Source organism: Chionomys nivalis, chromosome 18 (genome assembly GCF_950005125.1).
Source record: "Chionomys nivalis chromosome 18, mChiNiv1.1, whole genome shotgun sequence".
NCBI lineage: Eukaryota > Metazoa > Chordata > Mammalia > Rodentia > Cricetidae > Chionomys > Chionomys nivalis.
In genome coordinates, this window is record NC_080103.1 from 33,420,924 (window position 1) to 33,565,102 (window position 144,179).

Consider the following 144,179-nt stretch of genomic DNA (forward strand, 5'->3'; position numbering starts at 1 on the left):
GGTAGAGAACGTGAGATAAGGTAAGGCATCTCTCTTTTTGAAGGCATATCCAAGCAAATTTCTGGCCACTAAACCCTTCACACACCAAACATTATTGAAATAGCAGATTTCTGACTCTTTGGAGATTCCCCTCCCATTTTAGAGCGCTTGTATCTGCCCAGTGTTTCCAGAATCGTAGCCACCTTTTAGAACTATTCTTTTGGCCTGTTCAGCAAAATGCTAGCAATGTTCTGGGGGCAGTCAGAGAGTCCAGATCTCTTTTTCAAAGAGTATTAAAACAAACAATAGAATAATGACCACGGTCCTAGAGTAAAACTGTAGTGAACCTGCTACAGCGTCATTTTCTATCCTGGGTGTCCCCTAAAAGACAGCAACCTTCTGGCAACACTGGTAGAGGATGGCACCGTGTTCCTGAATATAGAATGTGTTTTTTCCAGAAATCCTCAGGGTTGACAAGCTAACAATGTAGAGAATGTATCTGTCTGTCCCTTTGGGCACCTTGATCATTTCCAGCTTCCATATTTGTTGATCTCAATTATGTAGCTGGGGCCTAGAAAAACCTACTTCCATTTGCATCTAAGCACCAGGTGGATCCTGTAAATTGGGATCCTGTAAACTCAGGTACTACCTATTATGTAGTTATTTGTTTATGCCTAACCAATTGGCCTATGAGCTATTTGAGAACTACAATTTTGTTAGATTTCATCTCTGTACCATAGCACCTGTAACAGGTGGTCACACAGTAGGTACTCAATGACTGAATAAATCTTTACATATTATTTTAACTTGCATTACTTTATGAGTAAGATTTTCTCTCGACTGCTCTTTCCTCTCCTATATTATTATAAAAACAGCAATTCTCCAGGTATATTGGCTCAAGCTTGTCATTCCAGCACTCAAGAGGCAGAGACAGGAGAATTGCTTCAGGTTCAAGGCTAGACCAGGCTGCATGGAGAATTCTAGGTGAGTTCTAGGGGCTACAGAATGAGACTCTGTCTCGAAATAATACTCACAGGGGCTGTTGAAAGTTCAGTGGGTAAGAATCCTTGCTATAACAGTGTAAGAAGCTCTGTTCTCATCCCAGGACTCACGTGAAGAGCCGACTATGGCCACATGCACCTACCGCCCCAGTGCTGTGGGGGCTGAAGCAAGAAGATCCCTGGGCCTTGTTGGCCATAAGCCTAGGCCCAGGTTCAGTGACAGACTTAAAGGCATAAGGCCGAGGATAACAGAGCAAATCACTCATGTCCTCCTCTGGCCTCTCTGTGAACCTACACACACCTGTGCATATGGCACACATGTGTACACTACACACACACACACACAACAATAACAATAAGAATGATAATACAACAAAGCAATAATAATATCAACAATACATTCTGTTTTTTCTGTTCAGGTAACAGACAATTGCCATCTCAGAGGACACAAAAGGCGGGTGAACTTGGTGGCTGTTGATAGTTGAATGAAAATGGCCCCCATAGGTCCATAGGGAGTGGCACTATTAGCAAGTGTGGCCTTGCTGGAGGAAGTGTGTCTCTAGGGGATGGGCTTTGAAGTTTCAGAAGCTCAAACCAGGCCCAGAGACTCACTGTCTCTTCCTGCAGATCCAGGGGTAGAACTCTCAGCTATATTTTCAGCACCATGTCTGCCTGCCCGCCACCATGCTTCCCACCATGATGATAATGGCCTAAACCTCTGAACTGTAAGCTAGCCCCGATTAAATGTTTTCCTTTATAAGGATTGCTGTGGTCGTGGTGTCTCTTCACAGCAATAGAAACCCTAACTAAGACGGTGGCAGTCAGGATAGACTAAATGTGTGCTAGCCTATTGTGTTCCTTCAGTATCCTGTGGTCGGCTTTGGAGAGACCCATGCACTGTGTAGTAATTGTCCCCGTTCCCTGTCTATCACTGCCCTGAGTTTAGATTCCTTAAAGGAAGGAACTTTGTCCTTTAATCGTATATAACTAGGACATAGCTCAACGCCTGTCAAAGAATAGGAAGTAAATTAATTGAGTGACTGTTTATGAAGAAGTGAATCAAGTCACCTTCCAGGGGTCAGTAGCAGGTCACAGGTTTAATTTAGATAAAAGCCTCTTCCTTCTGGATGCAGCTCAAACGTGCCGAGCACCATGGTGATTGGCTTAGCTGTGGGACTGGTTTGGGGCCAAAACTCGAACTGACTCTGGGAGTTTTGAAAAAGAGCTTTTTCTGGACTTTCACCCCAGGGCATTCTTGCTCTGTGGAATATGTGATGAAACTTCTGTTTCTTTAGAAATAAACATTGCCTCAAAATAGAGAAAGGGAAAAAAATTATATTCTGTTGAGAGAATTAAGTTACCATACCAGGAAAACTACGATCTTCCTACATAGTGTATGTGTATGTATTTATATACATATTATGTACATATGGGTATACACACACACACACATATATATATACATATCACTAAAATCTAGCTTGGCTTAGCAGGAGAATATGAAAAGATAGAGGTATGGCCTAGTGATTTGTCTGTGTTTTTGTATCATATAAAACAACCTCCTATCAGAAGAGGGACTCAAAATTCCATTCAAAGCTCTGATAACTTGCAGCATTTCCCATTTAGCGTAGCCCTGGTTGTATATGTGTTACATGTAACCATTATTATGCTGAGATATGTCCCTACAACTGTTTCCTTTAGGGCTTTTATCATGAAGGGATGTTGAGCTTTGTTAAAGGTCTTTGCACATCTGTTGAGATCATCATTTGATTTTTGTCCTTAAGTCTACATGCCGTCACCTTATATCCCAGCACTCAGGAGGCAGAGGCAGGCGGATCTCTGTAAGTTCGAGGCCAGCCTGGTCTACAAGAGCTAGTTTCAGAATAGGCTCCAAAGCTACAGAGAAACCCTGTCTCAAGAAACCAAAAAAAAAAAAAAAAGTCTATGTGTTGTATTTCACTCCCTGGTTTGTAGATGCTGAAACAGCCTTGGACCCCTAGAGTGAAGCCAACATGGACATGTTGTCTGATCTTCATGTGTTCTTGAATTTGGTTTGTAAGAAATCTACTGAGAAATTTTGTATCTATGCTCAACAGGAAAATTGATTTATAGTTTTCTTAGTCTTGTGTCTTTGTCTGTTTTGGCCTTATGGTACTATGGCTTCACAGGATGAGTTTTGCAGTGTTGACTTCCCTTTCAACTTATTTATTTTTAAAATTTTATGTATTCCTTTTATGTGTACAGGTGCTTTGTCTGCATGTGTGTCTGTGTGCCACATACAAGGCTGGTGCTCACAGAGGCCAGAGAGTGCATCAGATCCCTTCGGACTAGAGTCACACGTAGTTGTCAGTTGTCTTGTAGATGCTGGAAATTGAACCCTGGTTCACTGGAAGAACAGCCATGAAGCACGATTAATGAAAACTCAGAGTTAGAAACTGGGGTTCAACCTGAAGATCCAATAAACAAAACAGCCAGCTGCTGGCTTTTACCTCGATCTCACTCCGAAGTGGTGATCTTGCCTCCAGAAATCTCAGAATGAGACTGTGACAGAGAGCTGTTTCCTCCCTTCTTATAATCCTCTCTAGTTCTGGGATTAAAGGCATACACCACTGGAATTAAAGCCATGCACCACCTGGTTTCTATGGCACCTAGTGTGGTTACTGATACTGCCCAGCTGTAAGGCTGATCAGTGTGGCTGTTTTACTCTCCCAATCTCCAGGAAGCTGTATTTATTACAATACAGTTGAAATGCCACTACATAGTCAGTACTTTTAACTGCCAAGCCATCTCTCCACCCCCTCTTTCTATTTATTTTATCTTTGTAGAAATGGTCATACGTGTATACAAGGAAATATGATCATATCCACCCTTAATTTCTTTCTGAGTCCCACTTTGTGCTAGCTAGTTTTATGTCAACTTGACACAAGTTAGAGACACTGGAGGGGAGGGAACCTCAACTAAAAAATTACCTCCATTAAGACCAGACTGTAGGCAAGCTTAACTTTTTTCTTAACTAGTGATTGATGGGGAAGGGCCCAGCCCATTATGGGTTGGACCACCCCTGGGCTGGTAGTCCTGAGTTTTATAAGAAAGCAGGATGAGCAAGCCATGAGGGATGAGACAGTAAGCATCATCCCTCCATGGCCTCTGCGTGAGGTCCTGCCTCCAGGCTCCTGCATTGCTTGAGTTCCTGTCCTGATGGACTGGTCCCTGGAAATACAGGTGACACAAACCTGTATCTCCCAAGTTACTTTTGGTCATGGTGTTACATCCCAGGAACAGTAGCTCTAACTAAAACACCCTCAACATGTTCTCCTCCCAACCCCACGTCTTCCTATCTTTTGAACAACAACTGAGGCCCATGCAGCGCTCCCCTATGTGAAGGGCTGTGTTGCCAAACACTGAAGCGTGGACAACCAACCAGCAGCCACACATCCAAATAACAATGATTTCTCCCCTCGCTAATAGCTGTCAGTTGTCCATAGCTTCTCAGCTGGGGGTAGGGATACACAGTATTAGCCGGCTTGATCTTATGTAAGTTTTCTGCAGATACCTGCTGGGAGTTCATGCATGTACTAGCTGTGCCATGCCCAGAAAGCAGCATTTCTCAGCATTCTTCCAGCTCTTACATTCTTTCTGCCTCCTCTTTCCCAGTGTTGACAAGGACGGAAAGTGAGGAGGTTGAGAGATGTCCCGTTTAAGGTGGTGCCCTCCCAGTCATTAACGCTCAGCACTTTGACCAGGTACGCATCCCTACATTAGCTGCTGCTCGTTATTAAAGGAAGTTTATCCGACCAAGCTTGAGAGTAGCACAGGTCTATGAGTATTAAAGTATTTAGAAGGCTCTTTTGACAACATTCTGCTCCCCTTCGCCATTTCTTCTTTGAATTAGCATGCCCACCCTAGCCTTGATCCTGACTTGGGTGATTCCTTCTCTCTTTAACTTCCGTGGGATAAGATTTTCAGACTTTGATTTTCATTAACCAAGAGACATCTCCCTATCTGCCACCACCACTCTTGAAGGAGGTCAGGAGTGGGGATTAAACAGTTAACTAAGGTCTAAGAAAAGGTCACTGGGATTTGGAGAGCATTTTAAGCAATCGCTGAAGATTTGTTTCTTAGTTTCTTCAGATCTAAGAATTTCCCATTTTCCACATTCTTTTGCAAGACATGCCCTGCCTTTGTAGGGGAAAACAAAACTTTCTGGAGTTAAAATAGCCGATCCATACATCTTCTAGGGGAGAGCCAGATCCTAGGAGGAGGCCGAGCCTTTAGGAATGTCAGGTCATGCCTACCTGAGAGATTACGGATACAGCTCACAGGGAAGCCACGTCAAGCTAGCAATGCCAAGGCAGCGAGAGTGCCGAGTGGAGAACTGGGATATCAGAGCGGGCCGGAGGCCAGAGGGCAGGTCTATCAAGATGCCAGAAATGAAGCTTAAACTAATGGAAAGCAGGAAGGACTAAATGGAAGTAGGGCAGAGAAAGTATGTCTGGGGGAGTGAAATGGGGTTTATTATGATGAAACTGGCAAAGAGCCAGAGTCCATCTGTGTACGTCAGGCACACTCCCTTGGTATCCTAAAGCAAGGCCTTGAAGTGTCAGTTTCTCGTCAGACTTGTAGTGCATGACCCAGGGTATGCTGGGAAGCAACTCAAGCCAGGTGCAAAGCTGGAACAAAGTGGCAATTCAAAGACAAATGGCAACGAGAGACCAAGGACACGCAAAGGCACGGTCAGTGTAGACACATCTCATAAGTATCAAAGTCACAGCGAACTCAGAAGAGAAACACAAAGGGATCATATCAGTGACCTCTTCCAAAGACCAGGGGTAGGGCAGGCTGGAACTTTATAAGATTAAAAACTAAATAGCTGTGAAGTGTAAGAGGAAGTAGAAATGGGCAATGACCGCATGCAATGACCACATAGGCCCTGGAAGTGGGGCATGCATAGGAGCTGCAGGGAAAGCAGATACCACCTTGATGGCAGACTATCACACGTGACTACCCAGAGTAAACTCAAGGGCCCAAGGGCAGCAAGTAGACAAGAGCCATAGAGGAATATCTGGGTCATTAAAGCACTGGTATATTAAGCTTAGGCTCACGAATAGAAGTACATCTCCAAACCCCACTGGCCAGCCGGTCAAGGACAACTGAGATTCTACCCAATGGCATCTTCTCAGTCTAGCAATGAAGAGTGCAGGCTTGGGACAGCTGGGTACCAATGATGGAGCAAAGGGTGTATGTCATGAGAACCAACACACAACCTAGCACAGGAGGGCTTAGAGAGGAGCCAGCAGAGAAAGTCTGTGAGACTTACTCTAAGTTACAGGAAAAGAGATTAAAGGCTGCTGTAGTGAGGAGGCCAACCAAATAACTGTCACAGCTATGTGTAGATATATTCTTTCTGGAACTCTATTTGGCTTTACACAGAAAGTGTGATAAAAATATATATCTAGCTCTTAACAAAAAAATTTTATGTCTAGGAATCTAAACTAAGGAAATAAGAATTGCTATACTCAGTTTTATATACAAAGAAGCTCAATACTATATTATTAATATTATATTATATTATTTATGCCTAAAAATTTGGGAACAATAAAAACACTCAAAGAAAGAGAACTGGACAATCAGAAGAAATGTCTGGAAAACAAATTAATGGTTAAGGAGATTTTTGTTGCAGATGTAAGAGAGAGTACAGCCAGAGGCATCTGGAATTGTCCAGAGCATGGAGAGAAAGCAGTCAATGAAACATGGCCAATAGACTGAACTGGGTCATGAGAAGGAATGGGGAGTGGATGGAGTGGGGAGAGCAAGTAAGAGAGAAAGAGAAGAGAGAAGGGCAAGAGACAGGGGCCCAAGAGAATCATCCATGCTGAAAAATAAAATATTACATGGCCACATTAAATCATACTTTTGAATAATGCTAAATAGCACTTTCAAAAGTCTATTTTGGAAATACATGAGAAACTCTGTGTGTGTGTGTGTGTGTGTGTGTGTGTGTTATGTAAAAACCCAAGAGGAAATAGGGCTCTGCCTCCTTTGATGGTATTTTGATGTGAGATTCTCCTCTAAATGCTGTGAATACCATTGGTAAATAAATAAAAAAAAAAAAACTATCTTGGCCTGTGATAGGCAAAAGAATAGAGCTAGGCAGGGAAAACTAAACTGAATGCTGGAAGGAGGAAGGTGGAGTAAGAGGAGAAGCCATGGAGCCTCCGCCAGAGACAGACATGCTGTAGGTAAGCCACAAGCTTCGTGGTAAAATATAAAATAATAGAGATGGGTTAATTCTAGATGTTAAGAGCTAGCTAGCAATATGCTTAAGTAATTGGCCAAGCAGTGATTTAATTAATACAGTTTGTGTGAGGTTATTTAGGGAGTCTGGGTGGCCAGGGAACAAGTGGCCTCCTTACTACAGTATTTCATAATCATGTGTGGCATGTGTATATGGCCAACATGACTTATAATACCTTTGGGTGCTATTGTTCTTGATTTTAGGAAATAGCTAGGCACATAGAGCACAGACTTATACTTTTGAGTTACTGAATTCTTCTTCAATTTTATTTACCTTGATTATATTGGTATAGTAGTATGTGTACATGTAACACAGTAAAGCCAAACACACACACACATACATATATTCTTTCATCATCTTCAAGTATGGAACTGAAATTACATTAACTATGATTGATGCTGTTGTAACCTATGTTCATTAACACAAAAGCATGGTGGAGCAGACAGCAAAGTGGCAGGGGTGGGGTGGTGTAGGTGAACTTTTGTGTCCTGTTTGCCATCTCTAGAATAACCAACACAGAGACTTAAATTAAATACAAATGCTTGGCTACTGGCTCAGGCTTATCACTAATTAGCTCTTACATTTTAAATTAACCCATATTCCTTATTTTTGTTCTGCCATATAGCGGTACTTTTATTAACATGGTCCATTCATTTTCTGCACCCTCTGTATCTGACTGTCACTCCAGACTCTGCCCTTCTTCCTACAGCATTTTCCTAGCCTGGCTCTACTGACTAACCTTATTCTCTACATCTATTGGCCAGTCAGATGCTTTATTAAACCAATCACAGCAACATCTATTCACACAGATAAAGGAATATTCCATAGCAGAATGGGGCAAGTGAAAAGGACTGGCCAAGTACCAGTGTCTAGGGGATAGATAGATACTCAGAATCCACTGGGATGGTAGCAAAAGTGTACCCTGAATACATTTGTCAGTGGCACAAGGGGGTTTTATGATCTGGTGTTTCAAGAACAGAGACATGCTTGCCTTGGTTAACAGGACCATGGGCATATGTGACTGAGGACGGAGGACTCATGTGACTCTAAGGAAGTCAGAAAACACTCGACACTGCACTGCTCTGCCTCGTGGAGACAGTACATCTTTGGACAAATAGAAGCTGTTTTTGAATGCATTACAGTTTGGCTCATTGTTTGGGCCTCTTGATAACAACATCAGCTGCCCTGACCATGACTGCTGTGCCATTTTTATGCTGACACAGTTGCTGTTGGTCTGTGCTCTCCTGTTCCCTGTTACTAATAGGCAGCTCTAGTCTTCTTTCTGTCTGTGGCCTCTGCTCACTAAATAGTGCCTGCCACTCCATGTTTCTCTTTCTGCATGTTGTTCTTACCTCTGTCCCTGCTACAACATCACCACCCAAATCCCAAACCTTTTATTTAAAGATAAGGCCTTATTGGTACTAGTAGCTACCTTTCTTATTTGGTAGAACTTCCTCACCAGACTATTTCATAAAACGCTGAGAGACCTATGGATGGGCTGCCCTCACAATGATGGAAATCTGGTTGAACCTGGCTGGTGATGGCAGGACATAAAGGCCCGAGGCTAGCTCTTCTCAGAAGGAGCAATGGGCCTTCCAAGAATTGGAAGAATGAGAGGTTTTCTCCAGTACAGAGTTCATCCAATCTAAAGCAGAATCCTTGGCAGAGGTTAAAATAAGGCAGGGAAATAAAAACTGGAATAATAGTTCCCAAATGGAAGGGGAGTGAACAGCTGGTCAGATAGATAGAACAAATGTGTGTGTGTACATCACATGTGCGCGCGCACACACACACACCACACACACACACACACGGAGAGATAGAAAGGGAAAGAGAGAGAGAGAATATAAATGTAAAAAAAAAATACTACAAATCCCACTCCGCTGATTTTCTCACTTACTTTTGTCACTAAAATGTCAATGAATATTGTTTATCACAAACTGGCACTTCGGTTTAAATTGCCATTCCTCTTCTTAGTCACCAGCCTTCTGACTTAAAGCCCTGAGTAAAAGTAAGAAAATACCTTCTTTTAAAAAAAAATTATGCTTTATTTAGCACTATTTTATGTGCATTGGTGTGAAGGTGTCAGATTCCCTGCAACTGGACAGTTGTGAGCTGCCATGTGGGTGCTGGGAATTGAACCAGGGTCCTCTGGAAGAACAGCCAGTGCTCTTAACCACTGAGCCATCTCTCCAGCCCCAAGAAAATACCTTCTTACAGACCCAGGAGTTTACAATTTCTTGGTGTTGAGAGTTCAAAATGTATTTACCCAGTGAAAAATTCACCAATTTTTGGTGAACCCCAGGGGACAAAGAAAGTTGATTCCTTTTGTGTTGGAAGCAGTGCTCATGGAGAATGAAGTCTTTGAGTCAAGACTGACAAGGTGACCTGGTTCAGGCTAATCACCCTCTGTAAGCCCCTGGCTCCCCATGAGAAAAGTGGAGCAGCGAAGGCTTTTTACAGAGCTGTGCTTGCTGAAATCATGGTGAGTGAAGATTTAAACCTATTACCTGGATGTTCTCTCTACTGTGGGATGAGGTGGTAGGAAGCCAAGCCCCTCATTTCAGGTTATTGTTTTCTGGGCTTTGTTTATCATCCCGAGATCTTCTCAGAGCAGAAGGCTCTTGACTATGGTAGTACATCAAAGTCTTTTCGTATGGGCTACATAGCAGTCAAGTTCTCTAAGAAGGGAAATCAGAGAATATTCTAGAATTCAACGTCTCTGGTCTGTGCTTCTATAACACCACCCCCAGGAAGAAAAGGTGCAGAATAAGTTATCACATCAGTTCTGGGTTTCATTCAGCTGTCATAAGGGGTTATGGTATAATATACAGTAGTATAGTGTGACTTATGCAATGTCATCAGTGTTTTATTTATTATTCCTCTCGAGGACGTGTGTCATGAGGCTGTCACATATGTCATAATTACAGGTAGAGACACTGTCGTGAAAGGATGAGTTTGAGAGGAATGCAAGCAAGTCTCTGAAAACCTTAGTTTTCAGGAGCCTCCTTCCCTCAGTGAGCTTGCTTTTAAATCTCCCATGAATCAAAACACCTATGTTGTACTTAGATAATATAAAATACATCATGAGCTATATAAAGATTAATACTGTTATATATATTCACAGGTATTGGTTAAATTGAAACTGCATTTATGAAAGAGAAAGTCAATTCTAACCACTCGCCCTCAAGGAATTCTGAGCCCAGAGCAGCGATGAGGATGTGATGTGTTGAGGATGTAACCTATGGAGAGATTCTGAAATGTTCTCCTCTGCCTATTTGTATGTGTAAAATATCTATGTACATGTGTAAAATATTCATGTGTTGTTTCTAGGATGGATACATTAAAGCTTATTATTACTTAAAATATTTTATGAATACCAAAAATGCCTTTGCTTGATGGAAGTTGGTCATTTCAAAGTTATAGAGTAAAATAGCCTGTCTCTGTGTTCCTCTGCCTCTCTCAGTTTCTGTTTGTATTTGTCTCTCCATATGTGTGTGTGTATGTGTGTACATACATAGGTGTGGATATATACATGCATACACACACAAAGACACATACAGACACACATACACAGACAGACACACATGGGCACACACATATCCATACCTTGTTTTCTTTCCTTTTTTCCTCAAGTTCTGCCTTGCTCCCAATTCCCAAAACTGCTGGCACCTCAAACTCTGATTCATAAGTAAAACACTACTGTTGGCATTGGCAGCTTCATTATACTGTGGTACTGGCGTTCAAGATAAGTCCAGGACGTTGAAATACCAGTTCTCAGTGAAACACATTCAAAGGGTCCTTTTAGAATCCTCTGACCTTTGACCTATATCTATGCTCTTTCTTTCTTTCTCTTTCTTTCTTTCTTTCTTTCTTTCTTTCTTTCTTTCTTTCTTTCTTTCTTTCTTTCTTATTTTCTTTAAGTACATACCAATCCACCGTTTTCTTAGAGTCTGGTTTCTTGGTAGATTTATCTTTTTGTTACTTTTCCTGAAAAAAAGCTCTTTTTCCACTGTTCTTGATCTTTAATCATTACCCAGAAAGAACTTCCTAGAAATCGGTGTGACCTTTCTGTTCCCACCCAGATGAACTCACAGGAGAGATCTTTAGATTCCAAAGCACATGTTGCTTTGCTGTCTGTCGGGTCAGTTCCTGAGTGAGACAGCTCGCTGTCTGGATGCCTTGCAATTCCTTATGCTCTCCACCCTGTGTATACTAAGCTGATGGTTTCAGTGAGGTTACCCAACAGCTTTGGCTGGTAGGATGGATAGTTATGTCTCTGACATCAGATGCTCATGTACTATGTATGCAGCTTCCTGACAAAATCAAACACCACGTTGAACATCCCACACTAAATACTGCATCAAGTACAATGAGGTGAAGGATGTCCATCTGCCAGCGAAGACCAATCCATTTTGTTTGCTTGGCTTAGTTGTTTCCTTTTTAAAGCAGCAACCTTTTAAACCAAAACCTTAAAATTTTAATGTCTTTGAAGTAGAATTTTTTTTTCAATTATTAACTTATAATACTGTTCTCCCCACACTCTGGCCCCCAAAGTAGAATCTTACTATGGACTGGAACTTGTCCGGTGGCCTAGGCTGCCCTTGGCCTCTAGATTCTCTTGCCTCGGGCTCTGGGCGTCTGGGATTACAGGCATGTGGCACCATGCTCAACTCCTCCATTTTCTTCTTTAAGGTCCACATTGCCAGCTCTTGAGATAACTTCAGAACAAAATAATCTAAACCCAAGTACCTAGATGGTAAAGTAATAATTGTACATCAATTCTATGCTATCAAATGTAAAGTTCTCTTGAATTAACTTAAAGGCAGATTTGTAAATCAAATATTTTTCAATGTTTATGAGCAGTTAGTTCCCAATCTTCTGGCAAGCACACTACAGGCAGTCACCCCTATATAAATATGAAGTTAAGAAGATAAACACTCATTAAATTCGCTAGTGGTAGCATTGTTTCTCAGAAGGCTCAGCAGTATTTGTTCAGTGAGTAGATAAAGAAAGAGATTGGCAATGTTTCCATTGGGCTTTACTCTTTCCTGTAGCTAGCCAGCCTGCCCTTAGGTGGTGGTAGAGTGTGTGTGTGTGCGCGTGTGTGTGCTTGTGTGTTTGTGTGTGTGTGTGCGTGTGTGTGTGTGTGTGTGTGCACATGTGTGTGGGTGCCAAATGCTGTAGAAGAACTTTCTGGGTCAACAGCAAACCAAGCTTCTCATTGGTGCTATGCTAAGCCACCCATTTTACATAAGATTTTTTTTGTATTACTTTATTTTTTAAAAAAGTTTTATTATTGATTTCCTCTAAGGGAATCTCACTGTGGGAAACAAACTACTCTTAAGGGCAGCTTGGCAGTAGATGCCAACAGAAAATAAATTCAGCAGCATTTTTGGCGGCTCCCTGTCTCATAATGTTGTGGTAGAGCTCTTCCTTGTGTGTGTGTGTGTGTATCCTCCTCCTTCTCCCTTTTTACCCTACAGTTCTTTTGTGTACATATTATGACTTCCAGTTTGCTTTGTCCAATTCTGAAATACTAGTTTTTGTTTTATCTTTTTTATGTTAAATTATTATTTCACAGAAGCCTGTTTGTTTTCTAATGAGAGACAGAAATGGGTGGATCCGGATGGGAGGGGAAGTGGGGAGGACCTGGGGGGGGGGGGCGGAAATTGTAATCCAGATAAACTATGTGAGAAAAGAATCTCACTTCCATCAAAGGGGGAAAATAAGTTTTATTTTTATATAAAAAGCTCTTTTTCAAATAAAAAAATTTTCACACCAAAATTACCCAGACCCCAAATCTATACAACATAATGAACTTATATACAGTTAGAATTAAGTACTATTACTAAGTCAGACCTCCAAATTACTAGGAATTAATTTACAGAACAAATCTTATATTTAGGCACATTAGTATAGATTACACATTCACATATTAAACTAAGAATGATTTAGGTGGGTCATATGATATAATTTCATAGACTCACAGAGATTTTAAAACTGTAGCTAATATGCGTAGAAAGAATCCTGGTCGTGGTTTCAGTCTACTTAGGCCAGTTACTAACCTATTGCCTCTGAAGAACTGGGGCCTTCCTATACAATAATGGGAGATGAAATGCGTACACTTTCACAGGCCCCTGAGTCAGAAAACTGAAATTCTGGCTGGGCAGTGGTGCCTGGTACTCGGGAGGTAGAGGCAGGAGGATCTCTGGGAGTTCGAGGCCAGCTTGATCTACAGAGCGAGTTCCAGGACAGTCTCCAAAGCTACAGAGAAACTCTGTCTCAAAAACCTTTTTGAGAAAAAAAAAGGAAAGAAAAGAAAGCTGGAATTCTGTTGGGGAAAACAGATGTCATTTGGTCGTCTTCCAGAGAAGCTGAGAATAAGGAATGCAGGCTAGGGGTGGTTCTGCTTGCTTTCAGAGCTAGCTGACGTCCAGTGCAGTGGGTGAAAGAGAAACGGCAGCAAAGCAGTTTCACCTTTCTGCCTTTAAGGAAGAAGGAAATCACTTCAGATTCTGGAGTTATTTATGGCCCTTTCAGATTGACTTGGCATGTGTTATTACGTTGGTGATTACAGCTAGCATAAAACTGTCGCCTCGCACAGCAATATGGCTCTCTTATCTGATTGAAATCGATTCTTTCCACAGGAAGACACTGTTTTCTACAAAGCATTTCACTGATTGGTTAACCCCAAGTCTTATTCCGGGATTTAGGGACACAGCCATGAGCAAAATAGGCCAAGCTGCTTCTATTGTGGAGCATAGAAGTTCCTAAACACATAATCACATGTATTATAGATATGACGTGTGTATATATCAAATCAGTGAAGGATTGAGTGGCGTGGTCAACTTTGTAGCAGAGTGAGAAATTCGAGGACACCAGAAGTGTAACATGTCACTGACATGGAGAACAATCTAAGAACAGGAAGAAATTCACATAGCTACAAGAGAGGAGCCTGTATCAGACAGAGAAGGGCAGAAGGACAGACTGCCAAAGGTAGAAGAAAAGTGATTCCCCACTAGGAGAAATCTGGCCAAGTTTATCTTTATGCCAATATCAGTTTTCCTCAAGTCAGGCAGACATTCTTTCTTTTTCAGTTTTAACAAATGTTCCTTGCTGTTGTGCCTGCGTTTACATCTGTGTGAGGGCGTGGGATCCCTTGAAACTGGAGATAGGGACAGTTGTGAGCTGCCATGTGGGTGCTGGGAACTGAAGCCCAGGTCCTCTGGAAGAGCAGCTAATGCTCTTACCTGTGGAGCTACATCTCTTCGGCCCCAGAGAGCCTTTCTTTGTGGGGGGATTAGGATGCATTCTCAGCTGGAGAGTTCTCACCTGGCATGTGCAAGGTCCTGAGTTTGACTCCCAGCGCCACGAAAAACATCGTTGTGTTTAAGCTTTTGTTATTTGTCTCCATTTTTTCATTTTTAAAATTTGACTAATAATTAAATAAGATTGTGATTAAGTTACTAAATAGGAAGCAAACTTAATGTAGTGTCTGGCACAGAGCAAGGCAAGGATGTCTGGTTAAAGCGATGTCTCTCTTTGCAGACGTTGCAATAACGTTTTTGGTTTTTGTTTCTCGAGACTGGGTTTCTCTGTGTAGCCTTGACTGTCCTGGAGTTCACTCTGTAGACCAGGCTGGTCTCAAAATCATAAAGATCCACCTGTTTCTGCCTCCCAAATGCTGGGATTAAAGGTATATGCCACCACTGCCCAGCCAATAACTGCATTTTTGAGGCCACTGGCTATATATATAATATATATATATATTCACTAGCTATTTAGCTCAAGGGCAGTTTCCTTGCACACTTAGGATATTATGCAGGATTATAGTATGGAGTAACTCAAGCACAGATATATTTTTGTTGTTGTTGTTTTGAGACAGGGTCTCGTATAGCCCAGGTTAGCCTGTATAAAGACTGGCCTTTGCTATTGGTTGTTTTTAACTCTTTGTTCTTAATTCTTGGGGAGCCCACTTCCCAACTCCCAAATAAATACACACACGGAGGCTTCTTTCTTCTTATGAATGCCCGGCCTTAGTTTGGCTTATTTCTGGCCAGCTTTTCTTAGTTAATTATTCCTTGTACCTTTTGCCTCTTGGCTTTTCCTTTGCTTACTCTGTGACTGGCTGTGTGATTGGGTGGCTGGCCCAGAGTGTCCTCCTCTCCTCGTTCTCTTGCTCCTCCTTTTCTCGTTCCTGAACTCTTTTCTTTCTCTCCTTCTATTTATCCTACCAGCCCTGCCTAGCCTTTCTCCTGCCTCGCTATTGACAGTTCACCGCTTTATTAGACCATCAGGTGTTTTAGACAGGCAAAGTAATGCCGCTTCACAGAGTTAAACAAATGCAGCATAAAAGAATACAACAAGGGACTGGAGGGATGGTTCAGCGGTTAAGAGCACTGGGTACTCTTCCAGAGGTCCTGAGTTCAATTCCTGGTGACTGCATGGTGACTCACAACCATCCATAATGAGATCTAGTGCCCTTTTCTGGCCTGGAGGTACATGCAGATAGAACACTATGTACATAATAAATAAATCTTTTTTAAAAAGGAGAACGCTACACATCTTTGTATTATTAAACAAATGTCCCACAGCATAAACAAATGTAACACATCTTAAACTAATATTCTACAGCAGGCCTTAAACTCCTGATCCCCCTGCCTCCCAAGTACATCCCTATATCTGGAAATAGGCAGAGGTTTGAACAGGAGCATAGAGGGTTATGCCACTGAAATTTCTATAGGAGAGGCCGGATAAACAGCTCAGAGGTTAAAAGCTCTTCCTAATCTTCCAAAGGCGTGTTAAGTTCTCAGCACCCCTGTTAAGCATAACTGCCCAAAACTCAAGCTCTAGGGGGAACTGATGTCCCCTTCTGGAATCCATGAGCACTGTACACTCACACACGCACACACACGCATGCACACAGTTAAAAATTTAAAAATCTTTTAAGTTCTATAAGGATGTGTATAATAACATAGAAATAATGTTGTACCCTAGTCGTAATGCTAATACCTTAATCTAACTTGAAATGAGTATTATTTGAATACTCATTTGACTTTTTCTTTATCATTCTTAGTCCGTTTCCTCTCTTGATGACAGCACAGACTCTGTGAATGTTTGCAATGGCTTTCCCATTCATTCCCAGCGCATGAGCTGATTGATTCCTTGCTTCTCAATTGCAACCATCTTGGAATCAAGATTAATAACCTGCTTGGTGAGTTTTGTCCACTTTGGAATGTGAAGCCTCTGTGTTCCTTGTAGCCTGTCAGGTTTTCATCGCTCTTTCTAAATGCTCAGGCAGCGAGGTCAAGGGCAGCAGCGGACTAGGACTCCTGCCTGTTAGGGCACCCCTAGCTTTTCCATCAGCTCTGCTTCTCTTCTAAGCATTGGATCACGGTTTTATTGGATTTAAATAAAACTGGGAGTGGATTTAAAGTTCCCTAATATACCTGCTGTGCTTAGAACAGCGCCTGGAAAATTAGAAATCTTCAATAAATATTTGGGAAAGGAATAAAAATTATACAGTCCTGGTGAACAGCGTTGCAGTCTCCAAGACAGACTGCCACTGAAGCGGGAATAAAAGGATGAACTCCTGCTCCATTGTCCACATAGAACATGCACCTTTATAATTAGCCTTTCACCTCAGAGCACGTGATCTCAGGAATAGACGTTACTTTAGGCATGAGGTTTTTGTGACCACGGGATTGGTTCCACCATGTATGACGAAGTTGAACACAGATTGGGGGGGGGGGAGAATCCTAGAAGAATTTTTATTCCTGAATCTTCAGATTATTCCTTTAATATTTCTTCAGGAAATACTTAGTGGAGACCCAAACTGCATCTCCTTAGTATAAGCACTACCAGATAAGTGTGGCCCCCAAACGCAAATGAATAGCCCATGTTCTTTCTCTCTCTCTTCTCCACCCCCAGCCACAACCCCAGGCTGACCCTGAATTTGTAACCCCAGTGCCTCTACCTCTTTCCACCTCCCTAGTGAGGGACTGCAAGAAAACAGCAAAAAGTAGCTTGAGTTTAAGGAGGAGAAAAGGAAGACGTCCGAGTGGAGCTGTTATCCTTTATCACAGAGGAAACGAGCAGATCGGCGACAGGAGAGTTATCAGTGTAGGCTGAAATTATAGATAGCAATATAACACCAACTGTCCTTAAAAAATAATACCCAGTAATTCCTCTGACTCTTGTTTGTCTGCTTATTCCGGGCCTCCAAGGCCATAATCATGAGTCACTTTAACCTGCAAACATTTATTCATTTATTTTTACTGCATGATTCAGGGCATATTCTGGGATACTTTGGAGACTCTAACTAAGGTATTGACCTTTATTGTTTAGGATGCTTTTGCAAACGCAGTCACCTCTACCAGACGTCAGGTTTATGTTCGATGGTTTTGGTCAGTTAATAATTGTACTTTAAAAAGAAAGATTTGTTATTGTTATTTTATGTGTATGAATGTTTTCTTTGCCTGTGTGCCTGGTGCCTGCTAAGGCCAGAAGAGGGTGCTGGATCCCAGACCCAGAGTAAGGACATCTGTAAGTCACCATGTGGGTGCTAGGAACTGAACACAAGGTCCTCTGCAAGAATAGCAAGGTTCTCTTCACCACTGGGCCAGCTCTCCAGGCTTTGCACTTTATTTTAGGATAAACCACCTTTGGTTTCCCGAAATATTGTCATATATCACCCATGATTAATAACGAGAACATGGGGAATGTATCTATCATCCATTTAGAAAAAAAGGATTTAAGAGAAACGTGAAATTCAGGATTTTTTTCCAAATACCCTTTTGTGTTAGTTAGGGTTAATTCTTGGCATGACTGTGTCATTGCTCTAGGTTCCAGAGGTGTGGGATAAATGAAGCGGACTAAAGTCTCATGCAATAGCCAACTTTATTCAGAGCATCAGACAATTTATACTCTGAGGATTAAGAGGAGTCTCATGACTAAACATGTACAATCACAAGCGCAAGCCACATGCAACAGAAAAGACACATGTGGCAAAAACATGATTTCCCAGAGAGGCGTATACACAACAACAGCCAGTTGTAACGAACAATCGGAAGTAAACTCACTCCTCTCTGCTACACCTGGGAGGGACATGAGAGCATAATCCAAGAACAATTCTGTGTTTTTCAAGAAACTGAGGTCACAAGACTCTTGTTTTGGTTTCCTAGAACTTTCTCACAGGCACTCAGAATTCTCCTGACAAGGCTCCATTTTTGGACCATATTCTGACAGACAGGAATTAGAATCACCTGAAAGGTAAACCCCTGCGTGTGCCTGTGGGACATTATCTTGATTATACAGACCAAGGTGGGGCAGCTGCTGTAGGTGCTACAGTTCCCTAGGCAGGGAATCATGGACTGTAAGAGTGGAAAGTGACTGAGGACTAGCACCCGTCTTCGCTCTCTTCTTCAGGCTGTGAGTGTAAGAGACTGTTTCAACCCCCTGCTGCCTTGATTTCCCCAACTTGCACATTGTAAGCTAAAGAAAACCTTTCCTTAAGTTGCTTTGACCGGAATATTTTACACAGAAACAGGAAAAGAGGACAAGACACCTTTCTATAAATTTTCCTATTTGTCAACTAATATTCTGGGAGTGTTATGTCTCAGCAACAACAGGAAAGATATTCTTGGTATAGGTTAAGTTAGGTGTGCCACACTCAATACATTTCCCTTCCCATCTATGATATATAACCCAACATCTCTGCTTTTTTGTTCTTGTCCTCACTGAGCACATTAGTGGTCTTTGTATCTGGAACATTCGAGGATACGTATGTTGTACGATTAGAGGCATGTGTAGTGAATGAATACTTATCTAATACATCTGTGTAGCCGGATACTGCGCATAATAGCTGGTGTAAGCGAGTAATTTAGTTTTAGGAAAATGACAGCTGAAGAAAGAACACAGTGGGACAATTTCAAAGTGAGTCATAAGTTTGGTCTTGAAAGGTAAAAGGATGTAGGAGGAAGAAAGTCACCCAAACAAGCTTAAGACTAAAGTCCTAACTGGAAAAGTATTCATAGTGCCTGCAAAATGGCCAATTAGACCAGAACGGAGGTGTGGCTCCCATATGGAGCTATGGATTTTTTTTTTTCTTGGTGGGTCCGATTGCCGAGTTGGTGCTAAACCGAAAGACTGGGACTTTGGAAGCCAGGCGGTGGTGTCGCACGCCTTTAATCCCAGCACTCGGGAGGCAGAGGCAAGCGGATCTCTGGGAGTTCGAGGACGGCCTGGTCTACAAGAGCTAGTTCCGGGACAGGCACCAAAAGCTACAGAGAAACCCTGTCTCGAAAAACCAAAAAAAAAAAAAAAAAAAAAAAAGACTGGGACTTTGGGACCTTGATCACCCCCAAGACGCCTCGTGGAAGAAGAGAGTAAGCCTGGCCCAACCCCGCACCTGTTTTGGTCCCGCCCCCGCAGCAGTTGGCTCCGCCTCCCTATGGCGAGAGCCAATGGACTGGACTCCTGGAGGCGGGCTCCAGAGGGCGTGAGGCGTGAGGCGTGGGGCGCGAGGCCGGGGCGGGGCGTCGCGTCCGCGGCTGGCGCGGTCGTGGCGGTGGCTGCTGGGGAGGTGGCGGCGTCGGCTCGACCGGGCGTCCGCGGGCCAGCCGTGGGGGATGGGGGCGGCGAGCTCCAGCCGGCAGAGGGGGCGGCGGCCGTGAGTGTGGGTCTGGCGTCAGGGACGCGGGATGGAGCCCCACGGTGAGTGAGGGGAGGCGGCTCGGGCTCCCGCCGTGCCCCGGGGCGGACGCTTTGGGGTCTGGGGTCCCGGAGGCGCGGGGCGGAGGCGGCTGCGGGCAAGGCCGGGAGCTTCTCGCTCCAAGTCCCCTCCAACTCCGAGGGTCGGACCGGACGGGGAGGGCCGGGGCGGATATTAGCGGGGATGTTGCGGACCCTGGTGCGGGGATCGGCGTCGGCGGTCGGGCAGCGGCTCGCGGGAGTGACCGTTCACGTCCCGCGTCTCGTCTGCGAGCGTCCGGCAGCCCCGGGCCCTTTCCCAGCCTCCGCACGCCCCTGCCCGAGACGCTCGGGCTCCCGGAGCTTCCCCGTTGCTTTTCTTCCTCGGGTCTCTACGTCCGCGTTCCCTGAGACCCTGTTAGGAAGTTTGGTGGCGTTCTCACTAACTCCACTGTGACAGATGCAGAGGCTGAGGAATGGTAACGCCACCTCCTGCTCCGTCCTCACTTTCCTTCTGGCACGTCTTATCCTGGAGCCGGCTGTTTGTCACACGCCGCCCCCCCACCCCGTGCCCTACCCCCCCCCCCCCCCCCCCCCGTCCCAGGCGTTTCTGTCACTTTCCTCCTTGCATTCCTTGGGCTCTGGTCACCCTTTTCCCAGCTGTGGCCCTAGGGTAAATTGTGTGCTTTGCTAGACGAGGAATTGATAAACTGAGATTACAGCTAACCACCAGGGGAGCCTGCCCATGAAAGTTTTATTGCCGAGAATGTCCCAGGACTTTGTCTTTGATGGAAACCTGGTGTCCTGGAGTCCTGTCTTGCTTCCACAGAACGAAGTTGCTCAAGGCTTCTGGTCTTGGGACTCTTTTGACAATACCCTGAGCTTATCTCACTTTTTTTTTTTTTTAAACCACTAGCCGTCTGTGGAGATCAAAGATTGGGTTTCACACCGTGTTCTTTTGATATCTTTTAAGGGGAGGGGAAATGTTTTGCGTTCGAAGATCATAGTGGAGCCCAGCAGGTTTTGTTTTGTTTACCTTTTTCTTATGTGGGAATTCGGTTTACCTTCTCATTGAATTTGGGGGACAGGAGTTACCTCTTTCTGAAAAAGGATTCAAAATTAGATCTGAAACCCTAACATGAGATTTAGGTCACTTTCTTCCCGTGATTTCTTTAGGCAGTTTGCCAGAAATGCCTACTTAGAAATGCTTCAAGTACTGCGCAAGGAAGGAGCTCTGACACTTAGGCCTCATTACCCTTACGGTGCCTAGAGCTCTGGTCTCATGATTTTGAGAAGCTTGAGAGTGAACTTGAGTAAGGTAGGCCCAGATAGAAAATGTTTCAAATCCCCAAACTGGCAGAAAATAGAACTTCGTCTGGGAAGAAGAAAGCACCCTTGGGCAAATACATGTTGGCTGTTCTGTTCTCTTCAAATAGAGCACATACCTGACTTTCCAGTGGCTTCATCTCTGTAAAAGCCGTTTCTGCAGCAACTGCTGTTGGTCTTAAGGGTTTAGAGCTATGCTAAGTAAAGTTCATGCCCAGAAAGCATCGTGGAAGGATTTTTATTTTATCTTATGCCTTTGATCAACTATTCCACATTCACTGAAAAGACTCCATCCCACTATGCTATAGAGAACCCCTGACAACCTTTCCATTTATTGAGTATCTAGAGACAATATCGGATATAGCCCAAAGCATAATGTTATAGAAAGTGTGTTGAATGTCCTGTGGGAAAGTAGAGGCATGGTTTTTTTAGTAAGCAGAGTGTAAGGTTTCTTGGAAGAAGTGTCTTGTGTGAGTTTGAAGGCTCAGAAAATGGGTTTTCAGTACATACAGAGGACAGAGCCCTCCTGGGCAGAACTGCAGGTTATCTCCACTGTACACCAGGATGTCACGGGTCCAGTTCTGCAGTTGAGCATTTAGGGTGGTTTCCTTGAGTTTTGTTGTTGCTTGTTTTTTTTTAAAATTTCCCACTCACTTCCATCGTGGTCATGAGTCACATACGCCTGTTGGTAAAGAAACAAGGCAGTTTGCAGACCATTCTGTTATACTAAGATTTTTGTGGAAGGTTAGCATTTTATTGTTTCTCTTTATTACTACTGTGATAAGGAAATGAGCCAGCCTGTGCAGAGAGTAGACACTAGGTGATACTGCTTCCTTTGTAATAGTCTTTCTCTCAAGACACGTGTCAGTGTGTGTTCTTGAGAAAGTTTTCAAATACCAGTCTCCCTTTTAAAGAAGTAATCAATACTTTATATGCTTTTAAAATTTTTGTTGATTTTATGTATATGTGTGTGCCTGAGTGTGTGTATGTATGTGTGCTGCATGTGTGCAGGAGCCTGTGAAGGTTAGATAAGGTATCGTAGCCCCTGGAACTGGAGTGACAGATGGTTGTGAGCTGCCATCTGAGTGCTGGGAACCGAACCCAGAACCTCTGGGAGAGTTCAGTGCTCTTGCCTGGTGAGCCATCTCCAGCCCACATGAAATGGTTGGGAAGGAGTGGTCAGAGTTCCAGGGACTTTCAGTCACAACATTTTATAGTTTTGCTTATTATTCATCTGTCGATTTTTTTGTTTTGTTTTGTTTTGTTTTGTTTTTCGAGACAGGGTTTCTCTGTGGTTGTGGAGCCTGTCCTGGAACTAGCTCTTGTAGACCAGGCTGGTCTCGAACTCACAGAGATCCGCCTGCCTCTGCCTCCCGAGTGCTGGAATTAAAGGCGTGCGCCACCACCGCCCGGCTCATCTGTCGATTTTTGCTTAATGTGTTTGATTTTGTGTATCCCTGACTGGCTTCCGAAGGAAAAATGGGAAGGGGAGAATAAAAGGGAGTATTGTGATTGGACTGGTTGGAGAATCTTGAGTGATCCCAAGGTAGATCTGGTGGATAGACTCTTTGAAAACAAAATAGTTTTTTAATATGGAAAATTTCAAGCATATATGAAAGTATATAAATAATAATAAATAGAAATAATATAAGGAATTTCTCTATATCCAGCTTCCGCATCACAGAATATGAATTTATGGCCAGTCTTTTCTCCCAGTACTGTGAATTGAACCCAAAACCTCAAACATCCTAGGCAAGCGCTCTCCCACTGAGCAGTTCCCGCAGATACTTTTAAGATACACCTTTGATTTTGAGGAATATTTTAAATTGCTGAACTTGCTTTTCTGCAGCTGGAATATCTGAGATTGTAGGCATGTATTACTAAACCTGGCCATTCTATTTATATCACCCCTTCATTCAGCCTTCCATATTATTTTGATATAAATCTTAGACATCATATTATTTATTCATAAAATTTCAGCATGTCTTTCCCAAGGAAAGATGATTAAATATAACACCAACATTCTCCATAGTTCAGTTCAGTGTTGAGTCAAATTATAGGTAATTTTTTAATAGCTCGAGTCAAGGTACAGATGAGCTTCATATATTGTAATTGGCATGTACACATTGACATACACATAATTTATGCATAATTTATACATAATAGAATTTATAGTTCATAAGTATACACTTTGAATTTTGACAAATGATTTGTACTCATGTAATCACTATAATAATAAAAAATTTTTAGAATCATGTTTGCATCATTCTAAAATTTATTCATACTAATTTGTAAGTTCTCCCACATCTATGTATTACTCTGTCCATAGACAACCAATATAATGCTTTTGCTACTAAATACTAGCTTTAATATTTCTAAAGTTTCATATAAATTAATTATGCTAATGTACATAAATTGTTTTTCTACATTTTTAACCTGACTTTTTTGACTTAGCATAATGCTTTCATTTTTTTTTTTTAGATTTTTTTTTTTAATGTGTGCGAGTGCTTTGCTTGAGTATGTGTATGTGTCGCACATGCATACCTGGTGCTCTGTGAAGAGCGAGCTGGATTCCCTGGAACTGATCGTATGGATGGTCGGAAGCCGCCATGAGTGCTGGGAACCCAGCCCAGTCCCTTACAAAAGCACCAACTGCTCTTAGCCTTGGAGCTGCCTCTCCGGCCTTCAGCACAGTGCTTTTAAGATTCATCTGTGAATTCTTGTTATGTCGTGGGTAACTTTTGTTAGTGGTGGTATCCCATTTTAAGACTGTACCCGCACTTTATTGGCTTGTCTGTTGAGGGATATTGGCTATTTACAGTTTCTGAATGCCTTAAAAATATTTGTGAATAAGATTGGAGTGAATGTACGTTTTCATTTCTTGTGTGTATGTCAAGGAGAAGATTTAACTATATAAGAAGCTGCCAGATTGTGTTCCTCCAACTGTGTGCCTTGCATGGTGACACTGTATTCAGTTGGTATCGCTCTACATCCTCAACAACATGTAATATTTTGGTTTAGCTGAAATTAAAGTTTCTTGTGATTATTACATCTCAGTTTAGGTTAAATTTGCATCTTCCTGATTCTGAACACTATTCCAAGTGCATGTTTCCCAGCTGTGTTCCTCCTTCTGTAAATCATTCCTTCATTACTTACTGAGTTTATTAGTTTGTGAGTGGTGTTAGTATTCAGGCGTCTGCACTGGCCTGCCCTTGGGCTTCTGACCGGATATGTCCTCAGCCACAGCCACTAAGAGCACTTTGCTGTGTTCCCTTTTAAAAGGACCCTGCCCACCTCCCCCTTATCTCTATCTTCCTCCCTCCCCCCCTTGCTCACTTCCTCTCCTTTCCTCCTCCCCCCCCCTCTCTCTTCCTTCCTCCCTCCCCTTTACCCCCCTCCTGGTCTCTCTGTCACTTCACCTTCTCTCTCTCTTTCTCTCTCTGTTGCTCTCTTCTCTTCTGCTGCTCCTGTCCCCAGAAGCCAGTCTCCCCCTTTCCTTTCCCTAGGTTCCCTTTCCCCTAATAAAACCCCTCCGCACAAACTCTGTCTTTCCCTTGTGCGCCTGCTTTTTTTTTTTTTAATTACAAGTGGTCTTGACATAATTCAGATACAAACTCTTTGTCAAACATTTTTTTCCAATTTTAGCTCACATTTCATATTTTAAAAGGATATTTTAAAGAATAAAAGTTAATTTTCATCCAGTTTGCCAATGTTTTCTTTTGTTGTTTTTGCTTTTGGGGGTGTGTCAGGGAAATCATTTTTGCTTATAGTTTCAAAAAATATCCCACAATTTTTGAATGCAAATGGTAAATATTTTAGGCCATACTGACTCAACTGCTAAACACTGCTCCTATGGCTGAAAAGAAATTATATACAATACATAAAAACATGGCTGTGATCCTAGAAATAACCTTACTTTTAAAAATAGGCCTCTTTTCTATTCCTCTAAATTTGAAGGATTGGTGTTTAGATTTTATGTTTAGGCCTAGAGGACCTATCAAGTAAATTCATATACTGTGAATTAAGGGTTGATACTAATTTTCATCGATACAGTTATCAATTATTTATTGAAAGATTATTTTTTCTGTGTAAAAATCAGTTGACCTATATATTTGGTTTTACTTTTTGGACCATATTCTATTGCTGCATGTTGTCAATATGTCAGAAATCATATTATCTTGATTCCTGTGGCTGAATAGTAAATCTTAAAGTAGTCTTAAGTTCCCCAGTTAAAATTTTTGTTGTTGTTGTTTCATATATGTAACATTTTAATGTAAAATTTAAGGTCAGGCTGGGTGGGTGTAGTGCCACATGCCTTTAACCTAGCACTTGGGAGGCAGAGGCAGGCAGAGCTCTGTGAGTTTGAGGTCTGTCTGGTCTATAGAGGGAGTTCCAGGACACCCAGGACACCCAGACATAGTGAGACTGTCTTAGAAAAAAATAAAATAAATAAGGCCCACAGTGACTCCTTGAAACTATAATTTGAGGTAGGAAAACTGCCATGAGCTCAAGACTAACGTGGGCTACACAGTGAATGCCAGATATTCTAGTTTCATTTCTGACTAAAAGCAGCATAGGAGGAGAGGGCTTATCTCACAATTCCAAGTTACAGTCCCTTATTGAGGGAAGTTGAGGCAGTCACATTACTTCCACAGTCAAGGGCAGAGAAATGAGTGGATCCTTGCTTGCTTCTGCTTGCCACTTACTCAGACTTTCTCTGGTCCAGGAAATGGTGCTGACTGCAAAGTGGACTGGGTCTTCTCAGAACAATTAGCTACCAAAGACCAGTCCTCTATAGAGATGTCCATAGACCAACCTGTTAGAGACCCTTCCCCGCTAATTCTAAGCTGTAGTAAGTTGACAGGGTTTGTTGGGGTTTTTTTTTTGTTTTTGTTTTCATTTTTTTGTTGTTTTGGTTTTTCAAGACAGGTTTCTCTGTATAGGAGTCCTGGCTGTCCTGGAATTTGCTTTGTAGACCAGGCTGGCCTCAAACTCACTGAGATCCTCCTGTATCTGCCTTCCGAGTGCTGGGAGTAAAGGTGTGCACCACCGCTGCCCTGCAATAAGGTCTTTTTGTTTGGTTGGGTTTTGTTTGTTTGTTTCTCCGAGACAGGTTTTCTCTATTGTTTTGGAGCCTGTCCTGGAGCTAGCTCTGGTAGACCAGGCTGACCTCGAACCCACAAATATCAGCCTGCCTCTGCCTCCCGAGTGCTGGAATTAAAGGCGTGCGCCCCCACCACCTTAGTGTTTTGTTTTCCAAGATATGGTTTCTCTGTGTACCTCTGGTTGTCCTAGAACTTGCTTTGTAGACTAAGCTGACCTCAAATTCAAAAGAGATCCCTTTGCCTCCTGAGTGCAGGAATTAAAGGCATGAGCCAACACTGCCCAGCTGCAAGTTGATGTTTTAAATTTGACCAACATTAGACTATGGTATGAACGCTGCCTCCTTTTTTTTTTTTTTTTAAGATATTGAACCTTCTTATTCATGAAAATGATTACTTTATTGTGGATTTAGTCAACTTTTTGATTTCTTGCAGTAGTGTTTTCTTAAGATTTATTTTATTTTTTTTTTTTTTTTGGTTTTTCGAGACAGGGTTTCTCTGTGGTTTTGGATCCTGTCCTGGAACTAGCTCTTGTAGACCAGGATGGTCTCGAACTCACAGAGATTCACCTGCCTCTGCCTCCCGAGTGCTGGGATTAAAGGCGTGCGCCACCACCGCCCGGCTCTTAAGATTTATTTTTATTTTAAATTATTTGTATGTGTGTTGCTTGGGTACATGTACTTTGCAGAGGCCAGAGAACATCAGGTCTCCTGGAGCTGGAGTTAGAAGTAGTTGTTAAGCCACCAGATGTGGGTGCTGGGAACTAACTTAGGTTGTCTGCAAGAAGAGAACAAGTCTCTTTCATGCCTGCTGAGCCATCTGGCCCTCCAGTCTAGCGGCAGTGTTTCATGGTTACCAGTTTAGGGAAAGTTTTGCTAAGCTTCTCCCTGAAATGTCTTGGTTTTGTTTGCTTGTTGTTTGTTATGAAATTGTAAATGGCATTGGTTTTTAAATTTTCATTATTCAACTGTTAGTTTATAAAGTTGATGTGATGTATGTATTAACTTGTGCTCTATTCTTGTTCTTTTAAAATATAGTTAATAAATTCTTCAGGTTTTTCTTTTAGGTACACAATTTCGTCATCTCTGAGTGAAGTGGTCTACTTCTCTTTTAGTCTGGATGTATTTTATTTCTTACTGTGCTGCTTTAAACTTTGATTAACAACAGTATTTTCACCAGGAGCTATAGTGGTGACTGAGGCTTTTTATGCCTTTTATCAGATTGAAGAAATTCACTTCTAGTTTAACTTTGCAGACTTTTTAATGATCATGAATGGGCAAGGAATTTTGTTAGATGCTTTTACTGCATCTTTTGAAATGGTCACATGAGTTCTTCTAGTGTTGTTAAATTTACATCCCTGGAACAAGCTCTTTTTAAATATGATATTGTTATAGTCTGTGTGTAAATACTGCATTTGAGGAATTTTGATCTGTGATTTTGATGTGTCATTGTTTGGTTTTAGTATCAGGAGAATGCTGCTTCAAAAATATTTGGAAAGATTCTTCCTCTGTTTCGCGAGTGTTTGCATATATTATTTTTCTGGTTCAATGGATTTTTATCAGTAAAATACAGTAGATTTGCAATTTTTGTTTCAGAAAGTTTTAAATTATGAACTCAATTTTTAAAAACATGTATAAGAACTACTTAGATTTTCTGTTTCTTTTGTTGGGTTTCTTTGAAGTTGTTCAGTTTAAAGTTACTGTAAATTCCTTTGTAGCCCTTTAATATCTATTGGGTCTGTAATGGTTTTCCATCTTTCACTCATATTAGTAGTTTGTGTTTATTGCTGTCTTTATTTTTTAATCAGTCTGGCTAAATCTTTATCAATTTAACTAATCTTTTTTTCTTCTTCTTCAGTGATAGGGTTTCTTTGTGTAGCCTTGGCTGTCCTAGAACTTGCTCTGTAGACCAGGCTGGCCTTGAACTCACAGAGACCCACCTGCTCTGTCTTTTGAGTCCTGGGATTAAAAGCATGCACCACTACCTCCCAGCATGTTTTTATTTTCATTCAATTTAAAATACTTTAAAATTTCACGTGTAGAAATTTTGCCTCTGTATTAAAAACAAGCTTTGTAATTAACAAATATTTGGAAATTCAACAGATACCTTTATGCTGTTGATGTCACATTTAATCTTGCCTAGGTTAGAAAACTTACACTTCATTATTTAAGTTACTTATAATCTCATGTATGGTCTATTTTAGTGATTGTGTATTCTGCCATTTGGGGGTGGAATTTTCTGTAGTCTGTCTTGCCAAATTTGTTAATATTGTTTTTCAGATCTTTTAAAGCCCTAATAATTGTATGGTTTTATTGTGTTGATGCTGAGAGAAGAGTGTCTGGAATGTGCATCAGGTAAAAGTTGGGAGACTGTAGAGTTTACTCCATTGAAAGTTGAAAGGCTGCAGAATTTTTTTTTTGTGGTTAGTGATCCCATCTCTCAAAGACTAGTACTGTCCCTTGCTCTGTGTAGTCCAGCATCTGAAAATAGTATCAACGCCCCCTCCCCCTCTTTTCTAGTTGTTTAGTAAATGGACAAATCTGTTGATATTTATCCTTGCACTGTATCTTTTAAGGATTTCTTTGCCTCTGAATAGTGTCTCATTATGTAGACCTAGCTGGCCTTGAACTCGTAGATCTACCTGCTTGTACTACTACCAGTGATCCTCTTTTAAGACTTTTTAATCTAGACATTTTTCTTTATCTGTTTTCATGTAATTTTTGTTGAAGAAATTGTGTTAACTCAGTTCAGGTTTTGCTGGGGGCATACTGTGATATAATTTGGCATAATTTTCTATATATACTTTATAAAGTATAAGTATAAAGCAGTTGGATCTAGAGTAGAGTAATATTGTCTTGACCTTTTGAGGCTGTCTGGGCTGGAGAGATGGTTCAGTGGTTAAGAGAACTGACTGCTCTTCCAAAGGACCAGGGTTCAATTCCCAGCACCCACATGGTAGTTCACAACTGCCTGTAAGTACAGATTCTAGGGACTCTGATACCCTCATAGGGACATCCTTGCAGGCAAGAGTGGGCTGTTGTATGCTTTATGTATGTGTTTAGCATGTCCATGGGCTTTACCCACTAGATGTCAGTAGAACCCCTTCCTCCACTGTGACAACCAAAAATGACTCCAGATGGCAAATGCTTTTAGGACCGTGTTTTGCTATGAAAAATAGAGGCTGCCTAATACACAGCCCACTTAGGAATGTGAAAACATCTGCTTAACAAAACTAGCAATCAGGTGATATCACCATCATCAATAGGAATATAATTATTCAGACATTTTGAAGAGAGTGTATAAAGGACATTTAGAAATTTGATGCTTCACAGAATGGAAATTTACAGGAACTAAAGAGAGTGCAAGTCACCATTTTAGGAAAGAAAAATGCTAGAAACAGTCAAACAAAGAATGGTAAAAACACAATAATTTCTTTTCAATTATAAGTTGCTTACAGAATGATTTTTCTGCAACCTGTTGAAAAATTTGAGATGTTGCATTTTTGCAATAGATGATTCAAAGACGGTTTTTACTTTTGTGAGGGGCTTTATAATTTTATTATAAATCAATAATTTTAAGTAGCAAAGTATTAGTTCAGTGTTGTGCTTTTTATGCTTAAACTTATTTGTGTCATATAAAATTACTTTAAAATATAGATTTATAAGATTATCCTTTTAATTTAAAAATTAGCTTACCTTTGTGAATATTTGTAAATATCCTTTGGATGAAGAATGGTAACTAATATTCTTTAGGTGACTGAAGATACCAGAATTTCCCATAAACAACCCTACTTATAATGTAACATCTCATACCCCTTCACGTATTCTGTGTCAGGTTTTATGGACAGTAGCTGGCTGTTTGGATAATGGTGGGGAGAATTAGAGTCAGATCTACTGTAGAAAATGTCAACAACCACTCAGGGCAGATGGTTTTCCAAGACAGGCTTCTCTCTGTAGCCCTGGTTGTTCTGAAACTCGCTTTGCAGAGTTCCATGTTAACCTCAAACTCACAGAGACCCCCTGCCTCTGCCTCCTCAGTGCTAGGATTAAAGGTGTGCCCCACTGCTGTCTGGCACATGGCACATACTTCTCTTGATGTCCTTGGCCTTCAGAATCCTTTCTTTTCCCTTAGTTTTGAGTGACCAGTGGTTTCATGAGTTGTTCATGGTGCATTATTCTTCTCCAGTGATATTTAAGGGAATGTCAGGTTTTTTAAACATGTTTTCAATATTATTATTGCTTTAAATTTTGATATAGTTAAGTTTGATGCTTTATGCGTACATTTTAAACAATTAAATCTGAAAAGCTGAAACAGAAAACTGTACTGCTGAGTGACCAAAGAGCACTTTGTTCTCAAATTGTCTTTGCTAGGTAACAACCCAAAGTATGCATTGACTTATTACTTCCCCTGTCTTTGCTTGTTTCTTCCTTGGTTTTTGTTGCCTTAATTCTACAACCCACGATTTTTTTTCCTCCTCTCCCCACACTACCCTGGATGTCTTCTTTCCCACATGCGGTCATTTTTCTGTCTCCCCACTATTCTCATAGGCACCCTCCCCTGTGTTTTCCTCTCTATTCGTGTATTGAATTCAAGAGCCCTTATATTCTGGGGACCCTGCTGATTTTTTTTGTTTACTTGCTTGCTTTTATTTATTTAGGCATATTTCTCTGTGCAACAGCTCTGGATGCCCTGGAACTCACTCTGTAGACCAGGCTGGCCTCAAATTCTGCCTCCCAAGTGCTAGAATTAAAGGCGTGAGCCACCATGGCCCGCCAGTGTAGCTCATTCTTTTGAGAGTATTGGGCGAGGCCGTGTTACAAGTTACCTGTGAGGAACCTTTGTCTCCCTCTTTATCACTCGGGGTTTGCCGATGGGGGATGAAAGTGGTCCAGGAAATACAGATTAATCATCCAAGAACTCCCATCAGCCAAATCCAGTTCTCAGGTGACTTTTCCTAAGCACTGTCTCCAGTAAGGAGACCCTGTCAGGCCAAAAACTGTTGACAGACCGACTATCACACCCTGGGCTCCTCTACCTGTTGTTCGCACTGCCACCGCCCCAACCAGTGTGAGCCAATGGACTGGGCTCCAGGGGGTGGGCTGAGGCGGGATGAGGGTGGGGCCAGGGCGAAGCACCGCTGGGACAGCTGCTTCGCCGCAGTGCTGGCTTAGCCCGGCATGGGGGATGGAGGCCGCAAGTTTCAGCTCTAGGCGGCTACCGCCGCGAGGCCGTGCGAGTTCCTCTGGAGTTGGTGCTGGAGATACAGGATGGAGCCCCGGGGTGAGTGAGGGCCGGTGGTGCTCGGTCCCACTGAGGCTGCTGGGTTGGGGTTCCTGTGAATTGCTGTCGAGCCTGGGTCCGAATACGAGCTTCGGACCTGGATTGTGAACACCGACCTGTGGGGGTGAGCATACGGTGACCCAAGTAAAAACGCGTAGTTAGGGCATATTTACCTACAGTGTTCTGAAACTTCACACGTTGTAACTCCTTTAATTCTCAGGACAGGTCTGACCCCTCAATTCCTTTCTCACACGGGAAAGGTGAGGTTAAAAGCTGCCCATACAAAGTAGTAATTGCCAGGATCAAGGCTTAAATCTAGACGCCCTTGCCCCAGAAGCCATGCTCTGGAGCACAGTCTGCTCCCGCCAACCCGCCTGCAATTCTCACTCCAGATGGGTGCTCAGTTCCGAGATATTTTAGGAGTTCCGTCGTGCGTATTCTCATCTGGTTTGTGTTTAGAAGGCTGTTCTTTTTGAACGCTCCTCAGTGTCACGGTGTGTTCTAATTTTGCTTTGGATATGTTTGGAGGTTTGATGGTTTAATTGTAAGACGTGTTAGGAGGGACTCGCTCAGGATTGAGGGTTTTGAAGGTGGAATTCTAGTTGCTGTCGACAGTCTCTGCTTATCAGTTTTTCACTCCTGGGAGATAATTCACCAAACACCTTTTTAGAGAACAGACATCACCTGCTAAGGCTTTAGACTCGGTGACCCTTTCTCTTGTCTGTTGTGTCCTTTTGTCGGTCGCTATCCATGTTTACTGTCCCTTTTCGTTTCTTTTTTCTTTTCTCTATATTTAAATCAGGGATGGGGAACGTGTGCTTTGGCGTATTGTAGTTTTGGCTGATCAGAAGTGCGCCTTCCCTGCCAGGAATGCTAAACATTCTGAAGGCGTGGGAGGCAGGGCAGCACCCCTCTTCCCCCCGCGCCCCCCCCCCGTCCCAATTTCCCCCACCACCACCTTTGTAAAATTTTTTTTTTTTAATTATCATGCTGGGTTCAAACTGCACAGAAATGAAGTGTATGTGTGTTCTGTGTCTTACTTTAGAAATTGTTAAGAATAAAGCTGTTTCTGATATGTTTCCATTCCGTTCTTGTAGAGTGCTTTTTAAAAGTATAATCAAAGACATTTAGACTTGTCTCCTACGTTTTTTGCAACGTTTTTTAATAGATTCTCACAAACTCAGAAATTATGCTGAAATAGCAGAGTTCTGAAGTTTATGTAACTTTTAAAAGTGTAAGTAGGAAGAACTAAAGTACAGATATTTGGGGCACTTTTACATTCCATTTAGCTTTCTGCTTCTATCATATACATTATAGAGTGTGTGAGGGGATTTTGATTGACACGGACTGCTGAAGCCTTGTAAAAGTCACCATTTGGGAGTTTAGGAAATTTGTGTGCACAGTTTTTTTCCTAGTGGTTGGTTAGACCCAGGGCCTCTTGCCAGGCAGGGCTTTCCCACTGAGCTATGAATCCGTATTTGTCATGCACATATGATTTAGAGCTTAGAGTGTACAAAGTAGTTTTTGTATGTTTTCTACTAGCTATAAAATTCCTTAAGACATAGATAATACAATTTTTAATGTTCATGGCTTGGAGTTGGAAGAGATGAGAATTAGTTTCACAAGTGTTTCGTTGAGCAGTCTGTTTGCACAGTTCAAACTTCACTTGGAAGCATTTACTAGGTTTCCATTAAATCAGTTAAGCTTTTGGAATTGTTTCCAGTACTATATTTCTTGCTTACAATCTATAGACTTATGAAGTCACAGCTGTTTATTACTTAAATATGTTTAAGAACAATTTCCCACAATAAAGTACTCTAGTAATAATAACTCACAATGACTGAGTCTTCATGCCAGGCACTGTGCTAAGTACTTTCTATGCATTACTATCTAATTTAATTAAATTACCAGTTGCAATCTATTATTAACTATACTTTATATTACCACTAACCAGGGAATATTCATTTTGGCGCATGGGAAAGTAGTGTATAGGATCTTGCAGAGTGCATATTGTCCAGGCTTTCTCATTGTCATAGTTCAATTATGAAAGTACGATTTTAATTTTAAACATCTTTTCAATTGTAATGTTGCCCCTTTAAAGTTTTAAAAGAAAAACTGTAAAAACTTTCTAAAACATAGTACATTCAGTATAATGCATATTTCAAGCCTTATCCCCCATGTGTGTTCATTTGTGTGTTAACAGATTTTCTAAGTCTTGTCTAAAAGTTAGAAGCCTTTTTGAAACAAGGTTTACAACTTTGAGTTGCTAATTTGACACAAATTGTTCTGTTCTTTTTATTCATGAATTGTTTTTAAACTTGTTATGTCTTTTGATTCTTAAAGTCTTTTTATCAGTGGCTGTGACTAATTGTCTAATTTACTAAATTTAAAGGCACCATAAACAGAAAGATTTTATTATGTAAGCTACAAAGGTGATAAAGTTTGGTAGTTTATTAGTAGCCTCCTCAGAGATACCAAACAAGATACTTTAGTATTATTTTATTTGTTTTTGTTAGTTGAAATGAATACTTTAATATTAATGACCAAAAATTATTCTGGGTTCATTTTGGAAATTACACGCTTAAGGAATAATTTTAGTTTTAAAGCTGGTTTAAATATAAAAGGTATAGGCTTAAATAATTTGAAATTGACAAAAGGCATTGAATAAAGGAATTTTTAAAGCTATTAAAAGGTAATAACATGCTATTTACATAATCAGAAAAATGATAATACAACTTTCAGGCCTGGTGTGGTGGTACACGCCTTTAATCTCAGCACTCAGGGAGACAGAGACAGGTGGATTTCTGTGAGTTTAAGGTCAGCTTGGTCTACAGAGTGAGTTTGAGGACAGCCAGGAATACACAGAGAAACTCTGTCTTGAAAAAAACAAAACTTAAAGAAAAAAAGAAATACAACTTTGATTTTTGTTTTATGTGTCTTAGTATAATTTCATATGCTTCTTTTTAAGAAAGAATATTTTAGGTATAGAATTTTAAGTGATTTTTCCCTTAAATATTACAACCTAGTTTTGTGTTTTCTATAAAATTGTTACAGTAAACTTACAAGCCTGTTCATTACTATTTTTGCCAATTCATTCATTTTGCAGACAGTTCAAAGTAGGCCATCCCTAATATGCTCACTGTAGTGTAAGCACAGAATGCATGGTTAACAAACCATTATGGTCTTGATTGTAGTCTAGATCAGGAATTATCGGAGAAGGCATTTGTTTGAACTATAGTAAATACAAAGTGAAATTTTCAGATACTGCAGGACTACTGGAGATTTGACCAGGTGGGTGGTGGTGATACAGGAAGATTTCCTTAAGAGAATGATTTTTTGAGCTGTCAGAGAAAGTAAACTCGGGAGTAAAATCTGAGAGTGTCCAGGTAGATGTGATGGACAGGATCCTCAGCTAAAAAGATGAACTAGGGGCTGAGCTAGAGATAGCTAAGGGCCTAAGAGAACACACTTCTCTTATAGAAGAACTAAATTTTGTTTCCAGTAGCCATGCCAGGCAGCTTACAACCGCCTATAACTCCTGCTCCATGGGGATCCAGGTCAGCTTCTCTGGCCTACTTGGGTATTTGTGTGTGTGTGCGCGCACACACACACACACACACTCTAACTTAATGTAAATAATAATAATAAATAAAATATGAAATAGGATACAATAAGAAAGTGTACAAATATGTCACCTGGGCCCTTAGAATATGTTTTTTGTGAAACAAAGGCATTTGTGTGTGTACTATGCACAAAATGACATACTCAGTGTGTGTACTAGTCATGGTGCATAATTACTTCATGTTGTGGCCTTTAGTAAACAAAAATGGTCTGAAAATGAAAAGGGTGTGTGTGGCAAAATGTGAGTCCAGATGTTTTTGCAGAGGCAGATGGGAGCCAGCTATCATTTTGAACCTCATAGACCGTGGCGTTTACCTCTGTCCTTTTGGAAAGTACTGAGCAAAGAAGGAATACTAAGAGATATGTTTCATAGGTTCATAACACAAAAATGGAAGTAGACAAATCCTTAGGAAATTAGTATAGTAGCTTAATAAGAAATAGTGGTAGTTCATTAGCATAGTACCAGTAAAAGTAGAGGGATAGACTAAAGAATTGTAATTGGAAACCAAAAGTCTAATATGTCAGATATGTTATGAATAGACAATGTGTCTTACATTTAGCAAAGATATTATTACATGCAACTTTCTTCTGTTTATTACATGGAGGTCCTCAGCTGTTCTGTCATTCTGAAAGTATCCACATACTCATAGCATGTTTGGAAAACTTTTTAATGATGTTTGAACTAATTTAATATTCCTCCTTTTTTTGCAAACCCTTTTTTTTACCTAATGAGGCAGTGTCTCTCTACATAGTCCTGGCTGTCCTAAAGCTCACTCTGTTGCCCAGATTGGCCTTGATCTCACAGAGACCCCTCTTACCTCTACCTCAGGATTGCTGGGATTAAAGGTGTGCACTGCCATACCAGTCCTCCTCTTTTTTTTTTTTTTTTTTTTTGGCCTCTCTTGTTTCCTTCATGGTAACCAAAATTAGAACTTTCAATTCTGGAATGTTTAAATAAAGATAAAAGACAAAAAATTTGAGTTCCAGTAGATTGGGATTAGATGTCTTAACAGAAAACCCCCCTGTTTTGGTGTGATCTCTTTTAATCTTCATGTAAGCCTATAAATTAATTGTATAGATTACTCATCTGGGATTACATATTTGGTATTAGTTTTTTCTTACACCAAATATTGCCCCTTAACTATATCATCCTGAAATTACAAAACAAATTACTCTCATAATTGCAAATTTATTTGTCCAGTCACAGTATGTGAGATTACTGGCCATTCTTTGAGCTTCTTTCAACAAAGAAATATTCTTGACAAGTTTTGATAAGCTAGATACATACGTGTTCACGTATATGCATTCTCAGAAAATGACTCTAATTGAGCTAATGTGCTGACGGGACACTCGGGTATCATTCTCTCGTCTACTCTGATAGTAATCTCTGGGGGAGGTGTGGTCAGTATGTTCTCCATAAATGAGCATAGCACAGTGAAGACATGATTTAACAGCTTGTGAGGTCACACAGTAAGTGGGAGACTAAGATCTGTTAAACTTTTCTCTCAAAATATGTCTCATCTTTAGTTTTGAAGGCAATTCTGCAAAGGGAAAATATGACCTCCTTCTAAGTGATGCTTCAGAAGTATCTTTACATTTAAAAAAAAAAAAATCTGTATCTTAAAAATTAAAGCCAGAGGCCAGAGAGCTGGCTCAACAGTTAAGAGCACTGGCTGCTCTTCCAAGGGACCTGGGTTCAATTCCGAGCACCCATGTGGCAGCTCACAACTGTGACATGCATGCAGGCAAAACACCAATGTACAAAAAATAAAAGTAATAAATCATTCTAAAAAAAGAAAGCCAAGTAATTATGAGCACAGATTCGGGTATTACGGCTGATGGAGGTTTTCACTGAAGTTATCAGTTGAGACTATATCTATGTTTTCCTCTCTGCACCTCAGGTCCCACACATTGTGAAATGAAAAGAAAGGCAGCTTACACATCCTGGGGTTTGCTTGTCAGAGAGAGTTGTCAGATTTTAGACATTTAATGGAAGCTGCCGTTCGTAGTTGAGTGTTCTGTCTAAACTCGAAAGCTGAGGTGGGTTGTGGGCTGTTGTTGAAACCTGGTATATGATGCTGCTTGGCTGATGGAGTGTTTTCTCTCTCTGTTTTTGTCCCCTCAAGGATTTCAGTTTTTCTGACTGTTGAATGAGAGGATGATTGCTCACAAACAGAAAAAGGCAAAGAAAAAACGTGTTTGGGCATCAGGCCAGCTCTCTGCTGCTATTACACCTTCTGAAATGGGGCTCAAGTCCGTAAGCTCCAACTCCATTTTTGATCCGGAATACATCAAGGAGCTGGTGAATGATATCAGGAAGTTCTCCCATATGTTACTATATTTGAAAGAAGCTATTCTTTCAGGTTTGTCAACTGTTTTCTCAGTATTGTTATGGGTTAGTTTGTAAAACTTAAATATCATCTAGTCATGGATAAATATGCATACAGTGGCAAGAGCAGGGCATTCTTCATTACTAATTTTTTACTCCCCCCATGTTAAATGCTTACAATGTAAATGTTTTGTAATCAGATAACAGTATGATAATAAAAGCCTTGTTAAGTGTGAGGGAACAAGAGCACAAAAGAAAAAACAGTTTTGGATTTCAAGCAGTTGCGTATGTTTTTACGTTGGCTCAGAACTTGAGAACATTGGAGTTTTAATAATCGTGGTAACATTTACTGATCTGTGACAGACAGACAAACTAACATTGGTAATTTACATTGCTGATACTTTTTGTCTAAAGTTTGCTTTCATCTTTTTTGCCAAAATTTAATCTAAACTGACTCAATGAATTTTTTCTTAATAATAAATTTAATGTTCTGATAATCTGTAATCTTCCTGAAATAAGGAGTAAGCACAGAATTTATTCTCTTATCTAATTAGAATGGGTATTGAAACATGAGAGTTGATTCTCCTGAAGCAAAGAACTGTATATCACCGACTTGATTAGAGAACCTAAGTCTTTCAATGCCACTTGACCATCCACATTTGATGTCAGTGAAAATTAACGGTCGAGAGACCATCCTCTTCTTTAGTGATAAATAGCAGTTCACAGTGGCATTTCCAGACATAGAGGGTGAAGATCTCTGCTGTTTATATGACCCTCTTGGGCCTCATAGAAATTTATCAGATTTCAGTAAATATGTTTGGTCATATAACTAGAACACTTACTTTCTAAAACTACATCTTAGATTTGTACTGAGTTTGTTTTCTTTCTAACTTAAGTATAATTTTCAGCCTGAAATTTCCAAAATAATTGAATTGAAATGAAAGGTTCAAAATTTTAGTATTTACACTTGCCATCATGTATTCTTTGGGATTGTGAAACTATTATTAAAGAAATTGCTCACAGTCCTATTTATTTTAATAGCTTGATCTTGTCTAACTGTGGCTGAGTAGATGGTAGTAAAGCTAGAAAGACACCGTAAACACATTACTATACTCAGTACATCTCCACACTGACAAACCTGCCATTTAGTCAGAGGAGTATGACTTTATAATAAAGTCTTGTTTTTAACTAGGATATTTTTAAGTTGTCATTTTTATTCTTTCTGATGTATAGTCTATTACTGGTTGATTTTAAATGTTATCTAAAATGATATCTTAGGTATTATATTATTTACCTCAACTTATGGTACGGTGTAATTTAATGTTTCCAATTAAGTTTAGTTATCTTTTGTTTCACAAATTTAAAATGGTGTTTTAAAGCAAGTTGTGTCACTTTTTATCTAGAAATTTGAGTTTCATTCAGTGTATGAGTAGATAATCCAGAGACTAAGAAGATCCTCACCAGTCCTCAGAAAGAAAAGTATATATTTGTATACTTACATAAGTATAAGAAACAGAAGGAGACTACTCTTTGAGATAAAAGCGTTCATGTAGGCCTCGTGGTGGTGGTAGTAGTGGTGGCGGTGCACACCTTAATCCCAACACTAGAGAAGCAGAGGCTGGTGGATCTCTGAGTTAGAGGCCAGCCTTGTCAGAGCAAGTTCTAGGACAGCCAGGACTACACAGAGAAATCCTGTTGTGAAAAACAAAACTGAGAAAAGGTGTATGTGGAAATAGATTTATTCAGTGAAATTTAACTTAAAGATTGGTATGCACATTATTCTTTTAGTAAGAAAGTTAGTACTTAAGACAATAGATTATCATTACTACCTCAAAAGGTTTTAAATTAGAGGTTTTTTTGTTTGTTTGTTGTTTTTTAATGACAAACCAGCGACAGTAAAGTAGCTCAGTGCTAGAGTACTTGCCTCACAAGTATGAGAATAAAAGTGTGGAAACCAGGCAGTTCTAGCACTGGTGGCAAAGGTAGGGCACTAGAGACAAGCTGACTGGTGAGCTGTGTTCAGTAAGACACCTTCAGAGTGGAGAGAGCACACAGAAGATAACTCTGCTCAACTTGAGGCCTTCACACACGGCATACATGTGCATGTGTGCACCCGTAGGAACATGTGTGTGAATTCCTGTAGAGCAAGAAGAGGCCGTGGAGAAAGACTGAAGTGAGACATGGTTCAGTGTATTTATTTATCTTCAAGTTTTGTAATACAGAGTATCCCCTTTTCCCCCAAGACTCAGGTTTTTTTGTGAGCTTTTTAACAAATTTTTGTTTCCTAAGCAGAACTATGAGGTTCACTTTAGTTGTTAAAGAACTAATTGGAAGAAATAAGTAATTATCAAAGACCTCTGAATTCCTAACAGACAGGAGATACATAGTTTCACTCCTGTGTTCTCTTCCTCCCTCCTCTCTTCCCCTCCCCCTCCATTGCCCCCTATATCTCATCTGCACATGCTCTAGCTGACTCTAAATTTACAATAAATGAACTCCTTAAAGTGAAAGATCTGCCGACTGAATCCATACTCTACCTAAGATATGTGAATGAGTTAGGTTTTCCTTCCATTGCTTATCTCTAAGGGGAGGTTTCCCTGTAGTCTTAGACCATTAGCAGGTGTGGAATTTAAGTTTGAGATTTCTATCTAGTATCATTAAGGTACATTATGAATAATTAAAGGGATAAATTGTGCATCTTATATTAAAAGACTGAAAGTACTCACTTATGTGCATGTACTTTGCATTTAATTATGTAGATTTATATGTTTAATTGTAGATTAACACGTATGGAATATAAGTCTTAATTCAAGTTTGCACACCTTCCCGCCACCCTGTAGGAATAATCTGTTCTGCTTTCCAGATAACAAATTCACAAATGTTCTCCTAGTTTATGCAGTAATTTTTAGAAAAGACTTATTTTGTGTGTATAAGTTGTTTTGCCTATGTGTATACCACATGTGGTAAGTGCTCATAGGCCAGAAAAGGGTGTAGGATGCTCCTGGAGATGGAGTAATAGAAGTTATGAGCTACCTGATGCGGATGCTGGGAACCAAGCCCCCACGTCCTCTGCAAAGAGCAGCAAACGCTCTTAACTGCCATCTCTCCAGGTTTTTATATTGTAGTTTTAAAGTATTCCTCTGAAATCTAGGAATTTGAAAAATTTTAAGACTGTTTAATTACATAGACGGAATACTGCAAAATGTTTAGTTTTTCTGCTACTTCATGTGTGAAAGCATAGAATGATATAAAATACATTTATAGGGAAAACAAGTTGTGATTGTTCTTGTAACTTTGCTTTTGTTTATATACCATGATTTTTAATGAATTTTAATTGGAGTCTGCCATTGTAAGTATGGTACTTTGTCCTCATTTTTACTGTGCTGTGCTGTTTCGTTTGAGACAGAGTCTTACTATGAACATAGCTCAGGTTGAACTTGAACTAGTGACTTCTTTCTGAGCCTCTTAGTTCTGGAGATTAAAAGTATACATGCCTAGCCGGGCGGTGGTGGCACACACCTTTAATCCCAGCACTTGGGAGGCAGAAGCAGGCGGATCTCTGTGAGTTCGAGGCCAGCCTGGTCTACAAGAGCTAGTTCCAGGACAGGCTCCAAGGCTACAGAGAAACCCTGTATCAAAAAACCAAAAAACCAAAACAAAGCAAAATAAACCAAATAGATGCTCCCCCATTTCACTTTCTCTTCTCTCCCCACCTTTCCTTTTTCAAAGTTTTTTAAATAGATGGGGATGGAAGATACAAGTTTATTATGAAGCCAGGCATGGAGGCGCACACTGGACATAATGGCACATACCTTTAATCCCAGCACTTTGGAGGCAGAGGCAGGCAGATCTCTGAGTTAGGGAGTCTGTTCTACAGAGAGAGTTCCAGGATAGCCAGGGCTATACAGAGAAACTCTGACTCAGGGGAAAACAAAACAAAACAAAAAAATCCAGCAACAACAACAAAACATTTACTATGAGAGTCAGACTAATTAGTTAAATTGTCAAATTAAAACAACAACAAAAACAACTTTGGAGGCTGGAGAGATGACTCTTAACCAGTGGTGGCTCATATTTTTTATCCTAATTCTTGGGAGGCAGGTGGATCACTGTGAGCTCGTGGCCAGCCTGGTCTACAGAATGTGTTCTAGGCAGGATAGCTGGATCTACACAGAAATCCTGCTTGAAAAATAAAACAAAACAAAAACAAACTTGACACACAGTTCTTAAAGCTGTGGCTTATAACAAATCCTAGGTTCTAGATTTGATAGAACCATATTCAGAAGAAGTAACACTAAGTTTGTAAAGCAAGTTTTATTGACTAGCAGACACTAAGTTTGTAAAGCAAGTTTTATTGACTAGCAGACATTAAATAAAGTGCTAATATGATGAATAGCATGGTCTGTTGTGATACATTCGGCATGGATTCAGTTTCAGTTAGCATCCTGACCTGTAGGTTAACTCACTTTTCCCCGTGGGTTGTGCAGCATCTTAGACTGCCCATTTTTACCATCAGCAGCTAATTGCAGCCTCGCAGTCTGCCAGTTTGTAAGAAACTAGGAACATTAGGCTGCTACCCTTACCTGTGTTCTGCTCTATGTCTGTTCCCGAGAAGTATCTTTAAACGGAGTTTCAGATCTGTGCCACTAAGAGAAGTTAATGTGAATGTTAATTGGGTGTGGTTCAGTGACTAAAACATACAGTAAATTTCTAAGAAATGAAGAGTGGAATACAAGTAGCTCATTTATTACACTTGTACCACTTCTTATGGTATTTTGGTATTCTGCATTTGACTAGAAGGAAATTCTAGGGTTTAACAGCATTTATAGTAACAACTTATATATTTAATGGAAGTTAAAGCCTGCTAAATCATGTGTTGCAGAGTATCTATCATTAATCTATAATTTCTTTATCTACATGGCAGTTTATCATAAAGATTCAACTCATGGATGATGTGATAGTCCCAGGACTTGGGAGGCTGAGGCAGGAAGGTGGCAAATTCAAGGTTACATATATAGCAAGACCCTATCCCAGTAAACAGCTGCAAGCTGTAGGTAGGATCCCTGCCGCAGAGTCCTCACTATGGATGCTCTTACTATCTGTGGTCCTGAACCAAGGTATTTCTGTTAACAACAGGGTCATTTCTTTATGATCCTTTACTAGTTAAAAGGTGGCAGGAGCACTGCCCTCACTGGGTTTCTGTTACTAAGGTTTTCATGTAAAACTTGGGGTAAGTGCTTTAGATGTCAGCTGTTAGGGTTTTAGAGTTGCTGGGTAGCTAGCTGAAGAAAGCTGCTGTTCCTAAGAGTTCACAGCTGTCCTCTATCAGAAGTCATTACAGCAAAAAGTAGGATTGTTCCTGATAACTTCTGATGCTGTTTTCCTCTTGTTTTCACTTTGTTCCCTGGAGAGGTCGGGCTGAAATAACAAAACCTTTTTTTTTTTCTTCAAGAAATTAGTTTTTTTTTAAATCAAGGAAAACACCATGATTTTTTCCATGTATTTATTGAAGCAGTCCCGTGAAGTCTGGTGAAGTATTAACCAGGGTATATTAATGTCCTAGTATGAATCTTCATGATTAGCCTTTTCTTCATTCTCATCTCTGTTGGTTTATAGACACTTTCAGAAGTCCATACTAAATCATAGGGAACTGGAAGTATCTGGAGTACAATTTGAGGTTTTATGAAATATATTTTAAGCAACTCATTTGCTGCCTTTCAGAATGTGGGTTTGGAACAACTTCAGTGTCTGTTTGTAGGGCTTCCTGTGTTGGAATAAAGGAGGAGTTTCAAGCCGGTAGACCATTTATGCTTCTAGTTACTGGCATGTGCTGCAGCATTAAAGCAAAAGACCCTCTAGTAGGGAGTACACTGCAGCTAACTCTTTTTTTTTTTTTTTTTTTTTTTTGGTTTTTCGAGACAGGGTTTCTCTGTGGTTTTGGAGCCTGTCCTGGAACTAGCTCTGTAGACCAGGCTGGTCTCGAACTCACAGAGATCCGCCTGCCTCTGCCTCCCGAGTGCTGGGATTAAAGGCGTGCGCCACCACGCCCGGCAGCTAACTCTTGAAGAGACCCGTGGGTTCGGGCTCACAGTGGATAGCCCTCAAGGCTGACTTGTGACGGGCAGCACATGGTGGTTGGAGCGTGTGGTAAGGAAACTGCTCACACCATCACACCACAAGCTCCAGAGCAGAGAGAAAGGTCTGGGTCTCAGTTGTCCTCCCTACACTACCTGCTAAAGTCTGTGTCCTCTCCCTAAAGGGCCACTCTGGGACCACCTGCTTAACAGATAGGCCCTGATCCTCACATTTCTTTCTTGATAGTGGTGTTAGTAAGGGGACTGTTTGGAGATGGGAGAATTTATTTTTTATTCTGAAGATAGTTTTTCTTTATTATCTTTCATTGTTTCTAAAAGTATTTAATTATGAAATAACTGACTTTCCAATTTTGGTTGATTTTAAATAGAATAATAGAAACAATTTAACAGTAAAAACATGAATTCTGGAATTGTGTGCTCTGGGCTCAAATTTTGCTTTACAGTTTAATAACCTGATGAATTTAGTGTGTTTTAGTATTATCATCTGTATAATATTTTTTTAAAAAATTTTCTACTTAATAAGATTGTGGACATTAAATGAAATAGTATTAAGTATTTTAAGACAGTATTTACTTTTTTGGATCAGGGGTCGTTTCAAGACAGGGTCTCTCTGTGTAGCCCTTGCTGTTCTGGAACTCACTCTGTAGACCAGGCTGGCCTTGAACTCAGAGATTCGCTTGCCTCTGCCTCCTGAGTGCTGAGATTAAAGGTGTGCGCCACTATGTCCAGCATCCCTTGATTTTGTTGTTGTTGTTGTTGTTTTGTTTTGTTTTGTTTTTTGAAACAGGGTTTCACTGTACCTTTGGAGGCTGTCCTGGAATTAGTTCTTATAGACCAAGCTGGCCTTGAATTCACAGTGATCCACCTGCCTCTGCCTCCCAAGTGCTAGGATTACAGGCATGTACCACCACCTCCCAGCTTCCCGTAAATACTTTTAAGCATGCCTAATCTGTACGAAGTGCTTACTAAACATTACTGAGCATTAGCACTATACAAGGAAAAATTCTATCAGAATGGAATGTTTAAGGTGCTTGTTTTTTCAAACTTTGGAGCATTATTTCACAGTTTTAAAGATAGTATGAGTACACATTCGGGCTTACTTAGGATGATGATCCAGGGATGAGTTATGTTAGTGTGATTGTGGACAGCACCCTCCCTTTGTACTCTAGCAAGCATTTTGGTTTGGATGAGAAGTTTCATGGTCACAACTTCACAGAGGCTGTGACACTCTGATCTGCATATTCTGACCAGGAGTGGACTGGGGTTAGGTCTGTGGGCCCAGAGAGAACACTGCTAAGAATACTGGGCCTGCTGGAACTTTTGCAAGAGTAGGTAGAAGTCTAGATTCTTTTAATGTTCACCCAATTGTTTCATCATTAACAACTAATTTAGCTTTTGTAAAAACAAAAGCCAAAGACCTGTGTATCTTATAATAAGTAAATTATGTCCAGGTTTTTAAATGTATAGATCAAATGATGCTCCTTACATATATACCTGTGGAATTTTGGTTTCTAACTAAGAATTAATGCAGAGAACTAATTCTAATGTGGAAACTTAGCTTTTTAAAACTTGGTTAGTTAATACATCAGACTTTTTAGGGATTTTGAGTTTGTTACCATGTATATTGAAGACATAAGGTAGGGAATGGCCCCATTTATTTACCTTGAGAAGTCTAAAGAGCATGTTTAAACAGGGAAGAATGAAGAAATAGTGATAAATTGGCTACATTGTGATAGCCTTTGAAATTCTTTTTCGATTGCTTCTTCTTTGTTATGTTCATCATATTGTTACTGTGTGTTCATGCATTCACTTGTATGTGCGTCTGTGCCACAGAACACATGTGGAGGTCTGAGGACAACTTTGGGGAATCGATTCTCTCTACACTCATATAGGTACTAGAGATTGAGTTCAGGTTGCCAGGGCCTCAGAGCAAGCAAGCACCTTTGCCCACTGATCCATCCCACTAGTTCTATTTTTGGATGTTTTGGTTTTGGTTTTCTATTTGTCTTTTGTGACAAAGTTTCTCTGTGTCACAGTATTCACTCTGGCTGTCACAGTATTCACTCTGTAGACCAGGCTGGCTTGGAACTCAGATCTGCCTGCCTGTGCCTCCAGAGTACTGGGATTAAAGGCATGTGCCACCACCACCGCCTGGTCTGTTGTCTTTAAATAGGGTTCTGTGTGACTCCAGCTGGCCTCAGACTCCCTAGTAGATGCAGATGACCTTAAACTCCTACTATCTTCTGCCTCCACCTCCCAAATGCTTGGATTAAGGTTACACAACCATATCTGGCCCTGAAATCCTTAATGAATTAAGTGACAAAGGACTTTCTGAAAGTGCTAAACATGGTATGTAATTACGATAGTTAAAATTTGAACTGCTGTGTCAGAGGCGAAGTCACAGAGCCAGTGCTTTTACACGAAGTATCTTCATGTCTATTGTAGCTTAGATTTCTTGAACTTTGAATTGTAAATTAATTTTTAATTTTCTTGTTTTCCTTTTAAAGACTGTTTTAAAGAAGTCATTCATATACGTCTGGATGAACTTCTCCGTGTTTTAAAATCTATAATGAATAAGCATCAGAACCTCAATTCTGTAGATCTTCACAATGCTGCAGAAATGCTTACTACAAAAGTAAAAGGTAAGGAAGGTGTACAAAGGGTGGGCCACTGAGGCCAGAGGACCCCGTGACACCCTTACATTTAGCTCATACTGACTGTAGAGCCACCTCGTGGCATTGCAGGATTTGTCTGAATAAAGAACTTTTGTATTTTGATATATGGATATACCCACCAATTATCACCTGAAGGTTTCTTCATCTTAAAAATAAAAATTGTTGGCCGGGCGGTGGTGGCGCATGCCTTTAATCCCAGCACTCGGGAGGCAGAGGCAGGTGGATCTCTGTGAGTTCGAGGCCAGCCTGGTCTACAAGAGCTAGTTCCAGGACAGGCTCCAAAACCACAGAGAAACCCTGTCTCGAAAAAAGCAAAATAAATAAATAAATAAATAAATAAATAAATAAATAAAATGAAAATTGTTAGACATGGTAAAAACTCTTACTTCAGTCAAACAACCAATGTTTAAAACTTGAGTTTTGTCAGTGAGTTCACCCCACTAAGGTTGTTTATTACTTTCTGCGGATCCTTTGCTGTGTGAAGACAGTCATGTTAGAAATGGTCGTTGGTAGTAACTCCAGATGGAGGAAAACAAGGCTCAGTTTGGTATGTGAAAAGGAAATTGCAATTTTATCAGGTGTGTGTGGAGACGTGTGTGTGATACACACACATACACACACATTTATACTCTAAAACAGAATTGGCCTAATTGAAATTGTTCAAAGTATTCTGGGCTACATATTTAAGGAAGACTGAGTGAAGGGAGTATGAGCTAGGCTAGGAAATTGTGAGAAACAGTAGACTAGATAAAAATTGAAGATGTGAGCTTGAGGTAGAAGGTGGATATGGTAGCTGATAGGATGTCAGGCATTTATCAGGAGGGGTTTGAAGATGTAAGGAAGAGAGAGGATTGACAGTGAAGATGGACAGGCTGGAGGAACATCTACCAGGCAGGAAGAGAAGAAATGCCGTTTCAGAGGTGCAAAGTATTAAGTGCTCATCAGCGAAAAATGCCACTGACAAGACAGCATGGCTTCCAGTAATGGCACTATAGAAAGTAGTAGCAGTGATGCGTGGAAGGTCAGAGGCACTCAAGTGACAGGTGTCATAGGCACCAAGGTGGCACAAGGTGACACAGTAAGCTGCCCATCTAAGATGAAAGAAAGACTCCCTAGAAGGAGAGGCTGGTCCAACAGTTTGACATGGGGTGCAGGCTCTAAGAGCTGCTGACAAGGGTGAGGCTGCTGTGTAGGTGGGCCCTGGTGGAATTCTGGGTGTAAAGAACTTGGTGAGGGTGCTGACCATGCTCATATTGGGGAAAAGGCAGAAAGGAAATAAAAACATTTCAATAAAAATGTAGCCTATATCCCCTCCATCCACCCCCCCACACACACATGCACACACATTTCTTTTCTGACTTAAGACTTTTCCTGTTTGTGTGGTTTCCTTTTTTCTATTTGAAGCACTGGGAGTGAAAAAGTGCTGTAGACAATTTTAAGTGGAAAACAGAGGTAGCTTATTTTGTGCTTTTTAAAAATGTGCTTAGTAACCAAATTTGTTTTCAAGTAGGTTGTTTACAAGTGCCATTTAACTTTACTTAGATATGGAAATTTGTGTCTATAGATAGTAAAATTTCCATGCTTGGAAATAGCGACTTAGTTCAATTGTTGTCAGTGGCTATTGTGTGTAGTCAGGATGTCCTGGGGAAGGAGTGCACCAGCCTGTGGCTGGTGTCCACATTCCAGAAACAGACCTGAAGCAAGTCCTCTAAACGTAGAGCAGTCTTTTTTAATATTATTTCCCAAGGTCTTATACTCAGAATTATTGCCACTATTTTACTGTGGTGTTAGATGAAATTGGAAAGAGAAAGGTAAAATTGATTTGTCGATGGAAAACTTTCTGTAGGATTCCAGTGAAACCAGAAAATGTTTAAGAGGGTTTTTTGTTTTGTTTTGTTTTTGAGGCCCTCCAAAATTACTGAGTAACCTGAGAAGTTGAGGTTAAATCAGAATTTATTTAATAGTAATTTAGTTTTCAAAGCCGGAAAAGGCAAGGAATAGGAAAAAACCATTTCTCTGAATTTAGACCAAAAGTCTAAATGTGTTGATATTTCCATCTTTGGTGCAGGGGATCCCTGTAAATGTGCACTCCTATTTTCTTCATTTGGAGAGAAACTTCAAGAAAATGTAGTGTGTGACAGGATCAGAAAGGTGCAGGAATGTAGGAGTCCACTAGATCATTATACGGTCTTAGCTCATTGCAGTTACATCTTTAAAAACCGCAGTGACCTGAGTGGCTATCGTACTTTGGACACGTTAACTGTCAAATGGCAGTTTTCAAAATTGCCAGATTATTCAAAACAAATTTAAAAAAAAACAAACATAATACAGAATAACTTGAGGGCTGTATAACCCTGTTTGTGTTGCCACCGATTTGAATTCATACAATGTATCTAGTTTTAAAACTGAATCTTTCCGTTGCCTTTTTTTATTTTTTTACTGTAAACATAGAATTTACCTTGTAATAACTTTAAAAGACAAGTCCTTAGCTTTCTCCCATTCATGCTGGCAGTGATTTGTAGTTCCTGTGTCTCTTTCTGTTTCCAAGCAGGAAGTTCAGTTGACAAAATATTTGCAATATGGTAAGAGAGATACAGACTATTTTTGAAGCAGATAAAGATGTCTACAGACGTCAGTAATTTATGATGTACTTAGTATTTTCAACTGCTTGAGTCAGTTTTATTGATAATATAAATGAAAAGAAATTTTTCTGTCTTTCATCTATCTATTACCCTGTATTTATAAATTGGCAAACTGACAAAGAAAAACCTTAATTGCACACATTTTTGAAGCTTCATCTTTCTCTTTTGCAAACCTAATTTTTCAACATGAAGTTCATTCATACAGTTCAAAATACAAATGGCTCCAGAAGATATTCAGTAGTGAAGCTTGCTTTTTCAGACCTTAGCCATTCATTCTGGCTCTGCGATAAACCATGGCTGTCACTGATTTCTTTTGAATCTTTCCAGAGTTACATAACATATATAAACAAGCAAGCATGTGTAAGGTTCTCCTTCTTTACCTCTTTGCTAAACAAATGATAGTACTCTACTGGTTGTTCATTTGTCTGCACATAAAATGATTTTTTTTTATTTTTTTCAAAACTGCATGGTTATACATAATGGTGACAGACTACAATTTAAACAGCTCATTCCTGAAGGATGCTAACATTGTTTCCTGCTGCTGCTTCTGTGTGAAGCCCTGCGAATTCCTAGTATGTGGTACTGAGGAGCTTGTGTGCTTGTAGTTTTGGTACTGCCAGGCGTCCTCTAAGACTCTGTCCTCTGATGATGTGAAGGGCTGATTCCCCTGCCTCTGCCAGCAGTGCTAGTGGTCAATATTTGTTACCCAGGCTTGTAGTCTCAGTGTAGATGTGATCTGCATTTTCTCCATTGTGAGTGCAATTGAATATGTTTCAAGAGTCATTTGTATACATCCTTTTATTTGAATTGGTCTATTTTCTCTTGGTGTTTGATAGTTTTAAAATATAAATAATTTACAGAAACTTTTGTATTTCTAATATTCATTGCAGGCTATAACTTTACTCATTTTGTGCTTTATCTTTTGGTTTATTTTTGCATTTTAACGTATCAATCTTTTGTAATAACGTGAGTTTTAGCTATTAGAGTTGCCTTCCTTACTCTGTTTCACCATTCTCTAGACCTTTTTTCCTAAAGTTTTATGGTATCATTTGTTAAATCTAAAGCTTAGGAAGGCAAAATGTGTGGTTTTTGTTTTTTTAATAAAGCCGGTAGTAGTAGTAGTAGTAAGAATGAAAAGAAAGGAAACATTTTAGAAGCAAAACTTGGAACTAAGCAATGTATAGGAAAAAGCAAGAAGAAAGTAGAAGAAACGTGAAAGAAACCATTGTAAATGTTAGTCTGTAGCATACAGCACCAGACAAGTGGTTCCTTGGTGGTACAGAAGTGATGGAGTTTTCTGGGGCTGATGAGGTATAGAAGGTACAGTCTAAGATGAGCTCTGTATGGGGTAAAAAGTCTACAGATGGGTGCAGAACTGAGGAAGGGTCCACCTACCTACTGATCCCAGCCTCTGTACCCTAAGAAACTTGATGTTTCTCATTCTATCCTTGATGTGTTGCCTTACGTGTAAAGACAGTAAGTTCAGGTAATCTTTTAGCACTGGAAATGGTCAAGGTCAGAACTGAACCCTCGTCTCAAACTCCAAAGCTTTACTCTTCCATGTATTTTAACAAATAACTTTTAAGAGAGTAGAATATTTCATGTGGAAGGAAGTGGTTAACTTTGTAATAATTAGTAATTATAGCTAATATTATTTAGGTTGTTAAGCTCTTTACATGGATGAGCTCACATAATCGTCACAATTCTGAGATTAATAAACCTGTCAGATCAGCTCTCCCTGGGCAGGATAAGGAAACCGAAGTGTCCTGAGAGGTTTGTCCAAGGTTGTTGGCGTATTAAGTGGTAGAACAGCTGAAAGTTGAAGCTAAGTCAAGGATATTAAGGTAAGGTAAAGAAAACTTCGAGTACTCCCTGATGGAAAGTTGCTGCTGATAGTGCTGTTTGATCCTAGTTTTCCAAGACCATTTAGTTTCCACAGCAACTTCTGAAGTTGTAGTTAATCGCACTTTCCCCCGCCAGTGAGGAGACTGGGGCTACAGATGTTAATGCTTCCTATGTAGGAAGAGAAGGAGCTAAGGCTTAGCCTAGGTAGGCTGTTTGTAGAACTTGTCTTCTTACTCAGGAGTCAGCAGTGAGAGCTAGGAGGCCAAGTGAAGTTTTATGGGAACACAGGCACTTTCATTCCTTTCTGTATGGTCTGTGGCTTCCTTCATCAGAATGTAAACACAGACATTTACTGAAAAATAATGTTGGTACAGGGCTCTGAAGAAACAGAATAAGAAGACATATTATTGCCCAGAGACTTTTCTGAGACTGAGCAGGGGCACCAAGGATGAAGCATATTAGAATACAGAGCGGCTTTGAAGGGGAGGGAATGGCATTCTCTGGAATTCTCACTAGTGACTGAAACCTCGTTCAGTAGAAAGGATGACAAAGAAAGATGGTTCAAATTAATTACCTTTCGTTACTTTTACAGTCATTATAATAATTGTGTCTCCCAGTTGTGCTTAATGTCATGAAAAGATACACCAATAGGAAAGGAAGAATTATAACAATTGGGATAGTTATAAAGTACTCTCCAATGAAAAATTAAAAGTGGTTTTATTGAGATCTAATTGATAGACAGCAAGCTGCTCCTGTTTTAATGCTACTGTTTAATAAATGCTGCTGCATGGACATTATTGTGCAACTGTTGCCACAGTCAGGATAACACCTGTCCTGTTGAGATTCTTCTCTCTGCCCGTGTCATCTTCTGTACAGATTCTGATGCTCTGTGTATTTCGCTCTTTGTATTCGGTCCATGGGTTACGTAGAAAGATGCAGTTAATTTCCAAGTATTCCAGAATTACTGCTTCTTTGGGGGGAGAGTATAGAGTTTATATATGGGTACTAGGTAGGGTATAAGGTATGGAGGGAAGAGAGAAAGAGAGAGAGATAGAGGGACAGAGAAAGAAAGGAAAGAGGAAAGGGGGGAAGAGGAGAAGGCAGATGCTGCCTCTTCAAAAGAAAAATGGGCAGAGAGCTCAAGAATTTTTTCATTTACTTCTAATCTGATTCCATGTAATCAGAGAGTACATTTTGAATAATTTGTATAAGTTATGTTTGTTGAGAGGTATTTTATGGCTGTGTTACTAAACATTTACTTGATAAGAATTTGTGTCTTGTACATTTTGCTCTATGTACAAAATGTCTATCTTGTCAAGTTGGTTGATAAATAATCATTCAGTATTTTATATCCTTCTTTATTTTATGTTTTCTGTCACTTTTTAAGAGGAGTATTAAAGTTTCTGTCACCGAGAATATATGCTTTTTTTCATGTAGTTATGTCAGTTTTTGCTTGTGAATTTTGCACCTCTATACATTTATAAATACATACACAAAATAAAATTGTTGTGTCCTCTTGCTTCACTGATTCTTCAGATTATAACATTTTAAAAAATACCTCTGGACATGTCCTTTGGAAATCTACTTTGTATAATATTAGGCAGTAAACTGAGGCAGTTTTTGAGCTTGTCATGGTTAGTTTCTTGTCTTTCAAAAATTACTGCTTTTTAGCTGGGTATAACAGCGCACTCCTTTAATCCCAGTGCTCGAAGGCAGAAGCAAGTGGATTTCTGAGCTGAAGGCCAGCCTGCTCTACAGGAGTTCCAGGACAGCCTGGTCTACACAGAAGCCCAAATCCTGTCTTGAAAAAAATAACCTCCAAAAAGATTACTGCCTTTTGTTGCCTAATAATCTAATGTCTTAGAAATGGTTTCTTTTTCAGTTTAGCACAGGATTTTGTTTTGTTTTTTAGTTATTTTACGCAGAAGTAGAATCTTTTTCTCCAACTTGACTGGGGCAAACGTCTAGAAACATTCTTACTATTTGCACTAGCTGAATCTTAAGTTTTTCTTTTTTTTAAAGGGATAAAATTTGAAAAGTAGGGACCTGAGTGCCCTACCCCGTAGTCTACAAAGATGTATCCATACAGCAATTCTGGGTGTAATTTCAGGGGTTCTTGCTTCCTAACCTTATTTGTATATTTGATTCAACTTTGGTAAAAATAAAAACCTATGAAATTTGAATCTTTGATGATGAAGCTATTTTTCAAACTCCAGCCAAGTTTTAAAATGACTTGTGAGGGGCTGGAGAGATGGCTCAGAGGTTAAGAGCACTGATTGCTCTTCCAGAGGTCCTGAGTTCAATTCCCAGCAACCACATGATGGCTCACAACCATCTGTAATGAGATCTGGCGCCCTCTTCTGGTGTGTGGGAAGCAGAATGTTGTACACATAATAAATAAATAAATTAAAAAAAAATAAAATAAAATGACTTGTGAATCAGAGGGTAGCTTTCTAGCTTCCCCACCGTCTTCTGTAAGCAGAGCAGTGCAGGGGTGGTAGTACAGGGAGCCCTGCTTCTTACAGCGGAACGTGGGTTATTTAAAGGAAAAAAGTCCAGTTCCACCTTCAGATTTTGCCTTGGTAAATTGTATCTTTGTTTTTAACAACAGTACACATAAAGAAGTTAAAATAATCTTTTCAGGTTGTATTTTATAATCTTTAACAAAATGCAAAATGTCAGAATATCCCTATTGTAAACAAAAACAGCTATGTTAGTTAACATGTACCTCAGAATCCAAGAGCCTGTTGGCAGGAAATACAGCTATGTATAAGTAGGATTTTAACTTCTCTAAAGTACTGGATTTTATTTTATTTTTTGTCTTTTCCTTTTTTTCTATCTACTTTCTTTTTTATTTTATTTTATTTTATTTTATTTTATTTTATTTTATTTTATTTTATTGAGCTCTACATTTTTCTCTGCTGCTCTCCCTGCCTCTCCCCTCCGCTTCAACCCTCCACCATGGTCCCCATGCTCCCAATTTACTTAGGAGATCTTGTCTTTTTATATTTCCCATGTAGATAAGGTCTATGTATGTCTCTCTTAGGGTCTTCATCCTCATTGTTGTCTAATTTTTCTGGGATTGTGATTTGTAGGCTGGTTTTCTTTGCTTTATGTTTAAAAGCCACTTATGAGTGAGTACATGTGATAATTGTCTTTCTGGGTCTGGATTACCTCACTCAAAATGATGTTTTCTAGCTTCGTCTATTTGCCTGCAAAACTCAAGATGTTGTTATTTGCTGTGTAGTACTCCATTGTGTAAATATACCACATTTTCCTTATCCTTCTTTGGTCGAGGGGCATTTAGGTTGTTTCCAAGTTCTGGCTATGACAAACAAAGCTGCTGTGACCATAGTTGAGGAGATGTACTTGTGGCATGATTGAGCATCCTTTGGATATATACCCAAAAGTGGTATTACTGGATCTTGAGGAAGAAGTACTAGATTTTAAATGTGATGCTGTTATACATTCTATGGTATGCATAATGTATCTATGACTCCAGTTGTTGATAATTTAAAAGTTTATACTTCATAATAACTTAAGTGGGCCAGCATCTTTATCTGTTTTTAAAATTGCCAGAGTAGTGAGAAAAAAATAACATAGAACACTCCATAAAGAGGACTCCGTGACTCCCAAGACTGATTTCACAGAGTCACTATTTAGATGTGCTGGATTATATAATGCACACAGTAATCGGCTTGCAATTCCAGTTACTTCTGTGCAAACTGATACTTTTACATAATTTCCATAATAAGGAAACTTAAATATTCTATCATTTTGTATATTAGATTTTAAGTTTCTGAATCTTTTAGTGCCTTTTGAAGTAATAGCGATTAAAAGAGTAAATGGTTTTGTATAAATCTAGTGTTAAATGTATTATCTTCCACTTACTACAACTGATCTTTGCTTATAGCTGTGAACTTTACAGAAGTTAATGAAGAAAACAAAAACTATCTATTTCAAGAAGTGTTTTCCTCCATTGAAACTTTGGCATTTACCTTTGGAAATATGTAAGTAAAGACTGTCATTTAAGTTAGTGAACCTGATTTTCTTAATGAGAATATGCAGTCCACAAATTTGTCGGATATGTGAAAAATGAAATAATAAGTGTATCATATATCATCCCAACTTGGCAAGAGCTACCTTCTGTGTGGCTTTATTGACTGTGTTTGCAAGTATCTGTAGCTCTTAACAGCAGCCCCCATTTGCAAGTGGCTGTGTCTGGTTTATGTGATGAGGACAGTTTATTCTAGATACAGATTGAAGGTAAGAGACAAACGTGTAATAACTTTTCTTTTTATTTCCATGCCTTTTTAAACCTCTCTGGATAGCCTCACAAACTTCCTTATGGGAGATGTTGGCAATGGTTCAGTACTGCGACTGCCTGTTTCTCGAGGAAGTAAGGTAGGCCCAGCTTTGTGAAAACGAAGTCTCTGTTATTACTAACTTACTGTCACGGCTGCTTCCTGATAGAGATCTTAACACTGACGGGTTTGAACTTTGTAGATTACCGTACCATTTTGAGGCTAAACAAAGCAAATTAGTTTGTTTTTTATATAATAAAATGATTAGCTTCTGGAGCAATAATTTGGTTATACTTTTTTCAGTGATGTTGTATTAAGAAAGTAACCTAATTCATGAATGATGTTATATGGTCCAAAACCTAAGAGGAATTTTTTTAGGGGGGTGAGGATATGAGTGTGGGTATATGTATGAACATGTGGAGACCAGAGATGGACATAAAAAATAGCTTTCTATCCTCTTTATATAGAAGAGCAAATTAAGGTTAGGTAATCCTAAATGTTCAATTCAATGTCATATGCCTAATAGAACTAAACTTTAGACCCTGGTGTCTTTGATCCCATTTTGCACTGAATCTGCACACGCTGTATTGCCCAGCCATGTAGATCAGATTTGTCTTAAGAATTTATTTAACCACACACCTTTAGTCCCAGCACTTGGGAGGCAGAGGCAGGCAGATCTCTATGAGTTTGAGGCCAGCCTGGTCTATATGGTAAGTTCCAAACCAGCTGAAGCTACATATTGAGACCCTTTCTTCAAACAAAAAATCTTCAACTGATGATGAAAACTACAAAATAATCCCACACTAGTTCAGAATTATGTATAATAAAAGGTTATTTTTTTAGGGATAGACTCACAGATCACAGTCCTAGATCCCAGTCCTGCACGAATGGGGAACAGAAACTGAATCTAGCAGCCGGAAACTAGAGAGCGAGTCCACGCTTTACAGCTGCATATTTAGAGTATAAGAGACCATGTCCAAGAGGGCTGGTATCTTAAAGGCTATTGGCTGATGGAGCTCCCACAGCACCTACCCTTTTTGTTTAAATAAGAGTTCCAAGCCCAATACAAAACTATATACACTAGGAACAGATATCAAGTATAAGATTAGAATCACAATCAGCGTGAACAATATTAAGCAAGGAACATGTGCTAAATGTGTTTTTTTTTTTTTTTTGGTTTTTCGAGACAGGGTTTCTCTGTGGTTTTGGAGCCTGTCCTGGAACTAGCTCTTGTAGACCAGGCTGGTCTCGAACTCACAGAGATCCGCCTGCCTCTGCCTCCCGAGTGCTGGGATTAAAGGCGTGCGCCACCACCGCCCGGCAAAGATTTTAATAATATGTGCTAAATGTTTTAATAATTATTCTATCCTAAGGAGTCTAAGCCTTGTGTTAGAAATGGCCCAGCTAGCTCAGTCAGTAGAGCATGAGACTCTTTTTTTTATTATTACTACAAATTTTCACCTCCTCCCATTTCCTTCCCCCTCCCCTCAGCCCCCTTCCCCCTCCCTCTCCAGTCCAAAGAGCAATCAGGGTTCCCTGCCCTGTGGTAAGTCCAAGGACCTCCCCCCCTCCATCCAGGTCTAGGAAGGTGAGCATCCAAACAGACTAGGCTCCCACAAAGCCAGTACATGGAATAGAATCAAAATCCAGTGCCATTGTCCTTGACTTTTCAGTCAGCACTCATGTCAGCCACGTTCAGAGAGTCCAGTTTGATCACATGCTCCATCAGTCCTAGTCCAGCTGGCCTTGGTGAGGTCCCATTAGATCAGCCCCACCATCTCAGTGGGTGGGCATACCCCTCGCAGTCCTGACTTCCTTGCTCATGTTCTCTGTCCTTCTGCTCCTCATTTGGACCTTGGGAGCTCAGTCCAGTGCTCCAATGTGGGTCTCTGTCTCTATCTCCATCCATCGCCAGATGAAGGTTCTATGGTGATATGCAAGATATTCATCAGAGTGGCTATAGTATAGGGCCAGTTCAGGCGCCCTCTCCTCAGCTGCTCAAGGAACAAGCTGGGGACATCTCCTTGGACACCAGGGAACCTCTCTAGAGCCCAGTCTCTTGCTGACCCTCAAATGGCTCCCTTAATTAAGAGCATGAGACTCTTAATCTCAGGATTGTGGGTTTGAGCCCCATGTTGGGTGCCAATCTGTTGTAGGAGGCCAGCTTGTTTGTTCCTGGCTGCCCAGACTTGAAACAACCACTTAAAAACTCTATTATTTAAATCACTGCTTAGCCAATCACTTAAACATATTGCTAGCTAGCTCTTATATCTCTTGTTAACCCATTTCTATTAATCTGTGTATCACCATGTGGCTGTGACTTACCAGGTAAAGTTCCATCTGGCATCTGTCTCTAGTGGGGCTACATGGCTTCTCCCTGACTCCACCTTTTTCCTCCCAGAATTCAGTTTAGTTTTCCCCCTGCCTCGCTCTATTCTGCCCTATTACAGGCCAAAACAGCTTCTTTATTGATTTACTAATAAAAGCAACAATATACAGAAGAACTTCCCACACCAACCAACAACCAAACAAAAGATTTATTTAGCAATTGAGATAATATTTTTAAACACTATCTAATAAGGTATAGCCATTATGTTAGTAGTTCTTTAAGTTGATAAATAAAATTAAAAGTTCACTTTCTAGTTGATTAGCCATGTTCTAAATGCTTGAGTACCTGGTATCTGACACACACACACACACACAGAGTATAATATGCAATGCCATTTTTATCACAGGAAATTTTATACTAAGCTGCCTAAAAAACTTGAAGAGACATATATACCTGTGATAAAGTAGAAAAAGATGGCTGGATGTCCTCTTAAGATTGAAGTCTGTTGTAACTGCTTCTTTAACTTCTGAACCTTTTTAGATCTGTAGAATTTGAAGTTTTATATTGATCTGTTGATTTGTTACTAATCAGATTAAATGAGTTCATTGTTGAATCTTGGGAACTATAATTGTTGCAGTGTTGTGGTATTTAAGCAGACTTCTTAGGCGCTTTGAGTTTTAAATACTCGAAATTCTTGAAAAAGAATTATGTCAGAGTAATAAAATTGAGAACAGAATTTTTGGAAACAGCTATGTGTTGTTTTCTGTTCTAATCTTAAATTTCTTTTCTTCCATGTGTTTAGTCTTTTGAAAACATTTCTGTGGACTCAGCGGACTTAACCAATGAAAAAGGTAGTATTCAGGATTTTATTAGATAGTTTGCATTTTCTTTCAATAAGTATTTTGTATTGCTTAATCTCTTTGTACTTTGGAATCTAGTATATTCATTTTTAGTATAAAATTATACCAAAAGTTTTATATATAAAACATAAAAAGAGCTGAGTGGTCGTGGTACACACCTTTAATCCCAGCACTCAAGAGGCAGAGGCAGTAGGACCTCTGAGTTAGAGGCCAGCCTGGTTTATAGAGTGAGTTTCAGGACATCCAGGACTACACAGAAAAACCTGTCTCAAAAAAACAAAAAAGTGTGTGTGTGTGTGTGTGTGTGTGTGTGTGTGTGTGTGTGTGTGTAAGAAACATTACTTGAGTAGATGGTATGATGATGTAAGCATCATAATTACATACAGATTATAACTGATCAAACAATAGAAATACATATTCATATAAAAATACAGGAGCTGGAAATACAGTCTCTCGGTGGTTAAGAGCACTCACTATTCTGGCAGAGGACCTGGGGTTGGTTTCCGGCACACACAGGGCAGTTCACAACCATCTGTACCTCTAGTTTCAAGGGATTTGACTCCCACTTCTGGCTCTGTGGGCACCAGGCATGCATATAGTGTCCACCATGCATATTTTAAAGATTTAAAACTACAGTATAATTTTAAGTATAAACAGTGGCCTTTTATAGACTTGTCCTTTGAATTTTTAACTAGATTTTGTTGATTAATTCCTAAGGATCGAAGTACTCCTTTTTTAGAGTTATTATGTATTCATACTTAACATATACTTATTTTGATGTTTGTATTTTCAGGAAATTTCTCCCCTGTAGAACTAGACAACTTGCTGTTAAAGAACACTGACTCTGTAGAATTGGCTTTGTCCTATGCTAAAACATGGTCAAAATATACCAAGAACATAGTCTCATGGGTTGAAAAAAAGCTCAACTTGGGTGAGTTCTCTGTTAAAGTATCTAGCTTTAAACATTAGCGCTAACTTGTTTATGGTTCATTTTCTGCAGACTGAAAGTTTTATGATTTCTAATTAGTGGTTATTTCATTTTAGTAAATAGAATTTCTTTTTGTGATGGGCTTTTTTTTTTTTTTTTTTTTTTGGTTTCTCTGTAGCTTTGGTGCCTGTTCCAGAACTAGCTCATGTAGACCAGGCTGGCCTCGAACTCCCAGAGATCCGACTGCCTCTGCCTCCCGAGTGCTGGGATTAAAGGCGTGTGCCACCACCGCCCAGCTGTGATGGGCTTTCTTATACTAAATATACAAAGTAGACATTTTATGTAGGCTGCTGTCTCTGCCTGTGAAAAAGTCTTACTATAATGGATGTGAAAGCACAACCCATAATAAGGTAAAGGAGAAGAGAGCCACGGTGGATGGATACAGAGGCAGAAAGAAAGGAAGCATGGCAGAAACAGCTCAGTAATTTTACAGTGTTTTACAGCTGAGAAAATGTTTTTGTGTCCATTATTTTACCTAATCCCCTAATACTTGGAAAGCAGGCAAGACAGGATTGTTATGCCCATTTTCTAGCACCGTTCCTAAGGGGCACAGCAGGTGTGCTTATAAACATGTGGCATATTTGGAGAGGCATAGGTCTCCTCAGTGCCTGTGCTCAGACTCTGCGGGTTAGATCTCGCTCTGACAAGTGAGAGCTGTGCATGTGTATTTGCAGAGCTCCCCTGCTGATTCTGGTGAGCAGCTTCATTAAGGATCACTTACTCATACCATGGTGCATACTAATATGTGTGATCACTTTTTAATTGAAGAAGCACAAATAATCTTAGCACATATATAGAGAAGAATCTTAATTTTTGTCTTTTAAACCTTTTCAGAATTGGAATCCACTAGAAATATTGTAAAATTGGCAGAGGCAACTAGATCTAGCATTGGAATACAAGTAAGTGTTCTGTGAACTCCTAAGGTTCTATACCAAGAGACTACTTAGTTAACCCCCCCCATCAGTTCATAGAGAAAAAGGTCTTATTGAAAAAGGGCAAATTTAAGTGGCTATTCCTTAGGAATGAAACCAGAGTATTTACAATTTTATACAAATACCTATTTTGAAACTGTTTGCTAACTAGTCCATAATTTCAATATTTTTCTCGCATAGACACAAGTCATTTTACTAGAAAAAATAATCTAAAGTTGTCTTTTTGAAGAACAGGGATCTGTCTAGAACTCTAATACCATTCTTTTTTCTAACACATCAAATTTAGGTATTGAACTTCAGCATATTAGGCAAGTACCTCTAGTACCATGCTGTTGTAAAACTTCCCTTTCAACTTTCAATTCTAGGAGTATATGCCACTGCAGTCTCTGTTTACCAACGCTCTTCTTAATGACATACATAGCAGCAACCTGTTGCAGCAAACAATTGCAGCTCTCCAAGCCAATAAATTTGTACAGGTAAAAATTCTCTCTCTCTCTCTCTCTTTTTTTTTTTTTTTTGGTTTTGGTTTTGGTTTTTTGAGACAGGGTTTCTCTGGAGCCTGTCTTGGAACTCATTCTATACAGCATATTTTTAATAGCATACCTTTATAAAACAATTTACTTCTTTTTAATATCCTTAATAGCCTCTACTTGGGAGGAAGAATGAAATGGAAAAGCAAAGGAAAGAAATAAAAGAACTTTGGAAGCAGCAACAGAATAAACTGGTTAGTATTATACTAAAATTTCACGTGTCTGTGAACATCTAAAATCACCTACTGTAAATAAACTACCCGTCTTACTCTGGGTTCCCTAATGTACTGTCTTGTAATCTGTTAAATGTTCTTTTCTATGTAGCTTGAAACAGAGACAGCTCTTAAAAAGGCAAAGTTGCTATGCATGCAGCGTCAAGATGAATATGAAAAAGCCAAGTCATCCATGTTTCGTGTGGAAGAGGAGCAGCTAAGTTCAAGTGCTGGATTAGCAAAAAATCTGAACAAACAGCTAGAAAAAAAGCGGAGGCTGGAAGAAGAGGCTCTTCAGAAGGTAGCGTTTTTGTTACATGAAGCTTGAACCAGTATTCTGTGCTTCAGATTAGGCTTCAAACTTCCCAGGAGTCAGGTCACCAGGAAAGCATGCTCGGGCTGCTGGGGCTCACCCAGAGTTCCTTACTCTGCTGGTCAAGAGTAGGACCCAGACAAGTGTCAGTTGTAACAAGTATCCAGGTGACAGTTCTGCTGCTGGTAGACATCACACTTTGGCAAGCTGTGCTGGGATGCTTGGGAGTTTGTGAAAGAAGAATCTTAGAGAGGATAGTAGTTTCTTATTTCTGACTCGATTATAAAGTCTGCATTCTAGGGAAGTCTGTGTTACATACTGCTGACAAAAATTAGCCAAGGCTTTGTATCATTTATGTATATATTAAGTTTAATTTGACAAATTCTGTAAAACAAATGGTAAATATAAGTAGGAAGTGCTTTTTAAAATAGAAATGAAAATATTTTGTATGCAAACAGTATAATAATTGCAAATTACCCCAGCAATTAAAATCAAATGCTCTTAAATTGCCAACCAAAATGATGCTATTTATCTTTAAATTATTTTATTATTTAAAATACATTTCATAGTACTATATTTAAAATAAAAATATTTCAGAATTTTAATAAAGACTTCCCAGTTTTTTAAAATATATCTTTATGGTAAGTTTTTTGATATAAATTGTAGTGATTATTGTTGTTTGTTTCTGTGATGTATTGAAGGTAGAAGAAGCAAATGAGCACTACAAAGTCTGTGTAACAAATGTTGAAGAAAGACGGAATGATCTAGAAAATACCAAGAGAGAAATTTTAACACAACTTCGGACACTTGTTTTCCAGTGTGACCTTACACTTAAAGCTGTAAGTTGTTTCTTCATTTATTTAAAGACAACAGGGAAAAAGTCTTGGAATCTATAGTGTTGGTTGCTGAGATATTTACATTTTGAGATTCAGAGCACATGGACTTTCAGTTTCTAGTAGTGATCTATAATTTGAGTTATCTCTTTTCTTTTTATTGAGACGGGGTCTAGTAAAACTGAACCAAAATTAATTTATGTAAAAACAAAACATCCTAGGTCACAGTTCATTTATGTCTTTCAAGTATTTTATTTATTTATTTATATTGCTTTTTCAAGTATTTTATAGTTTTTATATTCAACAGGCTCTTTTATCATGTAGTTGACAAATATGTGAATATAAATCTGTTAATTGTCATCATAGTTGGGAACCAGATTCTCATCACTCAGTATTTGTAGGAGGTCACTTGTTTGTTCCTGACTGCTCAGTCCCGAAATAACCACACAGAAACTGTATTAATTAAAATCACTGCTTGGCCCATTAGCTCTAGTTTCTTATTGGCTAACTCTTACATATTAATTTAACCCATTTTTATTAATCTGTGTGTTACCACCATGGGGCTGTGGCTTACTGGGTAAAGTTCCAACATCTGTCTCTGGTGGGGCTACATGGCTTCTCCATGACTCCACTTCTTTCTCCCAGCATTCAGTTTAGTTTTCCCCACCTAGTTCTATGCTGCCCTATCTACTCTTCCCTAGAAAGGCCAAGGCAGTTTCTCTATTCACCAATGATATTCACAGCATGCAGAGGGGAATACCATGTCACCTCCCCCTTCTGTTTAAATAAAAAGGAAGGTTTTAACTTTAACATAGCAAGATTACATAAAACAAAACCGGTATCAAGCAAGAATTACAGTTACAATATTTATATCTACTTTATCTTTCATCATAACTAAGGAAAACTATAACTATGTATCTTTCAACTCCATCAGAGACTCCAGAAGGATCTAATATTCCCTAAGTAAACAGAAAGTGCATTGTAAGCAACTTCCAAAACTCTCAAATTGAGAGAGACATCTTTCTGCATTGATAGTCACCCAAAGTTCTTCTGTACCATTGGGGCATCTGTCTTCAGCCTACAGGCCCATAATATCCAGCAAGAGTTTTCCATGAAGCAGTAAATTTCAAAGACAATTCCACCTATATGGCAGTTTGTCAGTCACTTTCTTCTGGGTCCTGCAGAATGTCTAGCAGACTCTTTCATGAAGCAGGAACCCTGAAGGACCATCACACCTTTAGGCAAATTCAGCAGCCATTTCTCTGTGGGTCCTGCATTTCCATACAGCATAATATCAAGCAGTCCAGGCAAGAGCAGTTTCTTGCCCAAATGGCTAACCAACGAGCCTTTTTAATGCCCATCATCCTCTTGAAGTATTTGGTGCTGCCAAGAGCATATGTGTCTCATTGTCATGAAAAGTCCTAAGTTTTTAAACATTTTAAATGCCATATTCTGTAGTCTTTGAAAGGTTTGAAGAATGTCTATTCATCTGAAATACATCTCTCTACCTCTAGAAAATCTAACATGACTATAAGCTTGACTATTATAGATAATTATCTGTTAACCTAAATTTCTTAATTATACATTACATTTTTGAATGAGCTGGGCAACACAACAACTTAATCAAGATCAGAAATACATATACACAGTATAACAAAATTGACCTTAAATTTGTATCAATAAACCAAGATTCATAGCAGTGCAAATATGTATAGCAAATGTTGCCCATGTGTTGTCAGTCGCTGCACATACACCTAATCCTAGCAATAGTGATGTGTTCTCCATCTTGTTAATTATCTATAAAAATATTAGAATAAAGTTTTTTTGTATCTAATGTTTTCTAACTTTTTCAGTCTCATAAATGAACTCATAAATTGTACATGACCTTTTGAAATAGACTGCTTTTAACAGCCTACTGTATCAACATCCATTTGCCTGTGGATATTTGTGTTGTTTATAGTTTAGGGGTCATTATGAATAAAGCTCCAAAAATTATTTGTTGACAAGTTTTTGTTGAACATAGTTTTCGTATTTTAGAGAATACACAGAAGTACAACTTTTAAATGCATGGTTAACTCAATAAGAAACTACAAGATAGTTTTCGAGAGTGGCTCCAGTCAGCATGATTAGAATCAGAATCAGAATTCTAGTTCTGTGTCCTTGATATTGTGACATGCTTTAGCTGCTCTGATAGTTTCAAGTGCTTATTTACAATTTGGCTATATTAAATTTTAATCACTTTTTTTGTTGTCATTTTTGTATGATTGAGTTTGCATATATTTTCTCTCATTTCAAAGCTTTTCTGTTACACTTTTAGCAGTATCTTGTGGGGAGAAGTTTTTGATTTTGTTAAGTCTATCTTGTTTGGAACATGCATTTGATATTATGTTTAAGAGTACTTCACTTATCACAAAGTCAGAGAGTTTCCCCCTTTGTTTTGTACTAAAAATTGTAGAGTTTGACACTTACATATATAGTCCATTTTGAGTTCATCTTTGTGCAAGGTGTGAATTGAAGTTGTTTTTGGCATATAGACATTATATTAAAATCATACCTAAAGGATTTTAATAAATACCAGCACAAAGAGGGTAGTGCCAGAGAAAGAATTTATTTCTTATGTTTCCCAGTAGAAGAGGAAATACAACACACAGTACTACAAAGGGAATGGCAGGCAGAAAGTCTTTTCTGTATAGCTCTGCCTGTCCTGGAACTCACAGAGATTCTCCTGCCTCTGCCTCTGAACTTCATTGGAAATTAGATGTAGTGAGTATACACCTGTAATCCTAGCGTTTGAGAGCAAGCAGGCAGGAGGATCAAATCCAGTGCCATAATAACAACAAATAGGAAAAATCCCTAAAATGTTGGGGCTCCCTCAAGAAAGTCAAAGTAAATACAAGAGTACACACAGTTTGGATTGCCTGCATTGCAGAGTTCATTGAGCTTTGGGAATGAGACATGAGACTTCCACCCTTACTCTTGGTTCACTTTGGGCAGAGGAAATTATCTTGATGTAGTAGACACATTGGTCAGGGCTATGAACTTGGGACTTACTAGTCTTGTATATGAAGATGTGATGTTCTCCAAGCTCTTTTCTTTTCAAGTGCAATTTCTCCCTGGCCAGTTTTTAAAGATGTAGGTAGGTAGGTAGGTAGGTAGGTAGGTAGGTAGGTAGGCAGGCAGACAGACAGACAGACAGACAGACAGACAGACAGACAGACAGAGGAAGAAATATAATCAATACAGATGTCTACCTCTCCCAACAGAATAGGTTGAAAACACTATGCTATTTCCAATAAATTACATTTGCATCTTTTTCAAAATCAGTTGACCATATTTGTATGTATATACTTCTGAATTCTCTCTCTTGATTCTGTTGCTTTATATTGAAAATCAGATGTGCGCACAATTTTATTCTTTTTAAGAGTTAAATTTGAAGACTTTTAATGTTCCATAAAATAGCTAGAATCAGCTTGTCTATATTTAAAAAAATCTTATCAACATTTTTAGTGGGATATTTTAAGTCTTAGATCAGATTGTGAAGAATTAACTATGAATTTGTACATCTCTCTAAGTCATTGATTTTTTTTTTTTTTTTTTTTTGTTTTTCGAGACAGGGTTTCTCTGTGGTTTTGGAGCCTGTCCTGGATAAGTCATTGATTTTTAAAATCAGAATTTTGTTTTAAGCATAAGACTCTTTGACAGGTTCTGTTTGTGCTATATATTTATCCTGGGAGCTATTGAGAGTGATCTATATACATATATAACTTAGATGTCCATTCTACTTAATTTCAAATTCCACTTGCTTCATAATGTTCAGAATCATAGATAATTTTTACATGATCTTTTTATCTTGGAACCTTGGTAAATGCCTTTATTTTAGGGACTTTTATAGATTGTTCAGGTTTTTCTACATAGAAAATGTTTGCAATAAGGGCAAACTGTGTGTCTTTCTCTTTTACTTATTTTTTATTGCATCTTTTAATTTTCTTTTAGGGCTGTCAGTTAAATAGGAGTGGTGAAAGGGGATTTCTTTGTCTTAGTCTTGGTCTTGGAAGAAAAGCATTAGGCCAGCACTTGGGGCGCAGAGACAGGAGGATCTCAGTAAGTTCAAGGCCAGCCTGGTTACAAAGTAAGTTCCAGGACAGCTAGGACGGTTACACAGAGAAACCCTGTCTCAAAAAACGAAAAGGAAAAAAAAAGAAAGACAAAAAAGAAGAAAAGCATTAGTCTTTTACTATTTAAATAGGATGGTAGCTATAGATTCTTTGAATATGCCCCATGTATAGTTAAGAAATTTCTTTTTTCTGTGTTGCTGCAAGCTTTTTCCGTTATTCTACGTAATCATATATTTTATCTTCTTATTCTCCTTCTTCCTCTCTTTCTCCCTTTTCTCACTCCTCTCCCTCTGTTTCCCCTTTTATTGTCTTTTGTTTGGGTTAGAGTAATCTGCTTTCATAAAATGAGGTGAGAAAAATATTCTTAAGCTTTGTTTGGGGGCAGGCTTTATCAATTTATGTTATTTCTTCCTTATCTAGCAGGCATGCACGGCTTCTAGGGTTGAGATTTTAAAAGAATTTTTTCCTACATAGTAATTTCTTTGATATATTCAAGTTATTTCTTAGGTGAAGTTTGGTAGTTTATAGCTTTCATAGAATTGATCTCTTTCAACTTGACACATATACATCAAGTTACGTATGTAGTATGTATATGTTGCTGTAGCTTTCTTTGGTCCCTCGACTGTCTTAAGTGGGTAGAGTGATGCTTCCTCTTTCATTCTTAATGTTAATAATTTTCACACACACTCCCCCAATCTGCAAAATGTTTATGTATTTCATTGATCTTTCCTGAAAAAAACATTTAGTTGATTCCAAGTTTTATTAGTTTTTACTTGCTGTTTTTTTTTCTTAATTTTCATGATTGCTCTTCATTTAGTCCTGCATTCATCTCTCCTATAAAATTTATAATACTTCAAATTACCTCCTAAAGATTACTACCTACAGCTCACAAATTTTGAAATGTGTATTCCTTTTTAGTCTCCTTTAGTTCAAAACATTTTCTAAGTTCTCTAGAGATTTGCTTTTTGAAGGATGGGTAATGTTAACGCCTCTTGTTTGATTTTTCTGAGTATTTGAATATTTTCCAGCTATTTTTTCTGATAATAACTTTTAGTTTAATTCTATTGTGGAAGGGGATATTAGTTATATGATTTCAGAATTTATTACATTTTTAAATTGTTAAAAAAACAAAAAAAGAACAGAAGTTGATAAAATTTAAAAAGGAGGAAAAATTAATGAAATTGAAAGATGGTTTGAAAATATCAATTATGAGTGATCCTTGAATGTACTTTAAAGAATGTGTGTTCTTTTACGGTTGGCTGGTGTTTTGTGCATATCAGTTCTTTAGTCTGTGTTGTGGTTTATTTCTTCTGTATTCTTGATTAGTTGTACTTAACTGTGTCTGTCTACTGAGAGATCCTCAGCATACTGTGTGTCTAGTTCTGTCAGCTTTGCTTTGTGTATTTTGAAATCTGCTACTAGTTGCTTCTACATTAACAAATGTTACACCATCATAGCAGATTGGTCTTTCCTCTTTTGAAATATCTCTTTCCTAGTTTATTTTTCTGTTGCTCAGGTAAGACAGTGCCTGAAATAAACTTTGAGAAGAAAGGATTTTTTGGCTTAGAGGTTGTAGGCCAACATCAAGGAAATCATGGCAGGAACCAACAGGCAGAAACTGAAGCAGAGATTACAAAGGAAAGAAAGCTGCATTCTAGCTTTCTTTCCAAGGCTTGCTCATTTTGATTTCTTTTTTTTTTTTTTTTTTTTGAGACAGGGTTTCTCTGTGGTTTTGGAGCCTGTCCTAGAACTAGCTCTTGTAGACCAGGCTGGTCTCGAACTCACAGAGATCCGCCTGTCTCTGCCTCCCGAGTGCTGGGATTAAAGGCATGCACCACCACCGCCCGGCCCTCATTTTGATTTCTTATATGGCCTGCCTTTGCCTTCCAAGTGCTGGGATTAAAAGCACATGCTACCATGCCAGGCCTCCAACAGTCTCTTTATCTTGGTAAATTTCCTTGCCTTTTAGTCTTTATTTAGTTTGATATGATACAGCTATTTCAGTTTAATTTAATTTGAACATAGTATATTTTTCCCTTTTCTTTAAGAATGGTTTTTTATGTGAATGGGTGTTATATGTGTGTATGTATGTGTGTGTGTCTTCTATGTATGTATGAGTTGTACATGTGTGTCTAGATGTCCACAGAAGTCAAAAAAGGGGGCATTGGATCCCCTGGAACAGGCATTACAAATGACTCTAAGCCACTGTTGGTACTAAGGATTGAACCCTGGTCCTCCGTAGGAGCAGCAAATGCTTTTAACTGCTGCAATATCTCTCCAGCGCCTTTCCCTTCTATTTTTAAACATATTTAAAATGAGCTTCTTATATAGTCTACAAATAGCATTTACTTTAGTCTTGAGTTTTAAACATCTCTTGACAGTTTTGTGTGGGTGTTTAGATCATTCGTGTGTAATATAAACCCATGGTCAGTTATAGACCTGCCATATTATTTCCTTCCTAATTATAACCCCTTTCATCTACTTTTGTCTCTCGGGATTGTTTTCATTTATCTGAACTGTTTATCAACATTCCAACTTGTTTACTTCATTCATAATTTGGGGTTAATTCTTTCTCTAAATTTTGTAGTTTCGAACTAAGAGTTGAAATGCAGACATGCATGCTGTGTATTTGCAGTTACCAGTTTGCCTCCATAGATGTGAGTTCCAAATCTTTGGATTCAACAATAAGTAGAACCAGAAATTTGATCTTTATTGAATATATACAGACGCTTTCTCATTGCCATTCCTTAATAAATGCAGTGTAACAGCTCTTCCCATTGCATTTGTAGCTGTTATGTGTTATCTCCAGATAAATCTTATGGGAGGATAAGCCTAAGCCAACTGCAAATACTTGAAGAGACTTAACTGTCCATGATTTGAAGTATCTGAGGGGTTCCCTGGATAGATACCCAAGTCCTCCTGGGTACTGAGTAACAGGTGCATACTTAAATTTTTATTTTGAAGACAGGGTCTCACTGTCTCAAGCTTGCAACCCTGTTTACCTTTATTGCCCAGGTACTAGGATTAAAGAAGTGTGCCAGTGTGCATAGCTTTGTATTATTTTTACCCAGTGCTCTAAGAACTAGTATTTTAGTACTTCAAGTGGAATGCCTTAGCGCATCTAAGTCCCTTTACTGAATTGTAGTGGGTATGTAATTATTAAAAAATGCATATGCATTAAACCGTCGTGGGGGTGTGTGTTTGTTTGTTTTTCTATTATTTTAATTGAAATAATATTATTTCCTCTTTTCCTTTCTTCCCTCCAAACCATCCCATACCCCTGTGCCCCTCTACCCCTCCTTGTTCTCTTTCAAATTCATGGCCTTTTTGTAAAATTGTTGCATGTGTCTGTGTGTACATATGTATTCGTTAAACATGAAGTCCCCCAACTTAACAAGTTCTATTAAGATTTTTCAGCTTTACAATGGTCTTACCGGAATATTAAATGTTCCACTTAGGATAGTTTAGTGAATATAATCACATTATAAGCTGAGGAGTATTATATTGTCCTTTTGATTTGCCTTCAAGTTCACTACCTCTATTTTGTTATTTTCCTTTTCCAGTATAGTTCTTCAATAACTTTGTTTTAGAAATTTTATTTTTCAATACTGAAACTTCCTTTTTTGCTTGTCATCAGTTTTTCTGTGATTTGTGTCCTTCCAGGTTTCAAACTCATTTGCCCCTTCTATGTATTTGAGTGTGTGTGTGTGTCTGTGTATGTAATTGTACACTTGGGGGGGCAGAGGGGTATCATTCCTCAAGAGCCACCCACTCTTTCCTTTTGAGACAGTGTCTCTCACAGAGTAGACTGGGATGGCTAGCTATCAAAACCCAGAGACCTGGTCCTTCTTCCTTTCCAGTGCTGGGTGGGGTGTAAGGCCACCATACTTGTTTTTTATTGTTGTTTTCTAAACATGAATTCTGGAGTTTAAACTCAAGACAAGCACTTCCCTATCTCTCCAGCTCTTCCCTCACTTGGACAGCCCATTCCAGCAACTGCCATTGAGGCTTCATCCGAATGCCTCAGTTACCTCAGCTTGGTATCTGTCTTCTTGAGGGGTTAAGAGTTTCCTGGTATTTCAATATCAGGAAATATACAAGTAATTTTGTATATTAACTTTTCCTGGGAAGACATCAGCAGCAAATGTTTGCTTACTTCTAATAAAGTACCAGTAACTGCCAAAAGAACACTGGAGTCTAGTTTAGTGAACCGGTCAGTTTAACTGGGGTTTATAGGAGCATGGGCAACCATAGACACTAAACTACAGAGGAGTAGTTCCCCCCAGCAGCTGTTAGCTTATTTGTCCTTTAGGGGAAGAGCCTGGTGTGTGCCCACCCTCACCCCACCCCACCCCCAGCAACTGTTAACTGCCTGTGTTTCCTTGGGGAGGGGAGGGAAGGAGAGTCACAGCTGCTGAGAGTTCAAGAAGGCCACATCATGCCAGAGGACAGCATTCCACAACACGTTTTGAATGCTATCCTAGGTATTTCCAGTGTTGTTTTGTGTGACTCTGGATCCTAACACTGTTTTAAAATATGCATAACCATTGAACTAGGGGTTCACCCTCCTAGCTTTGTGCCTGTCACCTTGGTCTGTCTGGGAAGCAGAAGTGTAAGGCTTTCTACTGTTTGCTCTCCAAAAATCAGAGACAGCAATTCTTAATCATTAAGTGGAGGAGGTGGGTGAGAGATGCAGGACTAAAGAGAAGAGTGAAAAGGTCCAGGAGGTTCAACAGCCCCCCACCAATCTTTAAACATGTCCATCTGTCTTAAAGGAATGATCACTGCAGGGTTTTAGATATGTTCAGTTCCTGTGACTGCCATCACTGCTCCATGTTTGTGCCCCAGGGATTATGAGGAGTTTGGCAGGAGAAAATGGAACAGAGAAAACAGGTCTTTCTTCCTACTTTTGAGTTACATTTCCTGCCCCTTGGCTGTTCTGGTCCACAGAGGCCCTCTCTCGAAGCTCTGTGTATCCATACCTGATCCATACTGGTGGGAATCAGCCCAGGCTGGGAAAAAAGGATGAGTGAGAAAGCAAGGAATGTACGTAAAATTCCCATATCTTTAGATAGGTGGGTGTTAGTGTGGATTCTGAACAGGACTTTTCAGTGGGTTCTATCTCTGTGAGAAATTTTTTAAATGTTTTGAGCTCTTAAAGTTGTAAGCCATTTTTTAAATCAAATTTTGACTATTAGTTTGCAATTTTATAAAATAAAATATTTATAAAATGCCCTTCCCCTCAAAGGATATCTGATAATAGCTGTGATTGAGTACATATATCTGTCTGTGTATTAAGATATCTATCTATGTGAACTTATCTAGTTCTCAGAAGGCCGTAGTAGGTAAACATAGTTTTAGCTCATTTTACTGATGCAGAAGCAGAAGTTTAGACATTCTTTCTTCCCAGTGCATGGTCATCAGACCCATCACCATGCTGCTCTTCTTGTAGCCTATAAATAATGTAGAGATTCAGGTTTTGAGTCAGACTTGGGAATCGGAATCTGCATTTCATCATGATGATCCATTGAACTTGACTTTTTCAAATTTCTGGGACAGAGAAATTATAAGTAACTTGATCATTGTCTCTCACTCATATACATTACTCTTTGAATCAGGCAAGTTCAGTTTACCATTAGAGTAAGGTTACCCTAATATAGCCAGTCATTGAATTAAACTGTACCAAATAAAGGCTGAATTTCTTTTGTTAATTGAAGAGTTAAAGTGCAAACTCTTCTTTCAAATACTACTTTTGATCACTGGCTTATCCTTAGAGAAATGTGTCATCCACCTTGGAAAGGACTGTGGGAATGAGCTCCTCCTGTCATCTGATAGACCCTGAGTGGTGAAGAAAAAGCACAGTAGTCTTTTTGAAACAACATTAATCAAACTTTGGCATTTTTTATGCTGTTTTCTTTAAGTATATTCGCCACAGAGAATCCAGAGTGGCATTTTAAGGAATAAATGAGACCATGTTTTGCTTAGCTGGCTTCCTGCAGACTCCATGGTTGAGCTGACTACTGCCATTCTTGCCCTTGTGTCCAACAGAAGTTCTGCTTCCTCAAGTGTGCTTTAGATCGTTGACCTTTTGTCTGCTTCTGGAACACAAGTGTGTCCCACCCACTGTGCACCCTTTGGTTTGAGTTGACCTTCTCCTTGGAGCTATGTCCTGGCTCTTCCTCCATGACCTTTTTTTTTTTTTTTTTTTTTTTTTGGTTTTTTCGAGACAGGGTTTCTCTGTAGCTTTGGAGCCTGTCCTGGAACTAGCTCTTGTAGACCAGGCTGGCCTCGAACTCCCAGAGATCCACCTGCCTCTGCCTCCCGAGTGCTGGGATTAAAGGCGTGCGCCACCACCGCCCGGCTTCTCCATGACCATTTTTACATCAGCTCTTCAGCCTTCCCTAACCTACATACATGGTGATACTCCATGGTTAGCAGTAGCTGCTTTTTAATTTGTCATTGGTGTGTATGGGGGTTGTGTGTATGTATGAGGACAGATGGTCATGCCATAGCATTTGAGTGGAGATCAGAGAACAACTTTCTGGAGTCAGGTTCTTTCCTCCACCTTTACATGGGTTCCAGGACTTGAACTCAGGTCACCAGACTTGTATGGGGAAGTGCCTTTACCAGCTGAGCCATCTCACCAGCACAAGTTGACATTTTTATATAACGTTTGTAGCATTTTTTACTACCACAAAGTATTTTAGGAACCACCCTTAGGATCATACATACATGGATGAGTATGCCATCCATTTGCTATAATATACTGACATTTGAAGTTAGTTAATATTAAACTCAGATATTTTATGAACTCTGGCATATTATGTGAGCTTTATAACCACTGCTGTAGTCATTACTGTAAGTAGTAGGAATGACAGTTGTCTAAACTTAGTAGACCAATGTATCCACCCAGCTAATTAGGAGGCTGAGACAGAAATATCTAACACTATAGGCCAGCATGGGCAATATAACAAGACCTCATGTCAAAGAGAAGAGCTTTTAAAAAGGAAAAAACGAAAATAGTCGAAATAATGCTGCTTATGAGTGAAAGATCCCCCACCCATGTGTTTATCACTTTTAGTTTAGACAGCTGTGGTTCAACCATCAAAGTACAGAGTTAGGGATCCTCAGACACATCATGCCCTAAAGCTCTTAACCAGCAAGGATAGGGTTGTAATTTAAAGCCCATTTTGTTGGAACTGATCACGATTAGCTGTTAGATTAAAACTGCTGTTTGATTCCGTTCTAAGTTGTGCACGCCACAGTCAGCATAGCATGCTGGTAGTGATACTTGGTGTGGTGTGTGTCAGATGCACAACCTGTGTACTGGCGTGCTGGTTTACAGAAATGTGTTTACATAGCATTTTGTATCTCATGAATTAAGTCTGTTTTGTCTTTGACTATAGGTAACAGTTAACCTCTTCCATATGCAGCAGCTACAGGCTGCGTCCCTTGCCAACAGCTTACAGTCGCTCTGTGACAGTGCCAAACTCTATGACCCGGGTCAGGAATACAGTGAATTTGTGAAAGCCACAAGCTCGAGTGAGCTAGAAGAAAAGGTTGATGGGTAAGCATTTATGTATAGGTGAAATGGTATCAAGAGAGAAAACGTTTGCTGAGTTCCTATCTAAGTTTATAAGGAATTGTCTTTTCTTACACTGATATATTAACTTTAATTTTTTCAATACTTTCATATTATTTCTTAGTTTCTTCTTACGTTTAAGGAATAGATGCACTATACTTGAGAATGAAGCTTTCCATTTTCACACAGACAGACTTCACTCTGAGTGTTAAAAATCCTTTGGGAATTGCAAATGATGACCTACATATTTTGAGTATACCAAAAACTTAACCTACATTTTCCACTAATGTTAGATTAGAGAAGTTCAATCATAACATTGACTATTATTTTATTACACCTCTTTCCTATTTCAGCTTTTATAAGTGCACATTATGTAAAGGCTTTATTCATATCTTTAAAAAAAGCTGAACTATGTAATAGTTGTTCATATTTAGTAAGCTTGCTTATTCTATTCATTAAGTTAATAAGTTTTCTTAATAGACTATTTATTCTGAGCTTTATTTCCTTTTACCCCACAGGAATGTAAATAAAAAAATAAGCAGTAGTCCCCAGACACCTGGATACGGACCTGCTGGCTCCCTAGAAGATGTGGCGCGCCTGCCTGACAGTTGCAGTAAGCTGGAAGAGGACAGGTGCTCCAACAGTGCCGACATGACAGGTGCGGTTCGTACTGGAGCAGCACTTCTTGATGAACAGTAGGGCACTGAGATGCGGCTCCTAATTTGAGGCTACTGTTAGATCATTTACAGTGCTAACCACTATGCTGTCTCCAAAGTCCATGTTAGCCATCATTATTCTTTTTACATAATATCAGTATTTCACCTTAGGAAATCTACCCATAGGCAAGTTTTTAACTATTCTTTCTTCATAGGTCCTTCTTTCATAAGATCATGGAAGTTCGGGATGTTTAGTGACTCTGAGAGCACTGGAGGGAGCAGTGAATCTAGATCTCTGGATTCAGAATCTATAAGTCCAGGTATGTACATATTTAAGTCTAACTGAAAATTCAGTGAAAGATTGAAATTGTCCATTTGGAATATTTGTAATGAGCATAATTTTAGGATGATCTATCTCTGACTTAAGAAAATGTATATACATATGTATAATTTAAAGAAAAATGATGAAGCCTTCATATGGTAATGAGAAGCCTCATTGATACACATGTATAAGTAACATACATACATATATACACACATGTATGTATATATGTGCACATATGTATATACATATATACATATGTATGTGGTGTGTGTGTGTGTATGTGTATCACCTCCAATCCCACCAGAATAAATCATTCTATAACTAGTTTAAATGTTTATGGTGACATATTTTGTGAACTTTACTCTCTTTTGGATGCTATAAAAATAAAATCCTTACTTTTGATTTGGTATTGGGGATTGGACTTGAGACCTCTTGAATGACATATACACTAAGACTGTTTTTTAATTTTTGTTCTTTTGAGACAGTTTCACCAAGCTACCCAGGCAGGCCTTAAATTTATTCTATAGTCCAGGCAAGCTTTGAGTCCTGTATTCTTCCTTCTTCAGTTTCCCAAGTAGCTGGGATTATAGCCTATAGCGCCACTAAGTCTGGCTGACTTCCTTCACCCATGTTGATGTGAATAGCTATCTTCATGTTGATACTGTGTAATAACTTAATAGCAAAAGATCATTAAAATATGAGTAGAAGATGTTGCCTTTGCTATGCCTGTAACCTCAAGTACTTACTGTCAGAACTGGAGAGTAAGGTCTCATAAGAATATGTAATCTTTTGGTTTTTTGAGACAGGGTTTCTCTGTGTAGCACCAGGCTGGCCTTAAACTCACAAAGATCTGTGTGCCTCTGCCTCAGCAGTGCTGGGATTAAAGGCGTGCACCACCACCACCCGGCCTTTTTGTTTGTTTGTCTGTTTTTTCTTTTAATTAGATTCTGTTACATTCTTTTTGTTGTCAGGAATGGATAATGTTACCTAGATTTTGAGAGTAGTAGAAAAATTTCAATCAAAGTTAATAAAATAACATAAAATGTGTAATTCCAAGAATGTTATCACTACTTATTTTCACTGTTCTTTTTTTTTTTTTTTTTTTTTGGATTTTTCGAGACAGGGTTTCTCTGTAGCTTTTGGTTCCTGTCCTGGAACTAGCTCTTGTAGACCAAGCTGGCCTCGAAATCACAGCGATCCGCCTGCCTCTGCCTCCCGTGTGCTGGGATTAAAGGACTGTGCCACCACCGCCCGGCCTTCACTGTTCTTCAGTGTAATGGTATCCACAATTTCCTTTTAGGAGACTTTCATCGGAAACTTCCGCGCACTCCATCCAGTGGAACCATGTCTTCTGCTGATGATCTGGATGAACGAGAGCCACCATCCCCTTCAGAAGCTGGTACTACATCCATCTCTAAACCAACTGAATTTAGTAGCAATGCATCATACTAGATCATTACTTTGTTATATGTATCTTAAATATAGCTGCATGTTTGTTTATAAGTATGCATTGATAATGATTTTTGATGAGATGATTGAAGTATTGTCCACAGAATAAGGAGTAGAGCTGCTAGATCTAAAACATCCCGGCAGTGTGCTGAATAGCAGTTTGTATGTGGTGTTCTTTCATGAGTTCAGCATGGCGACTTTCTGTTAAAAGGGTGGCAGTGCATGAAAATTTCTGGAAAAGCTCATTCTTAATAGTGCAGGGGCCACGGGCAAACAGTTCAGTGGTAAAACTTTTCCTTACTGTGCACAAAGCCCAGGCTTCTAGCCCGAGTACTGCAAAACAACCATTACAGTAATGAAGAAATGGCAGGAAGCTGAGTTAGAAAAGCAGATAAATGAGCTTGTCAAGGACAAGGAAAGCTGTGGGTGCTAAAGACATACAAATCAATTACTTAATGACTTGAGTTAAACTCATATAAATTAGGTTTTTGTATCTTTGGTGCATTCAAATGTCTCTCTTTTTGGGCAGAATTTCCCAAATTAATAAGAATCTGACTTCCACTATGGTTTAAAAATATAACTAGCTAGTATTAACCTGTAATTTTTTAAGACTAGTTCTGTCTTTAATGCACATATTGCTGGCTTGCTGGCTTCATGTTACTAGCTTTTTTGAAGTAGTAATTGAGTTTTCTTAGGAATATAATGCCACCAATAAACACACTTTCCTGTACAGAACACTGTCAGAAAAGCATAAACTTGCTCATCCTGAGAACATCGTGTCATGGTATCTTAGAATTAGCTCACTGGTTTGTCGGTGACTGTACAGCTAAACCATTTGATGGAAGTGTGTGGTTTTATCTATAAGTTGGATGATTTTGATATTAGAAACCCCAGACAATAGTTTTTTGTAGCATGTAGACGACTGAAAAGTCTAAGCATTACTCAGAACAAATAATTTTTTTCATCTTTTCATCCCCATGTACTGTTTCTGTTACAAGGACCCAATTCCCTTGGAGCATTTAAGAAAACATTGATGTCAAAGGCAGCACTCACTCACAAGTTTCGCAAGTTGAGATCGCCCACAAAATGTCGGGATTGTGAAGGCATCGTAATGTTCCCAGGCGTTGAATGTGAAGAGGTGAGATCTGTTTGGAATTGCATTGGTCTTCTCACTTGTTTAGTTGGTGGATTTACACTTTTTAAAATTAGAATATAAAATGATAGGTTTTATTGTGGCATCTTCATACATATGCATCATTCAATAGTATTGTTTTATTTCACTATATATACATTGCATTTTTGTTAGGATTTTATTTATTAGGTTCTTTTACAAATACATATTTTTTTACTTTATTTATATTGCCGGTTTTCCTGCATGTATGTCTGTGCACTAAATGTGTGCAAGCCTTTGGAGGCCAGAGAAGGATGTCAGATACCCTGGGACTGGAGTTAAGATGATTGTGAGCCATCCTGCGGGTGCTGTGAGTTGAACGTCTGGAAGAGCAGTCAGTGCTTTTAACCGTTATGCCTTCTCTTCGCTCCTACAAATATGCCTTTTATAAGTCGTACTGTAGTGTATCTTTGTTTTGTATTTTGTTTGGTAGTTAGGGCTATTCAAACATTACAAATAATGCACTCTAAACTTTTTCAATTATGTTACCAATCTATAGTTTGCAAAATTGCAAATAGTTTGAAGGTGAGTTAATGAGTTTTAAACTGTTATTTTCTTGTAGTGTCTTCTTGTATGTCATCGAAAGTGTTTGGAGAATTTAGTCATTATTTGTGGTCATCAAAAGCTTCAGGGGAAAATGCACATATTTGGAGCAGAATTTATACAAGTTGCAAAAAAAGAACCAGATGGCATCCCTTTCGTACTAAAAATATGTGCCTCAGAAATTGAAAATAGAGCCTTGTGTCTCCAGGTACCTTTTAAAATTAAAAAAAAAAAAATGTAGTAGACACATCAAGTATGTTTAGATGTCTACAGTGGCCATGTGAACTAAAGCAGAATTTCTTTCTCTATTCAAGGGAATTTACCGTGTTTGTGGAAACAAAATAAAAACTGAAAAACTGTGCCAAGCTTTGGAAAATGGAATGCACTTAGTAGACATTTCAGAATTCAGTTCACATGACATCTGTGATGTCTTGAAATTATACCTACGACAGGTAAAGTTATTATAATCTATCATCATATTGAAACAGTAAACATGATTTGTATTTTGTTTTTCAGTTCATAACCTTTGTACACATATATTTTCATTGACATAGACCATACTGATGTATAGGTCATAGCGCAAATAAGTCAGACATACAATTAACAAAGTAATAATAAAACACTGATTTCTCATCTCAGTATATAAACATAGAATATTACTCTACCTTACAAAATGCCTCCATGTGTCTTTTCCAGTTATAGCCTCCTGACTCCACATGGAAGCTCTTTTCCTAACCATTTAAGGAATAAACATTTTCCTGGACCTAAAGAAGTAAATAACATGAAATGTTTGTATTAAGTTTTAGGAACTTGACTTTGAAAGCATAGTTTAGCTTTGTAAGGAAAGGCCAATGTGGAAACTGTTTCATGAGTATTCAGTGAACAGAGCAGTGTTTAGTTTTGTCTTCCCTGATATTTCAAAATAGCTATTTTAGATAATCAGTGGGGGGAAAAAACCTTTAAGTACATATTTGGGTCAAGAAGCAAAGCTAGCCTGTAAGCTAAGTACTAGAAAACTAACAGAAATATGGTCAGGAAGTAGGCCATTCTATTGTCTTTTTCTGTGCTCAGTATTGGATCTGCAATTGGGTGCCAGCTACAAAGAAAACATATCTATGGGGTAAAGTAAGTGGTCTCAGGCAGAAGCTTATGGAGAGTTATGGGTATTTGGGACAGTGGTGTGAGGCAGGCACAAAAACTGCTTGGACCAAGCCCATCTGGCATTCTGATCTCCGGTGAAACTGAAGAGAAACAAGAACAGTGCTGTTGTCCTCAGCATACCCGTCTGTGGAGTTCTGTTCCAGCTGCATCCTTCTGTACATTTACAAAAGATACAGCTGCTATCTTGGGATTTCTTTTTGTGAAGAAAATACCCCACATTTTTGTTTGTCTTTTTCCTCTGTTTTGCTCATGTCTGTCCTTGAACAAGATGGACCTTACTCATCTGTAAATGCTTTGATTCTGTTCTCTTGATGTAAATGGAATGACAATGTAGATAGTAAATGTCTGCACTTTGCAGGTCAAACTTTGCTTTGGGTGCTTGGCAGCCTGTGCTGGCTCTGGGGTCTGCTCCCCGTCTCTGCTCGTTCTCCCGCTTTTGCTGTCCTGCAGTACTTTGTAGAAGATGCCCTCGGCTCCATCTTTTCCCACTGTTGTAACTTCTCTATCTCTAGGATCCCTCGTTAATCTCTGCAAACTCACATGATCTGTTCCTTCTGATTCATGCGGCTTCATCTGTGAATTATAGTAGATTAGTTTTAATAAATCAGTGCTAACTTTGGGATAGTAATGAATATATATAGAGACATAGGTTAGCATTTTAAATCCCTTGTGGGACCTTCAGGTTTAGAGTTTCATTGTCAATTAATGTCTTAATTCATGACAATGATTTCAGATTAGCTTGATAGGTCATATCTATAGTAGCATATACATTTAATATTTTTTTAATGTGTGTGGATGCTTTGCCTGCATGTATGTCTATATCACATTTATGCCCAAGGAGGCCAGATAAGCCCAGTTAGATCCTCTGGAACTGGAGTTACAGATGGTTGTGAATAGCTGTGTGAGACCTGGGCGTGGAACTCAGGTCCTCTAGAAAAGCAGCCAGTGCTCTTAACCACTGAGCCATCTCTTCAGCCCCAAAACACATGGTTAAAGGCTTGCTTTAAATCTTGTTAACCTAAAATAACATGATAAATCATTGATTAGCTATAAGTAATAGTTAACATTCTAGCAGGAGAAAAGACAACAATATTTATAATGTAATTTTATTCCTTCAGCTCCCAGAACCATTTATTTTATTCAGATTATACAAGGAATTTATAGACCTTGCGAAAGAAATACAACATGTAAATGAAGAGCAAGAAGCAAAAAAGGATAGCCCAGAAGACAGAAAACACCCACATGTGTGCATAGAAATCAGTCGAATTCTTCTGAGGAGCAAAGACCTACTGAGACAGTTGCCAGCATCAAATTTTAATAGTCTTCATTATCTCATAGTACATCTGAAGCGGTAAGAGTTTTATATAAGTAGAACCTCGTTTAGTGGGTAGTTTTTTGTTAATAAAATGTAGCAACTTTTACCATTTTTAATACTATATTAGTTTTAAGTATATTCATGTATTTTTAAATAAATTTCATTTTTCTAACATGTTAGAGGAAAGGGAGTGAGTGTACATTCAGGCAGCCAGCTTCATCCTCAGACCTCTGCTGTGTGCCTCCCTCTAGTTGGAGAAATAGGATTTCTGTTATCTGTAGGCTTATAGCCCTGCATACACATACACGGTACAGCATCATTTGTTCAATAAGCATGCAAAGGAAGGTGGGGTAAGTCAGAGGAAGCAGCCCTCAAGTAAGGCTTAAAGAACTCAGTAGTGACTTAGTTGTCCAAGAATGCTCAGAAGAGCATTCCAGGCAAAGGATAACAGACACAGATAGGTGGGAGCCGTTTACACTTAGGAAATAAAGTAATGTGCTTAGGCCTCACTACAGAATGCACAGAGGGAACTGATAAGATCTCGCATACCTAACAGTGGAGTGTGCCATCTTGCTTCTGTACCACTAAAGATTTTTGAACCAGGAATTTTACATGCTCAGATTTGCCTGTTAGATCTTTCTGGGAGAAATAAGGAGAATGGGCTGGAGTGGAAGCCTTTACTCAGGTTCTTGTCTCCATGAGTAGTCATAGGAACAGGTGATAGGAGCTGGAAGGAAACGGAATGTGAGAGAGACTGTGTAATACGGAGTCATCTGGGCTTGAAAAATAGCCTTGGTTATAAGAAATTGACAGTGATAAGTCTGTCACCACTATAAAAACCTGGAAGCATATACAGAAGTAATCTTTAAGATCCCTTCTTTATCTGCTGGGAAAACAGCAGTAATTCCTTTTGCTTGGTTTTTATCCTAATACAAAAATGCTAAGCCAAATTTGGCATGTGGTCAATATTTTAATCAAGTAAATGTATATTTTTCTTAGACCTCTCTCACAACTTGACCCTTGACCCTTCCCTAGGCTTTTGTAGCCTGTGTGTGTTCAAGCAGTCAACATGGTCCCTCGGGTGCCTCCTGTGTACCAGGCTCTCACTAGAGAAACAGGATGGAGACAGGGTTTCCATCTTCTCTTTCCAAGTCTCATAAAGCTGTATGTGTTGTACTTTGCAGGGTGGTAGATCATGCAGAAGAAAACAAGATGAATTCTAAGAACTTGGGGGTGATATTTGGACCAAGTCTCATTAGGCCAAGACCCACAACTGCTCCGGTCACCATCTCTTCACTTGCTGAGTATTCTAACCAGGCACGGTTAGTAGAGTTCCTCATTACTCACTCACAGAAGATCTTCGATGGGTCCCTCCAGCCTCAAGATGTTGCTGTATCAAATACAGGAGCGATTGCACCTCATATTGATCAAGGCTATCTTCCAAGACCTCTATTGTCACCAGATGAAAGAGACTCAGATCATTCTATGAAGCCACTATTTTTTTCTTCAAAGGAAGTAAGTTGTTTCTTTTTAAAGTAAATTGTGTGTGTGTGTGTGTGTGTGTGTCCAAGCATGCACACAAACAAAAAGACAGGCTTGTGAATGGTGTGGCAGTAGCAGAGAAGCCAGAGGACAACCCTGGGGAGTTGATTTTCACCATACCCCAGTGTTGAGTCAGGGTCTGTCTGGTTTCTGCTACTGTGCTGTATGATCTAAGTTAGCTGGCTCGCAAGCTTCTGAGCAGTTCCTGGTCTCTGCCTCTGACCTCACTGTAAATGCATTAGGATCTCAGACATGCCTCCACATCCAGTCTTTTACATTGGCTCTAGGGGGTCACACTGTGGTTGTCAGACTTGGGTGAACAGTACATTTTTCTGTTAAGCCAAAGTTTTGACTGTTACAGAATTGCGTTAGAGCTGTATGGTGTTAGTAAATTATGTCAGTAAATTAATGGTCTTTGAACTGTTTCTTTTGAAATGTGCTTTGCTTCTACAAGTGTGAACATTCTCTTCCATTGGCAGGATTTCCATACTGCAGATTGTGAAAGCAAAACTTTTGAATTATCTCCATCATTTGAAGAATCAGAGCGCAAACAAAATGCACTGGGAAAATCTGATGCTTCTCTTGTTGGTGAGTAGCCATATAAAAAGAAGCTGGGTACAAAATTAAAACTTTTCAAATAAATCATTATTAAAAGCCAAGTGCCCCAGGTTCAATCCCTAGTACTGCAGAAACCAGCACAAGCCAAGGAAAGTCCAAACTTCCACGTTTTATTAAGTAAGTCTGTGCCAGCCACTGAGAAAATTGCCTTTTAGTGTACCTTACGTCCTTCTATTTTTTCCATTTGTATGTGTCGCATCCATATTTTCCATATATGTGGGCACATGCATATGGATGTCCAGGGTTGGTGTGGCAGTGTCTCCTAATCAAACCCAGTGCTTGCTGATGGGGCTAGTCCTGGTGGCCAGCTTGCTCTGGTGACTGCCTGTCTCTACCTTCTGAGGCTAGAGTCATAGGCAAGCTGCCAGCCATCCCCAACATTAACATGGGTTCCTGGAAAGTGTACCCTGGTCCTCACTGTGGGACTAGTGATGTAACTATGAGTCATTTCCCAGCCCTTACATTTATAAAAGATACCTTAGATATCCTAAGTGGTTTTGTGCTCCTGCTAAAATTCTGGTTTTGTTTGACTTCTGCTTCTTGTTCATTTAAGTCAAGGCAGACAGGTCTTAAGCAGTGTGCTAATGGATAGCTTGTTTTGTAATGTGGTTCAAGGTATTGCTGAATCAAACTGCTCTCAGGCATTAGACCAAAGTCCTAAAAGTGGGGCTGGAAAGATGGCTCAGTGGTTTAGAGCACTTGCTAGAGTTGCTCTTTTGGAGACTTAGGTTTAATTCCCAGTACCTAAGTGGTGATTTTAAAATCATCTGTAACTCCATTTTCAGAGGATCTGATGTCCTCTTCTGGCCTTCACTGGCCCCAGGCGTTCGCGTGGTGCACATATGTATATGCACGAAACATCACACACATGAAATAAATCTTTTTTTAAAAAAAAAAAAAAAGCTTTTTTTAATTTTTGACAAAAGTTCTAAAAATAGAAAAGTTTAGACTGCAAGACTACAAGTGTTTTTTCATGTGCTTTTCTTGTGGGCTCCCTTTAGCACTCTGCACACCTGAGTGTACACCCTTCATTTCCTTGATCTGATCTCTCCATCAGCAGCTTTCCTCTGATTTTGTTTAATGGTAGCTGTCACGCTGATGGAAATGCTTAAATTTTTTCTATAATTCTATAATTCAGTTTGGCAGAAAGGTCAGTTGTGATGTGTAATCAAATATCAGGGAACAGAACCTGCTTGACTTTTGTGTTTGATGCCCTGCGTCTGCTGTGCCCATAATACCTGAGAGAACAACTGGAAGGCAGGGAAGCTGAGAGGGTCGTGGGCCTCAGTGGGAAGGTGTGCTGGAGAGAAGCTTCTCGTCATGGTGTAGAAGCAGAGAGAGGAAGCAGTACAGGAGGGGTCAGGGTAATATATAGTGCCCAAGGACGTGTCACTTGTGACCTACATCCTCCAACTGCACCTCACCTGCTGTAACAGCTTTCCAGTAATGCCATTATAATTTGAATCCAGCAAGAAATTAACACCAGACAAGCAGGTTGGTTCATCAGGTAAAGGCATTTGCTACACAAGTCAGGTGACCTGAGTTCAAAAGAACCCAGCTCCACAGAGTTGTCCTCTGGTCACCATAGGCTTATCACGTACAATCATCTCTTTAAGAGATCAATCCATTGATTGGGTTAGTGTAGTGTGAATCCAGGAGAGTCTGGGAGAGCTTCCAAAGGATGTATTTAGATGTAAACTAGGAGTAAACACACAATGATACAGTTCAGGTTAGCCGCTGCCACAGTTGTTCTGCCCAAGGGGAAGGAGCACCAGCAGCAAGCCTCCTTCCCCTCAGCCTGTCGGTTATCATGTAACAGACAAGACCACACCCTAGAGCCGCAAGTCATTGGCTAACCGGATTGAAATTCCATAACAGGTTAGAGCCATCATGGCCCTAATTATCACTGGGAACATTACTGTAGTCACCCCCAGAGGTCTGCTATTCAACCCAGTAAGTTGACAGTTAAGATTAATATCACATTCCATTGCTCAGATTTGATCTTCATAGCAATTCTGTACTGGAAAGTAGATGACGTTGGTCTTACTCATAGGTCAAAGACTGAAAGAGAAAAATGATACCAAAAGTCATATGTTTAATGAATTATTCAGATAGGATTTGAATCTAACTCTGATTTATAAATATAACCTATTTTTTTCATGCCCCATGAAATTAGGTTCCCAATTAGGAATAGTAATAAACATAAATAATTTGAAGATATTATTTAGTGTTCATTATATACAAGATAGTTCTAGGTACCTGTTAGACCATTTAGATCCATGACAACTTAGATGCATGTATTCCTAGGTGACGAGTGAAGCCAGGTAGAGACAGTGTGACCTTTCTAGTGAAGATCAGAACCAAGAACTGACCAGGCAGACATAGAGCCTATACTACTTTCTATTATGCTAGCGACTCTTCTTGCAGAACTGAAGGAATGCGCGTGCTTTGGTTCTTGCATGCCAACTGCAGTGAGCCAGGTCCCTTAGCATATTCTATGAATGTGGGGAAGAAACCAGGGAAGAAAGATCATCTGGGTACTGGAGAGATGGCTCATTGGGAACAGTGACTTCTGAGTTGCCTGCATTCCGTTTCCAGTGCCCACATCAGGCTGCTCAGAGCTGCATAGAGCTTCAGCTCCAGCTCCAGAAGGATCCAACACCTTGTCTGAGAGCACGTGCACATGTACACACAGACAGACAAACGTCATTATCTTTTTCACAAGGTGAATAGAGGTCAGATGAGATGATGACCGACAGTGATGCTGGTCCAGCATGGCTAGGAATGTGGGAAAATACCCGGTCACAGAGCAGAGGACTCGAGCCGCACAGGGCCACAGCCAGCTGCTCCTTCAGAGTCAGAACAGTATCATTTGCTATGTCTTAGCATCAAGGAGCTGGGGACCGTGGCAACACCTTTGCAGGAATTGAAAAGGACAGAATATGGGGATCTGAGCACTTGGGGTGAGAAAGTGTGGCCTTGAGACCACCTGCGATTCAATGACAGTGTTTTACTTAAAGCAAGTTTTTCATCCTTAGTTTGACCTAGTGGATGTTACAGTTTACTAGCTCTGAGAACTGTGGCAAGCACCCCTCTCAACTGTGGAATAAATAACAGCTAAAGACAGACCAAGTGGGGTGTCTTGAGATCTTGGGATTCAGGCATGCCTGCATTTGGTTGGGCGGAGGTGGTATAATTTTTCTGAGTTAACTCACCAGTATCTGCCTGTTGAATCTTTTGACCTAGAAAATACTCGTTCATGGGGAGCACATTAAAACAAATTACTAGACAAGTAGTTTTTGGTTTTGTTCTGCTTTAAAGTAATTTGCAAGTGCTTTATGGCAGTTTTTTTTAAAACTTAAAATTATAAATGAACTTTTAAATTCAAACTGTGTCTTTAAAGAACTGTTAGGTTTTCTGTGTAGACAATTGAGAGTATCATGCTGGGGACATTTTAAAATTACTTTTGTTATCTAATGCCTGTCTGTTACATTCAGATTCTAGTGTTAATTGTGTGCCACCTTCTTTTTCAGACAACAAAGTACATTTGCCTTTTGACCGAGAGCACGATTCAGCATCCCAAAAGATGGAAGATGTTTGTAAAAGCCCCAAGCTACTTCTTCTGAAATCTGATAGGGCAGCAAACAGTGTGCAGAGACACTCTCCGAGGACCAAGATGAGACCTGTCAGTTTGCCTGTAGATCGGCTGCTGCTTCTTGCAAGCTCTCCTACTGAGAAGAGCAGCAGGAATATAGGAAATGGAGAGTCGGACAGACTTGGCAAGAATCCTGCCTTTGAAGGACTTCATAGAAAAGACAACTCAAATACTAGTAGTTCCAAAGTTAATGGCTTTGACCAGCAAAGTGTACAGAAATCCTGGGATAAGCAATATGAACGGAACAGTTTTACTGCGAAGACCACGATGATTGTGCCCAGTGCACACTCCGAGAAGGGATTGATAGCAAATGTTGGGAGTAGCGAGGACCATTCCAGTAGTACCACGCAGGCCAGTAACCTGCACGCAGAACCAGCCAGGTCAGCACGAGACACATCAGAGCGGAGGGCCTCAGACTCCTGCCCTGTCGCTGCTGTCAGAGCACCCAGAACGCTGCAGCCCCAGCACTGGACAACATTTTACAAACCGCCTAATCCCACCCTCAGTGTCAGGGGGACTGATGAGAAAACAGCAGTGCCCTCGGCAGCTGTGCCTCCTGCCACCCTGCATGTTCCCCAGAGTCATGTGGCGAAGTCAGACCCAGACGCAAGGGTCCTGTCGACTTGCTCTGTGCAACCAAGTGGTCAACCTAAAGAGAACTCTGAGGAGCCTGGGCTGTCTGAGGGGACTCCAACCTGCCAGAGACCACGGCTAAAACGAATGCAGCAGTTTGAGGACCTCGAAGATGAAATTCCACAGTTTGTGTAGGGTTGTCAGAACTCAGATACCCTGTTTTGTTTTGTTTGCGAGAGGAATGTCTGGACAGGGCCCTTTGTATAGGATTGCCAGAGTTGTGTGTGAGTGTTGTGTTGTTTGTCGATCATGTGGAACGGGAGAGTATCCTGACAAGACCGCGTTTGTGCCTCGCTGGGTGATCTTTGAAGCTGTAAAGAAAATGCGTGGATTCGTGGTTTTTAGAGTTGATTCTCCCCATAAAATGATCCATTTAAATTCCTCCTTAATATATGATAGCTTGTAGCAGGGGTGCAGCTGGGGAAATGAGCTTTACTGTGCAGAGTGAGATCAAGTGCATATTTATAAAGTCCTCCTGAAACTAGTTCCTGGAAGATGCCATGTGCTGTGATTTCCCACAGTTTCCTAGGATGTCTTGAACCATTTGTGCTTCTGAGTTGTATGTAAGCTTTTATTTTTCAATTGGAAATTTACCTTCTGATATTTACATAATGGCCAATGGGTTTGCCAATCTGTATTTAATTATATTTTAATTGCCAATTTTTACATGTGGTTTAACTGTACCCAAAAAATGCACTTAAACCTGAACCATATAGTTCCGTTACCTTTTATTTGGTTTTAGATGTTTTAATACATTTGGTAGGGGGTTGAGGCTTTTGTTTTGTTTTTTAGTTTTGTCTATATAAACTTTTGTTTTTCAACAGTTCTGAACTTTAAATATTTTGTATAGTGGTCCAGAAAAAAATGCTATTTTCAGAAGTTTTTAAATTCAGTACATTTCCTCTTTTTATTTCCCAGGTTTTGTTTAAACTGTTCCTTTTATAAGAAATGTTTTGACTTATGAATCATTTTATATACTTTTTTACCTGACTTTTAATTATTGAAAATGTATAGTTCATTCAAGAGAGTGAAGAGTTATTTAAGTTGATCCCCAGAGTTTAGAAATTTGAGAGATGTAGATGATCAAATCTGTGTCTTAAAAAAACAAACAAAACCCTTGTTTTTCAAACCTGTACATTACTGTTACCTTCTGTGTCATCGTTTTGTCTAAAATAGGATGTAAAAGGGACAACAAATACAGTAGCCTTTTGTATGTGTGACTCATTATGCTTTTGTATGACCTTGTTATATTTGATAAATATATGTACATATTCACTTGTTAAATTATTCGAAGTTCTCACGGCTCGTCTGACACTGCTCAGCTGAGGTTGTGTACTTGGATGTAATCAACCATTGCCTTGGGGTCATGCATCCCTTCACTACACCATGGGGTGTTTGTGACAAGTTGTGTTGGCATCTGTGTCATTCAGAGCTGGGGGGAATGAGTAACCAGCTTTTTCACAATCAACTTTGTTTTTATTCTTACCACACACCCTTTTGCTGTGAAAACCTAAAATGAGTCAGCCAACATTTATTGAGCCCCTTCTGTATTCACAGATTTACAAAGTTTCAATAAGTTTTCATAGCAACCTATATGTGCAGGCGAGCGTGTTATTCCCCTGCCACTGATGGCAGTAGGAACTTAGGTGACACACGTTCACAGCAGAGTTAGACCTAAAACAAAAGGGCTCTCTGATTTTGATGGTTGGCGCTCTTAGTGACTGTGATAGTGCTCAGTATCACCAGAGAGAATTTAACTATAACAAATACTCCTCTAAAAATTCTTACTGTGAACTACACCTCAAGATGACTGAATCATTTTTACGTGTGTGGCTCAGGAAGGAACAGTAAGCATGTTCATACCATTATGTGCATAGCTGGCCGTCTCCACAGCTTCACCTTCCCACTCTAAGACTGGTAAAGTGTACTTTTAACTCCAGTTCGAGTGTGTGAGGACAACCCAGTCGGTGAGTCTCGTCACGTAAAGCTGCCTCTGTTCCCCACTTTGCTAGTGGCTCTGCAGAGCTCTCTTGCATTAGGGCTTCCTGATTCTGGCCCAGATTATTCTGTTTTCCTGGGAGAAGTAAGCAGGCTTCTCGAAACAGAAATGCCACAGTATACGCTGTGCCTGCCACCCAGTAGCGGCAGCCAGCCCCTGGGAGTTATTTATTCTATGACATCCGGAAATGGACATGAGCAGGGGGAAGGGGCAGAAGCTAGGAGTCCTGAAAAGGAACCTTCAGACCTCCAGAAAGCTTTATGGCAAGCAGTTATGAAAAAATTGATCATACTTTCCTAAACAGGCTTAGCAGAGCTTCTGATTATTTTAAGTAACTTTGATATATTATAGGCAGGCTAAGTCCTTTGCTGTGGAGATTCTACGGTCCCCGTGGGGTTTGCCTAGTGATCTCACAAGCAGAATGACTTGTACCTCACTTCCTTTTGATTTTAGGTGGACCGCGGCAACACTGTTCATGGCTGTCGTTGGGTTGTGGCATCTGCATAGCTACATCTCTCACATTTTAACCGCCATGTATTTTTAAGTAAGTTATGGTTCACGTAATTGCTTTTTTCCCTTCCTGAAGGTAGGAAATAATTTTTCATGCTGGTGTTCTTGGATGTGCAATGAGTCGGTTCAGACCGCATCTGCAGAGTTCTCACAGTCGGTACACAGAAGTCAGTTTCCCTGTGAAACAGCAATTAACAGAAATGAATGCTTTTGGGAATTCATTTCTTCAGTAGAACAAATCTAGTGAAAGATGCCCAGAGCAGAAAATTTTCATTTACACAGAGTGCTCTATAATATATACGAATTGGAAACCGCTATTTCTTGTATATGACCATAGTGCACCCATTAAACTCAGGAAGTTAACATCATAATAGTGATGTCTAATCATAGATCAAATTTTATTGGTTGCCCCCATTAATGTTCCTGTCTACGCCATTAGCCCAGTCCCAGATCACATCAGATCACATGGTGTGTTCAGCTGTCCTCTTTGGTCTCCTCCTATATGGACAGTTATTTGTTATTTGACCTCATAGCCTCAGTACTTAAGGAGCACAGACCAAATGATGGCATCAGTGTGGGTTCATGTGATGTTTCTGCACAGATAGGGTCAAAAAATTTGTCAAAAAATATCACAATGGTTCTGTGTTTTTGTTATACTAGGAGATGAGTAATATCTGTTTGCCCTGGTGCTGTTGTCTTTGGTCATTTGCTTAGGATAAAATCCAGGAAACTTTTCCATTGTAAAGCTGGTAGTGAAGATGTACTTTGGGGGCTGGTTTGGTAAGCAAAGGCTCTTGCAGTGCACATCTGGTGATGTGAGTTCAATCCTGGGACCCAAGTAAAAGTGGGAGGAGAGAAGCCACCCCCACAGCTGCCCTCTGACCCCCACCGCATGCCCTGACGTGCAGGTACCACACAGTAAAAGATGAACATTTGAAAGCGTAAGCACATTGGGAGGAGATTCCGAGGAACTATAAATGTGTTCCCCGATTTGCCAACAGCTAGTTTTGAGTCCATTGGCAATTCTTGTCTGAATCAGTCACGACTATTTTGATTGCCAGATGATGAATTCATTACTTTGGGAATTTGCTGTAAAGAACTGTCTCTTCCTTTGTTTATTTTCGTCAGTGGAGACTCAGATTCCTTCTCCACAGGGTAGATGATGATATGTCTCTTATTTTAGTGCTGAAATTGCTCCAGAATTGACTTGTGGGAGTCTTTTCAAGGTGACTTGTGACCCTGTGGTATGGCCACCTCCCTGGTTAGTTTATTTAGGAGGTGTGTTAATTGTTACAAAGTCACCTGACTTTCCATAGCTCAGATGAAGAATTAGGTATTTTCCAAAAAGCTCGTTGCTCCTTTAAGTGAAATTTAAGTTACTGAGCATTTAATCTAGTCCTTCCTTTCCAGACTTAAATTCCTCCTCAGTAGGCATCTCATCAGCTAAAAATAAATCCTCAGTCGTGGATCTCTTTAGCTTCTGAGCACATTGATCGATCGCAAGGCAGTCAAAACTGATCTTGCTGGGTGGTTGCCGTGCACACCTTTAACCCCAGCTCTTGGGAGGCAGAGGTAGACTGAGCTCTGCTATACAGTGAGAGAGACCCTGTCTCAAAACCAAATTCAAACAAAGACCTGATTTCAACCACATCTTCCAAGACCACTCTAACTGAACCCTTGACCCCACTGACGTCAGTCCTCAGCACTCAGAATTCTGGGCCCAGGAGGGAGGTGAGAAAGCAGTGCACCATCTTTTTAAGTGAGCAGTTACTGAACAGTGACTGCAGAAAGCATTTAAGTGAAGGCCATGAATTGTCTTCACAACCCGTGTAATTACTCTGCCAATATAAAATTAACATTTCAAAAGAATTAGTGTAGATTTAGTCTTGTTTCCAAGTTACAAGTTTTCTTTTAGGGTTCGTCTTTGGCATCTTACATAAACGGCTCATGAGCAGTAACGGTACCTACCTCACGTGAAAACCTGCCTCAGCCTCGTGACAGGGTATGTTAGGTCAGGAGAATGGTAGATGGTGCCTTTACTGTGACAAAATGCCTGAGACTGACACCTTAAAGGTGGCAAGGTTGGTGTGGGCCCATGGTTTCCATGACAGGCTCCACTGCTGGAGCTGAGCTGAGACAGATTACCACGGCAGGGGAGTATGTGACTGCTGTCCTCACGGCAGCCAGGAATGCGACCAACGGACCAGTCTCTCAGTGGTACACCTCGTGTGCCCCACTACTTCCAGCCAGGCCCCTCCTCCTGTTTTCCACGTTAGTCCATTTAGCTGTATCAGTGGATGAACAAGGCTGCACTGGGGAGCAAGCCTGTAGGAGACATTGTAGGTCCAAACCATAACAGCGTCACTGACTTGAAGCCTTTCGCTTTCTAGGCGGTGCTGGGTGGTAAGGGAATGTAGCTCTGAGCTGTAGAGATGGGTGGGCTAGACCCTACCGGGCAGTAAGGACATACTAATAGCTGTAGGCACACGGTAGTTCTCAGCCTCCCTAACGTTGCAACTCTTTGATTCAGTTCCCCATGTTGTGGTGACCCCCAATCATAAAATTATTTTTATTGCTACTTCATAACTAATTTTGCTACTGTTATAAATCATAAATATTTTTGGAGAGAGGTTTGTTGAAGGGGTCATGACCCACAGGTTGAGAACCTCTCTGGCATAGAGCCTGTTATAGTTGCTCTCTGGCAAGTTCTCTTATTTCTAGTTCACTCTTTAAAAAGTCCACTTTGTAGTTATTTAATAGTTTTGAGACAGATTTAACTACCTTTTCACACAAGCAAATAGGTAACACAGAGGCCATGCTCCCCAAAATGTGTGTAACCAGCAAAAGGTGAACGCAGGTGTCTTCGTTGTAAATTACCTCGTTGGTCTTTTTAAAGCAAAGGCAGCTACCAGTCATACTTAGAGATTTTTCTTTCTGGTTGCTAGGATACTGAAGTAAGGCATATCCCAACTCTGAGGTTACTTTTAGTGTGTGCATATAAAAATTTATTGCAAGTTTTCATCTAAAATCTCTATAAGTTTTCCTGGGCTGTGGGGAGTTGTGCAGGTGACACTTGATGAGCAAACACAGCAGGTGACAGGCCTTACAAGCCAACCCCTCCCTTCTCTCCCCAAAGCAAGCCAGGGAAGTGAGGCTGTAACCGCTTTTACAGCTTAGCCGGAACAAGAAGTAAAGGGGATCTTTAGCTTTTGCTCACAATCAGGGGAAGGGTCCTCAATGCAAGGGACAAAAAAGACTCTAAGCCACTATCTTTAGGCTTAATGATGTAAATACTAGCTTATTTGTAGGAACCCAATTAACAGGGATTAGTGAGCCATTGTGGATGGAAAAGAGGAAAGGAGACCTGACCTGGAAGCGGGGGAGCAGGAGCTCTCTCCACGGGTCATGAGTGGCACTGCGTGATCCCAGCTGGTCCTGAGCCTAAAACAGGAGGCTCTCTTGAGCAGAAGAGTTCAAAGCCAGGCAATGTGGCAAGAACCTTATTTGGAAAAAAGAAGTGAAAGCAAAAAATTAAAAATGAATGGCTTAAGGAAACCAATCCTAGGCAGAAATACAGCAAAAAAGGAAAGAAAGAAGACTCCTATAGAAAAGCATAGATACCGTGAACACTGGAATTTGATGTTGAATTTGAACACATGACAGCCATGATGGAAAAGGTCAACAAATGGAGTTAAATATTTAAATGTTCTGCCAAGGGGCTGGAGAGATGGCTCAGTAGTTAAGAGAACTGGTTGTTCTTCTAGAGGACCTGGGTTCAATTCCCAGCACCCACATGGCAGTTCACAACTCTAACTCTAGATTCAGGGGATTTGACACCTTTACGGCAATGCACATGAAATAAGTTCAAATAAATTATAAAAATAATAGTTCTGTCAACATCAAGGAAGTATTAAAAGTAATGACGTATTAAATTTAATAAGTTGAGTAGAAAAAAGTAAGTACTTGAGGACTTTAATTTAGGTGGGGTTGGTTACGTGGATAACCCAAAAGAAGTCGAGATCAAAGAGGAAAAAAAACAGAACAGAAATAGCTGGATAGTAGAGAAAACCCCACTTAAATGAGTAATTGAGTCCAAGTTATGTAAATACTCCAATAAACTAAGGTTGTCGACTAGAGAAGGGGAAAACCGAGCCTACTTCCTGCTTACAGGAGACAAAGGTGCCCAGGAAATACAGAAAGATGTGGGTTAGAGCTACTAAAACTGAGGTGACTGTGCCAGTGTCGTGAAAACCAAACTAAGACCAAACACCACTGAAGAGATTTACAACTAAAAAGTCACATGATCAAGGCCCCATAGATCCACACAACACTGTTCCTAATGTACATGGCAGACAGCTGAGAGGAAAGCTGGGCGTGCCCTACAGAGTCGCTGCAGCTGAGCTCAGAGCGAGGAATAGCACGGGCACCCGCGAATCCCCTGCGGTGCAGATGACGCTGGGCAGAGGGCAGATTCCTGTTCCACTGAAGCTTGTATCAGAAAATTAACAAAACTAACAACAGAGGCCATAAAGAAAGCCTCCGAACATCTCGGAGGATTTAAATAATTCAAAAGTGCTCTCCAACCTCAGGGGAAAGTGCTGAGAATTAGTAACAAGACTAGAATCCTCAGATTTGCCTGAACTGCTTAGCAATGAAACAGAAAACACCTCGAAATAAGTAATTCCTGGAAGAAGAAATAAAGTGCTTTAAACCAAATACTAAAATGAGCCATGCTAAAGGTGGGGGACTGCAGCAAGGTCAGAAGGGTTAGAAACTTTTCTGCATTCACGACATCCGTTGCATTCATCAGTTAAACTGCATCTCCAGAAGCAGAAAGACCGGAGACAGCTCAGTGGGGGTGTGCCTGCCTTGCATGTGTAAATCCAAAGATGCCCAACGTGGCAGAAGAGAACAGTAGAAAAGGAAACAAAAGAGTAAAATTGATGTGACAAAGCACAAACTTTAAAACAAAGCTAAGTTTTGAAAAGCGTAATAAAATGGATAAATGAGCAAAAGGAAAAATAGTATCTCAATTGAAAATTTTTTCTTAGAAAATTGAACATTCGAAATATGATTCAATGAGCAACCTCAGTTTGAGTCTCTGAACAAGAACAAAATTAAGGACCAAAAAAAAAAAAAACCAAAAAAATCCAGAGAAAGTCAATGAAAATGAACTAGGGAAACGGCTTGGCAGATAAGAGCTCTTGTTCTGCGAGCCTGAAAATCTGAGTGCGGATCCCTGGTGCCCATGTACAAACCCGGACCTGGCTGTCCTTGCTTGTAACCAAACCCAGCACTGGGGTTAGAGACAGGCACCTTCCGAGAGCTCATTGGCCGGCCAGCCTAGCCGAAAGCCAAGCCCCCAGTTCCAGGAGAAACTCCATCTCAACAGTCAGCGAGAAAGCAGCAGCAGACCACATCTCCGGCCTGCTCTGGACTCTACATCTGCATGCTCACGCCGACGCAACTCGAGCGATTTTAAAAGTGGAAGATCTGCGGAGTCCCCATTTGCTAGTGAAGTCTATGTTTAAAACTTTAAAGATAAAATCACCTGCCAGAGTGAGTTCCAGGACAGCCAGGGTTACACAGAGAAATCCTGTCTCAAAATAAAATTATAGGCAGATTGTTCCAGGAGACCACAAAAGAATACTTCCAAATCTCATAAATTATTATCTCAATAACAAACTTTTTTGTTTTGTTTTTATTTTGTTTTCTCGAGACAGGGTTTCTCTCTAAGCTTTGGAGCCTGTCCTGGAACTAGCTCTTATAGACCAGGCTGGCCTCGAACTCACAGAGATCCGCCTGCCTCTGCCTCCGAGTGTTGGGATTAAAGGCGTGCACCACCACCGCCCGGCTCTCAATAACAAACTTTATAAAGACATTGCCTATCGGGAAAGAAACTAGCACAGCAGAAAAGGGACAGTTTAGTTTGCGACTGTCTAGTGAGATAAGGTCATTTGAATTCTCCCTGGCTTTGTCCAGTTTATCATAGAATTTGAAAACCTGTTCCATGTAATTGACCTCATTATCTGAAAGGGAGAAAAGTACAGTTCCTTTACTATACACAAATTGTAAAAAGAGGTTGAGGCCTGGGAAGATAGCCATCCAGTTCAGTGCCTGCCACAGATGTGAGGACCTGAATTAGGTGCCCACTTACCCACGGAAAAAGCCAGGTGCACCAGTGCATCTGGAATCCAGGGAGGCCAGGACAGGTGAACTCCTGGAGCTCACTGACCAGCCAGCCCAGGTCACAGACCTGATCAGGTTTTATGAGAAAACATGTCTCAAAAAAACAACCTGAAGGGACTGGAGAGATGGCTCGGCAGCTGAGAGCGCTCACTGGATGTGCCTTGCTCTTCCACTTTGCACTGGCTCTCGCAGTGAATGGCCTTGTCTTCCAGCATGCCTTTGATCCGACAGACTCCATCTGCAAATCTACAAGCACACCCCAGCGAGGGGAAGCCGTGGAAATAGGTAAGGCACAAGTGGTATGGGAGGCCCTTCTGTGTATGTGTTGCTTTGATTGGTTAATGAATAAAGAAGCTGGCTTGGCCTGTGATAAGGCAGAGTAGAGCTAGGCAAGAAAAACTAAACTGGGAGAAAGAGGCAGAGTAGCAAGACACCATGTAGCTGCCAGAGACAGACATTGGATGGAACCTTGCCAGTAGGCCACAAGCCTCATGGTCAAGTGTAAAATAATAGAAATGGGTTAATTTAAGATATAAGAGTAAGCCAGAAATATGCTTAAGCTATTGGCCAGTCAGTATTGCAAATAATATAGTTATTATTCTGAGTGATTACTTCAGGTCTGAGCTGCCGGGGAATGAATGAGCAGCCTCCTTCCAGCAACACACAAGTGTGAGAACAGTGAGGAATCCTTTGCCCCCTCCCCCAGGAACCAGAAGGAACAGGGCCACCCATCAACTGTTTGCTTGAAGCTGGGGCCTCAGGCTAAAGACGAGTTTCAGGTTATTTGTCCTGGGCCACCTATACATGGGCAAGCAAAGGCTGCACTCTACTGTTCTCTAACTTGTGTGTGCCAAGTGTGTTTGACTTATCAGCAAATAAATGTAAATTGTTCATTAAAAAAAAAGAACACTTAGTGTTCATGCAGAAGGCCTGAGTCATTTCAAGCCCTGACCTGTCAGATCACAAACTACAGATCCTGTGCCCTCTTTGACCTCTGCAATCACCAGGCACGTACATGGTTCACATACACACGCAGGCAAAACATTCACACACATTTAAAAAATGTGTAAGTGGAAAGAGATTGAGGAAGACACCCAGAGTTGCCCCTCCCCCCCATGGGTGCACGCGGGTGCGTGCGCGCACGCGCATACACACACACACACACACACACACACACACACTGGTTTGATTAAACTCAACAGTCATTGTAAATTTCAAAAATAGCAAACTTCTCTCAGGTGTGGTGGCACAAACCTTTTTAATTTCAGCATTCAAGAGGGAGAGGCAGAGGCAGGCCAGCCTGGTCTACAGAGTGAGTTTCAGGACAGCCAGGGTTACACAGGGAAAAATAATAATAATTAAATAAAAATAAAATAAATTAGCAAACTCTTGAACTACCCTAACCCTGACTTGACAAAGACAGTTTGGGGCCGAATCCTTCACAGGTGTTGCGAGTTTCAGCTGTGTTAACAGGAATTCCCAGGGGATCCTGTGATCACAGCCTTTATCCAGCATTATGCAATACAAGAGTTTGTAGCCAAACAAGAGGGTGAGAAAAACAAGTGAGAGGAACAGAGAGACAAGAGAGGGGCTAAGAGGGAGCGGTTAGCCCAGTGCTTGTCTGACAGGAGCAGAGCCCCCCCAACACACCCGTTTTCACACTGCATCTTACAGAGATGTCATTCATTTAAACAAATCTCTTGAATTTAAAGTTAGAAAAACTTTCCCACGCAGCTCTGGGGTTAAGTAGACAGATCACCAGCAGGCACCCTGGCCAATCCTTTAAGACTGTGGCTGTTCCCCAGGGGGTGGGGGAGTGCACACTTTTAATCCCAGGACTCAGGAGGCAGGGGCAGGCGGATCTCTGTGAGTTCGAGGCCAGCCTGGTCTACATCTATTGACCGTTCAAGGAACACAAGAGGTGAGTCTAGTCTTTTTAAAAGAGATGGTTTTACCAGGCAGCCGCAGTCTTCCAGGATTTCAGATGTGCACCTGCTTGAGCATAAATATTTAGCAGATCATTCTAATTGGCTCTCCAAAGTGAAGGTCAGTCTGGAGAAAGTTTGGGACTCTAGAAGAGCTCATGTGGCAACCACACTTTGTGCCATAAAGTGGATGTGTGGGGAATTTGTCTTTTTTTTTCATAGATGATTCCATACTTTTTGTTTGCTGGTTTTCCAGACAGGGTTTCTCTGTGTAGCCCTGGCTGTCCTGGAACTAACTCTGTAGACCAGACTAGCCTCAAACTGAGAAGTTTTGGGCTTTTTTTCTTCTTTGGGGCCTGCCACCCCAACTTCTAAATAAATACACAGAGATTTATTCTTATTTATGAATGCCGAGCCTTAGCTTGGCTTATTTCTAGCCATTTTTTAAAATTTAAATTAGCCTATTCCTCTTCTATGTTTTGCCTCTGGGCTTTTAACATTTCTTTATTCTATGTCCTTCTTCCCTTCTTACTTCTTGATTGACTGGGTGGCCAGGTGACCAGCCCCTGGCATCCTCCTGTCCTCCTTTCTCACTCCTCCTCTTCTGGTTCTTCTTCTATTTATTCTGTCTGGTGGCCCTGCCTGTTTCTCTCTCCTGCCTTGCTATTGGCTGTTCAGCACTTTGTTAGACCAATCATGTATTTTAGGCAGGCAAAGTAACACAGCTTCACAGAGTTAAGCAAATGCTACATATCTTTGCATCATTAAACAAATATTCCACAGTATAATATTAAACTAATATTCCACAACAGATCTGTCTGCCTCTGCCTTTCAAGTACTAAAATTAAAGGTATTTACCACCAAGCCCTGCACATCTCCACCATACTGTTTTAAACTACACTTTATATTACAGGGAGATTGTTTTTATGTGAATCTTACCTATTTATTATTTGCAGTGCTGGGTGTTAAATCCAGGGCCTCATATATTACAGGTTAGTGCTCTACCACTGAATTACAGCCTTATCTTATTTGGGCTTAGATTATCTGATAAATAATGCATTTAATTCTATTCAAGTTTTTTCCAGTGTTTAGCAGACTCAGCTGGAATGATGTTGAAGTTACCCTTGGCCAAAATTATATTTAGAGTATAATTATAGCATTTGAATGTATCATTTCAGGAGACTATGGACACACCTGTAGGTAGTGTTGACAGATTTATTTAGGATTTGATTTATTTAGTAACTGATGATGAACTGTAATAGAAAGTATTTTAGTGGACCATTGTGAGCGTGAGAGAGCACAGAGCACTGCACCGGGCTGGTGGAGAGAGAAGACGGTAAATCCTGAGTGACTAGCCCAGGGGGAACCTTAGGTCAACCTTAGTTTGACCTACTGGATGTCACAGTGTCTGGGCTAGGCAGCTGTGCCAAGCACCCCACTCATCTAACATGCTGTCCTCTCACTGTGGACTGAATGTCGGCAAAAAACGGACCAAGGGAGGTGTCTGGGTTCTTGGGATTGAGGGCGCGTCTGCATTTGGCTGGCCTGAGGTGGTGGAATTTTTCTGAGTTAACTCACCAATGCCTGCCTATTGAAACCGTGACAGCAATTTCATGTTGATAAACTTATCTGATGGAAACACTATCAAAAATTTTATAGAAGTAAGCCATTCTTTGACAAACAGTAAAGGTTGCAGTTCTTTATTGTTTTAATGTACATAGACACACATGCATGGTCATTCATTGTGTGGTGTGTGGAGCAATGGTCAGAGATAGTGTTTCTGCATGATTAGGTCACCTAGTGACATCAGAGCCATCCTGGGTTGTGTAAGTAAACTCTATGATGTGTGCATAATGACCAAAGTGTGGATTTATTTCTCAGATCATATCCCTGTCGTTAGGGGACAGGCTTGTATAGTTCCAGAATTTCATCTAAAATATTCTGGCTTTGTTGGCCAGCCTTGTCTCAAACTCCTGGGCTCAAATGATCGTCCTGTGCCAGGCTCGCAGGAGTGGGGACTAGAGGTGTATGCCACTGCAGCAATGAATACAGCAGCAGGGATGTGTAGCGCTGCAGAGCAGGTGGTTTTCACTGTTAAACAAGAAGAGATCTTTATTTACTCCTTCATATGTTTTAGCCTGAGAATATCTTCTCTAAAAATTATGTAGTGCCTTCATCATTGCAAGTGAGTCCACCTGTCAATTTAGGCTGCCTTTTGTTTTCTTTTTCTTTCTTTCTTATTTTATTTTTTTATTTTGAGACATGGCTGGTCTGGAACTCATTGTGTAGACCAGGCTGGCCTTGATCTCAGATCCAACTGCATCTGCCTCCTAGGTGTTAGGGCTTAAAGGCGTCACACCCAGTCTGGGCTTTCTCACATACACAAGCTTTGGAACATAGCATTTGGCAGGACAAATGAGAATGCAATGAGCTGGTAGTTCTTGCAGAGGTCCTAGGTTAACGCATGGCACCTAGCAGTTACCCGGGACTGTTGGTACTGGTCCCCTGGTGGTAAGTCTTGTCCTGTGGAGATATTCTGACTTTTAAAGACTTTTAAGTTCTATGTGCGTATATCTCTGTGTTTCTGTGTCTGGCGGGGGGAGGGGCATCCACGTGCACACACATGTGTGCCAATGCCAGAAGAGAGAGTCAGCCTCCTGGATCTGGAGTGAAAGGCAGTGGTGAGCTGCCTGACTTGAGGTCTGGGAACTGAACTCTGGTCAACTGCTTAGTGTAACTGCTGGGCCATCTCTCCAGGCCATCTTCTATATGCTTTAAAATACATTCATGCTTTCAACTCTGAAAACTCTCAAGACCATGCCCTTAAATTACCCATCAGAAGCTTCCTGAACTGATACAAAGACTAAGCAAGCTAATTGAGCATTTCTCCTAAGCAGCCTATTAGGGGAAAAAAAAATCCTCTGTGGAATTTTTGGCACGTTTGCCATCTAAGGCCCACCAGCTACACTGTTTATCTCTTCCCTTAAAATAAAAGTGTTTGTGACTTTTCAAAAACATAGAAGTTGGGTTTTCCGAGCATTAACAAGAAAAAAGAGTACCTTCCAAAGAAAGGTGGTTATAACTGCTTCAATAATCATTGAGCCTGTGTCCCCTGAATAACGCTTAAAATCAGACGGCTCTGACCCAGTTACAGGCGAGGATTAAAGAAATCTGCTTAGAGCTGAATTGTGTCCATCGGAACGGCTGCCAAGAGCAGTGCTCTCCACAGCATGTCCCTCAGAGAACCTCTGGCTGGCCGTGCTGCAAGCCTTTGATTTCTGTTCGACATTTAAACATAGATGTAACGTATACTCACACACATTCACAGCCTATTAATTTAGAGTTTCGTTTTTGCCAGACAACACGTGCAGTCATGCAGGACTTCATTGTTTGTATCTATAATCCTAAAATTAAAAAAAAAGTCATAAAATTTATTGTACATTGTAAGCCCCATAATTTCCACTTATTCATGCATTTGTTTACTTGTGTGTGTATGTGTGTGTTTGGGGGAGAAGGAGAAAGAGGACAGGACAGTTTGCGGAGGGAGGCTGTGGCTTGGTACGTGGCATAGGACATCACAGTGGCGATCAGAGGACAACTTTGGGTGTCACTTCTTCCTTTACATGGGTTCCAGGGATTGAACTCAGGTCCAGACGGGTCACACAAGTGCTCTTACGCGTGGAATCATCCCACTGGCCCCACCTATTTCTTCATCTTATTTTGTACAGTTTCAAATACTTAACATGAGAATTATGAAGATGTTACATCAAAACTTGTTAAGCTCAAATCTGGTTTCTTGAGAATAAGTCTTTATTTTGATTGGAAAACAGAAAACTGAGCAGGGGAGCCTGTGTTTACTCCCACCAGTCAGAAATGGTGACTCTGCCCATGCTTTCTCTAACCACTACATAACTTATATTTATTCTCCATCTGTATAGCCCTCTCACATAGTACCTTCTGTTATCTATCACTGGTGAGTCCTTCCTACATGTCCTTAATTTACGGTCATGTCACCGCTCCAAGAGTAACATTCTCAGAAGCGGGAGGCTCATCCGAGGATTGGACAGGGGGTTGTTTGTTTTTATCTTGGTTCTCGTTAAGATTAACAGGAGAAGTTTTATAATTTTGCCTGGGTACTTCCCCCAAAGGCTCCGTTTAGTAAGCGTGTGAAGAAAGCCACACCTAAAACACCTTAGCTGTTCTAAAAGAGTCAAGCAGTTGAGACATTCTGTTACTAGTATGCTTGATTCCTTTAGAAGTTGGCATAATCATCTGGCACATAGACATCCCTCTGAACTGGTTCTGTAACTGGTAAACTCGCTAGATCCTACCCTACGAGATGTGGTCCTTCCCTGGCATGGCTATTATATCAAGCCAGCCCGGTGGTTCTGAGTCAATAACACTCTTGGCAGCATCAAACTGTACCTTGGAGTTCTGTCATTTGAGCCCACAAAATTATTGACTTAACCCAGGCAGGCCTAACCTCTTTTTGTAATTAGATTTTTTTTTTTTTTTTTTTTTTTGGTAAGGAGATTCTTGTCATTAAGATCATAGAGAAAATAAATACTTTGTTTTCATAGAACATTCCTCGTATTTTTATAGTCTTTTCTTGATTAAAACCAGATAAGTAGGGACAGGAGAGATGGCTTAGCGGTTAAGATCACTTGTTGATCTTGCTGAGGACCCAGGTTTGGTTCCCAGCACCCACACAGTGTCTCATACCATTCATCACTTCAGTTCCACAGGATCTGGTGCCTTCTTCTGACCTCCATGGACACTGGGCATACACATGGTATGCAAACAGACAGGCAGGCAAACACTCATACACATAAATCTATTTTTCTTTTAAAAGTGGATAACTACGTATTCAAATAAAAACTTCACGTAAGAGGTTGCAGAGCGCCCCCCAGAGCGACAGCTTCGTTTTGGTGTCCCCTTTGGTGAGGTAATGGTTATCAGTGGCATACATTTTACATACACCAAGCCATGAGCTTGCAAGATTTCTGAAGCCCCATGAGCTACCTGAACACCGCCAGCAAGCCTAAAGGCAGACGCTAGCACCCAAGTGAAAGGCTGGCTTGTCTTTCCGATTTCTTCTGGGCTCTTTCTCAGAGCTGTTGACACAGACTGACCAGAAGGCCTCACTGAACAACTTGGCCATCTTGCCCAGGAATCTGTGTGCTTCCCAGCTGGTTGATTCTGATCTGGGTACGATGAAACTTACTGGAAGTGTGCTCTGGCTTATAAATTCTGGCAACTGAAGGACCCCGCCTGCCTCAAGGCCTTGACAGCCAAGGCCATTATGGGAGTTTATTCATGGTAAGCATTGTCTTACATGGTTTTATTTAAACCTTGTGTTTGTTTACTCAAAAAAATACATCTATTCAATAAACAACCTTATATATCCCTTGGATACGTTTTCTCCTGGTTGACGTTGACTCTTGGAGCGGATGTTACCAAGGCCTTTGTTATTGTCACAATGTTGAAGCCGCTAACCATTGGCGGGGCCAAGATTCAGGAGAGACGTTGACAGGAAGGAATCAGGTTTACTCAATAGGTTGGTCCCAAATCAGATCAGAAGTGACCATCAACCTCAAAGCGGTATCTTGGGGAATTTGGGGACATAAAGGACTTTTGTATGAAGGAAAGGAAGGTGCCAGGAGATTATCCACAAGACACCGCCATGCTGCTGGGCAGTGGTGTCGCACACCTTTAATCCCGACACTTGGGAGGTAGAGGCAGGCACATCTATGTGAGTTTGAGGCCAGCCTGGCCTACAGAGCAAATGCCAGACAGGCTCCAAAGCTACAGAGAGAAACCTATCTCAAAAAACAAACAAACAAACAAACAAACAAAAACCAAACAGCCATGCTGAGAAGTCTCCACTGCCCAGTGTCTGTGTCTTTATCACTATGGATCTCAGCCTCCTGCATATGTTTTATTTATCTATCTATCTATTGCTTTTTCTAGACAGGGTTTCTCTATGCAGCCCTGACTGTCCTGAAACTCATTTTGTAGACCAGGCTGGCCTCAAACTCCAAGATCCTCCTGCCTCTGACTTCCTAGTGCTGAGATTAAAGGTTTGCACCACCACAGTCTGCATGTCCTCCTTCATTTAAGAAAACTAGACATGTTAGTTTCTTGCAAGTTGAACCTCACACTCATTTCCATGGTTTTTGCTTTTTTATTTTCTGCTGTTGTTATTACTGATGTGAAATGCTACAGACTAGGGAAGAACATTACACCAGTCACCAGATGGGCAAAAAGATTAAGAGTTGGAGGCTAGCCTCAGCTATGTAGTGAATTTGAGGCCAGCCTGGGCTATTTGACAATGTCTTTTAAAAAATGAGAAACCAAAAACTAAATAAGTAAAGATGGTGGGGGACACATTTGTGTATAGGCCCAGTTTAGAGCTCAAATCTTCAGAACTGCAAGCGCACGGACAGTTTGTAAAACCATTCCAGCCTTTTCCTCTGTCTGAATGCTCAGTGTGCTAACCAGAGTTCATCGTGACAGTTTCTGAACTTGGAGGACATAGGAAATTGGGTCTGCTGGCACTGACTTAAACCACAGACAAGTTGCCAAGGTGAGTGAGTCACCCGAAGGTCCGGAGCAATTGGTCATCCGCTGCCAGAGGGGTTTAGGATGGAACGCTGAGGAAAACATATGACTCAGTTTCCCCTCTTGGAGAATGAGCTGGGCCAGCTGACTGCTTTTTCTATTTGAATAAAGAGACCTAAACCAGGACGGGTCCATGCTGGGCCCAGATGGGGAGCTCGCCCTGTCCCCTGTGCTGGGTGCAGGATATGCTCTTACTGAGACACAGGGGATCTGTCTGCAGAAACCTGTGACATGATGGGCCAGGAAGGGGAGACCCAAGTCAGAGAAAGAGTCAATCTGCATTTCCTTCCTGCTTTGGTCAGGTCATGTGGTGGGAAAGGATGAGAAAGCTGCGTTTCCCTACCAGCTGTCCTGCAGTGGCCATCAAATCTTTTTGGAATGTGTTTCCTCATCTCTGAAATGCAAATAGTTGCTCTAGCTGAAGGGCGTTTGGGAAGGACAGCTGAGTTAGAGTACCTGAGTTAAGGCACATTTTAAACCTTTGAGAATGTGGGTGAGGGGGCCTGGGGAGATGGCTCAGTAGATAAAGATGTGCTCTGATCTAGTGTGAGGACCAGGTGTGCGGATCCTCAGAACCTCTGTAAAGCAAGTCATGGTGGCCCGCGTTTGTTATACCAGGACGGTCGTGAGCCAGCTAGCACTGACCATCTTGTATCAGACAAGGAAGAAGGCAAGGACCAACACCCAAGACTGCCCTCCTCCCACAAGTACAGCCTGATACTACTGTTCCACACTCACCACACACACACACCATACACACAGACACACCATATACATACACACACTATACACATACACACACACACCTTACACATACACTATACACATACACACTATACACTCATCTCTCACATAGACACCATAAACACACAAAATGTAAAGTCTTTTTGCTGCCGTGAAGTAACTAGAGGAACGGCGGTGGATACTGCATCACAAAAGTGAAGCAGATATAAGTGTTCGTACTTGCAGTTTGAGAGGAAGTAGTAAGAATCTGAATGGAGTTTTTTGGTTTCACAGTGTGGTAGTTTGAAAAAAAATGGCCCCCCAGAAGGAGTGGTACTATTAAGTGTGGCCTTGTTGGAGGAAGTGTGTCACTGTGGAGGCGGGCTTTGAGGTCCCGTGCACACTCAAACCACACCCAATGTTTCAGACCACTTCCCATTGCCTGTGAGATCAAGATGAAGACCTCTCAGCTCCCTCTCCAGCACCGTGTCTGCCTGCATGCTGCCACGCTTCCTGCCATGATGATAAGGGACTAAACCTTGGAACTGTAAATCCAGCCCCAATCAAATGCTTTCCTTCATAAGAGTTGCCGTGATCACAGTGTCTCTTCATAGCAATAGAAACCCAACCTAACACACGTGGGTGTGTTTTCACATGTGCAAAGCTGGACCTGCATTTAAAAAGCCCAGCCATATTTCATTGATTTTAAGACATTAGGCAGTACAGGCGTCCACAGTACCGGGAAAGAACAACAGCCCTTGGTGCCCACTTTACCATCACTCCTGTGCCACCTGAGAAGTGTCTTCCAAAGAGTGCTGTGCCTCCTGTTAGAACGCACACGAGATAAGCGTGCGTGAAAAAGCACATTTCATAACCTGGGCATGGTAACCCACACCTTTAATCCCAGCACTTAGGAGGCAGAGGCAGGTGGATCTCCATGAGTTCGAGGCCAGCCTGGTCTACAGAATTCCAGGACAGCCAGGGCTACACAGAGAAACCCTGTCTTGGGGCGGGAGTGGGGACTGCATGTCAATAGTCCAATCCTCTGATGGATTCTAGGGGGCAGGCAGCCCCACAGACCCGTTATTCCCAGGATTATTGTTTAGGACCAGCTAACCATGGTGAGTGAATCAGCTTGAGTTAGACCTGGTGGCACACACCTGTAATCCCACAATCTGAGAGGGTCAGGTTGAAGGAGTGCTGCAGACTCAAGGTCATCTTAGGGTATGCCGTGAGTTCTAAACCAGCCTGGACTACATATAACAGCCTGGACCTTTATAACAAGGGGATCCACTTCAGATCAAATACAGGAAAGTCAGATCTTCCAAGGATAAGTTAAACAGAGTCACGGAAAGTTGATGCCAGCAAGGACAGGGCAGACTGGAGACCCATAGGAGACCCAAAGCTGCTGCTGGCTGCTCCAGTAGCGGCCTGAGGCCCATTGATATCTCCCCCAGGTTCACTCTGCCTTCCCACCCCTTACTTTAGCTGAGTGAACATGGAAAGCAATTTGAACCAAAGGAGTCTTTGCTTTGGAACTTAAGAAACTTGTGTTTTGTGATCTGCTACACTGTTCACACAGGGCCCCAGTGTCACTTTGAAAAGCCAAAGTTTACCTTTAAAATACCTGACCTCCTATCCTTCAGAGGAAATGCCCAAGGGCTCTGAGGCCTGTCTGTCTAGCCCTGGTGTTGTAACCCTTAGTTTAGGCTCCCTCTGCCCTTCGCTATCTCCTCCTAGGCTGCTGAGCGGAGTTTGCTGTGGTTATGGTAGCTGTTGGCTTTACAGCTCGGGTTCTTGATCCGCCATTGCAGGACTTTCTCTTCAGGCCTCTTAGGACATCTTTGCGACAAAGAACTGTGTGGTCTTTCACTTTGAGGGACTGTCCAATCTTTCTCCAAATGTATTTTGCAACTTCGACGACAGCACTTCAGAGAAAAATAAGCATCTTCTGTTAGAAAAAAAACTCTCGTGAGCTTTCTTGAGGAGCTTCTGGCCTACCGGAGACCTTGTTCCTCCCTCGTTTTAATAGACACGAATAGGAGTATCAAGAATAACACTTTTCACCTGGGTGCTGGTGGGGTGCGCCTTTAACCCCAACATTCAGAAGGCAGAGGCAGGAGAATCTCTGAGTTCAAGGTCATCCTGGTCTATAGAGCTAGCTCTAGGACAGCCAAAGACCCTGTCTTGAAAAATCTTTTTTTGTTTTAAAGACAGGCTCTCTTGTCTATACTGGCCTAGCTTGGAACTTACTAGGTAGCTGAAGATGACCTTGAACTTTTGATCCTCCTGCCTTCACCTTTTAGGTGCTAGGGTTAGAGCTGTGTACCACTACACCTAGTTTACGTGGTGCTGGGCATCAAATCCGGTAAGCAAACATTCTGTCAACTGAACTACCCCAAGAATAGCGCTTTAAAAATAGAGATTTATATTCACAACTGTAGGTGAACTTTTTTGTCCCATCAACCCACTCCCCAGTAACCACAACGAGGCTTAATATTAATTATAAATGCTTGACCAATGGCTCCGGCTGGTTACTAACTCTTACATTTTAAATTAACCCATATTTCTTATTTATGCTCTGCCACGTGGTTCAATCGATACCTTTTCTCGGTACTGCAAGTTAGTCTCCTGCTTCCTCTGCATCTCCTCTTGACTCCTGAGACTCCTCCTCCTCTTCTTCACGTTCTCTTTTTTTCTGCAAGTCCCCACCTAACCTGTACCCGCCCGACTATTGGCCAGTCAGCTTCTTTTTTAACCCAATCACGGTGACACATATCCACACAGTGTAAAGGAATATTCCACACACGACAATTGTTGATGCCTGGAGGAGGCTCAGTCCAATTACGTTATCTGGAGGAGACAGTCTCTAAGCCAAGCTGTGCAGTGAACCCCAGGTCTCCAGCTTTTATGAGCTGTCACCCATCCTGGGTTGGGCTTTGGTGATGCCCGTCAGTCTGCGAGTCATTTCTGCTCCTGTAAACTACTCCCTCTCCCATACTCCTGTAAATAATCCCAGAAAACTCACTGGATCACAAAGAATATATATATATCTTCCTTCTGTGTGTGCCTGAGTACGTTTATATGCACCGCATGCATTCAGGGGCCCAAAGAAGTCAGCAGCAAGTGCCATATCCCCTGGAACTTGAATTGCAAGCATTTGTGAGCCCCATGTGGGTGCTGGGAATGGAACCTAGGTCCTCGGCAAGAGGAGTAAGTTCATCCGATCTCTGAGCCATCTCTCCAGCCCCCGAGAATAACACTTTTAAGATAAGTTAACAAAGAAATAGAGGCTAGAATTTCCTTCATCCATTAGTACAGAAGCATCTTCCACGCTATTATCCGTGGGGTTTCCTGGGATAAACTGCAGGGGCCACGTCTACCTGAGCCTCCTGTTGATGCTTCCATGATTGTTTTTGCATGTGTTAAAATGACTATGTGACATTTCCACTGGGGCGGAGCTGGAAATGAGACCATGCTGAGGACAAGGCCAACACAACTTGTAGCTCAGCTTCTAACACTCCTCTCTTCTGCTTGCTGGCCTCACGGAATATTCGAGAAAGAGACAGATTCATTGGGGCTAGTGTGAGTCACTAGAGTGAGAGGGAGGGAAGGCTGCACTGAAATCATTCTCTCTCTAGGGAGAGGGTTTCTCCCTCTGACACATTCAGTGGAAGGAACCTGAGGACAAATTTCAGGCTTTCTTTGTCAGGCTGAGCAGACAGGAATTAGAAACATAATTTCTCATTCCGCTTGCACCGCCTGGCAGAATGCTGCCTCGGTACTTTCCGTTTTCCTTCTGTTGTTGCCAAGACCCAGGTCAAATGGCAAATGGTTTCTGTAAAAACCGACAGCGCTTGTGGTCAGTTTGTCATGAGTGGGGAAGCGGGGGCTAGCGTTTCTTGCCCCTTGTTTGTTGTGAGGTGGTGGGAGCCATGTTTGGAGCTGTTATTGAAAGTCATCCAGGCACCTGCAAGTCCAGAGTTTTTAGAGAAGTACCTTTCTGACCTCCTGAACACAAATTCCCCAGAACAGAGGCTGCCTTTGCCTGTGAGGCTCACACTCCTAAGCTTAGCTTCTTTAACTCATTTATATTAAACGGATCATTAAAAAGAAATTGGTCTGAACTAATCGGGGGCTCTGGTTCTTAAAATTTTTTTCAGTGTCCGTGGGTGGTGTCGCTAGCTTTAGAACGTGTGAACCTTGGTGCACACCGACAGCTGAGTTTAGCCCCACTCCCCACACCCACACAGGGTTCAGAGCTTTAGGGCTGACCCTAGAAGTGTGGTTTCTCTGGGTTTCCAGGAGGGGCTCAGTGAGCTGCGGGGGGGGGGGGGCACAGTGAGTGATAACAGGGCAGACTGATGCTCTCCTGTGAGTTGCTCCCCCACACGCCCTTAAACTGCTTATCTGGCAAGTTCTACATCGTGTGCGTAATACCCAGAAAATGGAAGACCTCCAGGCTCTGAGTCTTTTCTGAAAGCAAAACTCTAAATACTTTTGGAATGAACAAATGAAAACCACTGGGGCTGTCAAGCCGCCTCCTGCTTTGTGATAACCCTTGGTTTAGCTTCTCTGCCAAAGCAGAGTTCTTCACATAGGGGAATATGTCTACCTTCCCAACTCCTGGAATCCGGGAAGTCGTGCGAGGTCTGGATCGTTTCCTCGGGTTAGTCTGATCCGCTAGAGCTTGGGTGACAGGAGAACCCCTCACGCTACCTGTTTTGATGAACACAAATGTTGAACCAATTACAGAGAAATAAGTGAGTCTGGAAGAAATTGGCCAAAGTGCACCCGGAGCCTCTGGGGCCAGCACCAGGTAGCAGAGGTCACAGTCTGACCTACAGCGAGGCCTCACGTCCCAAGGGTCAGCAGGTCTCTCTGCAAAGGACCCAGCAATCCCGTACCAGAAAGAATGGCGGATGGGAAGAGACTGCTGTTGGCTCTGATTATTGGGTTAAAGGATGAAGATGAACTGATCGACTACAACCTTTCTCTGTAATCTTCCAACAAACGACACGAATATAGGGGTGCGGAAAGAGAGCCGGTGTGGTGAAGCATTTTCCCCTCGGCTTTGGCACGCTGTGGAGAAACAGTTCTTCATCAGATGCCTAAACAAACCCCTGTGTCTGAGAAGAAAACCAAAGAAGTCGAAAGAACGATGAGCTAATTCCTCACATCTGTGACCAGGATTTCCACGGATCTCACCTAGTGCCTCTGTTTACCTCACACTGAAGGCAAGGGCTGCTGAGTGAGCCCTGTGGGACCCTGCCCTGCTTCCTTCCCGAAGCGGCACCTGTGCCCGGTTGGCCTCCTTTCCCGCCGTGTCCGTGGAATGTGAGATACCCTTCCCTTGCCCAAGGCTAATTCCTCCCCGCTGCCTTCCTCGGGACCCATTAATCACCAGGCAGTGATGTTCAGCATCTTTCTTTCAACTGGCTTTCCCATGTATGAGAAAGGCCAATCTTCCCCATCCTAAGGGGAATGAAGACCCCCCTGACCTGATGTGCCCCCTAACTACTGTGTCCCCCACTCTTCCCTGTCTCAATCCAATTGTATGAAAGAGCAACTACTGTGTCAGGTTACCCGTCTCATTCTGTGTCCCTCTGAGGTCTGGTTTCTGCCTCCTGTTAAAACTATTCTCTTCCTGGTCAGCGGTCAGATCCGATGTGCGGTTTTCAGTCTTTTCCCCCACTTAACTTTTTTTTTTTTTTTTTTGAGTCACTTGGTTCCATGATCGACTTACTCCTCCTTGACACGTTTCTCTTTCCATGGTGTTGAAAGAATTGCTCTTTCCGGACTTCTCACCGTCTGTCGCGTCGCCGCCCCCCCCCCCCACTGCCCTTACTGGGTTTTCTTCCTTCACCTGTGTTTAACCAGATTGGTGAAACATCACATTCATGCATACGATAGTCACAAACTGAGCGTGCCCATGTGACAGGTGCCCAGGACAGAGGGCAGACTGTGCCTAACCCGCCTAGAAACACACCAGGTATCCTTTCCAGTCACTATCTTAAGAGTTGCCACCGTGCTTCCGTAGGTCATTGCTGCCTGAGCTTAAACACTATGCGAACCCAGGCAGTGAAGACTTTGTTTTGGGCTTCGTTGGCCTAGCATTTGTGTGGGGGAAAAGTGTCCAGGGGTTTAAAGTGAGATCTTGTTCCCCCTGCTGTAAGAGAGTTGATGGAAAGACTAGAACGCAGTTAAGGGCAGGCAAGATGGTTTGGCAGGGAAAGGTGGTGTTGGGCCCTAGCGTCCAATCACCAAGGAGGAGTGGCCCCAAGAGACCATCTCTCATATCACAGCTGATGTAAAAGCATGAGGATTTTATTAATTCGGGGTCTTCCAGCAGTCGGGAGGCTAAAAGACCCTGAATGCCTGGTACAGGCTATTTTTAAAGGGAAAAACTGTTGTAATAAGAACGGCAGGGCTGCATCCGCAGCACCCAGCCGCCCGCATGGCTAGCTTATGCCCCGAAATAATTACACGAAAACTGTATTCTTTTAATCACTGCCTGGCCCATTAGTTCCAGCCTCTTATTGGCTAGCTCTTACATATTGATCTAACCCATTTCTAATATTCTGTGTAGTACCACGAGCTGGCTTACCAGGAAAGATCTTAACCTGCGTCTGTCTGGAGTGGGAGAATCATGGCGACTCCTGACTCGGCTTCTTTCTCCCAGCATTCTGTTCTGTCTACTCCACCCACCTAAGGGTTGACCTATCAAATGGGCCTAGGCAGTTTCTTTATTAATTAACCAATGAAAGCAACAGATTAATACAAGACCCACCTCCATCAAAAAACCACAGAAGGAAGGGGTGTCTGGGGGTTGTTCTTTAACTATTATGATTGGCTTATTCAAAAGGGCTATTACCAGTAATTGGCTGGAGAGTGGTTGCCAGCTCAGATGAGGTAAGGGAAAATTCTGAGGGTCACTTTGCCCCTTCCCAGGGACTAAGTCAAAACATCAGTAACTGAGTCAACACCTGAGGGTTATCTTGTCCCTATTCAGGGAGATGGAAAGTTCCCAACATCTCAGTACATGCATGCATAGCTGTTATGTCCTTGGTTCCCAGGGGAGGTGGGGAAATACTGAGAGTTGTCAGAAATGGCTTCAGAATTGCCTTAAAGTTCTACAGTGACTTCTGCCAAGTCTGATGGCCTGAGTTTGATCCTGGGACCTACGTGGTGGAAGGGGAGAACCGACTCTTGGGAATTATTCTCTGACCTCCTCACGCTTGCTGTGGCACGTGGAGCGTGAGCACACGTGCGCATACACACACACATAAACACTACACACGCATATACACATATACACACTGTCTCTCACACACACTAAACAACAGCAACAGAAAAAGAATGGGCGTAAGTTCACTTATCCATTGTTCTGTGATGGACATTTGTAAAATCTCTGGATTTTGCTTTTGAAAAGGACGTGGTGAAGAAATGCATGCCTGAGTTTTAGAAGAGCTGCCCCTTCTGAGGCCCCTGTGGTGTTGCCCAGAGGAGTCTGGGAATTTGGAGGATGAGTAAGCCAAAGACCTTTTAGATGTAAAAACAGTAAATGTTTCTTCTCTCCTGATAAGAAAGAAACTCGTGGAATGTTCAGGTACATATTTTTTTCAAGCACAATTTTTTTTTTTTTTATTTTCGAGACAGGGTTTCTCTGTAGTTTTTTGGTGCCTGTCCTGGAACTAGCTCTTGTAGACCAGGCTGGCCTCGAACTCACAGAGATCCGCCTGCCTCTGCCTCCCGAGTGCTGGGATTAAAGGTGTGCGCCACCACTGCCCAGCTTCAAGCACAATTTTTATAAGTTATTTTTTGTTTGTTTGTTTTTGTTTTTCAAGACAGGATTTCTCTGTATAGCCCTGGCTGTTCTGGAACTCACTTTGTTGACCAGGCCAGCCTTGAACTCACAGGGATCTGCCTGCCTCCGCCTCCTGAGTGCTGGGATTAAAGGTGAGCACCACCACCACATCAGGCTTATAAACTGAATTTTTATATCTGCACTTTAACCCAACAATAGCAAAAATCTGGAAGTCCAAAATCTTTTCAGGCAAGAGTATGTTATTGCCAGCTGATGTACAAAATTCTGATCAGAGTGATTTAGTTAGCAAAATACCTTTTTGTTTTTCTGCTGAGGACCAGTGATTTTGTACAATGACTAGAGGCTTGAAATTAAATACGTTTGCTCACTAATTTCTTGTGTGTGCCTGTGTGTTTCGGAGTAGGTTCACATGTTTGTGCATGCTGGTGGAGGTCAAAGAAAAGTTCAGGCCATTTCTTGGGCACTGTCTGCTTTGTTTTTTGAGATATTGTTTCTGTGGGCCTGGAACTCACCAAGTAGGATATTTGGCATTTCTAGAGTGGGTTCTGGGGACTGAACAGATTCTTGTGCTTGCATGGGAAACCCTGTCATTCCTGTCTGTTTCATAACAATGAGTAATGGCGCCTGGACCTTTCCAATGACGCTGTAAATGTGCTTAGTGAGACGAAGTAGGAAACGGACCTGCTATTCTTGTTTCGACGATGGGTCAAATCAAAGAGATCTGCAATGGCTCCAAGCTGCTAGGCTCATTATAAATACTTCATAGCCAAGTCAGTGAGACCCTGTCTCCAAAAAGGAAGGAGGAGCGCAACTGAAGAACACACCCGATGGCCTCCTTGTATATGAACACATATGTGTCCATTCTCACACATACATACACACACCTACACAAACACATGCATACACTACACTTAACAACACACACACACACACACACCATGTGGGGTAAGAGGACAGACAATGTTGGCTAAACAACGAAACTGAGCTACACGGATGTGGGTTAGTGTTGAGTTCCGGGACTGCATTCTTATGACAATCCCTGCAGATCTGTTCAGGTGCCCCGCCCTTCCTGTGCTTGATAACACAGCAGTCACTTTAATTTAGTTCAAATGTTTAGGTGAATAACATAGTCAGGAAACCGAAGTGGTGCGTCCCCAAGAAAATGGGGGTAATTCCACATTTTCATGATTTTTGTTTTTATTCTCCAAAGTCACTCTTTCTTATGGAACTTTTTGAGATTATGTTTTTAGAGAAAAATCCTCTCCACTATGCCAAACGGTTCTGAAGCATTCATCGCTTCTCTTTGGTGATAAACTATGTGCTGTCACGTCCCCTTCTAAACACAAAGGGAAAGTGTTTATACCTTCACTCTGGGACTCTCGCAAGACATTCTGGTAGCACTCAGGGACTGATAAGTGCATCTTAAACAAAATCAAAGTTGGAAACAAATATCATACTTGTTTAGTCACCGGCCACCAACGTCTTGAAAGAGTCACTTAGTATAATTTAAAAGATTTTTAAGATTTTGTGTTAGCGCGCACGCACGCGCGCGCGCGTGTGTGTGTGTGTGTGTGTGTGTGTGTGTAATAAGTGCCTGTGTGGAGGTCAGGGGTCAATGTTGGAACCAGTCTCTCCTGCCACTCCGGGATGCTGGAATCAGACACGAGTCAGCAGGCGTGCATGACGAGAGCTTGTTCCCATGTAGTGGTCTCACCAGACCTCAACCCAAAGGCTTTCTGTGCTCGGATGATCTATAAAGCTGCTTCAGCCCTGGGCCAATGTGCGGCGACTGACAGGGGCTGTAAGCCTGCCACCATCTCTGTATTGTGCTGTCAGCTGGCTTAACTGGTTCCGTCGGCCTTTTCGTGTTATGTGCAGGAGTTGAAAGTATTGGTTGTTTGGAGTTCTACTTCCTGCTTTAAAATTAATTTATCTCTCCATTTTTCCAAATGTAATATAAGAACATAAACATTGGGTGTATATTTGAAGAAGCACACTATCTTTCTATAAAGGTATTTACCATATAATATTTAAATCACATTAAACAGCTACATATCTATCTCCTCAAACATCTACTATTTCTTTTTTTTTTAAATTTATTTACTTTTATGTGCTTTGGTATTTTGCCTGCAGTTAAGTCTGTGTGATAGTGTCAGAGCTTGGAGTTACAGACAATTGTTAGCTGCCATGTGGGTGCTGGGATTTGAACCTGGGTCCTTTGGGAAAGCAGTCAGTGAAGCTTAACAACCCAACCATCTTCCCAGTCCCACATCTACCATTTCTTACACCACTATTTCTCCTCCTTTGCCTCCTCCTCCTCTGCCTCCGCCTCCTCCTCTGAGACAGCATTTTCTGTAACCTAGACTGGCCTTGACCTCACTATATAGCCATCAATAACTTGTTAATTCCTACCTCTACCTCCCCATCGCTGGGATTACAATCCTTCTCCAAGGCATTCGGCTTTCTGCTGTGCTGAGGGTCAAGCCCAGGGCTCTGTGAATGCCAGGCAGTCACGCCACAAGTTAAACAATAGTCCAGTCCACCCCCATCATTTCTTGATGGTGAAAATATGCAAAATCGTTTCTGGCTTTCTGAAATACGCAGTTCATCATTGCTATTTGTGGGCACTGGACTGTATAATAAATAGCACCTGGAACTTGTTCCTAACTGGAATTTCGTACCTATGGATTCCCTTAAGTTCTTAAATGACATACACGTCAGACAGCAAGGCTCTTCTCCTTGACACTTTATACACCTCGATAGAATTTCCCTTACGTGATCATGGACCTACCCAGGATTACAGCCCTACAGCACATATGTGTGCGCACATGTGTGTGTGTGTGTGTGTGCAATCTGGAAGATATGTATGTCCTTCATAGTTAAGATAACTTACATTAATCAAGACTCTTTAACTGGGTGGTGGTGACACACACCTTTTATCCCAGCACTGGGGAGGCAGAGGCAAGTGGATCTCTGTGAGTTCGAGGCCAGCCTGATCTACGGAGTGAGCTCTAGGACTGTGAGGGCTACACAGAGAAACCTATCTCAAAAACAAACAAACAAACAAAAATCTTTAAGTTCCAAGGGATAGGAGCCAAACTTGAACTCATTTGGGCAAAGGGAAGTGGCACTTAGCCCTGGGATGTCTTACAGCTAACCTGCCTGAAATACAGAAGCACAGTTGTGTCAAATGACAGCTGGCTGGGGTGTCGCTGCTCAATAATAGTCAAAATGTATAATGTATAATATAAAATAACATCTTTACTCAATAATAGTCAAAATGTATATTGTATAATATAAAATAGCATCCTTAATAATAGTCAAAATGTATAATGTATAATGTAAAATAACATCTTTACTCAATAATAGTCAAAATGTATATTGTATAATATAAAATAGCATTCTTAATAATAGTCAAAATGTATAACGTATAATGTAAAATAGCATTCTTACCCAATAATAGTCAAAGTGTGAAAGGGTAATTAAAATGGTATATACATGCAATCAAATACCACCTGGCTTTAAGGAAAGAAATTTGGACTTTGTCCTATGGATGAGTGCATGTGGCCTCTGAAAATCCACAAATTGGAGTCTTACCCCCTGGTATGATAGCAGTAGCGTCAAAGCCTTCGGGAGGGATTAGTCGTGACAACAGAGGCCGGGTGGGTGGGGCAGGGGCGCTTACAGAAGGCTGAAGAGAGCTCCTCGTGGGAGCGCATGCACAGATGTGGGGCCTCACCAGGCATCACACCGATCAGTATCTTGTTCTTCGTCTTACACAGTCCCAGGAACTGGGAAAACTATCTATTTTTATCTGATACCTAGTTTATAGTATTTTGTCAGAGAAGGCTGGAGTGATTAAGACAACATACTACAACATAGATAACCCTTAACCCAATGAGTCAGACATAAAAAAGACAGATTAACACGTGATTCCATTGAATGGACAGAAACGGGAATGGTGGTCTCTATGGCCTGGAGGAAGTAGGGAATGAGAAGTTATTATTTAATGGGCACAGAGTTCTAATATTGTAAAATAAGAAGCAGCTTATGGAGATTGGTGGTGGTGGCAATGACTGAACAGGGGGCTTGTTCTGAAGACCCTGGAACTATATAATTTCAACTGACTAGAATGGTTGTGTCTATTTCCCAATGAAAAAGAGGAACAGTCAGTTTCAGACAACACTAGTTCAGGCCAGAGGAGCTCCAGTCAGAGAGAAACAAGACTCCTTGATGGTTATCAACTGAATTATAGCAAAGTGCTTGCCGTTAGTCACACGCGTCCCCTTCTAGCTCAGTTAAAAGTGGCCTATTTAAATTATAATAGATTGTTCACATAGCTGATAATCCGATGGCTGTAGCTTCTCCCATCCTTGACTTGGAAGAAAACCTATTCCTTCACCAGGTGACCCTGACCCACCGTAACTCACCTACTCTCCCGGTATCTGCCATTGGCAGAAGTCTAGGACTTAGTCATCCGTCCACATGCTGATGAGTCTCAAATCTCTCTCTCCGTCCTAGAAGAATTCAGGACTCCAGAGTCAGGTGTTTGCTGCCTGCTGAGCATCTCGGGGCAGCACACGTCACAGGGACTTTGGCTTTACCGAAATATAGCTAGATGGGTTAGTTCAGACCTGAAATGCCAGCACTTGAGAGGTGCGGGAGCTCAAGTTATATATCCAGTTCCAGGCAGCCTAGAACTGTCCACCAACTTAAAAAAAAAATGGATTTAAATGCAAATCCCACTTACCCCCCCCCCCAGTTGGCTCTCCCCTGCCATTCCTCTCTTGGAGGGCCTCCCTGTCACTATCCAGCCAGTCAGGCTCCAAGCCCCAGTCATTCTAGGGGACCTCTCTGTCTTCTTCGCCATTCACCTGCTGGGTCACTTTGCCTCCAGTCCTCCAGCCCCTCCAGTCCTCTGATGTGACTGCTGTCCCTCCTTGCTTGCACACAGGCAGCCTGCCCCACAGAGCTGTCTGTAGGAGGCACTCGATTCGAGTATTTTTTCTCTCCCTGCGTGATAAAAAGCACACACGTTCACACGTAAGTCGTGCCCAGTGATCCTGTCCAGAGCTTGCTTCTGTTTAGGGGCACCCTGCACTTGGGAGATATTCCATATTTGCTCGTTTAATCTCAATGGAATCATCGTGGGCGTAAGATTCTGAGTCTGGTCTCTGTCTCCCTTTTATGGCCTCTTCTTCCAGTATCTCTCACCCGTGGCCCGCCGGAGCCATCCTTATTCCTCGTGGTTTCCTGATCAGGATAAGCAATTCCCACCTCCCTGTCTTTCCAGGGAGTGTTAGTGAGCTACTTGGTCCAATAACCCAGTATTATCATGTGTAACAACCAGCAAAGCCCTTCATTTCATGAGGCTTCAGATTGCTTCTCTGTAAAACAAAGCAGGCAGCTACAAGACGGTAACGATGGTAAAAACAAGCTATGCGCAGGTGGTTTACCGTTATACCGCATCCTGAATTACTCCACATAAAATGATATATTGCAGTGACCAGAGCCTTATATTAAGTGCCACTATCTCCAAGGAACCTTTCAACACTCAAAGCAGAAACCTTCTCTGTTATGAGAAGCTCCTCCAAGCACAGCCAGTTAGCTGTACATGAGTTCACGGCTGCCCTCATACATTCATAGGTTATCCAAGTTCATGTACCACGATTACAGACAGACCATGAATTCTGCCAAGTCAGTGTTTATCCTAATTCATGGTCCTCCTTCCTGAGGTCTTAGTGTCCACCACTTTTCAAAGAAAAAAACATTCCTGAGATTTGAGGGATCAGAGACAAAACTTCCATGGAGAAGAACTTGAGAGACATGTTTGGACCAGGGGTGGCACACGCTTTTAATCCCAGCATTTGGGAGGCAGAAGCAGGCGGATCTCTATGATTTCAAGGCCAGCCTAGTCTACAGGGCTAGTTCCAGGTCTCAAAAAGCCAAAAATGAGACAGAGACAGACAGACAGACAGACAGACAGACATATACACAGAAAGAGAGAGAGAGAAAGAGAAAAAGAGAGACAGAGACAGACAGACAGACAGACAGACAGACACACGTGCGCACACACAAAGAGATGTTTATGGGGGTCCTTGGACTAACAGCTCCACCACCAGTGATCAATCTATCTAGCAACACCCCTGCTAACCCGGAATGGTGGTAAGTACTGTGTCCAAGCCCCGGACAGGCATTGCTCCTGTCCTGCTGAGTCTGGATTATCCCAGGCAGCCAGGGCCAGTTGATCAGACTTGAAGCTATTGTAGTGCAGAACAAAGGGCTGAAAAAGCGGGGTCACTTTAGCTCCAACTCGTTAAGGGCCAGTCTAATCCAGAATGCTGGCCCGTGTTAGATCACCGGGAGGTGACTGTCCATCCAGCCTCTGGGTGTGCAAAGGGAATTGTCCCAAACTTAACCCGCAGAGAGAGCCGAGGCATCTTCCCCAGAATCCCCCAGAGCCCCTCTGTTGTCTGAAGGCGGAGGGAGGGCACCTGAGGCGCTTGGTTTCCCATTGAATGCCCCATCTCTGTGCCCTCAGTGCTCTGCACGTGTGTATTTAGGCCTTTTTTCCCCTCTAGAAAGGAGTCTTAGCTGCCCCCTTTCCCTGACAAAGGGCTTACAGGTAATTAGAAGGGATTATGTTTGAAGGGGAAAAGCAGGGGCCTTTAATCACCAGAAGGACACAGCAGCCTGAGCTGGAGGCAGTCCCAGTGGCCTTTGTGTCCATTGCCTGCCTGAGCCCCCGCTCAGAGTGATCCCCTGGACCTGGGTGGTCACCAGCATGGGCTTCCCCAGGCAGATACAGCTTTTGCTTTGGAAGAACTGGACTCTGAGAAAAAGACAAAAGGTAACAGCAAGGAGCCCGTGGGTGGAGGTGGGGTGTGAGGAGGAAGAAGGGAGGAGGGGCTGAAACCTTCCTGCCCTTTAGCTCTGGGGCTGCCTTTGGCTGCTCAGTGAGCCTCTCCAACCAAGTGCCCTCCCGCAGGATGACATGCTTCTCTTGGCCTTGACTATAGAAAAATATTCTGTCCCCTGCCCAGCAGAGGAATCCATTGTGACCCCAACCCCTCCCGCTTTAACATCTGCTGGTCCAGTTCTCACCACACCATGGAAGCATCCTAAGCCCTGAAAAACACAGCCAGAGGAAGGCAAGAAGGCTTTGACTAGCTTCGCAGCAGAGTGAGAGCAATTTCCTTGACTCTCGGGAGTGGAATGAACATTCCTGGAATCGGGATGCATTTCCCAGAGCAGTCCCAGTTTCGTTGAACACATTGTTTCTGTCTCCGTGCTGCAGAAAAATAACCTTGCATCTTCTAGTTGCTGTTAGAGGTCCGGAAAGTACAACTAACCATGGATTTTCCCAAACCCCTTTAGTGGGCCAGACTAAGGATTTAAAGGCATAAGATGCATATCCCCTCTGGCCTGGTTTCTGTGATGGCTGGGGAAACCTGAAGTATATCTTGAGAACCCAGAGTAATATTAAGTAATGTAGGTTGAATATTCCAGGAGAGATGCAGGTGAGAGCTTCAGGAGACCCGAACCCCTCCAGAGTTGCTGCAAACAGCTTCTTATCCCTCATCTGAAGGGATGAGAGACAAATGCATGTCTCTAAAGAAATGGCGCTGAGGATGGACCTCAGCTGGTTCAGTTGGTTGCATGCTTGCTGATCACACACCAGGTCCTGGATTTGCTCCTTAGTACCAAGTAAACTGGGCGTGTTGGTACAGACCTGGCAAAAGGATCAGAAATTCAAGGTCATCCTTGGTTATATAGTGAGTTCAAGCCAGTCTGGGATAGATGAATGAGATCCTGTTGAGAGAGGGGGTGGGGGAGAAGAAGAAGGAGAAGGAGGAGAAGGAGAAGGAGGAGGAGAAGAAGAAGAAGAAGAAGAAGAAGAAGAAGAAGAAGAAGAAGAAGAAGAAGAAGAAGAAGAAGAAGAAGAAGAAGAAGAAGAAGAAGGAAGAAGGAGGAGGAAGAAGAGGAGAAGGAGGAGGAAGGAAGGAAGGAAGGAAGGAAGGAAGGAAGGAAGGAAGGAAGGAAGGAAGGAAGGAAGGAAGGAAGGCCTGTCCCAGTACCCTGCAGAGTCTTAGAAATATGGAATGACTTAAGAAGCTGGTGGGGGGGGGGGTTGTTGTGAGAGAGGTGAGTGAAATTACCTGGGTGCAAGTGAGAAGGAAACACAGAACATGCAACAAACCCGCTTAGGAGTTTATTAAAGGGGGCACATACAGGCCTGGGACTCGGTGTGCAGAAAAAGAGAGAAAGATGGCGCGTCCAGCTTTTAAAAGCTGCCTAGTGCATGCACACGGGGTTGGTGTGACCACATCACATGCAGATGACACAAATGACAGACTCACACATGCACGCAAAGGTTTAGCTAAGTCATACTTGGATGGAACCACACATACGCGCACATGGGTCACGCGGGGCCCTTTAACATTCAGGCATCTCTGTGCCCGAGGGCCCATCTGCATGTGCACGGTTCTAGAACCCGAAAGTGCAGCCTTATTTGTGGCTGAATAATTATATCCCACCTTTTGTTTATTATAAAAATTTGGGGGTTTGAGGGTCTTAATGGGTGGGAATGGGGCATTGTAAGGTCTCTTATGACTGCTTCATGCTGACTATATGGGCGTCATTGCTGATTTTGTGGTCATTAAGTTGAGATGCTTGACCACGCCCTGGGGTGGCTGATTACTGTTGTTTTTTTTGGGCTCTGAGGAACTGGCTGGCTGGCTGCTTGGTCCTTGCAAGATGCTGGAAAGGCAGAGAATTACGTCTGGAGAAAATTTTAGATCCTGGTGATTAAGAGAGGAGAGTCCCAAGATGGAAGATAGAGGGGTGTTCTTTCGGGGGGGAGGAGGGAATTTCCCAGGGGTTCCCAAGACCAGGAATGATAAGGGAAAAATTCAATGATACTTATTCTGGGCGAGTCTGGTCTGTTTAGGTAGGTCCAATTCACTCCTTGGAGCTTATAAAAAATGTTTGAAAAGAAATAAATTTTAGACATATTAAAAGTTTATGATTACAGTGATAGAATGGGAGATGGTGGGGGAAGAAGGGGGAAATTATTGAAAAGGATAATTATTAGACCCTTTAATGTTTTACCTGAAGTAAATCTTAAGGCACTGGTTTTCCTTTAGCATCATGGTATTACTTTAACATCCAGGAGACACTGCTGCAGTCAGTGATAAACCTCTTTTGTTAAAGTCTGTTTTGTGAGGTTTTTGGAGTTTGGGGCTGAAAATTTGTTATTGTTTCTTACCACCTGGGCTTTTGACGGTCCTTGTACCTCCAGCTCTACATTTAATGATGGTCCCTGTAATAACAGCTGAGTGGTTAACTGGAAACTTAAGCATGACATTAGAGACACAGAGAAGCTGGTGAAGCAGACAGGAGAAAGAGGAAGAGGGAGAGTATATGGATTTTTTGGCACAGGAGAGCTGAGTAAGGATGAGACTTATTTTTATGGAACTGGAGAAAGAGTGGCTGATCTTGGTGCCCCCTGGAACTTAAGGGAGCAGGGCCCTGTTTGAGTTACTGTTTATGAGGGAGTATCTTGAGCTGGAAGAGTAAAAGATTTAAGATGGGACAGATGAATCCAATGAGAGAAGCCCTAGAGCTTGGCAGCTGTGGGAGTCACAAGAATCACTTTAAAGGGGCCCTGCCATGTAGGGGAAAGGGGTGAGGGGCCTTGATCTGGGGGAGAGAATAGCACCTGATCCCCTATTTTAATTGGTGGTGGGCATGAATTAGCACATGGTTGAGGTAATGAGTAGTCGGTAAAATCCCATAATAGGGAGCGAAGATGGGATAACAGTGGAGTAAGCATATGATCAGGAAGAGGAGAGGTTTTAGGTGAGAGGCCAGGGGTTAAAACTGGCCACCCATACATGAGTTCAAAGGGTGAGATGGAAAGGTGACCTTTGGGGAGAGCCCTAAACCTTAGAAGGGCCAGAGGCAAAAGTTTTACCCAGTTGAGGTGAAGCTCCTGTGACATCTTAACAAGCATATTTTTTAAGGAACGGTTAGTTCATCCTAACCTTTCCTGAAGACTGAGGTGGTATGGGATATGAAAATGCCAGGGAATGTTAAGAACTTTAGACAAATTTTGGGAAATCTGGGAAGTGAACTCTGGGCCATTATCCGACTGAAGTGAGGTTGGGATTTCAAACCGGGGGGATTATTTTTCAGAGAAGAACATCGGAAACTGTCTGGGCCCTTTTATTAGTGGTGGGAAACACTTCAATCCACCCAGACATTGTGTCCACTAAGACCAGGAGATATTTAGCTCTTCTGACCGTGGGCATATGAGTAAAATCCAGCTGCCAGTCAGTTCCTGGAAGGGAGCCCCTGTCCTGGTGGGTGGGAAGAGGGAAGCTACGATATTTGGTCTTGGGATCTGACTTTTGACAGATTTTACAAGAGGCAGTGATAACTTTTAAGAATTGTAAGTCCTCAGGGGTGGGTTGGAGGTGAGCCTTAACAAAATGAAATAGAACTTTGCTATTAGGGTGAAAGAGTTGATGTAGATAGGACAGAATTTGCTGGGTGTCAGGGGGGTTTCTGTGAGAATGCAGGCTGTACTGTATGAACCCCCTGAGGTGATTGAGGTAGGTTTGGGCTCTGGAATGCTGCTTTTCTGGCTTCTTGGAAATAATGGAACTATCGGTCTGATGAGAGCGACAGTGAATAATTCCTATAGCTTTGGGGAGATGGGAGGCTTGTAATAGGTCCGTAACGTAACCTGAGTTAGTTATGGATCCTTCTTTTGTTGTAAGAAGCCCATGCTCCTTCCAGATAGCTGCGTGGGACAGGAGGATATGAAAGACACATTTGGAGTCTGTGTAAACATTTAAAGAGTGTCCCTTTGCTAACTGGAAGGCACGGGTAAGGGCTATTAACTCAGCCTGCTGATTAGTGGTATGGGCTGGGGGTGCCTGTGCCTCCACCACCCCAGTATCTGATACAATGGCATAGCCCATCACATAAAGAAGAGCTGCCATCACGGGTCCCATTACATAAAGAGGAGCTACCATCTGTGTACCAGGTATAAGAGGCCTGGGGCAGTTTGCCCTCCTGTATATGTGAGGGGTGGGGCAGTAGATTCTCTAAGGCCTCTATGCAGGAGTGAGGTGGGGAATAATTAATGTTAGGTTGAGGTAGGAGATTTGAGATGTTAAGGGGTGGGCAGCATTGGAAAGTGAGTGTGGCATCTTCTGCTACTGCCGCCTGGAGGGAAAGAACACGGGAAGGGGGTCAGGTTTGTAAGCCTTTGTAAGTTAAGAGATGGGACAGATTGTGGTGGGAAAAGACAGTGGTGGGTGACCCAAAAAGTTAGTTTCTTTGGCTCATGAATGAGAAGTTCAGCTACCTCTAAAGCACGTATGCAGGGTGCCCAGCCGTGAGTGGTGAGGTCCAGCTTCTTTGACAGGTACGCTACAGGTGCAAAGGAAGGTCCCAGCTGATGTCCTAGGACCCCAAGGGCATATCCCTCCTTCTCTGTTACATAGAGGGAGAAAGGACGATGAAGACTTGCTGGAGTCTCTGGAAGGGTTTAGTAATGGGATGGAGAAGAGGCTCATGCAGAGAGCCAAGAGCTGACTTGTGTAAGTGGTGGGCAAGAAGAGCAACCTTGGTTCGAATCCAAGTCACGGCACCAATGAAATTACCCGGGCATGAGTGAGAAGGAAACACAGAACAAGCAACAAACCCACTTAGGAGTTTATTAGAGGGGGTGCATGCAGGCCTGGAAATCGGTGTGCAGAGAAAGATGGTGCGTCATACGCAGATGACAGGCTCACGCATGTGTGCAAGGGTTTATCTGAGTCATACGTGGATGGAACCACACATATGCATGTGTGGGTCACGCAGGGCCCTTTAACATTCAGGCATCTCCGCATCCGAGGGCCCATCTGCATGTGCTTGCCTTTAGAACCCGGAAGTGCAGCCTTATCTGTGGCTGAATAATTACAGTGTGGAAAGCTGAGATTAAATGAAGGGGCCAAGAATTGAAGATGTCACCCCTTATTGAACTCTGGTTTTCACACACACAGGCACCCTAACACACTTGTGCACACACAAATAAGCATGCATTTAACACATACACAGAAAGAAAAGAAAGCTGGACCTCATGAAGAGGACAGTGAAGGAGGCAGGCTGTGGCAAAGACGATGGTTTGGGGTGGGTTTCTATGGGCGGAACAGGGCCTTCCTGGGTATCGGGAAGAAGCGGGACCAGGTGGTGGGGCGTGTGAAGACCTGCGTGTGTGCCTCAGGCAGATTTGGTCAGAGAGAGATGAGCACGGACATGTGTCAGCTAAGAAGAAAGCTAGCAGCGAAAAGGAGAGGAAAACTCTAAGGGTTTGTGGAGGCAGAAGGTGCCATGCTCCGAGCGAGAGAGTGGAGGGAAGGAGGAGGAACTGCTAAGATGGTAACTGAGACCAGAGATCTGTGGAGCTGAAATCAGGGCCTCTGAGGCTCCTCAGGCCCAGACCCTTGAGGAAGGAAGCCTGACTAACCTTAGGGTTGAGGGACCATAGCTTCTTAGCTAATGTATGAAGAAGCAGGAGATACCACAGAGATAGCTCAAAGGCCTAGATGTGGCTCAGACAGTACACAGGGAGGCTGAAGGGAGAAGCCAAGCTCACCCGTAGGGACACCATTGTCCTACTTCTGCTTCTCCTTGTCAAGGCTGGTGTCATTTCAAATTCGCCTTGAGGTTATTTGGGCCCCCCAGGGACCAAGTGCTAACAGTAACCCAAGGCTCATTCCCTCCCAGAAATGTCCTTTCCTGAATGAATGAGAATGCTGTCAATATCTGAGCAAGACTCATTGTTAACTTCACGGTGTCCACTCATTCATTCAGTCAAGAAATAATAGTCCCCAGGCAGCGTGCCAGGTGCTAAGTTCACAATGATAAATGGGATAATTCAATCTCTACTCTCAGGGTGCAAATACTCGACAGATTGCCAAGGAAATTCAATATGCCACCACTGCCCACCCCCATCTCCTGTCCACCCCTCCCTTCCATAGCCCCATGACTGCTGGCCAGCAATGCTCCCATTGCTGTGGCAAGCCAACACGCTTTTCCAGAGACAGGCTTGGCTCCGGAAGGTTCACAGTCTCTACCCCTCTCCCTGGCATTCTAAATGCATTGCTGTTAGATGGGGACTTTCTTCTTCACTGTGTGCTCCCCAAGAGATGGAGCCATTCATGCTGTGAACCCTGTCTCACTTTAGCCTGGGCCCTGCCTGTATTTGATATCACCTGTGTGGCCTGGAAACTGAGCCTCGAGAGAGCCAGTGTATCCAGGATGTCTAGGTAAGGTGAGTGCATTTTCCTAAGCCCCTGGTAGCTCTATGAAAGGGTCTGTGGCTCCTTTCAAGGCTTTGGGATCTTCTGGAAAGATCCACCTGTAGACAATGCTGACTCTGCAGAAAGTGCAGCGTGGCAGACCATGACGCGGCCATTCTTCAGACTTTCATACTTTAGGGTTTTCTAGCAAGCAGATCACAAGCGAGAACAGATAGAGAGATACTAAGGTTCTCCATCCCTCCTCTTTCACCCCCTCAAGATGCAGTAAGAATCCTCAGGGGCTCTCTCCCCTCCCTTCATTTCCCTTCCTCTGGAAACGCTTGTGTCACATCACCAAGTACCTGGCATAGTTCTAAATGCATTTCGTCATTTAACCCTCAACAGCGGGGCAAGGACAGGAGGCTTCAGTTGCTCCTGTGGGTACCAATGAGGTGACAGAGGCTTAGGATGAGCCGAACCTACACCCGGGGTTAAACCATGAGTGACTTCGGGATAGCAGATATGGTATTATTACGCTCCACTGCCCTGAGTGGCAGACAAGGCACAGATGTCACAAGAGAGAGTGACTGGGTAATTTATCACCCACCGGGACAGTAGATGTAAACTCATATGGATCTATAGCCTGAATAGTCTGACCTGCATGGAGGAAAACTGAACACGGCCCTTGCCCTGATGGAATTTGGAGTCAGGCAGAAGGAGGCTGCCACACGTGATTCCAGCTGAGCAGAATGGAGACACGGTAGCGGAGTCGGAGGAAGCAGAGTGAGGTGGGGGAAGGGGCCCAGGGACTCAGAGGAGATTTTCTAGGGAACTTAACCGTCACTCCCCTGCCACCCAAAGACACTGCCCAAGGTCACGCCTGCCCTTGCTGCTTGAGAGGGCTGTAAAGCCATTAGTGCAGCTTTTGCTTGCCCTTCAGCTGCAGCTCCTAGAACCCTTTGGTGTCCCGGGGGCCCCACTTCCAGGGAAGGACAGGATGTTTGGTGAAGGCCTAAGGACTCATAAAAGTAGGAGTTCACTTCCTAAACTCTTCTGGTATGACTGTGACCGTTAACGCTGGTGCAGCGTTAGAGGATGAGAACATGGAGTGCAGGGACCCTAGGCACCAGCTCCAAGAACGCCAGACTCTGGGTGGCCGCGAGCCAGCTTTGAGTCCTGTCTGGATGCTCAGCCCAGAAGGGAGGATCAGCGCGGTTGCGCTCAAGCTCTGACTACCTCCCTTTTAAATTGAAAACAGAGAGGGAAGGGAGAAAACCTAACTGGCTGTTTTAAAACAACAAGCACAACTCTGCCCGGACCAGGAACCCTTCCTCCCCCACATAGGCTGAACGGTAAAGAGGGGGAGGGGAGAGGGAACAAGGAAATACCAGTATAGTTAGAAAAAATTCCATGGAGGAGGGTGGCTTCTGAGCTTAGACTGGGCTTAATTAAAGTTACAGACATGCTTAAGGCGGGGTGGGGGCGCGCAGGGGGCGGGCCCTGGAGACTTGTTTTTATTATAATGTGGAATTTCTCCCTAGGGCATGCCTGTGTACACTTGAGTTACAAGGGCCACAATGCTCATCTGGGCTAACTGGACTGATTCTGGGGGAGGGGAAGAGGCTGCTGGGAGGACTCACCTGCCTCTGCCAGGTGAAGAAAGAAGGACAGGTGGTCTTTGTACAGAGAGTGGCCCGCAGGGGCTGCGGCCCCAGATCCCATACAGAGGGAAAACAATCATTTCCCCAGTGCTTCTTAAAGATGGCCAGCTCTGCTGGGACGGGAGTTCTCGGCCTTGGCTGTGTACTGGAGTTACCTTAAACAGTTGGGGGAGATGCTGACCTCCCTGTGGACATGGCCTGAGATGCCTATGTGCGTCCATCCATCTTGACAGCTATGTAAGGACTGCTGATGGTGACAGGACGTTGGAGGGCCCTGGGGTATCTGAAGAAAATAGCAGCCCGGATTTAGAGACATGAGGAAAAGCGCAGGTACAAGGAGGGTCCCGCTTCCCACATAGAGGACTTTAAGTCCTGGCGCCTTCACAGAGCAGGCATGCCAAATACAGAATGGGGAAAGATCCTAACGGAAAAGGGAGAGGACAGAAGCAATGAAAAAGGGATGCTCTCTGGAGAAATGAAGGGAACCCTCAGGGGCAGGCCTGCGGGATAGTGTGGAATGGGGACAAATTAGAAGGAAGGACAATGAGGCATGTGACAATGACATAATAAAGCCCAGTATTTTGTATGCTAACTTAAAAAATTAATACAAATAAAATTGAGCTGGGGAGCTGGCTCCACCATTAAAGTACTTGTCACACGAGTGTGGGGACCAGAGTTCAGGGCCCTAGAACACACTGAAAACCAAGTGCAGTGGTAATTTTTGCCCATGATCTCACCTTGAGGGAGGTGGAGACAGAGATCCTTGGAGCAAGCTGGCCTGGTCAGACTCACTGAAACCAGAGACCCTGAGTCAGAAAGTGAAAACCTTGGTCTCAGGAACTACAGTGGAGAACAATGGGAAGACACTCAATGTCTGCCTGGGGCTTAAACACACACAGACACAGAAATATGCTAACACACACCTGCACACACGTACTCATACACAGAAATATGCTATCATGCACCTGCACACACATACTCATACACAGAAATATTCTAGCACACACACAGGAACACACAAACGCACGCACATACCACTCACTCACACATATACAAAAAGTAAAAATAAATGAATAAAAGGTCCAAGTAAAATAGCACGGCACAGCAGTTACAAACAAGAAAGCATTTCCAAAATAAAAGCAAAACAAAGCCCAAAACTTGTAAGTAGCATTTCCTAGACAGACCAAACGTGTGAGTCTAGAAACCCCTTTTCTGACAGGAAGGCAAGATCGGCCTGTCCCCCATGCCCAGGACCTCGCACACCCACGCCTTTCTTAAGTATGGAGGAGAGGACCTACCCCATGCTTCCAAAGTGAACCTATAAAGCACTGTTCTCAACCTTCCTAATGCTTCTACTTTTAATGCAGTTCCTCGTGTTGTGGCGACCTCTGACCATACAGTTATTTCTTTGCTACTTCATCACTGTAATGTTGCTACTGTTTTGAATCATAATGTAAATATCTGATGTGCAGGAGATCTGATATGTGACCCCCAAAGGGGTCGCCACCCACAGGTTGAGAACCACTGCCATAAAGGGAGGAATCAATAATGTGTAGGGAGGGGCTAAGATGCTGCCATTAGTTTTCATTGTATTTCTTTAATCATCTATGGCCTGCTGTCACCCACTGTGCGCCTGTGGCCTCTGGGGTGACTCCATGACACAGTAATAAGTGGTCTGTGTGCCAGGCTCTGCTTTTTGTGTTGGGCGTGATAAATATATTTCATTATCACAACGGTTTTGGGAAACAGAACTTAATATCATCCCTCTTTTACAGCTGAGCTTCTGTGGCATGGAGAGGTTATGTGGGTTACCCCGTATCATGAACCCCAGTCCTTGGTCCGAGAGTAGTCTGTTCTTAGTTCTCATCATACTATAGGACAGAAAAGCATCCCTGTTTCGTAGGGGAGAAAACTGAGACTCGGAAATTAAGCAAGCCTGCGAGTTGTTGAAACCCAAATCTTCACATTCCTTGAGTGGCGTTTAGCATCCCACATGACTCACAGGTTGACACTCTTTGGTAGAGAGCCAACATGGCAATCAGTTGTCTCAGGAGTCAAGTGTGCTGACTCTGTATGGGTTGTCTCATTTCCTCGGTGAAGACACCCAGAGCAACTTCCCGTGTCATCACTTGCACCTGTCACATGGCTATCTTGTTGAACCTGTTCCCCACCATCCTTACAGGATGGTCTGGAATAGAGGTGAGAGAGAAGCTAGTGTACACACCTTGGTGGGATGCAGTGTATTAAGTCTTCCGACTGTTGATGGCCTGAGCCCCTGTGTCAACTCCAGCTCCCCAGAGAGGCCCCCAAGGCCCTTGATTAAGATTTACTCAGTCCACACATGTCTGATGGGAATGTCTACGAACCCTGCCTTGTATGGGGTGCTGGGTTCACAGTGGAGGACAGGTGCAGCTGTGAGTGTTGCTCTAGGGATCAAGAGTGGTAGTAAGAGTGCTGGGGGCTGGCAGGGTATTAGGCCAGGGGGACTCTGGATGCGCACGCCCTGTGGACAATTATCAGCAATTCTAATTGCTAGCAAATATTCCTGGGGCTGTTTCCTTAGACCCCAGGTGAGAATTGCCCAACCCAATATTGGTATTTCTTCACGTGGTAGGAAAGTATGTATCTAGGAAAGGCCTGGAAACTGGACACATTAAGGAAAATGTATTGTTCTATCTTCTTGCTGTCTTTGTATGTCTGTTTCCTCTAACATGGCCTCCCTCGATAAGCGTCAAGTAGCCTTTCTAGAAAGTTACCATCTACCTGTAAACATTTTTGTTTTCTTTTAATGTGTGGTCTGTTTTCTACGATGAGTTTTCAGATGTTAGGACTTGGCTGCCAGCCAACTTCTGATTTTTTGTTTTGTTTTGTTTTTTGTTTGTTTTAAGCAGCACATGGTTTGTCCTAGGATGTCTCCTTCATGTCTAATCCCTAACTCACAGTCCCCTCTCCCTCGCCTCCTTCCACTGTGTCCAGCGCTGGAATGTGAGCGCCACCATCAAGTGCCTCTTCTTTTGGAGTCAGGAGAATTCTGACTCCGAACCAAGCCTCCCTTGATCTTCTGTGATAGGTTGAGATCAACCACCTCTTCTGGTTGTGGGGAGAGGGTAGTCTGTCTGCTTCCCCTAAACAACAGATCTTGTTGAAGGAAAAAAAATGTTGACTAGCTGGATCTCTGTTGACTTTGCTTTGGGGCACCGTATCACTGAGTCATTTGATCACTAGTTCATTCATTAATTCAATGACCACCTTCAGGCGAGGTCTACCACTGAACCAGAAGGCAAAGCAATGGGAGGGGGATAGGAGGAGCATTGGTCCTGGAGGCAGAAGGCTGGATTTTACTTCCTGTTGTGATACTGTACAAATCAACTGCCTTTGTAGGTCTCTTCACTCATCCACAGAATGAGAAATTATGAGATCTTTCCAGTCTGAGGCACCAGCATTACACAGGACTTTAATAGAATCTTCATACATAGCCAGGTGGTGGTGGCGCATGCCTTTAATCCCAGCAGTTGGGAGGCAGAGGCAGGTGGATCTCTGAGTTCGAGGCCAGCCTGGTCTACAGAGTGAGTTTCAGGAAAGGCTCCAAAACTACACAGAGAAACTCTGTCTCAAAAAAAATTAAAAAAGAAAAAAAAGGAATCTGTATCCCCGTATACAGTCATATCCTTCATCTTGGTCTTGTGTCTGTGCTACTTTAGGGCTAGATGCAGAGAGAATGCAGATGGACACAGAATCTGGCTGACACAATGAATCAGGCAAGAGGTGGTGTAGGAGTAAGGTTGAAGGAAGTTCTTCAGGTAAATAGTCAGGCTCCTCTTACCAATGGGGCTGATTCTGGGCAGCGCCTGATTAGGTAATTTCATCACCTTTTGCAGACTGTAAAGTGGACTGGAAAGACGTCCCCAGCAGCGCCCACTGCACATCTGCACAACATAGCTTTATGGTAATATTTGTTTATCTATACATAGTGTAGTCTATTGCTCCTAGAGCCATAATAAACACAAGATTAAATCAAGAGCAAGACAACCAGGAGACAAGCACAGGATGTGTGGGGCTGCTGCTGGTTTTACAGCCGTCAACTCCTGGCAGTGAATTGTTTCTGAGACAGGGTGGTTATATCATTGGGGCTGGCCTTGAACGCATGCTTCAGCCTCCCAAGTGCTACCATTATAGACACCACGTGGCATCAGCAGCTTACAGTTTTTGTTAGTTTGGTTTTTATGAATAGACATTGTCTCTCAGTGAATGACTTGAACGCAGTGGATACCTGCAACGGTCACATGGTCATCATCGAACATCATTGCTGTACATCCGTGCTCTGGCTTTAGGTGATATGACATCAGCACAGACACTAGGATGTTAAGACAGTGACAGGGAGCTTCTGGCTGCTGTGGGATTTGTGATCCACTGTTACACAGCGTACCGTTGTACCACAGCCCAGTCCTGGCGCTCCTACCGTGCACCACGAAGGCCTCTCTCCTCTGGGCGTATCGTCTCCCCAAGTCTCTTAGCACCCTTGATCTTCCTCCTTTGATTCTCTTTTTCCAGATTCGCTTTGTGGTGGAACTCGTGTGGCCTCTGTCTTTGTTTCTGGTGTTAATCTGGCTGAGGAATGCCAACCCCCTCTACAGTCACCATCAATGTGAGTATGAGCCCAGAAGCCCCGGCTGGCCTTCCCTTTAGGAAGCTCTTCTGGGTGTTGGGGATATCACACATCTGTTGGCATTTCAGAGGCTTTGGTATGTGAACCAGGTTCATCAATGCTGAACAAATTCTAGTTTCTTAAAACATGTGCAGTCTTGGTTATCATGGTGTATTGAAAGAATGTACTGTTTGCTTGTTCATTTCTTTCGTTCTGTGGTTCTGGGAATCAAACATAGCCCTGTGTATATATTTGTATATTTTTATGCATATTTTTTTTTATTATTTTGTTGTTGTTTTTCTAAACTTAGCTGTTCTATTACAAACTTAGGTCCTTTTTTTTCTTTATTTTTCATGACAGGGTTTCTCTGTGTATCCCTGGCTGTCCTGAAATTCACTCTTTAGATCAGGCTGGTCTCAAACTCACAGAGATCTGTCTGCCTCTGCCTTCTGATTGCTGGGTGTGCCAACACCACCCAGTTTATTTTTTATCTTAACTGCTTTAGGGAATTTGTTTTACATGGTACCAGGGGAGAAATAAGAACGGACAGTACAGATCACACTTAATAAATATTACACCCTGGAGCTTCAAGGCATCTACAGGCCTCGTGTGGGCCCGTTTGTATATGTAGCAGCCTTCTCAGAAGGTCCCCTGTGGGTTCTGGCCAGGATGGTGTCTTTTCTTATAGGTAGGTGACATGGACACCCCAAGAATTGTGAAAGCTGACAAGATCCCTGCTCTTGAGTTTCTAACTTCCATTGCTCTGTCAACCTCCTGTCCAGCAAACCCTTGCTTCTTTCCGTCACCCCCAGAAGTGCACAGCCTCCACGCCTACCGTGGAAAGAACCTCTGTGATCACCAGCCTCCCCGAGCCAACTCCCTATTTGCTCTCCTCCAGAAACTTCTTTTCTAGCCTCAGTTCCACTCCACATGGCCACGTAAGTCTCTAGGACAGTGCTTCTCGACCTTCCTAATGCTGTGACCCTTTAATACAGCTCCTCGGGTTGTGGTGACCCCAACCATAAAGTGATTTGGTTGCTACTTCATAACTGTCATTTTGCTACTGTTATGAATCGTAATGTAAATATCTGCGTTCTCTTATGCACTTAGGTGACCGCTGCGAATGGGTTGTTCGACATCAAAGGGTTCACAACCTACAGGTTGAGAGCTGCTGCCCTGTAACCTTCATCTGTCTCCTTATGTACCGTGAACTCTGGGACACAGCACAGGGAGTAACCTGCATTAGATGCTCCCGCTTCATAACCGAGGGAGAAGCAGAGTCCCAGAGAGTCTGTGCTCCTGGCCTGCTTGGCTTCTGTGACTCACTCCTTCTCGTTTCCCTTTTCTGTCTTAAAGGCCATTTTCCCAACAAGGCTATGCCTTCGGCAGGAATGTTACCATGGCTCCAGGGGATTTTCTGCAATATGAATAACCCTTGTTTTCAAAACCCCACCCCGGGAGAAACTCCTGGAATTGTGTCAAACTATAACAACTCCATGTAAGTGCTGAGATTTCCCACCTACAGGGAGGGACTTGCGCCCCCTGCCCATCCCTCCCCTCCCTGAAGCAGTGTGTGTTGCTCCCATGGGTTGATGAGGAATTCTGAAAGAGTGTGAGGAGGGCAGCTTCCTACCTAATAGCCTATTAATGGCAAGGCACCTGGGGCGGGGGAACCTTCAAACTTCAGTCACATGGACTTGATTTGTTCATCTGTATGTCCAAGAGGGGACCTAAAATCTAATAGCAGCCCAGGCTGCGATGTGCCCACTACTTTGTGGTCACCCGTCTTCTTAGGTGGAACAGTTAACTAACTTCCTTCACCTCGGCCACAGGCTGCCCGCAGCCCTCTCTATCTCCTCCACAGGCTTCTTTAGACAAGGCCTGGGAGGAATGCCAAGGAGCAAGCAGTGCAAGGAAACCCCGAAGTCAAGTTTACAACGCGAGGTTTCCTTCTTAGAGGAAAATAATGAATTCCAAACCTTTAATGACTGAAACTGTCATTAGTGACCTGCAGCCCAAGGGTCTTGGGATGTGGCTCCCACAACGTGGTTTTTAACCCACAAAACTGAACATCCAATTGCCCATCTCCATTCTCCCGGTCCAGTCAGCCTGGATAGGTAGGCGCGGGGAGGACCGTGTGGATGAATTGTGGCGTCAGGTCCCACCCCTAAGAGTGGGTGGTGAGGGAGAACTCAGAGAACTGGGTGAAGGCCGGGAAGACTCACTGGTAATATCTTCCAACAGCCTCAGAACAACAGGCTCAGAGAATGGGGTTTAAGGTCGGCTTGCCCTGCTGCAATTCAAATATTGAGCAAAACCCTCATCATTTATGTCAGGTTTAAAATTATAACTAGCCATCCAATGGAGATCATGCTAAGTCAATTTAAAAGCAGCACAAAGCTGCTAACTATATGGCTATGAAAAGGAGAGCTGTTTATTTATAAGGCACTCTCTCAACAGCTTGGCAAGAGTGTATCGAGATTTCCAGGAGCTCTTCGTGGACACACCAGAGGTCCAGCAACTCGGCCAGGTTTGGGCTGAGCTCCGCACCTTGTCCCAGCTCATGGACACTCTACGGACTCACCCTGAGAGATTCGCAGGTAACCTGGGTGCCCGTGTCCCCATTCTGTACTTGCTGCTAGAGTTAGCCTGACACACCAGACGCTGAAGACCTAGTAAACAGCGCTCGATTCCATGAAACAATGCCAGAGGCGGGTAACCCCAGCACTCCTGGGGTGAGGCGGGAGGTCGAGGTAGGAGAATCCTCCAGAAGTTTGGAGGCCAGCTAGCCTGTCTCACACAGCAGTGAACGCAAAGAGGTTGTCCTTTGACCTCTACATGCATGCTGTGGCATGTGTGTACCTCCATTGGCGCACACACACAGACACACATGTAAACACACACACACGATCTCACATGCATACAAAGACTCCTCCTAATGGACATTTCCAGTCACGTTTAGCATCCAGAATGACATGGGTGGGTCCATGGAGAACAGGATGTAATGTGGAGAGGTGGTGAGTGAGGAGACAGCAAGGATGGAGGTCAGAGGCTACTGCTGTGGAAAGATGTGTTCCTAAGACAAAGGCGTGTGGCTGTAAAGATCACCATATGACAGCCATTGGAAAGGACTACCAAGGGCCGCCAAGGGGTCGAGAGGAGCGGATAGGGCAGCTTTTATCTGAGTTACCAACACTAAAGTTAAGATGATGATGTGACCGGCCAGCCCTCCTCACTGTATATGACACGGCCCCTCTATGCTCAGCACACAGTTGGTACCTACTGTGAGTCATACACACAGTGCCTGTCTAGTTAATCTGCTTGTTTAGCCTTGGACGAAACACCTTCGTGGTTGGCAGGCCAGAATAGAGAGATGGATGAGTGCCTGCCCACAAGGCACCTAGAGAACAAAAATAGGGTAGGCCATGCTGTCCCTCACCGTATGGGGAAGCAGAGGGCATTGAGAACATGGGGAGTCAGGAGGGGGAAAGACTGGGAGCAGAATCTGGCGCCCTCCCATCTCGCCACTTTCTGCCTTTGCTCCCTGGAGGGGCAAGAGCACAGAAGTACATCCGGACCGCCGGGTTAGGATTGCTTAGCTACATTCGCGCTGCTTCCAAACTGCAGAGCACACACTGCTGGTCATGATTTCCACAGCCCAGACCACAAATGCTCCATTCTTTGCTCTGCTGGAGAAGTGCTGATACCGTCAGCTCAAATGTGAAGGGTTATAGACTGCAGAGACACAAGCATTTTATTTATTTGCCTGTTTATTGAGACAGGTTCTTACTTAGCTTAGCCAACCTAGAACTCCTGTAGCTCAGACTTGTCTGGAAATTGCAACAATCTTTCTGCCCTAGCCTCCGAAATATTGGGATTATAAGCATGAGCCATTATGACTGGTTCACTACTTGCCTTTTAAATAGTAAAAAACCAATGCAGGGGAGCTCGGCCAGCCGAGAAGATGTTTTGACCAAGGCTAAGCAGGCAGATGCGCTAGACAGCCACTGTCTTGATCTCAAGGCGACTTTCCTTCTTCCCCTTTATTCTGAAGGGTCTGCCATGAAGTGGCCTTTGCATTGGTGGGTCTGACCATGAAATTAAGTCTGGCTGCAGGGAGTGGAAGAGATTCACCCCATGCAGAAGTCTTTGTGGTTGCTGCAAGTGTCTAGGAGAACCAAAATCACGACTCTAAATCCAAAACAGGACTTGAGGGTGAACGAGGGCGCAGGTGGTTCTTTCTGCAGGTTCTCCATCTGTGGGGGAATCTCCTAAAGAAGAGCGTGGCTAGGGCACAAGGGGTCAGGATAGCCTTCCAAGGCTCCCCACAAGCTAGGGACAGAAACTGAGAGGGTCCAGAGCCCACGCCCGGACATGGTCTCTGGTGTAATGTTGGGCCAGGCACTAAAGTCTGTTCAGGATGTCAGGGAGAGGTTGCAGGGTGTTGGTCAAGGCATGAAGTCTGAGGTCATTAGGAACTCAGTCATATGGAATGGGGGGGACTGTTGCAGCTGCTGCGGCTTTTGCCTGTGGGGTTCCCAGGTACCTGGGAAAGTGTACCCGTGCTGACCCAGGCAGCAACGTTCTTCTCTGCAGCAAACCTGTAGGGCTGCATTCTCTGCAGGGGAGGATTAATGGGGACACCCCAGTTGCAGACATACCCCCCTGTGCCCAGTCAGCTCTGTGGTCTCAGTCATCTCTAAACCCCTCTTCCCACAGCCTCACCCTCAGCTACCTTCTGCCCCCCCCCCACTTTTAGCCTCCAGTCTTCCCAGCAAAGAGAACAAGTAGAACCACATTTTAGAAGAAATGTAGTTTTCTTTCCCCAGACACCCTCCACCCCCACCCCACCCCATTCACACAGCCCCGCTCAGGAATCTAATGGAGAGCCCGTCTGGTATCACCCTGCTGCTCAGACCCTGGGCCCCATGCTCTGCAGGCAGGGTGACCCTCAGCCCCCAGCTCGGGTATGTGCTTTACCATGTCCCTGCCCTTCTTCTCCCACCCCACCCCTGCCACAGCCAGGCCACAGTGGTATGATACCCAGGCCAGATGACTGTCTGTCTTGCCCCTTCTCCCGAGGCATTCATATGCAATATGAGCTGAGGATGTTAAAGAATAACTAAAAAATAAACAGCCGAATGGGGCTTCACTCTTGGGACAGGAGCACAGGTATTTATTGCGTACCTAGGGTCAGTCATTCAACAGACATTTATTGAGGCTTTGATACTATATCAGGCCTTCATACTGGGAGGGAGGGAGGAAGGGAGGGAGGGAGAGAGAAAGAGAGAGAGAACAGACAGAATGACCTTGCAGTTTTACCTCTGTGTAGCCAACATGGCTAGGTGGGACAAAGGATGCAAAAAGAGCAGGACCATAGTCCTCAACCCTTAAACAACTGTGTTTGCATGTTTGTGTGTATCCATGGACCACCACAGTAAGAGTCTGTAGCGCTGTCTAAAGGCTGCTCTCTGTAATACAAGACAACAGTTGAGCTGTTTGGAAAATGACAGGATATGTATGTTACCCAAAGGAAAGGAAGACAAAGATGAGATACAGCCCCTTCTCTCAGGCCCTGCTACTCCAAGGGGACCCTACGATCAGATTCCCCCGAAGTCCTTGGACGTTTCCTGTGCAAAGGAGAGTGATGGCAGGTTCCCCACCGGCCCAGCTCTCAAAGGCACCCAACCTGACAGGAGCCTGCTGTACGGGAACCCCAGGGTCAGCTGCCCCTGCCTTAGACACTGGCAGATCTGCAGGCTTGACCCCTGCCCTGCAATAGGAAACCATCACTGGCAACATGGATCTAGTCACCATTTACAGGAACATACAAGAACATACAGGAACATACAGGAACATCAAATCCCTGAAACAGCAGAGGAGAAAAGGCTGGGTGTGAGGTGGAGCTTGCTATGGAGCTGGAGTCAGTGTTAGAAGAACACGCCCCTGGAGAAACACTCAGCGCTTAGCCAGGCCCCGGGCTCCTGGAGAACTCGGGCTGTAATGACATTACATATCCAGGGCTTTGCTTTCACGTTGGAGTGACCTCTAGAACTGGGCCTGAGGACCCTTTTCTGGTCAGCGTCTCCTCAACTATAGCAGTAGTTAGCTTGAGGTTGACGCTGGCCCAGGAAGCGACAGATGAACCCTCCAGGAGGGGTGGGGGTGACATCAATGCTGAAAGAATAAACAGCGATTAAGTGCCCATATGGGGTTGAGAGCTTGTCACCCCTACAACATCTAATCCCAAGGAGAGGGGCTGATCACGTGCCCCAGGGACACCTTCACAGTAAGGAGTTCTTTATGCATCTTTGAAAAAGAAATTTCTGCTTCCAAAAGGTTTTGAGTAGAGTTGGAGAGAATGGGACTAAGGCTGACCAGGATGAGCCTGGGCATCAGGCCCCAAGCTCCCTTGCACAAAGCTCTTCTTGCCCTCAATCGTCCTGTTCATGCCGAGGCCCAGAGCTTCGACCCTGGACTGAGTCGACAGAAACCATAGAAGGGTCCTGTACCCATCATAACTGAAATGCGGACAGAGCACACATCTCCAATCCAAAAACTACTTTTTCCTTTTCTTAAAAAAATTATTTTTGCACCAGGTGGTGGTGGCGCAAGCCTTTAATCCCAGCACTTAAGAGGTAGAATTCAAGGTCGGCCTGGACTCCAAGAGCTAATTCCAGAATAGGCTCCAAAGCAACAGAGAAACCCTGTCTTGAAAAAAAACCCTTATTTTTGCTAGTGTATATTCGTTGGACAAAGTCTTAGATTTCATAGGACATTTCTCTTCATTGATATCGTGAACTTTAGCCACATTCTTTTACCATAGCCCTCCTCTGGCCCTCTCCCCTCTTCCTTCTTCCCAAATAGTTCACCTTCTGTTTTTATGTTCTCTCTTTCACCCTCTCTCTGTTACTTTGTGAGTTATGGCCATTTTCATGGTATTAATTCTGCCAGTCCAGGATCGTAGGAGATCTTTCCACCTTCTAGTGTCTTCTTCAATATTTTAAAGTTTTTATTATGGACGTATTTTTTAAAATATTTATTTATTTATTTATTTATTTATTTATTTATTTATTATGTATACAACATTCTGTCTGTGTGTATGCCTGCAGGCCAGAAGAGGGCACCAGACCCCATTACAGATGGTTGTGAGCCACCATGTGGTTGCTGGGAATTGAACTCAGGACCTTTGGAAGAGCAGGCAATGCTCTTAACCTCTGAGCCATCTCTCCAGCCCCTATGGAGGTATTTTTGCCTTCTTCATTAGGTTTACTCTATGGTATTTTTGCTTGTTTGTTTGGTTGATTGATTTGGTTTGGTTCTGATGCTACTGAATGGAACTTATTTTTCTGATTTCTGTCCCAGCACGCTTTTTATCTGGATATAGAAAAGCCATTGATACCATAGCTTTTAGTTGATTTTTTTTAACCCCCCCTTCCCTCTACTTTGCAGGAAATTATCAGACCTGTGAGTTTTCTGGTGGAGTACATAGGTAGACCAGGGGTTCCAGACTTAGTACCACTGACCTTTGTAGGGGCAGGACATTCTTTAGGGAGAAAGCCTTGTTCTGTACACTGTGAATGTTTAGCAATATCACTGGCCTCTCCCCAATAATACTGCCCAAAGATGTCTCCAGATATTGGCAAAATTCCTCTGCTGTAGTTTCTTACCCTTCACTCTCTTGATTTTTTTTTTTTTTTTTTTTTTTTTTTTTTTGAGACAGGTTTCTCTGTAGCTTTGGAGCCTGTCCTGGAATTAGCTCTTGTAGCCCAGGCTGGCCTTGAACTCACAAAAATCCACCTGCCTTTTCTTCCCAAGTGCTGGGATTAAAGGAGTGTACCACCACCGCCCAGCCTTTACTCTCTTGAAAGTCACTGTCTCAGATCAACTCTAAGAAGTGCCTGATACCCTGCTCACCCTGGATTAACTTTCCCTCCTTCTGTGCCTTCCACTGTATTGTGCTCAGGCTCTAGCAGCCACAGTCCCCAAGAGTTCCCCAGGAAGCCAAGAACACAGCCCCCTTCTAAGAGTCAAGCAGAAATATTTCAAATCGATGCTAGATGCTGTTCTTATTTTGACTCACCCCCTGTTCTTTCTTCCATTCGTATTCAGGAAGAGGATTACAAATCAGAGACATCCTAAAAGACGAGGATACACTGACGCTATTTCTCACAAGAAGCATTGGCCTGTCTGACTCAGTTTCCCATCTTTTGATCAACTCCCAAGTTCGTGTGGAACAGGTAGGTGAGGACCGTTGGAGAGGAGGGGAGGCACCAAGCCTGAGGAAGACTTCTTTTCCCTTCAACTTCCATATTCAGACTCCATGGCTTATGCTGCATATGGCGGACAAACCTGGGGGTCATTGAGTCAGGAGCATCTGATCCCTGGACTCTGAAACAGCTCTGGTACCCATCAGACTCCCCAAGTTTTTGGAACTTGAAGGAAGCAGAGAAATCATGAGACTGAGCCTACCCTGTAGAGTGGAGAAACCTCACCATTTACTTACTAATCAAATCTTTAGGGACAGCTATAGCTACTGCAGCAGTGTGGGACTTACATCCCAGAGGAGGGTCGATGTAAACAGAAACGTCTGCTGTGTTTCCTGGATGTCAGGAGTCATTGTGTGAAGACAAAAGTACCCTTACTCAGTAAAAAGCTGGCCTCCAAGCACTTGAGGAAAGGGCTTCAGCTAGAACTCTATGTGTGTGCAAGTGTGTGTGTGTGTGTGTGTGTTTGTGGCTACAGAAATGGCCTAGTGAATAAGAACACACACTGTTTTTCAGAGGACCTGTGGTGGTTTGAATAAGAATGGTCTTCAGAGACTCACACGTTTGAATGCTTAGTCACCAGAATGTGGACTGTTGAAAGGATTAGAAGGATTAGGTGTGGTCTTGTTGGAATACATGTGGCCTTGTTGAAGGAAATGTGTCACAGTGGCTGAGTTTTTATGTTTCAAAAGCTCATGCCAGGTCCAATCTCTGCTTGCCCACAGATCAGGATGTTGTAGCTCTCAGCTCCTGCTCCAGTTCTGTGTCTGCCACCATGTTCCTGTCATGATGATAACGGACTAATCTCTGAAACTTTAAACAACCCCTTCCCCCCAATTAAATGTTTTCTTTTATAAAAGTTTCTTTGGCCATGATGTCTCTGCACAGCAATGGAACAGTGTCTAAGACAGTACCCAGTGTGAATCTCAGCACCCATGTCAGTAGGCTCACAGCCTCCTGTGGATCCAACGCCTCTGGCCTCCTTGTGAGCCTGCACTCACATCTGTTCACAGACAGATGCACACACCTGCCTATAATTAAAATAACTCTTAAAAGAAGAGCTGGGTAAAGACAGATGGTGCATGCCTTTAATCCCAGCACTCAGGAGGCAGATGTAGGCAGATCTCTGTGAGTTGTAGGCCAGTCTAGCCTACAAAAGAGTTCCAGGACAGCTGTATCTGTTACATACAGAAACTCTGTCTCAAGACACAAACCAAAACAAAATAAACAAGCAAACAAACAAAGAACTAAGTGGAATTCAGGGCTTGAGAGCCACTGGACCGGCTCTTGTGGTCCCGCAGTCATTAGCATCAGTGATGCAGGAGTACATGTTGGAAACGCAGGTTCTCAGCACCTGCCAGCTCAGCTGAGTCCTTAGTGTTAGGTATAGAGCTCAGCTGGCTGTGTTAGAAGCTTTCTGGGAGACTGAGCAGCTCGGGTGTGAGCTCTTGTCCTGGCTAGACATGACTCCAGGGGAGACCAAAACCTCAGCTGAGAATTTCAGAGGATGAGCCAGTCCTGAGATGAAGGTCTGCACAGGGCGCTGCTGTCGGAGCCCGGATGAGAGAGGAGACCCCCTCCCCACCTGGTGGGGACAGCTGCTGAAGGGGTTTTTAGATTGATTCCCTGCATCATACAAAGGAGCCCATGCTTGTCTGCTTTCTAATGGTCCAGACCTTACAGTAATGCCTGGAGACGGACAAGCAGAGTCTGCTCCTGATGAGGCTCAGAGAAGCAGACCTGGCTGCCTGACACTGCCTGGCTTCTGTCTTCACTGCAGGGGAAGTGTCATCAGCACTGATGGCTCATTTTTCCCATTTGCCTTTTCCTCGGCTCATAAATCTCCAGTCCCGGCAATGCCTGTGACCGTTTCCAGTTGGTAATAAAAGGGAGGCAGAGATAAGGGTTGGAATTTAGGGGAAATTTCCTCCCACTTTGTACAGCCATGACCTTTGGAGTTCAAGTGGCTGCCCTTTGGGCACCAGGACAGAGGCTCTTCATGGACAAGGGGCCAGGGTCACCAGGCTCTAGGGGATGCTGCGCTGGAGTAGCCAATGCTCTCAGATCAGCAAGTTCCACAACCCCCCTCTCATGACAACGAGGCCAGTCAGGCCCCCACCCAGCTCCCTTTGTATCTTCCAGGCCTCCTTGCTTCTCAGCTGGTCAGCTATCTTCACACATAATGGCTTTTACCCCTTCTAGTTCTGTGACCTTTAGCCAACGTGACCGTTAGTACTTGCAGCCACAATGCCAATATGCCTTTTTGGTGTCCTCCATGGAAACTACAGTTGGTCATCCTTATTAATCAGGAACGCCTTGTTCGTCACAATCAGTGGGTTTTCTTTCTGACCTTCTTGGCATATGAGCACAGCTCTCGAAGGCATCTCAACACCTTGTTCTGTAGGTGGAGTTTTCCTGTCCTGCTGTCATTCTCAGATAAACACACTTAGGCTTATATTAATTATAAATGCTCAGCCAATAGCTCACGCTTATTACTAACTAGCTCTTACATTTTAAGTTAACTCATATTCCTTATTTACACTCTGCCACATAGTGGTACCTTTATTAGCATGGCACATTCACGCTCTGTCTGGGTCTGGCTGGCAACATCAGACTCCGCCCTTTTTCCTCCCAGCATTCTCTCTGTGTCAGCCTGTCTCACCCGTTCTCTTCCTGTCCAGCTGTCGGCCAATCAGCTTCTTATTAACAGTGAGAGCAATTCATATCTACAACATACAAAGATTGTTTCACAGCATTTCTTCCCATCTGGGGAAGTCATTGCATCATTCGGTCTCACTCCCATCTGCCCAACCTCGAAAATTCGTACACACCCTTCAGGACCCAGTTCAGATGTTGCTTCCTCAATCCAGATGCTCAAATCTCATTTCTTTGTCCAATCCTCACTCTTCCTTATCACCAAAGACTTAATGAATGTCAATGAGTATCTAAGAGTCAGATCTCCTCAAGGCTCAGCCACACATGGTAACATCAGAACCACTCTGAGCCCATCTCCTCACTTATAAGTGTGAATTCAAATATATCTACTACATATGGTGGTTATTAGGAGAGAGTGAAAAATATTAATATACATGAAACACTTTGAATGTTGCCAGACCCAAAATAAATACTTAATAAGCACCCAGTACTTTGTCATTGGTTTTGTCACAAGCTGCCATAGAACCTATGTTGACCTCAAGTTCACTGTTAGCTGAGGGTGACCTTGAAAGTCTGATCTTTCTGCCTCCACCTCCTGAGTGCTGGAATTATAGGCCAGACATGCACACCATGCCCTGTAAATTTTAGAAACTTTCATGGGCTATCCTCTTGCTCTCTCTTCCCTACTTTCTCTCCCCCTCCCCCTCTGTGTTTCTCTCTGTCTTTCTTCTATATTAGGTTTGAACCCAGAGTGCTACACAACTTGGTGGGTATTCTGTCACTGGGCTTTATCTCATCCCTGACTGACCTTTCTGATTCTCCTTTGGCGGTCTAGCTTTGCTCTATTTGATCGTATACTTAAGCTATCAAAATGCCCATATTTCCAGCTAGTTAGGGAGCTCGTCAAAG

The 144,179-nt window shown here is 42.2% G+C and overlaps 2 protein-coding genes across 3 annotated transcripts in view; both read left to right on the forward strand.

Moving 5' to 3' along the window:
* The first annotated feature begins 19,852 nt into the window (after window positions 1-19,852).
* Window positions 19,853-88,230, forward strand: Arhgap29 (Rho GTPase activating protein 29). Of its 2 annotated transcripts, none has more exons than XM_057793685.1 (23): window positions 19,853-19,992; window positions 37,424-37,660; window positions 46,229-46,363; window positions 54,797-54,893; window positions 55,215-55,287; window positions 58,319-58,367; window positions 59,170-59,307; window positions 60,199-60,263; window positions 60,662-60,772; window positions 60,940-61,020; window positions 61,151-61,339; window positions 62,053-62,190; window positions 73,706-73,866; window positions 74,400-74,539; window positions 74,753-74,857; window positions 76,163-76,261; window positions 77,310-77,449; window positions 78,045-78,233; window positions 78,340-78,477; window positions 80,305-80,537; window positions 81,686-82,016; window positions 82,523-82,631; window positions 86,195-88,230. In XM_057793685.1, the coding sequence occupies exons 2-23, from the start codon at window positions 37,456-37,458 to the stop codon at window positions 87,082-87,084; spliced, it is 3,816 nt and encodes a 1,271-aa protein (XP_057649668.1). In that variant the 5' UTR covers window positions 19,853-19,992; window positions 37,424-37,455; the 3' UTR covers window positions 87,085-88,230. The 2 variants fall into 2 exon arrangements, with proteins under 2 accessions (XP_057649668.1, XP_057649669.1); XM_057793686.1 differs by lacking the exon at window positions 19,853-19,992 and adding an exon at window positions 31,549-31,676.
* Window positions 88,231-119,528: 31,298 nt separating this feature from the next.
* The window catches only part of Abca4 (ATP binding cassette subfamily A member 4), a 124,838-nt gene continuing 100,187 nt past the window's right edge, over window positions 119,529-144,179 (forward strand). The window contains exons 1-5 of the mRNA XM_057793337.1: window positions 119,529-119,594; window positions 132,255-132,348; window positions 133,705-133,846; window positions 134,809-134,948; window positions 140,461-140,588. Of these exons, the coding sequence (XP_057649320.1) occupies window positions 119,529-119,594; window positions 132,255-132,348; window positions 133,705-133,846; window positions 134,809-134,948; window positions 140,461-140,588 (570 nt within the window). The remainder of the gene's footprint in view (window positions 119,595-132,254; window positions 132,349-133,704; window positions 133,847-134,808; window positions 134,949-140,460; window positions 140,589-144,179) is intronic.

Bases quoted from the DNA above. Each gene is read 5' to 3' on its own strand.
- Arhgap29 (XM_057793685.1), top strand. From the start codon at position 37,456: ATGATTGCTCACAAACAGAAAAAGGCAAAGAAAAAACGTGTTTGGGCA. The intron at 46,364-54,796 runs GTAAGGAAGGTG...CTTTGCTTATAG, and splicing joins GCTTACTACAAAAGTAAAAG to CTGTGAACTTTACAGAAGTT. The intron at 76,262-77,309 runs GTACTACATCCA...TTCTGTTACAAG, and splicing joins ACCATCCCCTTCAGAAGCTG to GACCCAATTCCCTTGGAGCA.